The 115,345-nt window shown below is 43.5% G+C and overlaps 1 protein-coding gene and 3 long non-coding RNA genes across 4 annotated transcripts; 2 read left to right on the top strand and 2 right to left on the bottom strand.

Moving 5' to 3' along the window:
- Window positions 1-34,191: 34,191 nt before the first annotated feature.
- Window positions 34,192-60,978, top strand: LOC109280788 (uncharacterized). The gene is made up of 3 exons (XR_002087208.2): window positions 34,192-34,269; window positions 57,032-57,169; window positions 58,459-60,978. It is a non-coding gene; the product is annotated as an uncharacterized LOC109280788 (long non-coding RNA).
- Window positions 60,979-75,862: 14,884 nt separating this feature from the next.
- Window positions 75,863-88,682, bottom strand: LOC132248551 (uncharacterized). Its single transcript, XR_009459772.1, has 2 exons — window positions 85,806-88,682; window positions 75,863-85,258 (listed from the first exon to the last, which is right to left on the bottom strand). It is a non-coding gene; the product is annotated as an uncharacterized LOC132248551 (long non-coding RNA).
- A 524-nt stretch (window positions 88,683-89,206) lies between these two features.
- On the bottom strand, window positions 89,207-100,290 carry LOC132248552 (uncharacterized). The gene is made up of 2 exons (XR_009459773.1): window positions 99,738-100,290; window positions 89,207-90,515 (listed from the first exon to the last, which is right to left on the bottom strand). It is a non-coding gene; the product is annotated as an uncharacterized LOC132248552 (long non-coding RNA).
- Window positions 100,291-100,299: 9 nt separating this feature from the next.
- Window positions 100,300-108,166, top strand: SRD5A3 (steroid 5 alpha-reductase 3). Its single transcript, XM_014594974.3, has 5 exons — window positions 100,300-100,515; window positions 103,551-103,696; window positions 105,044-105,238; window positions 106,991-107,113; window positions 107,695-108,166. The coding sequence occupies exons 1-5, from the start codon at window positions 100,331-100,333 to the stop codon at window positions 107,952-107,954; spliced, it is 909 nt and encodes a 302-aa protein (XP_014450460.1). The 5' UTR covers window positions 100,300-100,330; the 3' UTR covers window positions 107,955-108,166.
- Window positions 108,167-115,345: the final 7,179 nt, after the last annotated feature.

Here is a 115,345-nt window from a genome sequence, read left to right on the forward strand (position 1 = left end):
TGGCAAGCTCCCTGTCACTCCCCTTCCCTCTTCCCTCTGACTGGGTCACGACTCCTCTCCACCATAGCTGCCTTCAGCACCTCACAGGCGGCCAGGGCTGAAAGAGCCTGCTCAGGACTGCCAGCAGCAGCAGGAGCAGACAGGCAGCCTTTTGTTTGCTTAATTATTCCAAATAACAACCTGGAGGGAAGAGATATGAGCTTGCACTGAGTTCACAAATTATACTGACCCCTGCTGCTTTAGTCCTGTGGTTCAGAAATAGCTCATCACAGCCACCTTAAAAGAGAAGAAAGATTAACAGCCGTAGCATTATTAGCATTAGTAGTGTCATTATCTTTATCCTTCAATCTTGTAGTACCTGAGTGCAAACACTCCTCCCACCTTCATTGCACAGGGAGGAAGGAAACAAGCACTCCTACAAGCTTTGGTGGGCCATGTGATGGAGCAGTGTCACAAGGCAGGATGTTTCCCCCCATCCCACTGTGTTGATGCCTGCTCTCTATAGCAAAACATCCTCCTCTCCATATGGAAAAAATCAGCAGTGTCCAATCCCTGGGAGACACTTATAAAGATAACATTGTCTGAGGCAAGTGAGTGCCAGCTGTATAGTCTGTAATTCCCATCTGCAAAATCAGTCACAGAGTACAGCTGAGGTGCAGCAGCCAATGGTAATACAGCTGGTAAGCATGCTTACAGATACCATAATCATGAATGAAGGCAGTGAAAGCTGCAGGTAGTTAATAGAGCCTTGGTAGGCATGTTTTACCTAGAGGCAGCAACAGTAGAAACTAAGGCTGTTCTGGACACAGATGGTGTGCCAATTTCACTACTGTGTGTTGACAATCCCTTAGCATGGCAGTTTCTTGGCACTCGGTCTACATTAAAGCTTCCACTCTTGCAAGAACCAATAGATCTACTTAATCCATATGCCTTCTAAATCGGCTCGTTTTGGAAGCATCCACCACAGTGGACCCAAGAAATTAGAGAAAGCCTTGTTTGATCATCAGGTGTAATGTTCTGACAGCACAGAATCTCTAAGCTAGCTTTCAATGGCCTAAGCAAAACCCTTGTCCTCTGTCATTGTTACATCTTAGGCCAAACTCCTGCTGGCATAGTTACATCATTTAGGGATGTGAAGAGGTGAGGTCCCTGTCTGACACAGTTGTGCTAAAAAAAAGCCCTAAGGTAGACACAATAAATGTTGCCAGAAAACTGCATTTTTACCAAGATAGGTTATTTTGGTGAACAGTAAGAGCATTTTGCGAGTATAGTTTTTTTCTGGCAAATCACTTTTAGTGTAAACCTGGCCTTACTTCCAACTAAAAGGAGGAAGAGCTAAATAGTAAAGTCATTCCACACAGCTTAATTTCCAAAATAAATTCAGTATGTCACATACTATGTGCATAACGGGGTTCAGGAGACAGGACTCTACTGATTCGATAAGAGTTTCTTAGTGCAAACATGACATAAAGGGCGTATCTGCATGTGCACTTTAATGTGCAATAGCCTATTTTACTGTACATTAAAGTGGCATGTAAAAAACCATGCTATTATGCTAATCCACAATAAAATAGGCTACTGTACTTTAAGTGTAATCTAAAAAGTGTGTACTTGCCCTACTGTACATTAGGGCAGCCTAATGCACATTAATTTAGTATCTAAGGCACTTTTACACATGAGGGATGGGGGGGAGGGTGGTACTTTAATTAGAGCACCTCCGAGAGTAAGCTGCCATTTTTAAGCGTGGGGACACTGATACATGAGATGCACGAAGCTGCTATTGCGTGGCAATTGCCACACTCCAGCAGACTCAATTAATTGAGTCTGCTCCGTCGTGCTGTAATTCCAGTGCATCAGAGCAACCTCAGTGCTCATGTATAGGTTCCCTCACACTGGAGGTACTAAATTTAATGCGCATCAGGAAAAGCGCATTAAAGCCTGTGTACATGCACCCAAAAAGAACAAAATCTATCAGTCTTCATTATACTCTTTGTCAAGTTTCACTATCGTATCAGATAAAATTGTATCAGATTTAACCAGCAGGATGTGCAAAGCTATGGCACTACTGTGCAGCAAAAGTGGGCAGGGACTGTGTATGGACACAAGAATGGATAAATACCAAGCCACACATGTTTAAACACAGTGGCCTGAAGTTATTTAAGAAAATCTATGTCTTACTAGTAAAAGTCTGATTTTTACAGGTACTAGACACAAAAAAAACCCCTGTTGACTTGATTTGGATCTGTGGGTGTTTGATATCCCTGAAAATCAGGTCAATTATATTTAGACTATGTCTCCAATATAATTGAAAGCATGATTGCAGCATGCATAGATGGCAGGCTATTGAAGTGAACAACACTGCAAGAGCACAAGGTTCAATGTGCATGGCAAAAGCCATCCCCGGGTCACAGATAAATAGTGAAAAACTGAAGCCTATTCCACTGCAGCTTTGCTGATATCTGACCAAATAGTGTACAAGTGTATAATCTCACCTCTGATTGCAGTGCAGACATACCAGTAGGTACCCAGGTATGATTTTAGATACCTCTAATTTTAACACCCCAGTGTTAGAGGTCTGTTTGGCTTCTTGAACTATAAAGTCCTTACCTCTCAAGTCCTAAACATTAGCTTAGTGTCACAGGGGGCTATTTGCACTAGTACCTCCTCACTCTCAGGTCTTAAATTTTTCCCTGCCACTGTGTGTCTCACCCGCTATGCCTTAATGAACCTATAGGAGGAGGAGAAAAACTGTACCCCGCAATGACTGCTCAGGTGTGTTGTGTATGGTGCTGACTTTGCCCAGGGCTCCTCCACCCCTACACCCTGGTCTGTCTCTCACCCACTGATCTCATTGATATTGGCTATCATACAGAGAGTGTCAGTCCTCCATTTTCTTCCATATATCCAATGCATCACAATCAGAATTTGATCATAGTGATTTGCATGCCACCCAAATTATATAAATGGAGAAAATAAACAGAACAATCGTGGGTGTGCGGGCCTGTACTCTCAGTCACTTCTTTTTAGGGGCCTCAGCGGACCCTTGTTACTCCATCCATGGCATCGTCAGGGTGCTCTACATCTACTAACTGTTCTGAATGGCGTCTTCCTCTCCTTGCCTTTTTCTTGCCCTGGACCGCAAACTGCAGGCTCAGCATGGGGTATTTTCCTTGTTTATTCAGCCGCCTACCCCAAAGTCATAGGTTGTGGGCCACCCAGGCCTCTAGCTCAGCAGATTCCCGGTCCTCTCTGCCTGAACTAGCGGTCAACCTCATGTATCCTATTACTACTTGCAGCAACTCCGCAAACCATGGTCGCTGCTTCCCATAGGACCCTGACAGTTCTCTTCACCCTACCCTGCTAACAAGCATGGCTATAAATCCCTGTCACAAGGCAGTTTTGGATCTGGTACTGGTGTCAGATTCTCAGTACTACTCATGATCTTTTTCCACTTCTGTTTATCTGTTGTCTCCCACAGGTCCCTGGCTGCTCAAGATCTCTACGCACCATGATGAGAGTCTCGTGCCCTTTATCAGCCTACAGCAGGAACTCCAGAGCCAGTCTCATCCTAGATCTGCCCACACTTCCGCGCAGGCATCCAGTAAGTCGCTTGCTCCCGGCTCCTTCCCCTTTCCAGGGGATGTGTTAATACCTTGCTTCTAGGCAGTCCAGGGCCTTTTTGGCCCAGGACACCAGCATCCTTTTAAGCTTCTGCTTCTGCCCTTCCATTCACCAAGAACACTGGTCTTAAAGGGACCGTGCCTGTGGCTGAGAGATCTTGCTGCATTATTTCCAGCTCTGGCTTGTCTGGGAGGATGAGCAAAGCAAGGTCAAGCTCTGACTCCCTGCTACATTTAGCTACTCTGGGCCTTAACGCTGGTTTTTTCAAGGACTCAGTCTTAAGAGTCTTGGAGCCCCGTGCAAAGTCATTCATGCAGCACCCCATCCAATTCCCTGCCCTCATAGGAGGTATCCTTCCCACCCACCCAATATCAGAACATGGCACAAAAAAAAAGCACTTAAAGGCCTTTCTTTTTTTGTAGACTCTGGTAATCTCCCTCTCATTTGTAACAGGACATAAAGCTGAGGTATATTCTTCTAGGCAGTAAATAAAAGGAAAACAGCTAGGTGATTCAGCCTCTGAACTGGTCCACTGGAACTACAGTCAGCCAGGAGTGCTGATAAGGTCTATGGGATAGCAGTGGAGTTTCTTGGTTCTATACAGAACAGGGTGATTTTGGTTTGGGTTTTTATTTTTAATGAATAATGTAATCACTGAAAATTGTGGTTCAGATATCCTGGACTATTTTAGCTGGAGAAAAAGTTCTGGGCTGGATTCACAAAACTGCTTTAGAAGGAAGTCTCCTCTTACTCAATCTGCCAATGGTTACAGCACTTACCCAGGATATGGGAGACCCAGAGCCAACCCTCTTCCTCTGGAGGGAAGGAAAATCAGGTTCCAGTCCTCCTCAAGTTGAGGAACAATTTGAACCCAAGTCTTCCACATCTGACATGAGTTCCCTAACAAGCGGACTATTATATAAAAATAAACCTTGAGTGTCTTTACAGAAAAGGTTAATCCTATTTCACCTTCATGCACCTAAATGGCACTTCTATAACCACACATCTGCAATTTTCAGCTCTCTACACATACTTTCAATAGTACATAGCAGTGCTTGCTCTGAGATTCCCTACTAAGAATGCTTTGTAGGCTACACTCTGGCTGTTAGTGCTCTAAGGGAATAGAATTGCCTGGGCATGTATACAATATTGTGTAAGTTCCAAAATGGTAGTTATAGGAGGTGTTTGAAATAGGAGGAGATGGGAGAAAAGGGGCTTGCTTCTTTCAGTAGTTAAGACACTAGCCCAGGGAGCAGAAGACCAAGGTTCTAGATTCCCCTCACCCAAAGAGAGTATGAACCTACATTTCCCACTTCCAAGAAAAGTGCTCTAACCACCAGGCCACAGGGAAGGTATTGCCAGAAGCAATCTCCAGCTCTCCTCTTGAAGCTGGCCCATTGGGCAGCCAAGAGTAAAAGATATGTGGGGCCAGGTGAAGGTCAACAAGTCAAGGAGAGTGTAGGATGAGGAGAGGAGACTTAAGGAAAAGGTTTGGGTTGCTAGCCTTGGCTATTGCTCCCAATCACATGGGCTAGGGACAGACAGTCAAAAAGCTGGAGCCTGAATTCATTCAGTCTTTGCAGGTCAGTCTAACCTATCTAGATTGAACCAATTTGCAAGTGAATAGACATTCAGGAAATGCAAGGACATACCTGCAGTGACTCAAACCAGAAGCCAGAGGGCGCTAGAGAGCATCCTCAGCTGCAGGGAAGCTGTGCTGGGGTGGGGGACGTGGCCAATCCCGGCAGTAGCCTCAAGTGAAGTGGCCCGGGGGGGGGGAGGGGTTATTTCCCCCCTCCCTGTCCCACTAGCTGGACCCAAACCAGGGTCCACCTCGTGCTCCCCCCTTGCTGCTGCAGCAGCAGGGGTGTGGCCAGATGCCAGCTGGCATGGCCCCTGTGGCATAGGGGGAAGGGAGGGGGTTTATTCCCCCCTCCACCCCCTCTGTTCCCAGGAGACCACCAGCCACATCCACCGCCACCAGGTCTGCCAGCCCCAACCACTGCCACCGCTGATTGGCCCCTGCATGGGGTGAATGGCAGGATAAGCTCCTTCCCTGCCCCCTCACCTGGAGCAGCGAGTGGGGAGGGACCCTGAGGGGGCCGCAGCCCCTCTCATGGTTTCTTGGGAGCACAAGCCTCTTCCGGGAGGGGGGCTGCACTGTGGGTGGGGTTGGGGAGGTCAGAGCTGCCGCAGACTGTGTGGGGTGAGTGGTGGCACTGGGGCTCAAGGGGGTGGTCATAGCCCCCCAAGCCCTCCCTAGCACCGCCACTGCTCACCCCGTACAGTCTGTGGCAGATCTGCCCACCCTGCTCCCGCCCGCAGCATAGCCCCCTGCTAGGAAAAGGCTTATACTCCCTGGGAAACCATGACAGCTGCTACCTGTCCCCATCAGAGTCCTCTCCCCTCACTGCTCCAGCAGCAGGGGTTGGGGTATGGCCCCCTTAGGTGAGTTGCCAGGGACGGGACTTATTTCCCCCCTTCCTCTGGTGTTTGGCAGAGGGGGCAGGGAAGAAGCTTATTCTACCACTCATCCTGCAGAGGGAATGATTGGCGGTGGTGAGGGTTGGGGCTGGCAGACCCTAGCTGCAGTCCCCGAGGGACATAGGGGGTGGAGGGGAGAATAAACTCCCTCCCTTCCCCTTTGCCTCAGGGGCCCATGCCAGCCGGCCTCTGGCCATGCCCCCGCTGCTGTAGCAGCGAGCAGGGAGTGCCAAGCAGACCCTGGCTCAGGTCCATACTGATGGGAGAGGGAGGGGGAATTAAACCCCCTCCTGGCCAGTTCATTTCAGGCTACTGCCAGGGCTGCCCATACCCCCACTGCTGGAGCAGCAAGCAGAGAAATGCCTGGCAGGTCTGTGCTGGTGGGATAGGGGAGGGAGTGGGAAATAAACCTCTTCCCTGCACTCTTTGCCTTAGAGGTGCCAGCATCTGGCCATGCCCTTGCCCCTGCTCTGACTAAGGAGCAGAGGGGTAGGGCCAGCCCTGCTCCGCTAGAGCAGAGAGCACAGCTCAGCCCAGGGCTGCAGAGCATGCTGAGATGCTGGGGGACTCTGATTTAACTTAAACCAAGAAGGGGTCTGGGACAGAAGTTGCATAAACTAGTTTGAGCTCAATCAGTTAAATCTAATGCTACATTCAACCAGGTTTATCTCAAACCAGTTTTGGCCATTTGGAAACTGGTTTATTTGCACTGGACTTCTGTTCTGTTACAGGCTTAAACCAGTTTCTGATCACTTAAACCGGTTTATGTGTAACTTCTGTCCCTAGCTATGGAAATAATCCCAGTGTTACTTATTCATTTCATCCAAAGCACAAGGTGCTGTGGGACAGCTTCAGGAGGACTGCAGGGTGTTCTGGCCAATGCCCAGAGTGTGGCCTGGTAGTTAGAGCTCTGAAAATGCAGGTTCAACCCTGTCCTCTGGGTGAGATGGGCTAGGAGCTGAAGTCTGGCTTTTCCTGGGCAAATACCTTAACCACAAAGCTAATAGATAAAAAGGTAGGACAAGCCCTTACCCTTCTTTCCCTCCCCACTTTCAGCAGGTAGAACAATCCTGTTCCACCACAGGTAGAAGTAAAAGCTAAACAATGCATGAGTGCCAAAAATTGCCATTACATGGCTTCCACTCAGATGGAATTAGCTGTTTGTTTTAACAAAATATTTGTTAGTTCAGCAGCCAAACAGACAAATTCAAGTATGCAAATAGCCCTAATATTATATCTGTACATTGGACTCCTAGCAGAGTAGGATGCAGAGTAGAATGCATAGGGGTGGAAGCAGCTTTTGAAATGCAGTACATTTGCATAAGCACTCTATTACTGTTACATCTTGAAATGTGATTTTCAAGTAGTACAGATCACTTTACTCACTGGCTCACAGCCTACTGACTGGCTGGCAGTAGCACTCGTCTTCTTAATTAACCTTTGCCCCTAGGTGAAAATATTCCATTTATACAGTAACCTATTTTATACAAAATTTGTACAGCATTCAAGCTAGTTTCTCTCTAGTAATTAATTTTCTTTACCATAATTTCTATGGTCAATTAAGCCCAGGGCCTAGGAGACCTTGTTTTTGTCCAATCTTCTGCAATCACAAGGGTGATACTATTACAGGAATCACAACAGCTGGGGGCGCAAGAATTACTTAGGATAACTTTAAGTCCAAACAAGATGTGGAGGGCATTGCTATGAGGATGGGAGGAACTACTTCAGTAATACCAATAGTATCATCCTTGTAGATAATCATTTATGATGCTAGAATTGTTAGTTTTCATTGAAGTCCATAGTTCTCTGCAAGAGTAAATAAGATCCCAGTATTTATGATGGCTTGCTACAAATGCTGTGTTGTCAAAATCTATTTTTATTAGCAGCACCATAAACACAATGAAACTCCCTTAATTCATAATCCTCAAATTCTTTACCATACAAGACACTTTTCTTAATAAGACTTTTTCCTAGTAAGTTTAAAAGCTCATCTTAAAATTTGGCTTTTTGTTAAATTCTTTCTTCCTCTTTGCCCCATACTTATTTCAACCAAATGATGACCATTGTTCTCCCCAAGAAGTGAATAGTCCCACTAGCTACATGTTTGGCTTCTGTTTAAACTCCATTCAAGATGGTAAATGGATGAGGCTTGGAAAATGACAGAGCTGAATTTTAGGAATGATGGGCAATCTAATTAGTTTATCTGATCAAAGTGACAATCCTTGATTTATTATTGAGTGAACCATTATTCTTCAGTCCATTAAAGTGGACTCCTTCATCTCCCATAATCAGTGAGCTAAAGGCAAAGACATCCCATGCCCTCCACCTATTTTTTCCTTTGTAAATCTATCAATCAATCAATGTAATACTTTTTTTTTAATGTATGACCATCTTCTGTCACATATCCAAGCAGGAACCTCGCAGCAAATGACTTGTTATTGTCCCACTGCTTCCTGCTGTTGCCATAGCTGAATCATCTCCTCTGACCGCTCAGTAACTAACACAAGGTAGTGAGGTTTCCAGGGTTGCAGATTCAACAGATAGGAAGTGACAGTCCATTTACTGAAATCCCCATTGGGTTTGTGTCTCCTGTGAGGCTGTTCAAAGGTTAAAAATGTGTTCCATTTTGGTTTTGTAGAGAGAGAAATAGGTCTAAGAGCAAGCAGCATATGAGATTCAGAGATTTTTAAGGCCAGACAGGGCTATTAGATCATCTAGTCCATCTTTCTAAGGGAAGCCTACTGACGGGTACTATTTTGAACTATTTTGAACTCTGGTGATTTTTCTTTAACTGAGAAACTTGTGAAAAAGAAGAAGGGAAATATTTACTCAAAGCTTGATCCTAATTTCAGATATACCCATACAGATCACCAAAACATGAAATAATCTGTGTATTTGAAGGGTTAACAGCTGGACTTTATACTATCCTACCAGGATCCTAAGGTCCCCTAGAATGCTAACTGTACAATCTAACATTGTCATAATAAATAAATAGTTCTTTAAGAGACTGCACACAATAATCCTGCAGGTACAAAAATGCACAGTACTAAAATGTTGCAAATTTCAAATGATGCTTTATCCCCTTGAAACTTCTTCCCTGTGGAGCTGGAATATATACCTAGACTGCACCACAGTAATTGAAAAGCCTTTCAGTGGCAGCCATCATGGCGCTACTTCTTCATTCAGGAAAGGCTTCTTGGAAAACACCTGCAATTCTTAACTGGAAAGCATATTTGGAGAGAGGATAAGAAAATCTCATGGTTTGGTCAGAACAAACTTTAAGGTCTGACTCCTCTTTAAGAAAATAAAAAAATCCATCTGCATGCAATATTCCACCTTCTTCAGCCCTCAATTACTAGTTCAGCTCAGCTTGGTGACACTGTCTGACTCTGGCGTTAGTGTCTCCTAAAGTCACACTCCTTCCATGATGCCTCTCAGCACCCCTCCAACTTACACAGAAGTGTGGAATGAGCATCCTAAGGTTTGGCAACCCATTTGTTACCAAATCCCCCTGTGCACTGCATGCTAGAGTTGCTTCCCCCTTGCACTGATATCATGACTCACAATGGCATGGCTCCAGGTATATGTTGCTGTCTGTGATGCATTTGGCATTAAAGAGTCATTAGGCAAAATACTTTAACAGTTTTGGGAGTGGGGGGGCCACAATCCAGGACAGAGGCGTGGCGTGGAAAAAATTAACCCAGGGCAGTCCTCTCTCCCCGACTCCAGTACCTTCTAATTTGCAAGTGCAGGAAGAGCAGAGAGCTGAGCAGGGTCATTGGAGTGGAAGGAATTCTGAGCATCATAGTTCTCTAGAGTGGCAGTGGAGTTTGCTGCTGCTGGGTGGAAGCTTTCACCCCATTTTTTACCAACAAAGTCCATGTCCAGAGAGCTGATTTTGGCAGCATAAAAATGTGGACAGTTCTCTCTCCAACTTCAGTGAACTCCACTGCTGCTCTACTAAACTACAATTTCCAAAACACCTTGTACTCTATAGCATGTAGTTCCCGTGCCAGGGATGGCGGGCTGAGGTTCCCCCATTCTCCCTTCCTACTGCCCTTCCTCTTAGGCAGCACCCAGGGTACCTGTTCTATTCACCCATACCATGCTACACTACTGATCTAGGATTCCCTTCCTTGTAGGGTAAGGCTGGACCTTCTTCCCTGAGCCACAGAGTTAGGTACTCTCTAGCCTGCTTTCCTAATGACCCCAGGAGTCTTTCCCTTTCAGCTGCCCAGCAAGCCAGCTTCAAAAGTATGAGGAGGTGAAAGGCACTCACAGCCTGGCCATATCTGCCCATAGTTGTAGTGTGTGGGCACACTGCTAAGCAAGTGATGAAGTTCAAAAACTCCTGAAGCAGGCCAAGCGCCCAAGTCTCCTACATCTTCAGGAAATGCTGTAGCCACTAGCCTGCCTCTGCAGATGTCTAGCAAAGCCCTACTAGGATGTATACATCTTACATGGTTAAAGGGAAACAGGATTCCAATTTGCCAGAGGCATCTAAGCACAAGTTCAATGCTTCATCTCCAGAAACATCTAAGTGCTGTTCATTGAAATGAGAGAACTGTATGCCCCTACAAGGCAAAGCAGATTTTCCCTCTGGGGATGCACAAGCTGTGTAGTTGTGGTCACTGAATGTATAGTTGGACTATACATCTACATAGGTGCAATAGGACCCCTGATTCTAGTTGTTTACATCAGGACTAGCCTGGTGGTAGTAACAGGATTTCACCCTAGCTGCACACTTAAGCAGAAATATTTTTGGAGCCACAGAAATGTTTCTGATATTATGCCAGTACCCACACAAAATATGTCATCTATTCACTATGCTATTGATAAGGCAGATGTGCACTACCAAAAATGCCTGTAACACAGAAGCATTGTATAAATGTAAGAAATGTATTAGCATTCACAGGAATTCAGTAGGGGACTACATGGGATAGATTCCTCATGCTTGGGTGGTTCTGTAGAAGATTAACACTCCCTCCCATTCAAACCAGTCTGAACTGATAGGGATCCACCAGGCAAAGAAACTTAACTCTACAGATCCTACTTTTGTTATTAAAATGTGATCTAGAATAGTGCTATGACCCACAATGGTATGACCTAAGGTAGGCCTTGGATCAGTGAGTAAAATATATAAAATAGATTAAAAAAAACAGTGAGTAGGCCTTGGCATTGGGTCAGTGAGTAAAATATATCAACAGTCTTGGGAGCAGGGGCCAGAACCCAAGGTTCTGTCTCTTCTAAGCAGGGCCTTCCTCTTGAGAGCTTCAGCTGAGATTGGCAAGGTAACTCAGCCTTATAGTGGTTTCATGTCCCTATCTGAATGGAAAACCAGGTCATCTTCTATGCTGAACAGGTGCAAAAGAAGATAAGGGCCTATATGAGCAGGAAAGCAAACATCCCCACCTCCCATCACAGCCACAGCGACGTAAGTGAGAAAAGTAGAAGCCAAGATGTGGGGAGAAAAATCTTTCTTTCGAGTTGCAGGGTTTTTACCAAGTTGTGCTCTCTGCATGTACAGAACAGACTAAGCAAAATGTATTTGATGCCCTGTCTAGGTGTGCAAGCCTTTCTGATTTCCTGCATTTGGCCCCAAAATATCATGCAGACATTTCTGTATAATGCTAAAACTGGAATCTTTAATGTGGGAAGCATTCTGCCAGCACTGAGATATTGGCATTACAGGCCTCCTTCTACTTTGACAGCTGTTTACTCTTATGTGCCAAAATAGGTACCTAAAACCATTCAAGGAAGGAAGGCATTAAGTTCAGGGTCACTTGTACCTGCCAACAAGACTTGTTTTATTGCAGCAGATGACTTGGAAATGCAGGAAGACCATTTAATGAGGGAAGAAAATTAAAGTGGTATGACTTTGCAGTTGCTAGTTACTACATCAGCTGATGACCACAAATATATTTTAGCCAGAAAGTATAATAACTGTAAAAAGAATGGTTTAAAATCATTACTCTGGGAATCATGATGCAGAGCATACATGCTATGGAGAATGACATTTCACAAACAATAGATGGACAGACTACAGATGGACAGAGTTCTATTAGGAAGTGAGAATCGGTCTGTTTTACTTTAACGTTTACTTTCAGCTGTTATGCCTGCTTTGTATGAATGCTAATATTTTCTACCTTCTCTCTGACTTGCTTCTGCATTAATTCCTGTGGTTTATTTTATGTATATGTTTTAATTGCCACTTTGTTGCCTTCTAGTCATCTTTCTAATGAAGATAAGTTTTTTTAGACAAACCTGTAAAAATATTTTGTCTGAACTGGTGCAAAATATTTTGAGCAACCCAAAGTATTTATGCCAAAATATGTTTGGAGAATAACATGCTATGATAACAGCTGGTTATTAAAGGAAACAAGTGGTAAAATAGAAGTATATAGTTTCTAGCTGGCTGAAGAAAAACCTGACAGCTACTGATTAAAAAACAACTATGTTGGGTAAAAGGCTTTGAATACCATCTCCCTTCCTTTATCCATTTTTTACCTATTTCAGTATAGTCTCCTTTAACCAGTCTTACCTAGCCAGATGGACATCACATTCTTTCTCTGGACTATATAGATAAGTGCAGGAGGTTTACCACTGTCTGATGCTACAGTCAGTGAAAGTCACTTTTTGTAGCCTCTTGCCTTCCTCTTGGCTATGTATGTCATCAGGAAAAGTGAGTCTGGGCTCACTACTTTCTCTTCCGGACCTTTAACTCCACATGTTTCCTGACCCTTGGCTTTTCTGCTGGGAGGGTTGCCACCTGCGCATCAGAACTGTTAATACAATGACATCCTGTACCTTCCATGTGTCCAGAACACACTATTTTCATTCAGTGTTCATATAAGATAGCTACATTGTGGGATGTATTTAACTTCATACTGTCATTTTGATGTAAGAGCAATTGAAATGTCATGTAAAAAAACCCCAAACACCTTGTATTGTACTATGCAACTTGCGGTTCTTTTAAATATAATTATTAAAAACAGCTATTTGAAAAGTAAATTAGTGAGAAGGCTGAAACTAGTTGCCTACCTGCTCATAGAACAAAATGCCCTGTGATGAGGGTGGTACTTGCAGAAAGATGTCAGACACCAGCCTCCAACAACATTTCTAGTTTTTCGTGACATTTCCTGTTGCAGGTCTTGTATGGAAGGTAGTGTTGCAAATGATATGGGCAACTATGGCAGTTACCTTCTACCTGTATTGTGCATATAGCAAGATGCACACCCTCACAATGGACAAGCCACCTTTGTCAGATTTCTGTGTGAGTGATCAATTCCTCCCTATGTTCAACAGTTTAGGGGTTTTTTCTCACTTAAAGCAAGGGCAGTTTTGGGGGGAAAAGGATAATTCATTCCTGTTTAGTGATGTTAAGTACACCCTACAACCCTTGTACATACCTGTCACACCACTATCAGCTGGAAGTGTTGTACCACTAGTATTGAACTTCCCTGGCCTCTTCAGACCTTTTAGTATTTTAGTATTAAATACCTTGAAGTATTTAATATTGATTAACATTTTTATTTAATATTAACATTTCATAAGGGGGAAATATGTCAAAGAAAATACCTCCGGACTCCCAACCTAGACAGATAAATAGTCTCGCCTTTTCAGCAGATATGCTATGTTCTTGCATTAAGACACTCTTATGTTGTTAAAGTTGAAGCTGTGGCAGCTGTGATCAAGGATGAAGGTTCCCCTATGGTTCTCTGACTTGTTTTAGGCATTGACAGCTGGCAAGTTGTGCCTTTGTCTGCCTCTCCTGTGCTTGGACAGGATTTGATTAAGCTGCCTGGTAATTCAAAGGAGTGTCAAAAATATCTGCCAAGCCATTAGTCTCTATCCTCGGGTAGAGGGGAAAAAAACCACTATCCTGAAATAGGCACCCAGCTGGAAGGGAAAATATTTGTCCCAAAATTTTAGGATTTCTCTACTGAAGAAAAGTTTATCTACCTGATTTCTTTGGAGCACGTTATCACCTTTTTTTTCTTCATAGACTAAATGCCCTTGGTAACTACTATTCTGTTATCTCCGCTATAACTGTATTGTTTCCTGATTTCTCACTGGAGAGGGAGTCTAACACTTGCTGCTTTTTCCTATTTGGCAGACCTGACTGCATCATTTGCCCCTCTGTTGAGTTGGTTCTTGCTGCCAATAATAAATAGATAGATGTTGTGAGATACCCTCTTGTCTGCTCAGGTTAAGTTCTTGTCTGCATTTCCTGCATGTCCTAAATTAGGTACAAAACCCATCATGGTTCCTTACCAAATCTTCAACAGTTGTAGTTAGCTTATTATTCAGACCCTTTGTCCTTTACAGGGCAACCACTCTTGCTTTTCACAGGAGATAGCCTCCCCTGGCTAATGGGCAGTGAAGCTGTGTAATTCAGAGAAATTTCTCTAAAAGGAGGTATGAACATTGCCTTCCTCATGAGGCTGGGAAGCACTCTGTTTTCTGAGGATTATCAAATGCAAGGTTAGGTACAGTTCCATACTGTCTCAACACAGGACTCTGAGCTCAAAGGCAAGTGTGCCAGAAAAAGTAAATGAAAGGTTGATTGTCCAATCTAACAATGGCAATGTGTAGAGGGTGCACAGGGGTACATGTGCACTGCCTGGGAGTGCTGGTGCACCCCCTGACAGCCAGCACTCCATGCTTGGGCAGCGGGCAGGGGGGGCAGGCAGGAGTGCCAGTGCCCCCCTGCAAGCACCGGCCAGAGAGTGAGGGCACCAGGAGAAGCACCACTGGCACTTCTGGGTTGGTGCAATTGGCCCCAGAGGGACCACCCTCCCCCGCCCCCCAGTCGCTGACTGGCCGATGGGGGAGCATGTGCCCCGCCCCCCCCCGCCACCCCCGACTCAGGAGGCACCAGTCGCCTATGCAATCTAATCATATTATCTAGGAATTACAGACTGCCAGCTCTGTGACAAAATCAGTACTCACGTTTCTCCTCCTCAGGGCAGTATGAAGCAGAGGACCTTCTTCCTCTGATAATAGCAAATCTTTGCCTTGCAGTGAGTGTACTTCCAGGGAAAAGGAGAACATGCATGTGTATCAGGGCACATGCTGCTGAGAGCAGCAAAAGAGCAAAAGTCTCTAGAGTGAAAGCAAAAGATTTTATGGAAAGGTACCATCACCAGTAATGTTTTGCTTAAGAAGTATAAATAGCTTTACACTCAATTATAGCAAAACCACTTGGAACCTAGTTTAGACATTATAAAAAAAATACTCAGGGATGAGTAGCTAATACGTTCTCCAAAGGTAACAACATAACAGGAAAGAGGTTCTGCTTTCCAAGTACTATTAATAGAGGCATCCCTTGGGGGAGGCGAATCAGGGGGACCGTCCTAGGCCCCGCACTTTGGGGGGCCCTGGACAGTGCCATACAGGCCCTGCCGAGAGTGCCACCACTCCACGCTCCAGCCGCTCACCCCCTCCACCCCACCCCCTGCCTCACAGGCCCCACACAGGCTGATATGCCCCTGGCCCTGCACACCCCTAGGGGCATCTCTGACTGTTAAGCATGTTTGGACTACTTGCCCTGGTTCTGTGAAGGCCCACTGAGAACACTGAGCAGATCCTGAAGCCACAACAGGAAAGGCCTTTCTAGGAACAGAGCTTGAATAAGCAGAAGCAGCAAAAAGCACATAAAAGTAAGTAAACCACCAGTGGAAAAAAGAAGCAGCCACATTAGCAGTGTTCTTCATAACACTCCTTACTTCAACACTGGAATTCAGTTCAATCATCTCAGAGGAAAAGGTTCATTCTAATTTTACTTGGCCTCAAAGGGTCCAAGTCCCTGTTTATGGAACTGAAACTACAAGATCTCCACTACAGCCTAATACGAAACTGTGAGTGTGTCCCCATGAGTGCGCACGCACAGTTTGTGGTGCTGCAAACCCATCTGTGGAGCTACAAACCGCACACACAGCACATGCATGTATTCACCACACTGCTAATTTGCAGTGCAGCATTTTTTTTTTTGACACCAGGAGCCTGAGCCACTTGAAACCAGAGCCTGGGCAGTCAGAGCAATGCTCCAGCTGCTGGCTAGGCTCCATGTACCCAGATCACTGCCACTTCAGCCACGGGAAGCCCCCAGATCCCCAGTTAAGGCTGCTGGGCCAGCCCAGGTGCTGGCCCCAGCCTCCTCTACCCCACTCAGGGCAATTTGCCACACACCAGAGTGCGCACGCAGGGGCATGCCAGGGGACAACTAGCAGCGTCACATATATGTGCTGCTGCATTTTATCCCAGGGAAACGCACATTCCTGCTCATGGGTTCGTGCCCTGTGGGTGCATCTACACACGCACTTTACCGCAGAGTTGACTAATTTAGCTCTGCAGTAAAGCATCACAATCTACATTTGCACCGGTGTTAGGGCACTGCAACCCCAGGAGACCCCCAGGCACCACTGCTATTCGTCCCTGGGAAAACACACATGCACGCTCATGCGGACACATCCTATGAATCCAATTTTGTTCTAGATTATACTAATGTAAACCAACAGACTCTGTATTGACTTCCTTGACTGATTCACAGTGGTGTGACTTGAGAATCAAGCCATCTATAATCTTTTTTGTCCATACATACTGACAAAGCCTGAAGACACAACAAGCCACCAACACTCTTAAAAGTCTTTTTCAGTTGCAGACTTGACATTCAAGTTATTTCTCAGAAACAGTGATAAATTTGGCTTGGCGACATTAATGAAGAAATGTCAAACAGTACTCCATTAACATCATGGACCTCTGGATACTGTGTCCCTAGTCCCTAGATTGAGGATTCCACAGACCTAACATTAGTAAAAAATATTCTCTCTTTTAACTAGCAAAAGATAAGGCTTTGTAAACTCAGATTTCATAGAAACGCCTATATGAAGATGGACATTAATATTTAGCTGTCAGAAACTGTCTACATGGCAGACAAGTCCAATCCATTTATAAAAAGGGGGATCAGGTTGCAGATCAGGCAGCTAGATTCTGACCATAGTTGCATCAGTGTAAATATTTAACAATTTTACTTGTTGAAGTGGAATTTCTCCAGATTTACAGTGATATAACTGAGTGATCCTGTACCTTCAACCCAGAAAAAAAAAAGTTAGGTTCTTTTTTAATAGTTTACTTAAGAATTATTGTGAAGCAGTTACTTTTCTCAATTGTGGTGGAACAAGAGATTTCAATCTGACACTTTAAAATGCTTTTTTTCACTTTATGCAACAGCAATGGTTAGTTATAAGGTGAGACATCTTCTTGCCTTCAAGTATACTCCTTCCATATGACATTACATGCCCTCAATCAAGCCTGGAATGATAAAAGTCACAGAAGTTTCTCACAGCAAGCATTCCTATTTGGAACCTTGGAGATAATATTTGATATATCGTTAGTCATTGATTTTAATGATAGTCGCACAACATTTTGAAAATATACTGTTTAAGTCTCAGACAAATTATCAAGTGTTGCATACGGTAGAACTTTACTCTCAATGGCAGGCCTATACAAATTGCCTTCGAAAAGTTGTTAACTTTCCTAATGTTTGAGGGGAAAAAGTTTTAATTGAGATTTTTAACTAGGCTGCTCTCCAGTGATGTAATAACATTCCTGTGCCTGGGAAGAAATATTATGGTAGGAATATAAACCATTAAATCTGTTTTTAAATATTTTAGAGTATCTGAGTTGTGCCATCTTCTTTATAACAAAACTTTTGCGTACTTAGTTGCGCATCCGAAATATTTTCCCATCAAATTCCTTTCCCTACAACATATGCCACTTAAAAGCTCACACTGGTGAAATATGTTCAAAGTGGTTCTGTTTGCTAAATGATACCACCAATGACCAGTTGTCATGATTAAGCATTGGGCCTGATCCAGCTCCTGCTAAGTCAACGGAGAAACTCTTATTGAAATCATTTGGATCTGGGCTAGACCCATAAGGAGGATTTCTTCCTGTGAAAACAATTAATTTACCTCACTCAACTCTCCTGAGCACAACTCCTTAGTTAAGCCATGGGTGTCAGCAGTGGCATGTTCTTTTAATTCCCTCTCGGTTTAGTGAAAACTGGTGGAAGTTAATATACTCACAGTTAACCACTCTGAAATCATCCTCTCCGAGAACTGAGCTCACTGCCCGGCCTCCTCTATGCAGAACAGTGCCAATGAAATCAGCATGTACCAAATTAAGCAATACAATAATAAAAGCCCAGCTTCTCCAATAAAATAAAAAGGAAATCAACTAACTTATAAATCTGGGGGAGAGCTTGCAAAGAGTATTTCAGATATCATATTTAATATAGAATCATAAAGTTGGAAGGGACCTTGTGTCATTTTGTCCAACCCTCTTCATGAATGCAGGATGCACGATTCCTAATCGGTCCTTATCAAATGATGCATTGTACTTTCAGCAAGGCATGCTCCAGTTCCAAAAACTAATAACTGGATAAGTGAACATGGACCTTAAAACAATAAGCAGCTATTCAATAGCCATAGCTCATGTTGTCCTTAAGCTTGTAGGACACACTATAGCTATGCATCTTAAAACGGCACTGTCAGTAGACAACATATCAATAGCCTTTGATGCATACAGCATTTAAAAGACAGCTGTGTATTTATTTTACATTGCATTCAGCATGTATACTTTTTAATGATAAGGTGGTTTATCTGTCGCTTCCTTAATCTTTTCCTGTCATTCTTGGAGATTAAGCACCGTTTTAACTGTAAACATTCCCTGTTTTTGCCTTGTGGTTCCCCTGTAGACCCACTAGTTCAGATATCTTTTTAAATAGTGAACAGGCAATGCCTAATAAATATTTCACACATAAAAGGAATCTTGTAACAAAGGACTCTTATATCCTTCTGCTTATCTGGGTATAGTTCTGTTTCTCTTTGTTTCCTAAACCCATTTTAAATATCAGAAGATACTTCAGTGGAGTTGAATATGAATTTCAGTAGAGGTCAATAAAGGTGCTGAGAGAGAAAAAAAATTAAGATGATGAGAATATAAAAAGGCCAGAAAATAAAATCATAATGTTGAGCCAGCAGATCCATCTGACCACACTTACTGTTCTACATCCCAGTTCCACTGAAATGAATGATAAATTTCTGCAGTAAGCCCTCCACATTGTGCTGAAAGAAGAGTATGCTTGGTTTCCAAGCTTAAACATTAAAAACAGAGTGGGCTAAAAACAAATAGCTGTAGATAAGTTTTTTAAATAAAATATAAATTGCTGGAAGCTCAGATTATTTATATCTCCTGGAGGTTACAAATAGCTAGCTGGTCTACATTCACCAGATTCTGGCTCCCATTCTTTTGCAACATGGTTCTAGTGAGAACTCCCAAGGCTATCTCATGTCCACACAGAGACTCCTCTAAAGCAAGGGGAAGTCACCCTCCTACCCCACAATACTGTGTTTGAAGCGCCTCCTTCCACTTCACTACACAGCGCTAATACCAGGCCAAACAAATCCAATGTCCACTAAAAAAGTGAGTCCCTGCCCACTAGGACAAAAATATATTCTGGTCTTGAGGGGACAAAATGAAAAAAGTTGTACTGCCTATTCAGCAACTTAAGGTCAGATGCAAAAAGGATATTGGGTGTAGCAGCAGTCTCCATGAGGGTGCTTGTGAAGCTATACAGACATAAGTGTTGGGGCAAAACCAAGGTGCCTAAATATCAGCTATTGCACAAGCCCAGAGGTGCTGCCATCTTGGCTGAACCACAGGTTTTGAATTCTATCACTTGCTTAAGGTAGTTTGGGATTCAAAAGGCAGGCATTCCTCCATCTAAATTCCCAGAAGGGCCTGATCATACCTCCCACACACTGATAACACTGAATTTAGTATGAAGTATGGAAGCTATGGCCATTTTCATTCACATAGGAGAAGCAGTAGTAGTTGCAGTAATGGAGGTGCTGCCACCCACATCTATATATATAACGGGCTTAGTCTGCCTGTGTGTGTCTGTCTGTAACGCTCTTGTGGGGCATGGCTCCAGCCAATGCTGTGTCAAGAATAATGGAAGGGGCGTGACGGGGCTCCAGTGGAGTGGGCCAGGCAGACATGGAGCAGGGGGAAGGGGGAGGGGTGGCACGGGGCCAGAGGTGAAGCAAGGAGATGGGTGGCACAGAGCCAGACATGGAGTGATGGGTGGTGTGGGGCCAGACTCAGTGTGGGGGGGTGCACAGCTGAATGCGGAGCAGCAGCAGTGCAGGGTGATGGGTGGCGGCAGCAGCCACTACGTGCAAGCTTCCCCCCCCCCCCCCCGGGGAGGTGGCATGGGATGGTGAGGGGTGGAGCTCCCTTCCCCTCCCTCTCCCCCCCCCACTTCATTCTTGACAGGCAATTCACTAGTTCTGTATAATAGCCTGTTGGTTAGATCACATGCCCAGTAAGTCAGAAGGCAAGAAAAAGGGATAATGACTCTATAGCACTCTGCTGGGATGGGGAAGGCCCTGGTTCTTGTCCCTGTTTTAGGCACTGCTAAAGTAAATTGCGTTAAGAAGACACTGGATAAAACACAGAAGTGGTACTGGGAACAGGGTTAGAATCTAGGACCTCCGCCCCCCCATCCCACCCAATTGCCCTCCTCACTTGGCACAGTTATGACTCTTTGTATTTACTCCCAATATGGACTCATGACTCTTGCATTCTGTTTTGTCCAACAGCCAACCATCAATAGTTCCGAAGCATGGAGATCTGGGAGAGAGACAACCCTCTCTTCAGCAATTCCCACTGTCCAGCTTAGGCAAACCCCTCCTCCCCACCCTTCCACAAAGAGTGCTGAGCATGTGAATCCCTAAAGACTTAAGAAGGAAATAGACTCCTAAATGCTTCACTTTCAAGATGTTTCACGTTACAGTAGCTGAACTTTAGACAATTATGTACGATTTGGCAAGAAAACTCCATTGCCTATGGCCTCTCAGGCACCTGAAAAATTAGGTAGGGTTTTGTGGCTTGCTCACTTGGACTTAAGTATCTAAATTCTGCCTAAAGTACAACATATACATCTGAGTCAGGGTTGTCAAACATATGGCCCATAGGCTGAATCTGGGCCACAAAGTCCTGTTATCTAGCCCCCTTGTGTTTCCCCTGGGTCTGAATTGACACAGACAAGCAGGGTCAGGGACACATGCCACACATGGTGCCTGTTCAAGCTGCTCCAAGAACTGCACCTGATTGCAGTGCCTGCTGCAGACAATCCAGTACACACACCATACACAGTACCTGCAGCACAATCCCAGCCCAGCTGCTGAGGGCACCACATGCAGCGCAGATCCTGGACCACAGGTGCACAGTTCAGCCAGAGAGGACAACATATGCTGTGCAGCACCCACTCTGGCCACTCCAGGATCCACACATGTGGCATCTGCTCCAGCCAGAAGTCTGTTCAGGCTGCTCTGGGATCTGTGCTGCACACAGTGCTCACTCCAGTCAATCCAGGATGGGCACCACATGCAGCACAGATCCTGGATGACCAGAGCAGGCTTTGTGAGTAATGGATCCAACATGGGAAGGAGGGGAGCCAGGGTCCATGGTCCCAATCTGACCCATGGACCAGCCCCACATCATTCATCCAGTCTGTGGAGCCAGATGGGTTTGACATCCCTGAGCTAAGTCCTCTTTGGATACAGCACTTAGTGTCTTGGGTTGTTTTGTTTTTTTTAAACTAATGCCACTATGTTCTTTGCAGTGAGATATGAATTGAACACTTACAAAAGAGGTTATGCATTCTAACTTCTACGTATGCTTTAATTACATTGCCACTGTATTTGGTCAACTGTGATCATTCTTTATTAGGAGACAGGAATTCGATCTGCTTCACCTCACTGTACTAAAATCCATGGTGCTCAATTGTTCTAAGACTAGAGGTCCACTTTTATTAAGCATGTAATTTGCACAAAGCTTGTGTACACACATACTTGCATATGAAACATGTTTATGAATAAAAGGAGGACAATTTGGTGTCCCCTTTGAAAATTTGTCCCTGTATGTTTGATAGTAAAATGTTTATAGGGGCATTTTCATGTTTCCTTACAGTGAGGATTGTTAACCTGATTCAGACACCATTGAAGTCAGTGGAAACATTCCAGTTTCCACTGACTTCGATGAGATATCGTCCAGGCCCTGAACCTCCTTTAATCTAAGATTGTTGCCTGTTTAAAATGTTTTTTGTATTCTCAGTACAGTAAACAGTTGTCCACACAGAGGCTGGGTTTACTTTTTGGAAGTCTTGTGGACTCCAAAACCTTATGCAAAGGTTCAGCTTTGGGCCCCTGCTCTTTATTAGGTAACCAGACTAAAACATAGCTATAATGCTGGGGGTCTCTGATTAACTGGGGCTCCATGCCATTGCAGGGCATGCGCAACCACCACTTTTGTCTGCACGTTGCAAAGATCACTGCCAAATGGCGTAAGTAGCTTTGTATTAGATAGTATTCTCCAAATATTAGGTTATTTGTCAAAAGGAGCTAAAGTGATATTAAAAAGTTTAAAAGTCTGAATACTGTCAGGTTTCAGGAACAGTTTTCAGATTGTGAGTATTCACATTGTCACCCAATCAAGAATTCTGATAAAGTGAGGAATAAGGGGTGATATCAGATCATATTCAACCCACAGCCTTTTTAACAGGCTGTTGGTAAATTATGTGGGCAAGGCCAGAGCAGCATAGGAAAGAGACTGCATGGGGCTTTTAGATGAAAATAAGGTGACATCAGCAACTTTATAAGAGCTGACTGAGACCTTTTTCAAAGAAACACAACAGCTGCAGGGCTGACTTTAAGGCTGTTATCCTGTGCTGTGTGGTGCACTTTAACCATGTTCATTTGAACACGATGTTCTGATTAAATACAAGCTAAATAGGTTTTTCTGTAAAAATAGTAGGTGTAACAACAGACAAGCATTTCAGCCATACATGCACCATATATATAACATATGCAGTGAAAATTAGCTAAATCAATAACAACAGTAACACTAACATACATGCTTTGAGGGGTCAGAGCTGGCTTCTGATTCACATATAAATCCAATAACCAACTTTACTCTCCAACTATAAGAATGAGATTTTGATATAACTGTAAGCACTATTGCTGTGCCCCTGCTAGCACAAGGACAAGTCACCAACAGCCTTTTTAAGCTTGAACTATCTAGGTGTTAAGTACTCTGTCCCTGATGCAGAAAACCACATGAGCACACACAAATTGGGCTACTTAGCCATGGCAGAATTATGCATATGGCTAATGTTAGGTATATGCGTATGTGCTTTGCCAGGCTAAGACCAGAACAGTGAAGAGGGGAATTCCACAGGATCCCATCAGTTCTGACTTTCAAGTAATGACCATTTTTATGCTTCACCATTCCAACATGTATGTAAACAAAACCCCTTTTCCCACAAGCAGTATATATACAAAAACCCAAATTTATTACAGAGAATAAAATAAAACAAAAGAAAACATTAAAATACAATTTTAAGACACTATTAATGACAGAGTAAAGCCTGTAGGTGGCACCCTCTTGGGGAAGCTTCACCCATATCCAGGCAGTCTGGGACTTGGGGCTCCCCAATGGGTAGTTCTGGGGGCCTGCACCCCTATACCTGCCCTTCAGCAATGGGCTGGAGAGGGGAGCCCACACCGGGGGTTCACTGCACTATGGGGAGCTCTTTGACAGCTTGGGTCCTTCTGCACTGCAGGGGGACCCTCTTTGCTCCTGGAGAAGTGGTAGAGTGGTTGGTATAATCCAACTTCTGGGCTGGATTATATGGCCTGCTGAAACAAAACTGCAGGACAAACTCCAAAAGAAGCCAGGTTGATTAATGGCTACAGCTGACCCAACTGCACAGCTTGACTGGAGCAAAAGACGATCAAAAGAAACAAAGGGGAAAAGACAATACTACCCCCTAGGCCTGGGTTGCAGGTAGTTTGGGTCCGCAACTCCACTGGGAGCAAAAAAAAAAGTTGCAAACCTCAACCCTGGCCCAAAACTGGCAGGATCAGAAACTCTTAGGCTTCAACCCTGTTTAAAACAGCTTCTCTCCCTCCCCCAAACCAGCCTAGCTCACCTTATATTCCCCTGCATGACATCCCCCTGCATGGCATCACCCTGGCCTTGTCCAATCAGGGAGTGCCACACACCAGTCTTTCTCCCAACCAATCTGCCTGAAGGATCTTCTGCTTCCTTTGGCCAATGAGTTCAAAGGGTTGTACATATGTAGCAGGCTCACCTTTTAGAGCTAGGGTTGAGTCCCAGGCTTGAGATTCTGCTGTTTTGATTGGGGGAGCCCATCCACCAATCAGGAGGCAGCAAAAGGAATGAAGGGGAGGGGGGAGAAGAGCTCCCCCTGGACTTGATTGTAGGCTGCAACACTCAGGTCCGGAAGACTTCAGGGGCAGAGCCCTGAAAAGTATAAAAGGAGCTGCCAGCCCAGCACAAGGGGGAGACATCTGGGAGAGAGAAGAGCAGGGCTTAGAAGTGCTGAGGAGAGGTGCTCAGCAGGGCGAAGCAGTAGCCTGGAAGCGCCCCTGAAGACTTCTATCAGTGAGGAACGGCGGATGGCTCCAGCGGCTAGGATCTCAGTGTGCAGCATGGCACACAATGTCCAGAACCTGGGAGCTGCATGAGCTGGCTTAGGTCTGCAACCTCTGGCATGCAGCCAGAGACATGGTGCACAGGGCAGTGCATGGAGCAGGATCTTTGGAGTGCTTGGGCCCCTCAGGTTCCCAACCGCCAGCACGAGGGTGTAGTTGGTGCAGGAGGGCCCGGGAGCAGACCAAGCCTGGTGCTACACAAGGCAGCCTGGGCCTCCAACCCACAGCAAAAGGTTGAGTCCAGGGAACCAGACAGTGCTCAGGCTACTGAGCCAGTGGACAGGGCCAATCCAGAGGCCACAGAAGCCCTGCATAGCGGAGCCCTGTTCCAGGGGACAGTGACCCCTGAAGCCCACTGCAGGTGAGAGAGCAGCTTGGCACAGAGGATGAGGGACACCCTCCAGGCCTGGGAGCTATGGGTTTCAGGTAAAAAGGATTCTCACAGGGGAGGGGGAGTTCCTCTTGGTTAGTTAAGGGCTCCTGAAAGTGGAGGTCCTATCAAGAGGGCCCCCCTGAATTTACCAGCTTCCTTGAAGGGTTTGGGAAAAGGCCCAAGGGCATTGGGATTTCCCCTTGGGATTAAGTTTATCTTTGAGGTTCTTGCACTGTAAGTGGTGTGATGTCATGTTTTATATTTTGTGAACTCTCATGTTTGTAAATTAGTAGATGGATAGTGTCTTATATTTTTAACTTTGACTAGGGCTCTGCTGGGACCCCCTTTCGCTATTATTCACCTGTTATTTATTTGTATTTATTTGTGGCTTATTGTTCACCTGTACTTACCTATAGTTTATCTGTTGGTTGTCTATGTTTATTTTGGGGTTTATCTGTTTCAGATCAGATACTTATGTGTGACTTACCTGTATCTGGAACACGGGTATAAGGTTTTATAGCATTTATTCAGAGGGTATTGTTTATGTTATTTGTTTGGATATCATAGATAGATAGATATTGTACATATGTTTATATCCATGTTTCTTTTTCTTGTGATAAGTTAATGTAAATAAATGTATATATAGTTAAGTCCCTGGACTGTTCTGGCCTGGTTCTATAGAGAGAGAGGGAAATTGAGCGGTCTGCAGTTCCCCCACAGCACACGTGCCAGCTAACAATTCCCTTCAATTCCCTTCAATTGGAGAAGGGGAGTCATACCCAAATACACCTGGGCTACACACACTTTACCCAAATGCAGGCCCCAGCTTGTCATGTGCAGAGAACATGGCCAGAACAAGAGAGGCCATCTTGCCCACATAGCACAATATACAACAACCAAAAGCACACATGTTACCATACACACCCCCAAGTGTGTGTAGATGTTATACTTATAATACTGGAAAGGACAGTCTTGGTTTGGAGAGAGCAATATACACAGATAAGATAAAGTTACTACTGAGGAACTATGAGCAAGCCTTCTTCTTTACATGACTGCTTCTTCAAGGCCTGCACTCTTCTATTAAAAAAAATGTGTATTCCAGTAGCAAGCAGCAGGACATAGCATGGTAGACTCTGCTCAATCCGTCCATTAACCATCAGGAAATTAACTTTTTGACGAATTACCCAGAATGACAGAATAGCAGATGCTAACATAAAACCAGCTGCAAGGACTTATTTCTAGATGCCATGTATCTATGACTTTGGCTTCAAGCTGCCATGGAATGATGGGAACTCAAGGTCCATTTTACACTTACGCATTTCAAAGTGAAGCTAGTGTTTGTAGAAGGTGATGGATTGACAGCCTTTAATCTGAAGTTCTCTGATTATCCACAGAAAAGGTACAAGGTCAGCAATAGTGCGAGCTTTCCTATATTGCAGCATGAGGAGTCCCTCTAGATGTGCATGTAAAGGTACGATGGGATCTGATATGTGATCACACAATCGCACCTCATGCCGTGCCACATGTGCATGGTAGGAGGCATGACTGTGGGATCAAAAAATCAGATCCTATCATGCCTTATTGCTGGTGGAGGGGGAGCCCAGGACCACAATCCCAGGCTCCTGTGGCTGGGAGCCCCACCAGCTGACCCCAAATCCCAGGTGCAGGGCACCCTAGGAGTCCCCACAGCAGGGAGATCACAGCTGATGTCCCAGGCACCCCTGCATCTGGGACACCATTTCAGCTGTGGGGGTACCTGGAGGGCCCCACACCTGGGGCACTGTGTCAGCTATGGTCTCCCAGCCACAGGGGTACATAGGGAGCCCCACAGCAGGGAGCCCTATTAGCTGGTGGTGCTCCAAGCTGTGTGGGCATGTGCTCTCCTGCCTGGGAACCACAGTCAGCTGGGAGTCTCCAGGCTCAGGGGTGTACATAGGACTCCCAGCCACAGGGCCCTTGGCCACATATTTAATTAATGACATGAAAGAAAGCAGCTACAAAGGTATTACACACATTTTTTGTAGCTTATTCCTTTTTTTTAATCACAGCATTAGTTGACTGCACATGAAGCTGGGTGACCACTTAAGATACAATTAACTGGTTAATCATGCCTAAAGTATAAAGTGTAGATGGGGCCTAACGTCCTAGCCTGGAAGAAGCACTTTATTGAAGAGGACAAAATTTACTTTCCATGTCAATACAATCCTTAGCCTGAAATTGCAAAAGAATCATCATTTACTACTAGTGTAGGTTGAAGTGGTTATGGCCAGGTACAGACATTACACTTTTACCAGTATAAGTGATTGGAAATGGGTCTGTACCCAGAACAGAATAGTTCAGCACACAAAACCGGTATATACCCATAACAGAATAGAAGTTTGGCACACAGGGACTGATTTAAAAATGGCAGAACCCAGTCTAAGATTTCACCAAAGGATGAATGTTTATTTTGCTCACTGCTGATCTGAACTATACCACTTACAAAAAACTGTGTAATTTAGATTGATTGCCTTAGGCTTTTTGAATATGTGTACCTAGCCTTTATAAATATCTGTCCATTTGGAGCTGGAATGAGATCACCAAGCTCATGACACCAAAGTCATCAACCTTTAGTTTTCAAAAAACGAGGACCTGTGAGTACTGTCTTCCAAAGCATAACCGAAGAAGGAGACCTGCCCCTTTTATCCAGTAACTCAGTGATAATGTAGCAGAAAGCCCCCTTTTCCTCTTGCCTGCATTTGCTCTCCCCTCTTTGGATATGTTTCTCTTTTTCTACCTTTTCTTCCTTCCTCTCTCTTTCACTGTAAGATAAGGAATTGTGTTTTAAAATTTGTATGTGTGCATTTTATATCTCCCCTTGTATTTTGGTATTTTTATCTATTTGTGTGCCATGGCATTTGTAGCTTATATTTTATACTCCTCACCTTTCAACTTTCAACTAAATGTGTTTTAGTTTCATAAGTAAGTTATACATTGTAACAATGTTAACAAGGGCAGGAATCAAACTGCCCTTCCCTGTATCAGGCTGGCCCCTGAAAGAGCGAGTGAATCAGTGATTGAATGTGTAACACTGTAGCAGCAGCCAGCAATTAACACCTGGGACACTGCAGATCAACCAACGGAAAAATTCAATAGAAGACAATGTAACAACCAGGAAATCTCTAAACCTCACTGATCAAGGGCTAGAAGCCCTGGCCTGAGTTAATCAACGCCGGGGACCAACTTTTGGGCTGAATATCTCCAGATCACTCCCAGAGCCCTATTCTAAATTCATCAACATTCTCCCAAACCTGCACGTACATGCGGACGACCCCTGGGGCTGACAGATGCTGTCCAGTAGCCACCAAGGGGGGTAAGTCCCACGAGGGTCAACGACCCCTGGATTGGGCAAACCTGAAAACTGGGGAGTCACCAAAGTCTGCCAGGGACAGATAAAAGGCAGTGAAAAGTGACCCTCAGTGGCGCCCTCTTGATCTCCAACTTGACCAGACCTGTCCAGCCAGAAGGACCAGCCAGCGACCCCCTTCTGGAGGATAACACCACGCTGAAAGAAGCCTCAACGACAGACTCCAGCGCTTGTAGGATAGGTATACCTGACTCCGTAGCCTGCTACTGTGTGTGTGTATGTGTGTGCATATGTGTGTGTGTGGGGACCAGCCCCAAGGTTTATGATTTAACTCATTACAGTGTTTGAATCCGCCTAATAAACCAGAATTTTAAGGATCCTGAGTTGGACATTTGTAGCCAACAATAACAGCACTCATACAAAAAGTGGAAGAAGTTGGTTCCTTCTTTTCTTGTGCTTCTAGAGGTTCATAGTCTATCTCCTACTCCCCTAGAAAAGGCACTAACCCATGAGTTAGTTGGGTTAGGGACATTCTCAATCCCTCTTGCAGAAGCTGTTTCACTGTGCCTAACTAAATATTAATTAAGCTGGAGTGAGAGAAAGAGAGTGTATAAGATCCTCTAACCTAGGGTTAGAGCACTCAGCTGGGTAATATAGGTTTGATTTCCCTCAAGAAGAAACAGGAATTGATCCCAGGTCTCCTACAAAATATGTGGATCCCATTTGAACACTGACTTGAGATGGATATTGAGGTGCTCCACATTGAACTACTTTTACAGGCCTAGAAACAGAACTTGCTGCCCTCAAGAAACTTTAAAATGGACAACAACAGAAGCCTACAGGTTCAGGTGCCTTTTGGCAGCAGCTGAGAGAGGGTTTTGAGAATCACAGACCGCTCAGTTTGTGCCCAGGGTGGAAGCTGTAAGTGGGACTTATCAATGTTCGTTTGTAGACCTAGTTCAAAATGCCACATAAAGAGAATCAATAGAAAAAGAAGACTGAAAGATTGATGCTGAAAGTGATGAAGTAATTCAGGAAAAAAATTAAGCTAGTGTAAATCTTTGTAGCTTCTCCATAGGCAGTGGTACCAGACTGATTTACATCACCTAAGGACCTGATCTTTGATGTTATAGGAGGAAAGGAGAGATTTCTACATCGGGAGTCAGAACTGGAAGGGCACAGTAATCTGGTAGCAGGGTAATGATAAAAGATTTAACTACAATACAGTAAAGCACCTTTTATCTGACAATTTCAATGCATTTTATAAATATCAGTAAGCAACGTTTCACAGCATCCTATGAGGTAAGGGTAAGTAAAAATAATTATTCTACCTAATTCTGCCATAATGTACAGATAGGGCAGAGAGGCAGAGAAAATGAAATCACAAAGGTGACTGGGTGATTAGTCACAAAGCAAGTCCCTGAAAAGCTGGATCTACAATCTACAGGTGTTTTTACATGTGCTCCTGAGGTGGAGGGGGCACTTTAGTTAAAGCGCCCCTCTCTTCCATTTTGAAGTGCAGGGATGCTGATATACAAGACATGGAGGCTGGCTGGAGTGCACTAATTAGCATGCTTCAGCAGACTCTATTAATCAAGTCTGCTCCACTGTGCTGTAATTACAGTGCATCAGAACAACCTCCCAGCACGTATACAGGCACCCTACATGTTCTAAGTCAATGTTCTCTGTTCTAACCACTAAGCAACATTCCTTCAGCATACTTATATGCAATGTTAGTGAGATGTTGTGCAAACGTAGGGGCACTTCAGAATCATAAGGTTTGTTCACTTTAGAGAATGAGGTTCAAAGCTTGCAAATGAGATTCTATAAATATTTGGCTTTTGAACTTGATAACCTCGATTCTTCAAATGCTCTAAAACTTAGACTCTATTCATTGTGTGACAGTTCCTAAGAGAAAACCACAACCCTCTAGAACAATTTCTACTTTCACTGTTTTAGTTTCCAAATGCAGAAGAATAAGGTTGCATTTCATTTTATATGAAAAAATAACACCTATGTGGTGTGATACTACAGTAAAAGAAGCAAATTTTGTTAAGCAGCACTCTGAAAATGTTCTTGATAAACAGAGGACTTTTGTCACCATCATGCTGTTACAGGTTTTTTTAAATATTTGGTATTAGAATGAAACTCCCACTTTAAAAGTTGCCTCTAGTTTATTTTTGTAGATTGTGGTTGTTTGTTTGTGGCATCAAAAACAGTAGATGATTTTCAACCTTTCCTATATGCTAGCCAAAATGTGGTAAAAAAAAAATTGCCCCAGCAAATGGGGTATGGACATAGCTAATAATTAAGGAGTGCTTTTCTGTTGTTTGGGGTTGCTGGGGTTAGGAGACTGACTACTGTAATAAGTGAGATAGAACTGAGGGGGGAAAGTATAATGTGCACATGTGTATAATATATGCATGTCATGCATATGTGCCAAGTACAAGACTGGAGCACAGGGGCCTGTACTGGAAGATAGAGAGGTTTAAAGACCCATAGTTAGAGCAGAGGTTTACTCTCAGAACTACCCGCCTGACCTTATTAAACCAAATCCTAGTCTGACTGAGAAAAAATGGAGTTTTGACTTCGACTTAAATAGCTTCAGGGGGACCACTCTAGGCCATAAATGAGTGGGTGGATGTGGTAGCATTGAAAACAAAGGTGAAATAAGGTCTTTTCTTCCCCCAAGAACATACAGTCTAGTTCGGAGATGGGAAAAATGTGGCCCGCGGGCCAGATGTGACCTGCCAGCCCATTCTATCCGGACCGCGGGGCCCCTAAAAAATTTAGAAAATTAATATTTATCTGCACCTGGCTGCCTGTCATGTGGCCCTCAATGGCTTGCCAAAACTCAGTAAGCGGCCCTCCACCCAATATAATTGCTCACCCTTGATCTAGTTAGAATGAAGAGAGGATGAAGAAAGGCTATGAAATCCTATGAATTGAGAGCACTATTTGCTGGAAAACAGAAAGAGGATGGAAATCATTATGGCAGAAAATAAAGGGTACAGGGTATTCAGACAGTAGACCATGGGTGGGCAAAATGCAGCCCACAGCCCAGATGCAACCTGCCAGGCCATCCTATCTGGCCGGCAGGGCCCCTAAAAATTTTAGAAAATTAGTGTTTATCTGCCCCTGGCTGCCTGTCACGTGGCCCCCAGTAGCTTGCCAAAATTCAGTAAGCGGTACTCCACCCGAAATCATTGCACAACCCTGCTGTAGACAGTCATTACAGCTTTTAGTTGCTTTGTCTTAATGATTTGAGTATTTCCATAAAATATTTTTAGTTTAGTTTATAATCCTATTACAGTCACACACTGGAGTAGGAATGGGTAGCAACTAAGTGGAAATTTGAGGTTTGATTTTGGCCTCAGACTGCTACAAATAGGTGAATAAACAGTATTCCCAGAGGCCAGAATTCAGGCTTAAGGAGAAAGTAATACATGCAAAAAAGTGAATTTAAAGTTTTCTTGACTGGTATTTTGCTCATTGGAGAATGCTGCATTATAGTACCTGCAAGAAAATCTGTAATTTTATTTATAGTAGTTTTTAAAACTCTAAAAAAGGAGTCAGTACAAGTGTCAAAATGCTCTACCCAAATCATTGATCATGCCTTAGCCATTAAGATACTTGTTAAATCTTTTTTTAGGTACTTCTTATATGATTTCATAGTAGAATGACTAATGTCCTACAAGAATTTTTGTGGGTGATATATTTTATTGCACCAACTGCATGGTTGGGATAGGCATAGGCTGGTGTCCTACAACAGACTCACCACTATCTGTCTCCTGTTCAAATAGTTAATAGTGATAAAATAAGGAGGGGGAAAAAAGGACATTCCTATTCAATGGAGCAATTTCCTCCTAAGTATTGCTTATTCCCAGAGGGTTTCATCAGCAAATAGAATTTTACCATTAATGTGTCTTAGAGAAAATAATAAAAAGTATTAAAAGGAAGTAATGTTGTATTTGGCTGGTGTTTGTAGTCATTTAGATGCTCAGCATTGGTGAACCTAGTTTCTATAAATACACCAAAAGTGTTTGCCCTCTTTAAGAGTTTGGACTCTGTCAACTGCCTCCTTTTACAAATGAATCCATTGTTATATTATCAGCACAAAAACAGGCACACTTATTTTTTTATAATTACACCATTTAAAAATGGTTGCAAGGATTTCATTGATTTGTATATATGTACTTAAATTACCTTTGGGCTGACTTCAGTGGGAACACTTATGTGCTTAAAATAAAACACATGTTTAAATGTTCATTTGGATCAAAGCTGGAGTGCTATATACCTTGGAGAATCAACTACATATTACAGAATATTGGCAGAAGTGGACTGGCTAACTTTATAAGCACAAAAATTCATACAATAAACCTGAACCACAGAACTACCTTTATGTAGGCTAGGGACAGAACTTACACATAAACCAGTTTAAGAGATCAGAAACTGGTTTAAACCTGTAAGAGAACAGAAGCTCAGTGAACATAAACCAGTTTCAAAATGACTGAAACTGGTTTAAGATAAACCTAGTTGAATGTAGTATCGGACTTAAATGATTTGGGTCACATCGGTTTATGAAATTTCTGTCCCAGACTCCTTCCTGGTTCAAGTTAAGTCACAGTCCCCCAGCATCCCAGCATTTTGCAGTGCTGGCCTGGGCTACCTGCTCCAGAGAGCAGGGCTGGCCCCAACCTTCTGCTCCCTAGCTGGAGCAGTGAGGGCTGGCTGATAAGGTGGGGCAAGTCCAGCTAGGGTCGCAGCCCAGTCAATGGGGGGACTACCTCCCCCAGGCAAACCCCAGCTGAGGCCAGGGAGGGGGGTTAAACTCTCCTTTCCCCACTCAAATTTACTGCTGTCTGTGACCATGGACTATAAATCCCAGAGGCACCCGGAAGCAGGAAGAGGAAGTGATAAGCAATAGGGCTTTGCAAAGCTTCAGTCCCTGATTTGATTCAGCAGAGATTCTGCCCAATTCAGTGGCCGAAACTCCTAATCCGAATCAAATCAGAGGACCCTTTAATCTCTCCGAATTGAATCAGAACCCTCTGAATCAATTTGGCGATTTGGACATAGACACAGCTTTAAATGTTTTTTCTACATACCTCTAGGTAGCAGGCAGCTCATGAATCCTGTGATGCTGGGGCTCATGGAGCATCCCACAGAAGCGCAGGGGGGGTCCCTAGCATGCTTGGCAGCAGACCCAGAACTGGACCAGAAGCTCTTCCAGTCCACTTCTGAGTCTGCCGAAGAGCGTGCTGGGGCCCCCCCCAGACCACCCCTGGCTCAGCGACTGGTGCCTCCTGGGCCTGGGGGGGCACCTGGGGTCCCCCCGCAGCCAATCGCTGAGCCGGGGAAGCGCAAGGGGGCTTCCCAGTGCACTCCCAAGCAGACCCAGAAGTGGACCAGAAGTACTTCCAGGTTCGCCCACCCCCTCGCGCTCCTGTGGGATGCTCCATCCGCCCCAGCACTGCGGTGTTCATGAGCCACGCTGGTACCTCAAAGTACATAGAAAAAACATTTAAAGCTGTGTCTATGTCCGAATCACTGATTCTCTGAATCAGCATTGAATCTTCAGATTCAGATTTGGCTGAATCAGGGACAGTGATCCAAATCAACTAATCGAATCACTGTCCCCGATTCGGGCCGAATCTGAATCTGAGTCCTGCTGCTGTGATTCTAGACTCAGCTGTGATTCTAGACTCCAAATCCCAGAGACCTTGGGGCAGCAGGAAGAGGAAGTGAACACACAGCCTTTGCTGGCTACTTACCAGAGAGCCATGCTCTAGCAGCCCCTGGCTTCTGGCCTGAGCCACTGCAGGCACATGGCTGCATTTCCTGCACATGAATCAAAGGTAAATGTTTACACTTCTTTCAGTTTAGTTTATTTGTGCAGTTTAGACTAACCTGCAAAGATTGAATCAGTTCAGCCTTGGGCTTTTTGACTGTCTGTACTTAGCCACAATCAGGGGGCAGAATCATTTCATATGACTTGCAGGTCCAATCGAATAAGTTCTCCTCTCTATTATTAAATGCAATAAACTACTGGACTGCAAACATCCTGCAGTCAAAGGAGTATTTGTTGAAATCAGCCAGGTAATAATTTAAGGAAATCAGGAGCTGTTTACCAAACGCTTACTGTGGAACAAAAGGCCAAATTAAAAAAAAAACTAACTCCCATATTCTAAATTATGCAACACTACATGTTATCATTCTGAGTAGCATAAAATTGATTCCTGAGGAAAGTAGACACAGGTAATTAGCTATTTACCTTTCTGTTTATGTGGACAGGGATATTAAGTGAAAACTGGGGCCAAAAGAGAAATTTAAAATTTCATATATTTTCAAAAACTGTCAAGGACAGAGAGAAGTGTGGAGAGACATGACAGAGGGGTGGGGATTTGGGTCATTTAACTACACATTGAACAATTCCCATAAAAGATTTGAATGATCTAATTTTAACAAATTCATCTTTTTCAACTCTGAAATAGCAGTCATTGAGTTACCATGTGACTTTACATTCACTTAATTAAATTAAATTAGGCTCACTAGCCTGGGATGTTTTCTGTTTATGACCACAGCAATGGTTAGTATGGATTTACCCAACTCATCTCATGTCATGTTTGAAAAATACCACCTGTACCACAGCACGAAGATTCTGCTTTCCTTTTATTGCTAAATGGGTCCGGACTTCCTGGTGCCTGTTTCCACAATTAGAGTTCTCATGTCCTTGAGACTTTCTTTCCCTCCTGAGACAGAGTGGTGCTGCATCTATCCGATGGCAGGAGTCCATATCTGCTCTTGTCTAGTGAATAAGAGACCTTTAAGATTTTGCAGGGGCTCATTAGTCACTTAACTAGTTGATATTCTCCAGGCATACTCCACTGTAATCTTTCATTTGTTTTAACTGAGTGCTAGTAACTAGGGCTGCTTCTGTATCCCCAGTAAAATTCACCTGTGGTAACACCACATAAACCTGTAAGAAGAAACGTGGGTGGAATGGCTGAATGGGAGTGCCCATGCTGTGGAAAGGATATCTGCCAATCTTTTGCAGGCTGGTTAGGAAGGTCACATTGGGCAGGGAAAGGAATGGTCTTATTTGGATCTCTCAATTGCATTTTAACAAGCTTGCAGTGGTAAGATACTGACAGTCCTTGTCCCCCTGCTTTACCTGTGGCAGTTTAGGGTCTTTCTGCTGTCTTCAGGCAATAGGCTTTGTAGTTGAGCATCAGGATTGATTGTGTAGTTTTAGGAATACGTTAGATGAGGATGTGTATGGGATGGTTTGGATAGGGAGGATCCTGCCTGGAGTTGGGGTTGAACTAAAAGACTTCAGTTTAGTCTCCAGGCTAAAAAATAGTCCAGTTGGGCTTGGACTAAAAGAGGTTCCGTCCAGCCCTACTTTTCTAAGAGTCTATGATTTAATGTTCCCTGGGGCCAATGTTTATATGATCGGTGACCTTAACAAATCACACATGTGGTGCAGATGGGCTGTGACAGCTACTCTATGCCTCTCTGAGGGCGGTGGATTAGCTGTACAGCGGGTCTTGAGTGGGGCGGAGGAGATTTTATCACCACAATCACTCTGCGCTCCGCCCTTATTGTTACTCAGCTTTTGCTGGGCTTTATGCAGCTGGAATGTTATTTACCTATCTGGAATATAAAAGTACAAAGTCATAAATTATATATAATTTCACTCTTTCTCATCAAGTTTACTTATCTCCGTTGCATTCCACTTGTGATTAAGTTTGCTTGCTGTCTAACTATTGGCTGTTTGGCTGTTTAGTCATCATTTTAGTGACACTTACAGGAAAGAGCTATTGTTCCTGGGCTTCCTAGGCACTTACAGTAGTTCCTGAATTTCTAGCTGTTGTAAATTAAAGAAAACATCTCTGAAGAAATGATTCTCTGAAGAAATGACGGTTCTGATTCACTAAATTAACAAAGTTCTGTAAATTCAGTCAGGAGAGATTTATGCAACTTTCAAACTTATAGCTTCCTGAAAATGAGCCCTTCTGTAGTGAGTATTTAACATTACATATTTATGTAGTGTTAAATAAACGTTGAACCCTCCTGCCCAAATTGTCAGTTTCCTTTCAGCTGTCTCTACTGCTAATCATATAAAAAATATTAGAAAGATTTGGCTTTGTCATATGCTATAGTGGAATTGTTGCACATAGCTCACTGTATTCATTGAAGAGCTTCACAGAAGAAAAACCTTGTCAGGCTGTTGATCAAGGCAAAACATTTGCATGGATATAAGTAACTTTGGAGATGAAAAACTCAGTCACCAATCAGTTCTTCAGGCACGTAAAACATATCTGCACCATCAAAGGACTGTGGTAGTACCTGTCCAACTTGTAAGTGGCCAGGGGCTGCACAACCCACAGGACACCCTAGCACGGGTCACACCAGTGGAGCACCATGGACCTCTGGGGCTGCACACTGCATGACCCCTGCAGTTGCACAATGCACCCGCAGTAACCCCAGGCTGCGGCATAAAACACTCAGGTGCCCTGCAACACCCGAAGCTCCTGGCTGCAGGCTCTCTTTTCTCTGGCCTCCTCTCCAAATTATATCACACCCCAGGTACCCTAGGCCACAAGCTCCCAAAGTGGGAGAAATGGAAGGAAGCGGGATCCTGGAGAGCATGGCTGCTTCTGCAGACAGCACAATGAGAGGAGCAGCAGCTGGGTGGGAGCCCAGGCTACAGTTTAACCCTTCTTGGGTCACATGCAGTTGACAGGCCGCCAGTTGGACATCCCTGCTATAAGCAATCCCAAGACAGCAAATGTATTGTAGCCATATTGTAGCTATATTGCATCCATTTCGGTGTGTAGTGCTCATGGAGGAATCAGTCCTCGTGGTCTGCTTTGTCAGTACAGACAGTCTGTGTTTGTAATGCATATTAGAGAGTACATCTTTGAGATATAAAGTAATCATGTAATAGAGAGAGGTGGTGGACAGATGAAAAGCTGTGAGCAAGCTGCTGAAAACACGGTGAGAATTCACAACGTTATACTGAAGGCAGGGAAAGACAAGTTTTACTAAGGCACTCCTTTGCAGCTTAAGTATAAAGACCAAAGAAAGAATCCAAAGCCTAGAATGCAAGTCTCAGGGAAAAACATGTTTCAGTCACAGATATTCATTCTAGTGAAACAGCGCACATATTTTAAGGCCATTAGGATGTAGCTGTTGCCAGGATAGAACTGTTGCATTTGGTCCTCTTCTGTCTGAGAAAACAAATGGTACAATTCTTTAATTTAATGTAGAGGGCTGCCAACTCTCTTGGTCTCCCCATAACAGAGAGCACTGTCAATATTTGCTGCTGTCTTCCCATTGCATTTATGACAGAGTAACATGCTGTTCTGTCTATGCCCTAAGCACACAATACCTCTTTTTATCTGACTTGTATGAGAGATGTGGCATTTACTTGCTTAAATGCAGGTTCAGATAACAAGAAGAGTTTTGCATGTAAATGCTGATCATTAGGGGTCATGGTCTTAATTTAGATAATGAAGGATTTTGGATAAAAGAGAGTTGCACTGTACAGACATTGGTAGATATTATCTACAAATCCAGGAAATGAAATTCTCCTCTTTCAACATCGAACATTTCTGGGAACCTTTCAATAGATAGAAAGTGATACTATAATCACCAAAAGTTGTTTGCTTTTTTGGCAAAGCAACTTCACACTAAAATGTGTACTTGTATAAAATAGCAGACAGTGATTCATTCATGCCAGAGCAAACAGGAGCACAGAAAATTGTAAAATAGCCAGTTGTTTATGAAAACAGTTTGTGTATAACATTCTGTAGAAATGAAGCTGCCACTGTTGTCTGCTTGGGACTCAGTCATACAACATGCCGAGTATCCCAGCCCCTTCGCCAACACTTTACCTTGGCACGTAACTGACTCGGTGAGATTGCTCATGCTTAAAATTAAGCATGTGCTTAAGTGCATTGTGGATCAGAGTTCTCAGCACCTTATGGGACTGAGACATCGAGGTATAATCTTCACCTTCATGCTTATGAGCCTTTTGTACATAGGTTGTCACATGTGTCTGCACACATCCACACAGACATGTCAGATGAGGGACTTAACTTGATGAGACATAAGCCCAAGGTTTTAACCACTTCCTGTCATTGAATAAATATCTCATGAGATTTTTCACAAAAATAAGGGGCATTTACTGTTACAACCTGATCAAGCTCCGGTGCAAATAAATCCTTTCTGCCTTATTAGAATTCCCCCTGAAGTTTTAGATGGATGTAGCCTTCTTCTTCACTTCCTGTCCTATTGTTTTTGTGTTGGAATAAGCCACTATTTTCCCTTTAGCAGACACCTACATTATCTGAATCTACTGGTAATATACATCTAATGCATTGTCTTAAGACACTGAAAAACATGTCTGCTTTATGATATTTTAAATTGTATATCCTAGATTTGTGTTGTGTGGATTTAGGCATGATTAAGAAATTATTGGGACTCTCACAAATAGAAGATAGGCATGTAATAAGATTATACTGCAAGCAAATCATTTAATATAAATATTAAACAGTGTTAATGCCTCAAAGAATTGGTTGATACAAAATTTACTGTTATGAATTTAGCTCCATCAATATTTCATTTATATTTATAGAAAATTTGGTAGAGAAAACAGAATAGGTTCCTAAATTGTAGGGGTTACTTCACTTCAACTCCCTACAGAGCACAAACTCAACAATGCAAATAAGTCTATGTCTGTCAGGACACTGTTTCTGAATGGTTTACAGAGCCAACTAATCTGAGACATTACACGACATTATATGGCAGAAAACAGTGGTGTAGAAATACGGGCCAAATTATCAGGTAGTGCACATATGTAAGCTAGTTGAAACCCTAGCCTATAATTTAATGACTAAATTAAAGCATTTGCTCATATGACTTGTGGGAGAGAATTTAAGAGATATAGACAAGAGAGAAATATTTCAGAATTAGAGCTATGAGCCAGATCCTCAGCAGTGTAAACTGGTGTGACTTAGTTGAAGTCAGTAGAGTCAAATCTGTTTCCACCAGCTGAGGATTCAGGCTGTAGAGTCATAGCATCGTCATCTTGTACATCTGTAACTATTCCTTTCTTTAAATAGTCAGAGGGTCTGACTCTTGTCTTGCTGTCGCTTAGCTCTGCTATGTAACTTTAAGAGAGTTACAGTGACTTTCACTCCCAGGAGTCAAACAAGTTGGATACTGTGGTCCTTTTATCTTGCAAAACTTCAAGTTACTGATCATGTAATGAAACTTAGAAGTGCTGCACCGGACAGCCCAAAGACACAGGTCTAAACAAGGGACACTGAATTAACAGTATAAAGTAGGTTCATTTATTTTGTGTTTTGTTATCTGTGTCTTTCTTGGTCTTCTGATCTATGGATAGCAGAACAGGAAGTGGCATAAAGACCCTCATTTTGCTCCATGTGTGGAAATTTTCTAATTAAAGGGCTGCACTGGCAGGTTTCCACTGTCATCGTGACATTTCACACTGTTTATGGAACTTAACCAGAGAAAGAAAAAATGCCACCTCTCAAAACCAGTTAAATAATGAGGAACAAGATGCATTCTTTTATCTTTCTGTCAAGTGAGGCACAGTCTATTATCTGCTACAGTCTGTGGCTGGAATCACCGTCTCCCCCAGGCCAGAATTTTACAGTCTGATTACTCTATAACTTCCTGCAGTAAAACACCAAGAGCCAGAACATTAAAGGGGAAAAAAAAAGACTCAAGGACAGGCTTTAAACTCCAGTCTTAACATCTACAGCTGTTACTGTATCCTACAGATCCTGGTAATACATACACCTACATATGTTGTTGTACTGATATTCCAAAGGTACATAACATGCATATCTGCATGCATGCATGCATAAAAACTGATTGTCAGCAGGGCTGAGTACTTCTAGCTCGCCCTAGTTATAATAGACATTGTGGATGTTCAAGAGCTCAAGCGAGATGGAACCTGCACAGCATCCCAGTATTGTGAACCATCTTTTACTTTGAAAGAGGCTGGTTGTTAATTTTCACTTTTAATGAAACAAGTGATTTTTTTCTGTTTAGCAGTACTTAAAGCTGAGGCTGTGATATGCCATTATATACCTGCTGTTCGCCATTGAAGACAACCCAGGCTCATAGCTTAGCTTTGTTCCCAATAAGATGGCAACTGATGCTCCTAAAAGAGCTCCGCATACACTGAAATCACTCAGCAATAGTCAAATTGGGCCTGTTGTCCTTAGAACAAGGCATTACATGCAGCTTGGAAAAGTGTCTGCTTTGCTGAGGCTTAAGAACTAAAGTAGCAGGAATGTGTAACAGATTTGTAAAGAAATAGTAATGCTGTGCATGGTCCTATTCTAACAAGCAGTGAACTCTAATTCATTATATTACAGCTACACAAAGTAATTAAGTACGGTTGTCATTTTTAAAATATCCTGTAAATTGATAGCTCTACTTATGAGTAGATGGGTAAGTGAGATTGAGCTCACAAAAGCTTGTGCTATACATACTATGCATACTAAATTATATATATAAATACATCTATATGATTTAGTTAGTCTATAATAGTCTATGATATATCATAGACTAAGTATTATAGACTAACTAAATCATATACAGGTTTCCTTCACTTTATGCAGGTTCTGTATTCACTCTTCTGTGATGACCTTTTTTATACCAAAGATTCATTATATGCAAGGTAAATTCACTCTTATGCGATCGGTGTGGTGGAAACCTGCATTCAGCTGCTTTGTGCGGTGCATTGTGGGAGTGACGTGCACCAAAATATAGTCTCCTGTGTGGATCTGTGCTCCTCACTCCCTGTCTGTGACATGTTTTTGTAGTTGCCATCCCCATTATGATAGTGCCTTGTGCTTATGTGTACTGTCTGCTATTGGTGAGTGCCAAAATTGTCTTGTAAAAGTGGTAGAAATGGGTCTGGAGGTTAGTACAGTTAATGTTTTGGAACGTATCCCTATTTGTTACATTGTAAAGTGGGTTCCCTTCATGCAAATTTGAGTTATGTGCCATTTTCCAGGAATGCACATACAGTATAAAGCGAGGGAAACCTGTAAAGGTATAATGTATGTGTATATATGATTTAGTTAGTCTATAAGGTGCAAATCTAGCCTGCCTTCTGCCTGACTTCAGACTAGATGGTTAAGGGCAGTGTTACAACTACATATTGTATTTCTCCTCACTGAATAAGAGGTCTCATCAGATCCTGATGCTTTAGTTCAGGTCTTAGCAATAGTCCTTTAGGACTGACACATTGTCAAACTTCCTCTTTATCCTGAAACCAGAATTCGACTACTTCATATCATTATGTGATTTCGAAGTTTCTTTGCCACTTCAAAGTATCTTTGCCACAGAGACATGCATGCTAAAGAATCACCTGGGCTCAAATCCTTTAGATAAATAACTAGCATTTAGAATGGCTGCATTTATTCAGCCCCAGGAAGGCACATACCCCCTTGTAAGTAACAAAAATTGGAGGAAGGTTCTTGGGCTCTCTTAGCCCAAAAGCCAAGAGCCTAATAGTTAGGGCACTTGCTTGAGGAGTGCAAAAATAGGTTCTAGGATTCCCTTGCCTAGATGGGGTGTTAACCTTTGTCTCCTCCTTTCCTGTGTGAAGGGGAATGATCATTGTTCCCATTATGCAGATGGAGAAAATGAGTCACAAAGAGTTCCAAGATTAGCCAGGGAGACAGTATCAGAGGATGAATCAGATCCCAGGCAACCTGACTCTCTGCTCTGTGCTGCTTCTCAGAATGAACAGAGATAAATAAAAAAATGAAAAGAGAGATAACAGAAAAGATAAAGTGGCACAGAGCTACTGCTGGTTTTGCTGTTTCAGCCTCTGAATGAGCTTCAACATCCAGCAATCTTGAATTAGTGCAAAGTTCTATGTAGTATATTCACAAATGTGGTAAAGCAGTGAAGATATTTTACTGAAGTGAGTTTCAAACATGAGTTTAGAAGGGAGTGGAGGGAAATCAATTTAGCTCCTACCATTACATTTAATGCAGGAACACGGGCAGGTACTCAGATCAGCTGCTTCCTGATACAAGTTTTAACCATAATTTTTAGCCTGGTCTTAAAAGACCTTTCATTTGTATGCCTGTATTTTTGTAAGTGCAAATAATTAATTATGGGTGTAATGTTTTTACACCCATATTTAATGGGTGCAAATGTTCAGATGTACTGAAGGTCATTTAGACATGCAAATACCTGATAGCATCTTGCAGTGTGCTGAGGATATGTCCATATTGCAGACAGCAAGATGGAACTAAGCTACTTTTAAACAAGCTAACGCAAGTAGGAGAAGAAGTTTAGCTGTGGCAGCTTGAGATTCTGTGCATTCTATTTGTCTAATTTAGCTAGAGTTCTGAAAGTGAAAGAGTTCTACACGGGCATATGTTGATTCTGGGTTTGTGTTTTGTTTTGTTTGTTCATTTTTATAGACTAGGAGGCATATTATTGGTCTGTGTCTACCCATTTCTCTTCCATGTGTGGGCCGGGAGCGATCCGGGCCCTTTTTCGTGCCGCGCAGGCTGTGGCCAGCAACCCAGGCACGCTGGATCGGAGAAAACAGGCGGCACGCTAGAATTAGGCACGGACACGTAATGGTTGATTCAAGATTATTTACTTACACCGAAGATGGTTGCGGTGTAGGCTGGACAGTTTCTCAGGCACAGCTCCGCTTAAATCCTTGTTTGAGGACTCAGACAATATTCGATCACTCCCATGGAGTTGTCGAGGCTCCGTGGATCCTTTTGCGCGCAGGGAGAGGGATACGTTGAGGATTGCGAACGGCGACGGGGAGAGGCTAGAGGCTGATCAGACCTCTGTTGCCTGCTTGAAATGCGCTGGGTCCGATAGGCTCTGCAGCACTTAGAGATCTTCACACAGCGTGAAGTCTCCTCCTCCTGGTGTTCGTGGAGTCCTCCAACTTGAGCGGAAACCACTCAAGCTTTTTTTACGGCTAGAAAGCCAATCACGAGCTGCCACGTGTGAATAATTTAACACAAGCCAATAATGGGGCTCGAATTATAATACAAATGGCGGGAACTCTTTGCAACGTGCATTTCTGTGCTGCAACAAAGAAATGCACCCTGCAAAGAAAGCTACTGGTGGCGGGAATTCTTTTGCACCGGGGTTCTCCTCTGCAGCAGAAATCTCCACTGTGCAAAGAAGCTGCAATTTAGCGGGAACAATTTAGCAGTGCCAAAGCACTCACAAAACAAAAATCACACCCTTGGGTTGTGACATTCCAATGAGAAATTAATCCACTCCAGAAATATGGGTTCTTTTAGACCAAAGCCAGGTTACCTGGTTTAATCAGTTTACGATAATTTAGAAGCGCATAGGACTAAAATTGAGGTTCTCTGTCCTATTCCTGGTTTTACGATGGATTTCCTAACTTTGTTTCAGTGACTTGCTAGACAAGTCACTGAATTTTCCTGTGCCTCACTTCCCTCTTCTGTAAAATATAGATAATGACACCTGCCCACCTTTTCAAAGACGTTCTTTGGATGCGGTGCACAAAAAAGTGCCAAATAAGTATTACGATACATTATTTAATATTAACAACGAATTACCATACTATTTACAAATGGGATGAGATTTTAAAGGAGAAGCATTTTGAATGAATAAAGATTTTGATGACCAGAGATGTTGAAGATTTCTTTACTGAATACAGAAGTTACAGCTTGCTGTGAAAGCTGGCTAGCAGGTATTTTACAGGTGGTATAGAAGCAGAATTAGAAAATGTCACAGCTGACATTTTCTAATTCATTTCTAAACACCCAGCTTTACCCAGACAGCAGCAAGTCAAGAAGGGAAATGAGACCAAATCTAGCTTTTTGGAAGTAACTTCAGATTCAATAATGCTTTAAAAAGTAGGCATTAGGGAATTGCACATTCTGGGTTTCAGGGTTGTTGGTTGTAGCCATAATGGTCTAAGGACATAGGCAGACAAGGTTCTTTGGGTAAATGTGGTATCATTTATTAGGTCAACTAAATTAGTTAGAATAGTTAGAAAAATCGTTCTTTGCAAGCTTTTGGGCACAAACACCCTTCTTCAGGCATTGGAGAGAGTCTGCTGTTGGTTTGGGTGCTCTTCTGGATAGATTAGAAGCCCATAACAGAATCATCATCATCTCTGGATCTTACACCTGTATTTCCCAAAATGTAATATATATCATCCAGTGCACCAAATGCCCTGCTGGAAAATATGTAGGAGAAACAAAACAACTGCATACCAGAATGAACACACACCGAAAATCTACCGAAGACAAAACTATCCAATTGCCTGCAGGGGCACATTTCTCACAAGAAAACCACTCTCTCACCAATCTCTCAGTTTTAATCCTCAAAGGGAATTTACAAAACACTTTTCATAGACAAGCCAACGAACTTCACTTCATAGATCTACTGGATATAAAAAATCACGAATTAAATATAGACATTGGATTTATGGCACATTATAACCTGCCTGCCTTCTGAGAACCCCATGTAACCTCTCTACAGTTTATTAGCTGCACTCTTTCACCAGGTGAACATCCCTTTTCTGCCTCTTCCCACACCCACCTATTGTCTACTCTACCATTCATTTGCATTTTCACAGACCTGCATTTTTGCATATTGGCTTCTAATCTACCCAGGAGAGCACCCAAACCAACAACAAACTCTCTTCAATGCCTGAAGAAGGGTGTTTATGCCAGAAACCTTGCAAAGAACAATTTTTCCAACTATTTAGTTGGTCTAATAAAAGATATCACATTTACCCAAAGAGCCTTGTCTGCCTATCCTAGATTTCTAAACTGAACAGGTGAGCAATAATTTGACTGACATGAACTATTAATTTTCCCAAGAAACAGAAAAGAGCCAAAGGACTTTGACAGCCTAGGACTTGTTAATAAGTAAATAAAGGATTCTAGAACCTTTAAGTAGCTAATACATAGCCATCCTTAGCAATTGTGTGAGAGCCTGGGAGACAATTCTTGTCAGACTCCCAAACTCAACTGTCTACCATCATTGTACAAGTATGCCAAAGGCCAGCCTACAAATTCTGGGGTATACTAGCAAGATGATTTTTGAGGTATGCTCTAAACATAATTGATATGTTTTATGTAAAACATGTCTATGTAACTTTAAATTCCCCAAGGATCTCTGATTCAGAACTGAAACCTTGTCAACCCTAATGATTAGATTGGGTTGGATTATGCTGGTGTACCTTTGCAACAGCACGTCTCCAAGGAAATGATCTAGAAATTTACCATAAAAGCAATGATTCCATTTTGTTTCTGTTTCCCTCTAATCAATGAACTTCCTAGTTCTTCTAATAAGTGTTATACAGGAATGATGGGTTTCAAGCACCTGAACACAACATTTACACATTCATAAACTTGTTTGTTTGCACTGGGGGCATAGCATCAAAATAGCACACCACCTGTGAAAACTTTGTTAGCATAATTTCACATAACAGAATTATACTGTTGTCTGTGTGAAAGCAAGAAGGAAGTACACCTTTTGGTTCTAGCTCCAAACTTCAGCCATTACATGGCTTCAAGGCTCAAGTCTCTTAGAAATAACATATCACCACCTGAAATGACTTTGGTACTAGAAACTCATGTTGTAAAGCTTCCCTTGTGCTTCCCAGCCTTTTTTCTATATGAAAGTGTTTTTCATCAAACAGGTTCTCTCTCTAGTGCTCTCTCTCTCTTCAAGAATCATACTGTGATTTTTTTTACTTGTAGGAAACAAAAGTGTTAGAGGTCTAGGCATCTGCATTCTTCATGAAACAAACCTAGTTTTATTTCATGAAAGCCTTGTGAAATTATTCTTTTTGGAGAAACTTGTTATACTCATGTTTTAAGTAGACCAGTAGTTCTCAGCCTTTTAGACTCAAGGCATCTCTTGTTAGATTCAGGGCACCCCTCAGAAAATACCAGCTCTTCATTTTCACTTAGTTTTTGACTATAGAAAAAAAAATAGAGCAATTTTTCTGTTACAAATAGAAAGCTCACAACAGGTCAGAATGTTTTTAATACTGTGGATTCCTATTTGAAATCTTTGCATTTATTGTGTGAATCATGTTTTCACACCTAACAGTGCTAACATTGTGTGGAACCCTTGAAAGTATCTCAAGGCACCTCAGGGTGCACAGCACCATGCTTGAGAATCACTGAACTAGGCAGTGTGTTTTGATATGCAATACTGCTCTAAAATATTTTTGCCTTGGATAGACATGAACTAGTAGGATATTCTGATATAGCAGTACATTCTTGGGAGTACAATGATGCAGAAGTAACTGTGCAGTAGTTAAGGTAGGACTGTATTACAGAATTCAGTCTTAACAAGAGCTTTAAACATTTATGTTGGATGAATTTTACTGAAATGGCAAAAACCAGAGTATAGCCCTTCTGAGTTCTGTATTAATCCTTTGTGATATTTTCATGCAAAATGAAGTAATACAGAAAGAATAAGGAGAGTTCTAAAATCACTACCTTTTGCAAATAAGTCACTGAATTCTGTTGTGTTTCATCATATCTTTTTCAAGAACCATCAGACACTCTGGGATCTGTCCTTTGGCCTCCTTGTTGCCCTTCATATGCCAACTGCTCAAAAATTAGTGTTTCTTATTACATTGAGAATTTGTTCATTCAACACTTTACATCCATAATGAAAAAGGTGTATGTCAAGGCAAACCTGCAGATTGTAATTTGATGAGAAATCCATTTTGAAAAACAAATCAGTTCTATTTATCCAGATTCTTACACTGGTGCCCATCACCATTGAATGCAAGTGTCTTTTCTTATACAAAACTTATTTTTTTCCTAGAGCACTCTCATCCAAGCTTCATATTCAATATGTACTGAAAACAGCAGTCATCTTCAAGACAATGCCATGATTCCCACTAGGATGTGAGACCTTTCCTATTTTGTATGAATGTTTCTAACGCTTGGATTTGACAATGGGAACTATGCTGCTTTTATTTTTTTTAAGTTATTTTTAAGTTCAGCCAGGAAGAGCTTAATTATGGAGGTTTCTATATTTAGAATATTTTCCTTCTGTTTATAGCCAATTGCATTTCAAGATCCCTTGGGTTTGTCATATATGAGACAAGTAGAATACGCATCCCCTTCTGCATTTGTTTCAAAAGCAGAAGGAAGGTAAGGAAGAAGTAGACTAAGTAGAATAACTATAAGATGTGGGAAGAGATCATTTTTTCCAATGAAATATGCAGAGTGCAAAATATACATGTTTGAAAGTATTAATTCATTGTCATTACTTGCTCAATATTTTGTTAAACAAACTAGCCAATTTTGACCACTTTTGTAAAGCACTTTAAGCACTTTGAATTGAAAAACGATATGTAGGATGTAGGTATTATTATTACTGTTATCAGGATATTAAAAATTTAATTTAAAATAAGTTAAAGAGTTGGGTTTGAAGTTTGTTAGTATCCAGCATCCTGGTGATGACAATGTTATAATGCTGTAGAAAAGTTCAACCAGGACGGACATGGAGTCAAACAGGAAAAAATATCATCTAGAGCCAATTGGAAGAGAAGGATCTTTCACTCCACAGATAGCGCAATAAGGGTAAGGAAGCAGGATCAGCATAGGAGGAACATATAATACTGACAGAAGCATAGCTATGTAGACATTTTTTAATGTAAAAGAAAAAGTATTAACGTACTCCTTTTTGCTTACTCTTCTTTTTTAACTGAAACTAGCCAAATACTTGTACATAATGAAAATTACAAATACCATTGGCAATCTAATCTGCTTTTTAAAACCAAGATAAGGAAATTTCAGAGGGGGGAGAAACTAAAATTAGCACAGTTTTTAAGAGCTCAGCTTTAACTCTATTACTCTTTGTGTTAAAGGAGAAAATGTTAAGATTTAATTATGGTATTGTAAATTAGTTGTCAGTAATACAATGTATAAAAAATGTAAATGTATAATTCCTTATACAATACACAGAAAAAGGCATCTGCAGATTTAACTAATGATTTTAGGTTCCAGTAAGCCCTACAAAAAGCCATGTTCAAAAACAAAGTCTAATAGTATTAACATTATGAATATATAAAATCAGAAAGATGAAACATTAGATTGCTCATAGGTTACAGTTATGGTTTAGAAAGCAGAGCAGTCTCAAATTGGAAAGGATGGAAAACTGAAGTCATCTCAGCTTTGAGATAAGCCTACCGTATCGTTGTACTTAAAATGATTTTGCAGTGTAACACGTGCATAGGATCAACACATAGGTGATATATATTGCATCTATGTGCCAGGACTGATTTCAGGCTGCTCATTTTTTTTACAGTATTTTCCAATAGAGATTTTCTTTCCCCCAGCTATAAGAAAATGTAGAGCATGGTAAAACCAGTCGAGAGTACAAGTGTCCTTAAGATGGGGTCATTAGAATATTATGCACGCTTTGGTTCATGAAATGGATGCACCTTGCCACCATAAATGGTTTCCTTAGTCTATTTATCTTTGTCTGTTTTTTTATCAACAGTCAATGGAGACTATGGCTTCATTGTGTGTAGAATTATAAAGTACAGCTAGGAAAAAATTATGAGTAAAAGGGATTTGAAAGGAATTCTGTCGATAAGCACTGAGAAGGCAGGTGTCAGGAGTCAGGGCAGCAGGCAGGCTAAATTACCCCCAGCTGGCCCTAGTTACCTGAGTGCGTCTGGCTGCTAGTGATTTAACTAATCCCAGCTCATCACAGTTGCCCACATGGGCATGACTGCCTACTTATAAGGAGCAGCTCTTTCAGTACCTAGTATGTTACTCAACAGAACACAGATTTGGGGGGAAGGGGGATGTCTACCTCAGTATAGCTCAGATGAATTAGCATCTTAATTCCTCTTATCATTTTCATGAAAATGAATGAGCTTTATCCTATTAATTTCTAATTATTTTTGGAGGAAAATAAACAGCCTGTTGCATCTCTTAGCTCATTCCTCATGCTGTATAGGGCTTCTGGAGGATTACAAAGGTGAGGAACGCACATAATATCTAGCAGATTATTTGTATGATCATATGAGAAACTAATCACCAGCATCTAGCTGTGCCATATGATCTTGGACCAGTGAGTCTGGTCTTGAACTGTGCTTTCAGAGATGGTATTTCCTCAGATATATCCCCCTTTGCCAGGAGGCCAGGCCAGAGTAGAGAGAGGCAGTTTTAGCAGCCCTATATTACTGGAGGATTAGCTGAAGCAGGGACAATGTCTTGCTATCTGGATATGCTACTTTTAAGGCTAATTTGAACTGCACAAGCAGCATACATGCAGCTTAATAAGGAGCTATAGAGTCAGTCACAATGTCCCTGAATGAACACCATCCTCCTGGGTTTCAGGGTTGTTCACTACATTTTTGAAAACATATTAAATGGTTTCAAATGTGCATGTTGCACTAAGAAAGATCATGTTAAATCGGATTGCACTATTACCTCTGACAAATTTTTGCTACCAGGATACACATCGTGAACTGCAGATGGAGCAACAGCAAAGCTTCCTTTTGTTTTAATTTTGATCACCTCTTCAAGGACAATTTTTTCAAAAATACAAGTCTAATTGCACATACAAAACATAACTGTATGAGCCATGCTGATAACTGAATGCATTGTTTGCAGTAGGGAAACAGAAAATTATATGCAGGGCACTAATAAACTTGTAGCTCCCTGCTCTAACTCATAGCACTTCACAGAAAGCACCATGAGTTAGAGTGACCCCCCACCCCAACCCAACAGACATTCAATGTGGGGGTGAGGGGAGGGATGGGGCTTCACTTTGAAGCCAATCCAGCAGAAGGAGGCTGTCTGCCTGCAGCCTCTCTCCCCTCGCCCCACCCCTCACTCCCAGCTCCAGTGCTATCTGCAAGAAGGGAGGAGGAATGAGGGAGGGAAGCATGCTATGGGCTGGGGTTTGCCCACCATGAGCTGGATGAGGCTGGGAGGAGGGCCATGAGGCAGGAGGGCTCCCGTGCCTCCAGCTCAGGCTGGGCAAACCCCATCCTGCAGTTCCCTTCCCCTCTCCCATTCCCTCTCTTTTCCTGCACACAGCACTAGGGCAGGGCTGGGTTGGGCTGCATCAACCTAGTCCAGATTGTGCACAGGGACTGAAAGAAGTTATATGAAGGCACTCTGCTTTGGTGTACCTCCATCTGATCCCTCATTACATGAGGGTTAATTTGTCACGTGATTGGCCACTTTGAAAGTGCTCTGTAGCTGTGCACTTCTGGCATGGCAGAGCTATAGAGCACTTTCAGAGTGCTGATCACACAGCAAATGTCACTTCTGTCAGCACTTGCACCTGTCAGCCTCTGGTGAACATTTTGTGCGTGCAGTTTGGGGTATAAGGAGCATACATGACTTTAGAAAAATAATGAAATTACATGTGATGGCTTTGTATAAATTATGTACTGGCTGCTGGAGTGAAGAGATGGTATTTGTCCTAAAATTGCCACAACCACCTGATCAGATTTCCTTGCTAATCAAACACAAACTTAATGGAGCTAGTAAACAGTATGTTGAACAATGTCTAACAGTTAGTACAAATAAGAACAGATGCAGGATGGGCAAGTAACAGAATTATTATTCCTATTCTGGTAGCACAAGGGACCAACCAGGGATTAGACCCCCATTCCACTAGGGGCTATACAAACAAATAGCAGAAGGAGAGTCACTCTCCAGAGAGCTCATTGTCTTGAAGTGTGTACAACATTAATAGTATCATTTACAGGAGAAAACTGACTAGATTTTTCACAGCAGAGTTGAATCTACTCTATGCAAGGAAGAAACAAGCAGACTAAGTGTTAGCTGAAATGTGAGAGGATTCAGAAACAGGTCCTAAAGGACAGGGACAAAAATTACACATAAACTGGTATAAGTGATTGGAAGCCAGTTCAAATATAACACAACAGAAGTTCAGTACACATAGACCACTTTCAAAATGGCTGAAACTGGTTTAAAATAAACCTGGATGAATGTAGTATCAGACTTATTTGATTTAGGTTAAATCAGTTTATTGAATTTCTGTCCCAGATCCCCTCCAGGTTCAAGTTAATTCAAAGTCTCTCCATATCCCAAGGTGCTTTGCAACCCCACCCTCACAGGGTGAGTGGGCTAGGCTTGACCCAAGCTGTCTGCTCCAGCAGAGCAAGGAGGCATGCTCTAACATCCCCGGGTTCTGTCCTGGGCCACTGCAGGCATGTGACTGCATTTCTGGAATAAAAAATGAATGTCTGTTCAGTTCAGTCTATGCAATTTAGGTTAATCTGAGAAGAATGAATCAATTCAGCCTCTGGTGCATTGACTCTCTGTGCTTGGCTTAAGAGAACAGTATTGTCAAGTATTCTTTTTGGAGTTCAGAATCTAACTTATGCACAACAGGACCAAATGCATGGTTTCCATACGTGATGTTATTTATGAGACGAAGACAGTATGTAACAAAGAAGATGATATCAATTGTGCAAATCACTGAACTAAAGTGATTACCAAAATACTGTTCATAGATAGAAAGGACTTTTTGTTACTGCACCAAACAGGCTTAAGTCATAGAATCATAGAAGTAGGGTCGGAAGGGACCTTGTAGATCTTCAGGTCCGACCCCCTGCCTGGGCAGGAGGGAAACTGGGCTCAAGTGACCCCAGCCAGGTAGGCATCAAGCCGCTTCTTAAAGACCCCCAGGGTAGGAGCCAGCACCACTTCCCTTGGAAGTTGGTTCCAGATCCTAGCCGCCCTGACTGTGAAGTAGTTCCTACGGATGTCTAATCTAAACCTACTGTCCAACAACTTGTGGCCGTTATTCCTTGTTATCGCGGGGGGCAGTAGGGGAAACAAGGTTTCCCCCAAACCCTTCTGGTTCCCCCTAGTGAGTTTATAGACTGTCACCGGGTCCCCCTTCAGCCTTCTCTTGTGAAGGCTGAACAGGTTCAGGTCCCGTAGCCTCTCACTGTAGGGTCTGCCCTGCTGTCCCCGAATCATGTGGGTGGCCCCCCTCTGGACCCTCTCAATGTTGTCCACATCCCTCTTGAAGTGGGGTGCCCAGAACTGGACACAGTACTCCAGCTGCGGCCTGACCAGTGTCGCATAGAGGGGGAGGATCACCTCCTTGGCCCTACTTGAGATGCACCTGTGGATACACGATAGGGTCCGGTAGGCCCTGCCGACCGTGACCTCACTTTGTCAGCCCATGTTCATCTTGGAGTCAATAATGACTCCAAGATCCCTTTCTGCCTCTGTGCTCTCAAGAAGGGAGTTTCCCATCTTATAAGTGTGTTGCCGGTTACTACTGCCCAAGTGCAGCACCCTGCACTTGTCAGTATTGAAACGCATCCTGTTTTTGTTAGCCCACCCTTGCAACCTATCCAGATCTTTCTGCAGTCTTTCCCTCCCTACTAGCGTACCCACCTCACCCCAAATTTTGGTATCATCAGCAAATTTGAACAGGTTGCTTTTCACCCCGTCGTCCAAATCGCTGATAAAGAAATTGAACAGTGCGGGCCCAAGGACCAAGTCCTGGGGGACTCCGCTGCCCACTTCCCCCCAGGTCAAATATGACCCATCCAACACCACCCTCTGAGTACGACCCTTCAGCCAATTCGCAATCCATCTGACCATGTAGGCATCGATGCCACAGTCGCCTAGTTTTTTAATGAGGATGGGGTGGTCGACAGTGTCAAAGGCCTTGCTGAAGTCCAGAAAGACTACATCCACGGCAACACCTGCATCCAATGCTTTTGTGACCTGATCGTAAAAGGCAATCAGGTTGGTCTGACATGACCTGCCCTTAATGAAACCGTGCTGGTTGCCCCTGAGCATCATCCCCGATGCCGGCCCATCACAGATGTGCTCCTTGATGATCTTCTCAAAGAGTTTCTCCAGGATTGAGGTAAAACTGATGGGCCAATAGTTGCCCAGGTCCTCCCTCCTCCCTTTCTTAAAGATGGGGACCACATTGGCTATCTTCCAATCATCTGGCATCTGGCGCGAGCACCATGAGCACTCGTAAAGCCATGCCAAGGGCCCAGCAATAACCCCTGCTAGCTCCCTCAACACCCTGGGGTGGAGAGCATCTGGACCTGCTGACTTGAACACGTCCAGCCCCTCCAGAAGCACTCTAACCCGGTCCTCCTCAACCTTAGGTCTTGAGGCGTTCCCCTCGAGTCCATCTTGAAACATGGTGGGGGAGTCCCAGTCCCTGCACAAGAAAATGGAGGTGAAGAATTTGTTAAAGATGTCTGCCTTCTCCTCTGGCGCGACCACCAGATTGCCCAGCGCATCTTGCAGGGGCCCCACATTTCCCGGTGCCTTCTTCATCCTCCCTATATATTTGAAAAAGGACTTTTTATTATCTTTGATCTTGGACGCTAGTCCTAGCTCTATGTCCACCTTAGCTTTCCTAACAGCCCCCCTACAGGCCTGAGCAGTGGAGGTATACTCTTCTTTGGAGATAGCCCCCTTCCCCCTGGTGTACGCCACCTTTTTGGCAACCAGGCATTCCCAGACTTCCTTGGTGAGCCAGGGAGGCTTTTGGGCACTCTTGCCCCCCTTGCTTCTTGTTGGGATCGTCACCCCTTGGGCCCTGAGTATCGTCTTCTTAAGGAACAAGTCATTTCTTGTCAGGTTAAACCGATTTTACTGAAGAACAGTATGAGAGAAGATAGGAGAAAATTCCAAAGCTATTTAAAGGGAGAAGAGGATGAACTTGAAGTTACAGGCAACAATTGCAATTACAATGGTATTTGTGCTTTACCAAAGGGTTGGGGAAGGGTCTATAATATCTTTCACCATTACTTAGTATAGAAAAGGGGTGGTGAGTGCTCTGGACTCTCTGAAAGTCCATCTAACTCCTAACAACCAAACCAAGTCATAGCATCACCATTTTTGATTGGTTGCCCCAGTAACAAATGCTGTATTCTTATTATATGGAGAGGGTGCAAGTCAGATCTTGTTCTAGGAGGTGTGATCCTGGGCTGTAGTCTGTACAAATAATTTCTAGGCTGGATTCAGAGGTGACATAAAAGAGATATAAGTTTTGCAGTGGTAAGTGGGTGAAAGGGAACATAAAGTCATGGAAATTACACTCCCAAGGGTATTGGTATAGCCAAGAAGAATAAAGTAGACCTCTTTGCCATTCTGAAAGCAGTTGTACAACTTAGGACAAAAGGATTGCATTAAGAAATAATTTAGCCCAAAGTCTATAGCTAACACATTTTCTAATTATTTTATTTTATTTTTTTATTTATTAAATGATTAAAGTAATTTTACCTAAAAGAAGTCTTCTTGCAAATATAACAGTGCTAATGAATGTCACTTGTACCTTAAACCAGAAAGTGAATTTTGGCTTAAGAATATAACATACATGCATAAATACTGTGAGAAGAGAAGCTAAATTAAAGCTGTTAACTAAAGAGAATTGATTACTTCTAAATGTGTTTTCCACCAAGCATAATTTTAAACTTTGTGTCAGTAACAACTAGATGTGGCCCTGAGTTTTTGCTTAGAGCAATAGTACTTGTGTACCCAAAATGACTGGAAAATATTTGTTTTGTGGCTCCAGCGGTAGCTTAATAGGCCCTCAAATTTTGCAAACTCTCACTCTTGATAACTGATCTATGCTTTGATAACAATAATAAAAAACAACTAGTCCTGTTTAAGAAATCACCTGTATTTAGGCATTCTCCCTTCTCAAAATGCAACCAGGAGTATTCATGAAAACACCATCCTCCTCTATTAAAAATTATGTAGAGGCTGAGTCGGGTTTTACTCTATTAGTACTTCCACTGAGACACTGATCTTTACTTTTTAAACTTCGGTATGAATGAACATTTCCTGATTTTTCCTTTACATTATCCCTTCAGGACAGATAAATGCATAGGTCTGTATGATTGTCAGACCAGGCACAAAATAATAAACAATCTGCAAAGTGTTGCCAACTTTTTTCCCAGTATTTTTGCTTGATATAAATATTGTCTCCACAGTCTTGTCTATAGACAGAAAGCCATCCATTTAGTTGTAGGGCTTCCAGACTTCACAGGGCTAAGCAGAGAAAAGAGCATTTGGTGAGCTGTGGGGTGTTTTTTTGTAATGTAAAACAGAAAATCCATTCATTCTTGCCCCATGACAGATCCATCGCTCAATCTATCACCATTATACTGCTAGAAATATTTTATATCATTAAAGCAAATACAAGTGGTCACATGGAATGATGGGCTCAAGAGCCTTGAAAACCCTCAGCTGGTACAAAATGGCTTGGATCTATCAACTTCCACAGAACTACCCTGGTTTATACCTGCTGAGGATCTGGCCCATAAACTGAGTACTAGGACTGTGGGAAAGACTGTGCCTTTCTAAGCAAAGGATGCAGAGTGATATATGACAGAAGTAACATGAGAAACTATTAAGGAGAGCTTGGGTATCACAAGTGATTTGATTTCTACAGTTATCAAACTGATGACAAGGAAAGGCTATCAGATGTAACGCTAAAAATTCCCCTCTGTCTTTTTGTGGTTGCACCACCGGCAGATGGTAGCGGAGGAAGCAGGGGATTGGGATTGGGGGACTCAGTTGACCCCACAAATATTCCCACAGCTTTATGTTGTTATGCTTAGACACTTTGCACAGTGCTCTGGGACCTGCTTTGACCCCCTCTGCCTCCAACAAATGAAGTCTCTGGATCCGTCTTTAGGTTCCACACAGTATGATTTAAAAATGCGCAGATAAAACTGTGCTCCATGAAATCCTTCCAGTCCTCTAAGGTGGAATCAATTAGCATTAAAGTTGTGTATTTAAACAAACAAACAAACAAAAAGACCCTTACTAAGAAACACCCTACAAGAAAAGGTATCACTTGGGCTGTTTGTTCATATGGAATGTATTAGTTACACAAACACAGGGCAGAAGATAGTATTACAGATAAAGTCCTACAGTTTTTCCAATGAAAGTGAATTTGTTTCTCTTCTTCCTGTTTTTTCTACTTACCCTTAAATATTTGACTGTCATTACACTTCAGCATGTATTCTGGTTGGACTCCAGTTTTCTCCCTCCCATTAAGCAGAGTACATTTTATATCTTTGATGCTGTTTTTAACATTAAAAAAATGGCTACAGAAGACAACACTTCGACTTGTTCTGGCAGCAACATCCAAAGGAAGCCCTCTTTGACCCTGAGACTGGACTACTTCACAGGCCAGTGGGTGAAATGAAACTTTTAGGAGATCAAGTCAGAACTGCACTTTCTGAGGGAAAAACATGCTTTTAAAAAATGTTGTTTCTTCCAACAACCTTTGACCCTCCTGTTTACACTTAGACTCCTGAGTCTGCGAGAACTGTTACTAATTCTGGAAATGTAAAGCTTTTGAGTGTGCAGTTCTGAGAATATTAATCTCTAGAGAGTGCAAGTGTGCTTTACATAGAAAAGGTACACCCAGTGCAGAGAACATTTATCTTTATTGTGATGTTGAGGCAATGAAAGAAATTGTCTCTTTTCAGTTTGGGATTGTGGTGAGATACTCTGATCAAATTAATAAATGTAATTCCTTCTGAATCATTTCTCTTTTCTTTCCCCCAAGTACAAAGTAACCACTTCACACAATCTGGGAATTTATGTGCAAGAAGGGAAGACGTAAAAGAGGAGTGATAGGGATGTTTCATGGATCACTCCTTCCACCAGCCAGTCCTGTGGGGTGTTGCACTGCAGTTGATACAAGGTAATATTGGCATTCATTCTGAAGTGCATCTTCTTTTCCAACACTTTCCTGCCCCTGAAAGCAAAAGCAGGGGCAGGAAAGCCAAGATGCAGCCATGGATTTAGTACTGAGTACCAATGTCCACTGGACAAGGGAACAGGGGGAACAAACTTATTACTGTACTTCCTTGAATATAACATGCCCCCCAAATTAGACATGAAAATATGCATCTTGTTTTTGAAAGGCAGAGGGCATGTCTATACATGCTATTAAAGCACAGCAATAAACTCCAGCGCAGGAGTTTTTTGTTCTGGGTGCACCATTTGAAAGTATGCCCAGGACTACAGCATGTTAAGCCAGGTCAGAGCAACCCCAGCTGGCAAGGGGCCTGAGGGGTCTGCCTGCCAGCCCAGGGCTGTTCTGACCCAGCTCAGCGTGCTGCAGAGGGCTGGCTAGGGAATGAGGGTACTCCAATGCAAGGCCAGCTGGCATGCAGCCCCTGCACTGAAGCACGCTCATGCCCCAGCCAGCCCTGTCAGTGTCTACATGTGTGTTGCTGAGCACTAAAAAACTCCACCACAGGATAGTACTTGTATATACAAGTACCAACCTGTGACAGAATATATTAGTTTATGGTGGTCTAACAGGGCTGCATGTGCAGATGCCGAGACATTTACTATGGTGCTAATTAGGCAGCTCCACAGTAAACGTCTCAGGTAGATGCACCCAGAATGTAGGTATATACATTTTCAAGAGTCATAGCTGACTCTATGAAATAGAGCAAGTCCTCCTGGAAGCATAGAGTCTTCAGGAAGTGTGGCACTGGGAAGTTCCTGATGCTAGCTGCCTCACCTAGCTGGCATCCTGATTTTCCCAGGTGGACTTACTGTGTCACACAAGGTTAGGCCCCAGACCCTTGCAAGGGCCATAGCAAAGCTATTGATTCTTTACCATAAATAGTTCTTTATATAGGTTCCTGTAAGTAAACTGTTGTTTCCACATCACAAACCTCATCAAGATATTGCCAGCAGCTCACTTGCTGCTTCAGGTACCAATAGCTACAGCTGTGAGAAGGTTAACACAGGACTTCACCATGTTGGCATTTTCATGGCAAGCAATGTGTCTGCAGGCTTGTTTCTTTTCAAGAGAAGAAAATAGGTTCTCTGCTTAAAACACACACCAATTATTTTTTTTGTTCGGGGAGAGGGAGAAAGCGGTGTGTTGTATGTGATAAAATACGGTATTTTATGACTCTGGAACCAGAGTCAACACTTGTCCCTTCACTTTCCCCTGTTTTTTTCTTCCTGTAGAACTCACATGGTGGGGAGCTGCTAGCTGGCATGGATCCAGAATAACCACCTCTGTGTCTCCCTATGAAGGGAATTTTTTTGAGGAAAGGAAGGGGCAAAGCTGAAGCACAAGACCGAAGTCAGAGAAACTGATTCAGCATAACAGTGTCACTGATTACTAGAGGTCTAAACCATCAGCTAAGCAGTAGCCCTAGAAAAGCAGGGGGAATTGTGTAAGGAACTATGCATCTCTGGGATGCTGGAGGTGCAATGTCTCCTGGCGCCTGGCTGGAACACCTGTAGCCTGCATGCTTTGAACTTCAGTACTTAATTTTGGCCAAAGAAAGAAAGGAAATAGAAGAGGAAACATGGCTTTTAGTTGAGTCTCTCCAAACATGGAGAAGGCAGGACAGGGCAACTTAGCTAGAAGAGCCCACAAACATCCAGAAATAGGATGCAGCAGTTGCTGGATATGTCCGGTGGCTGCTTCTTCAAGGCAGTCTTCACTGTGGGCAAACTACCTGTTAAGTTGTACCTGGTGACCACTGGAAGCTGAGCCAATAAAAGCACTGTGTAGACATGGTTATACATCTAGGAACGTAGGGACCCCACTAGAATCAGCAGCTGATTGATGCAGGTATAAGAGAGATGCTTGTTGTGAATCTGGATAGACCCAATACCTGTATAATTTCGGATACATATATTTATATTGCACCAGCAGCTGAAGAGACCTGTTAATTCTTAGTCTAAGAGCTGGAATGTGGTGTTGGTTGTGGGAATGTAGACTGTTTGCTCAAAAGTTTTGAAGTATTTGGAATGGACTGGGACAGTACCATTATTCGCAAGATCTGAAGAGCCCAGGTGACAAATGCTGCCTGTCAGGATTGTATTACAAAGGCTGAGACACCATCTTTCCAGAAGGGAATGCGTTTAAGTCAAGGTAAAGTATGGAGGTGTAAGTATTATGTTGAAACATTGTATCACTACCATAGCAAGAAAACAAGGATGCCTGCTTGAGAAACACTAGTAAACTCCCTATCTAATGGATTTTGCCTAAAAGTTATCCATGGTGTTTGATATGTGTATGCTATTTTCTGCTTGTATCCAGTGTTTGTTTTAATATGTAACATCTAAGGTACGGGCAGTTCACTACAGTGCTTAGAGTCAGGGCTAGGAATTAGAAGAGAAGTACAACCAAGGTCATGAGCCAAACTCAGGAAGTCAGCAGACAAGCACAAATTAGGGGCCAGAGTCAGAGGGCCAAAAGCAAGGAAACTGGAAGGCAAGCCAGGGTTAAGAAGCAGAGTGAGGAAACCAGAAGACAGACCAGTATCAAGAAACTAAGTAGGATCTCAATAGGGCTTATGAACAGGATCATGAAGTTTTCCTGGGTAGGTCTACACTGGTTTGACATTCTTCTCAAGGCTGCCAATAAACAATAAGGCTTACCCCTTGTAGCAGGGAGCTGAGTTCTGGCCCCGCTATACTCGCCTCCATGGATGAACCAGACCCAGAAGTCCGGCAGCAAGGAGTCACTGTTGCAGACGTGGGCCCTTTCAATTCGGCATTTCCCAGTCCAGCAGTGGAGGGGAAGTGGAATCCCAGAAGGCCCCGGGGGTTTCAGGCCACCTTGAGGAAGAAAAACCTATAAAGTACTGGAGAAGGGTATTTCTCCCCTTCTCCCTCCAAGTTGGGGGAACAAACCAGGAGACTTACCTGATGCCACAACCTAAGTCCTATTGGGTCAGAGACTGAAATCAGTAGAGCTGTCACAGCAAGGTTAGAAGGTATTACTAAGGACCAAGGACAGGGAGCAAAGGACTCCAGCTTAAACAAGCAGAGGGTGCCAGCTCTACAGGCAGGCTGACTGATTTAGGAGTGCGCTGTTTGGTGTGAAGGCTGCTCATAATTGGCAGGGAGTCCGAATACCCAGTAGGAATAGATGATCATCCTGGGGAGAAGTGCATGAAGTTAAAGTGAGGAAGCCAAAGTAATTACATGTTTAAGTTAATTAATGGGTGAGTTGAGAGATAAGAGAGCCTGGCATAAACTGACACCGTACAGGAATGATGACTTAGCATATTCATTTGTGTTGGCCTTATGTTTATGAGATGGATGAATCAAACCTGGATAGAAACAGCTGCAGGTCAGAAACTGAAGAGAGGACATGCAGAGGTGAGTGGATCTAACCCCTCACCATTTATCTGTGATTACTGAAAGTGTCATCTGGGTGAGTGACGGACAAGGGTAAAAGGGAGGAGGAGCCTTGGAAAAGATACACCCCAAGGTAGGTGAGAAGTCAGCAGACAGTAGATCATAAACCCTGGGAAGAGAACAGCTGAGAGGAATTTTCCCCAGGGTGCGCTTTCTCTTAGTATTCAATAATCCCATCAAGATGTGGCAGGAAAGAAATCCAACAACAAAGGAGTGTTGAACCTAGGTGGGAAATTACCCACAGGCCAGATAGCACCCTGTGACCCCTCTACTGATGCCTCGTTCTGTGCACAAGATGGGCAATACTCACTCAATGAGCAGCTACTCAATATATGTATTCTCACTGTTGAATGCATGGCTACATACTGTTCAAACCTTGCTCTAGAGGCAGAATGATTAAATTTGTTCATAGACTTCTGCGGTGCTCATCACTACAGTAGTTAAGTGCTTCACAAATCCTAATTCATTCCTCTTCTGTGAAGTGAAGAAAGGAAATAATTTCCATTTTAAAAAGATGGAGAGTTAAAACACATAACTTAATGTTAAAAATATCCACAAATTTTGAAGCCCAGTTTTGGATAAGTAGGATCTGTATCTTCAGAATACTTAGCTTCAGAAAGTACTTTATATGCACAGTTCTCATTGGCTTCAGTTGCAGCCATAAGGGGTCAGCACTTTTGCATATTAAACCTCATCATCTCAAGTTAGCCTCCCACTCCCCCCACCCACATCCTCCCTACTCTGGAAAATAAGGAACACACATTTTGTGACTACCTGTACATGGTTTAGGGGGCTTATTCAACATTATACAAAAACATTACATAAGAACTTGGTAGCAGAAACAGGGATATTATCTAGGTCACCAGGATGACATTCTATTCTTCCAGTGCCCTGCTGTACTCACACAACAACCTCAGTTTCTGACATCCTCAGCAAATGAAGCAGGTGTCCTACATACAAGACCCCAGCAATCTGCATGGCATACTCTCCCATGCCTCCCCCACACACACACTCTCCATTGAAAGACTGTAGCCACCCAGCTCCTTCAAGGAAAGATGACGAGGCACCATCCCTCTAAACTTGAAGCAGGTGCTGGGAAGGTCACAGGAGTGGATGTACTACTGGCCCTGGCCAAGCCTTGAGCACTGCTCCCTTGAGGCAGGGGAGGTGGTGTTGGCCAGCAAGTGGTGTACGGCCTTGGGTTGTCATGCACAGCTCCCATCTCCCCAGGGGCTTGGGGCACCAGAACCAACCCCACCAGGAGGGAACCATGGCCAGGCTCCTCAGTCCTCCTTGCAGCTGTGCCAACCCCTGCACTGGACAACCCCACCTTGCAGCCTAATCTGGCCTCCCCAAGCCTCAAACTAAAGGGGCTGGCTGGGTCAGGAGTTCAGGTAGGGGGCTTCCCCAGAGTCCTCTCCCACTATCTACAATTTATTGAAATATGAGTCTAGAGTCTTTATCTTTTGTTTCTCAAATTTAATTTGAATCAAAAAGCTTTTAAATGACTAACTTTTACATGAAAACCCCCATGCCTCATGTCTATGTTCTTCCACCTCATACCATGCTGCTCCCCTTCCCTCCCGCCACCCCTACAATCCTATAGAGCAGGGAAAATCCAGGTGTCAGGGTTCAGATATGCCCATACTCACCAGCCTTCTAATGGCAAGTCCGAACAGTGCACATTAGAGAGGGTATTAACCTTTAACATGTCACTGGGCATGATTACACATTCAGTTTAATGCTCAGTAGCCTATTTTACTGCTCATTAAAGTGTCATGTAAAAAAGCATACAGTTATGCGAATGTGCAGTAAAATAGGTTACTGCACATTAAGCATCACTTAAAAACCATACACATTCATTACTGCACATCAAGGCAGCCTAATGCACATTTCTTTGGTACCTCACATTGGATGATGCGCCTACATCTAATGATAAAGCGCCTTAATGCATGTGTATATGTGCCTACTAATCATTAGTTCATGATAATTTTAATACCAACTAACATTACTTACAATTAGCACTTGCAAACTTGAATGTGGCATCTCACTCTTTGAGGTTGTGTCTACCATTGCAATGGTAGGTCTCAGTACTTCCTTCCACACCCAAGTCTGCAGGCACACACCAAACCAGAAAGCTGTCAGTGGTCATTTGTACATGACATGGCATTTAATCCTCATTCATTTACCGTGCCTTAAAAATTTTAACCTGTGTTAATTTGGTGCATTGCATTTATGTTTGCAAGACACGCGCTTTCAAGTGATTTAAGTCCCATGTGTCATTCCCAACAGATTCCAATGGGGGGGGGGGGGGGGCAAATACCAATCTAGCTCTGATCACCCTCCCGATGCTCCCACCAACCAAGTAAAGCAAACGCCCTGACATTTGGTCAAGGCAGGGGTACGGGGTGGAGGCAGGGGCTGCTACAGGGCAGGAGGGGTGGGCGTTGCCTCTGAGGGCAGCACAGAGGCCAATGCCTGCGCTCGTGGGGGCTGAGTGGGCAGGAAATGCTGCCCAGGGGGAAGGAGGGGGAAGGGGGAGGGCTGTGGCCAGCCCCATCCCTGTGCTGTGTCTGGGAGGGTTTTTTTAAATGCAAGCCATATGTCCAGGATTTCCTCCCTAGGTTTGTTTTCAACATGGCTCCAATGCTGCCCTTAGAAGCAACCCCTGCCTCCGCCCCCTGTGGGAGCAGGGGGAGGGAGGGAGGGATGAGCAGGAGCCAAAAAAATAAAATAAAATAAAAGCAGCAAATAACAGCCGCACCCAGTGGCCAAAGGCCTGAACTACAGAAATAGCGTAGCACCACTTGGTGGCAAAAGACAGTAATTACAGGTCTTTGAGTTGATTACTGTTTGAACAACACGAATCCATAGATAGGGCGACGTAAGCAGGGAGCACTGCAAAATAAAACGTATCCGAGTAGTGTTAGTTTAACATGCTGAACAGATTTTTAAAACGGTGGGAAATCCTGTTTGTGCAAACACAAACGCAGTTGCAGCGGCATAAACAGGAAATCGCGGGTTGTCTACAAACACCCAGTAAGATTAAAGATATAGGTGAGTCCTATTATATATTTTTATTTGGAAAACAAAATTTTGCTTGAAACTTCTTTCCAAGCATACATAAATATATGAACATAATTTTTTCTTTCTCTTTCTCTTTTATTCCTCACCCCATTATGATTCCCATTTATTTATTGCTAGCAAATGTTTTAAAAGAACCTATCCGCATTTCGCCAATATCTTCTTTCTTCAGGTTTGCAAAGAATCATAGAACATTAGGGTTGGAAGGGATCTCAGGAGGTCATGTAAGCCAACCCCCTGCTCAAAGCAGGACCACCCTCAACTATATTATCCCAGCCAAGGCTTTGTCTTAAAAACCTCCAAGGACGGAGAGTCTACAACCTCTCTGGATAACCTGTTCCAATGCTTTACTACCCTCCTAATGATAATTTTTTTCCTAATATCTAACCTAAACTTCCCTTGCTGAAACTTGAGACCATTGCTCCTTGTTCTGGTCCCTGCCACCACTGAGAACAGTCTAGCTCCATCCTCTTTGTACCCACTTCTCAGGTAGTTAAAGACTGCTATTAAATCCCCCCCTCAGTGTTCTCTTCTCCAGACTGAATAAGCACAGTTCTCTCAGCCTCTCCTCATAAGTCACGTGCCCCAGCCCCCTAACCTGTTTTGTTGCCCTCTACAGGACTCTCCAATTTCTCCACATCCTTTCTGTAGTGAGGTGCCCAAAACTGGACACAGTACTACAGACGTGGCCTCACCAGTGCTAAATAGAGGGGAAGAATCACGTCCCTTGATCTGCTGGCAATGCTCATACTAGTGCATTGGGTTTTATACATTTATAATAAAGCATATTGTTAGCTTCCTGACTGCACCCCCACCCCGCATTAACACCAGATATGTTTTAACAAGGATGTTTCCTAAAAAGGCCTACAATTCCTTTACTTGTTTTTCTTGAAAAAAAAAATGATGTGATTAATTAAGGAAAAATATACCCAAAGAGATGAAATTTCAAAATTATAATTTATGTTGTTTTCATTTCACTGTGTTACACTTTGGGGAAAAATAAGTCTATTGTTTTGTGTTATCATAACTTTCAATAGGAATTCCCTAGAGAAAGGCACAACTGACTCATTAAAAGGTTTTCATTTAGAACATTACTATGGGATTTACTGAAGATGAGCTCAGATCATGGGGTTCAAAGGAAACAATGGCAAATGTACTCAGATGATGGTGATGAGTTAATAGCATTTTTTCATTTCCTTTCTTTTCTTGTGTATTGTCCTACCAAAAACAAGCTTCATATTTTGCCAGCCTGAGAGATCTACTTCAAAGTTCAATGAGGTTTTTATTCTCTTCTATACATTTTTCACTCATAAACTTGTCAGCAATTGCAAGTATTTTGTACCACAAGGAAATTAATCTTAACTGTATATACTGCTGACACCTGCTGTTTGGGTATCTACAGAAGAGTACAATTCTTTTTCAGACTCCTACAGTTGTGGGACAACCGGTTTCAGGCTGAGGGGGAAGTTCTATTATGTATCTGTTCTGAGCTCAGGATATAGTCAGTATTTAGGTTCTTTAGGGTTATTGCCATTATAGGAGAAAATGCTGGTGTCAGCCATTTTTGTGATGCAGTCTTGTTTAATTACAGAGAACATACCAAATTCTGTTTCCATTGGAGTTTCAAGCCTCTTTCCAGCCAGCAGTCTGTCCAAAGCTTGCTCTCAGCTTTTTTCTCAGTCATACAAATGCTTCTTCAGCTGTCTCTGGGCCTTCCCTGTAGCCTTATGTTTATGATTCTGTAACTTTTTTGTTTTATTTTTTTTTACAATACGGTGATTGTATTTGCATCCAGATGCCAATCAAACCTGAGACTGCAGAGGTTAGCTCCTATTCTAAATCTACATGTGGCCTATGTTTGGGGTGATAATTCCTGACGTTTCAGCTTGACTTTATATAAGAGCTTAATTGCTTTTAACTTTTATCTGTAAAGAATGGGAGCCATTATATTCACTGACTTGAACAAGATTTCTCCCAAACACAAATCTAACAAAAGTACAGGGGCTGGTGCAGGCTCTAGTTGAGGTTACAAAAAAAATTATATTATAAACTCAGGTTCTATAAACTTAAATCTACCCCAAACATTTAGATCTTTGGAGTGAAATATTCAATACTCCTTCTCAAGGGAGAATTTTCTTTTTTCTTAAAAACTGAGCTCAAATGTGATATTTGAGCTCAAATTTAAATGGTGATAACAATATAAATGATAAGCCAGAGCAAAATCCCCTAAAAGGTTTTAAGCTGTAGGAGACTGTAAAAATTAGAATTTTCCCACTGTTTAAAAAGGAAACAAAGTAATTCCTTTTTAGAGCACTGAGGAGGCCCCCCTCAACCCTGTGCAGTTCCCTCCTGGGGCTCATCAGCTGCCATAGAGTTCGGGAGGGCAGAAAGTTTGTCCTTGGAGCAGGAGAGTAGCACAGACTGGGAATGATGCATCCTAGGATGCTGCAGGACTCCAAAATGGTCATTTTATGTCCTTGGAATGCTCAGAGATAGATTAAAACTAGCTAGTTAACACCAATCAATGATAATCTCTCCTGAAGCAATGCAACTTTAAGACACTTAAAAGACACTCAGTCTGAATGTGCAATCTTTCAAGTTTTAAGCACTCTTAACAAGAGCTAATTGCAACATGGACTTGGGTTCAGATGACTTGCCCAAGGCCACACAGAAAAACTGTGAGAGGACAAGGCTTTGAACACAGGAGTTCTAGGATGCCAGAGGAACCAGCCTGCCTCTTTTTTCTCCTCTTTTTTCTTTTTTTAAATTTAGCTGCAGTATATTGTATTCTCCCTGGATTGGTGAGATGTGATTCTCGCTAAAGTCAATGAATAGACACCAGAGTCTCAGTCAAAATAGGGATTCAGCTGGAAGATGTGGTACACAATATTCTGAGTCTCTCTTTGTAGGTTCTAGTAAGACATTTTGCAGTTCTTCAGGGGCACTGTGCTTAGCAGAAGACCTAGCTCCCTTGTTTTCTTTCTCCAGCATTTACTAAAGAATAAGAAAATGGAAATAAAAAGGCTTCTTAACATTAGTTGTCTAGTATCAGTGATTTTAAGAGGCATTCACCAAATTACAAAGTTACCAATAGCCACATCTTTATGAGTTAATATGTATATATGTGAAGAGGGAGGGATCAAGTATCAATATAAATCCAATTTTACACTGTGAAGTTAGTGTTGGAATATGAGATTCTCTTCTTTCTTATGAGAGGCAAGGGCTTTGTGTGATATCTTTCATCACTGAGGCCTGAGGAAGGGCACTTGATGCCCAGAAACTTGTCCAACACATCTCCCAGGTTCAGAGTTGGTCTAATAGGGTGGTGCTCAACCCCTGGCCCCCAGGCCAGATCCAGCCTACAATGACTTGTAATCCAGCCTGCAGGTCTCCCTACAGGTCCGTACATTTGGCAGTCAGGGAGTAGTAACAATTAACACTCCCACCACTCCCTCACTGCTGACCCTGTGCAAAGAGATCAGCCCCATTCCCACATGGCTAGATAGATCCAGGGCCTGGCACAGCTTTATGGAAACGGCCTCACTAGGGTACATTATAGTCAGGCAGGCCATTCCTTTATGGTTGCATCGATTCCCTAGGAAAGCTGTTCCTTAGTAGCTGGATCTGGTCTGGGCTGGACCAGCACTATGCACCAGAATGGATTCAGCCTGCAGATGGACCTGGCACCACTCATCCAACCTAGGGGCCCAAAAAGTTCAAGCACCACTTGTCTAATAAACAGTATCACAGAAAATCCTTGCCTCTCATCCATTTCCTGGACCATCATGGTTGTAATAACACTTGGACCCTACTGCTTTCTTTCATACACACCTAAACTTTAAAATAAAATTCACTGCAAAATGCCTTTTGCTTTTCACCATATACACAAATCTGTTTATCAGAACACATCTGGTTCTTTTATTGTTGTGTGAGCAGATTAATTTAAATGCCAGTGAGTGCATCTACATGTGCATTAAGGCACTTTTTCTAATGCACATTAAATATAGTACTTCCAATGTGAGGTATTAAAGAAATGTGCATTAGGCTGCCTTACTGCACAGTAAGGAATGTGTATAGTTTTTAAATGATGCTTAATGCGCAGTAGCCTATTTTACTGCACATTAGTATAATTGCATGGTTTTTTAGGTGACACTTTAATGCACAGTAAAATAGGCTACTGCACGTTAAAGTGCATGTGTAGACATGCCCAGTTACACCATGGTTTGGGTGCTAATTAGAGCAGAATTTCATTTTCCATGTGTAATGAAATGTAAAGCTCTACTAAGAACATCGGAACTATTTACATTAAAAAGGTGAGCAGAACTTGACCCACTGGCATGAGCCATACAGATAGTATTGTCTTGTTAGTTTTCACTCCTCCAGCAATGAGGCCAGATAAATAGCTTCCTGCCATATGGCCTCCTCTTGTTCCAAAAGATCAGATGGACACTAGCACTGACTTTTCAATGATGTTAGTGGAATAGCCATTTTATTAAAAAAGCAATGTCAAGTTTTTTTTAAACTTACCATGCAATATGAAATCACAAAAGGGAATTTGTGATACACTTAGAATAGCATTCTACAAATCTCCTGTTAAGAAAACTATAGCTAACATACTCGTTAAGCTATACTTTGGCTGTTTATATAACACAACAGGATGATTCTTCAGTGATGGGACAATTCTCTACTGAACCACATCATAATATCATATATAAGGATATTATATAATAAGAATAGAATGATTGCTTGTACCATTTATAGTTCCAGTGCCTTCAGCTCCACTGATTACTAGGATCAAGTCATATATGTGATGTGTGATCAGACTGGGTCATTATTTTCATAATTTTACCATACAACATTTTTTACAGAATAATTCAAAGCTCAGCCCTGCTCTTGATAATTTCAGTGGGACTAATGTCAGGCCTTAATTTTGTATATCATGTTTTATGTATACATTTTATGAACCAGTGCTTGAAACATTCATTAATATTATTGGATGAATTATTTGTATGTTTCTTACAACATGTTATGCTTCTGGCTGCATCTCCTCATTAAACTGTTAACAAGAGTCTATCTCTTGACTATAAAATGCCATCTGTGAGGCATTTTGTGATCATACCATGCTAAAGAAGCTAAAGAAAAAAATAAATGGCATTGCGTTATTTCCTCTAAAGACAAGGCATATAGTATTCAGAACTGATTGAAGAGCAAGGCAGCTCTCAAAGTATTTGTTACATTGAAATAAACTTAACCTTCCCATCTTACAAAGGCATTTTATGCTTTTACCGTACGTAAAATTTACAGTCTCAAGAAACAGCTGATAAACTCAAATCACTCCTCACAGCTTGAGTTTCTTAATGCATCTGCCTCATTTGTTCATCAGCACTTTATGAGAAAATAAACAAAAACACTGTCTGTTTGCCTATTGTCAGCAAAGACATCTGAATACTTCCTGCCAGGAGAGGTAGTTGTACCACCCTTGGAGTAGAGGAGAACAAGTCTCTATTCTGCCTCTACATTTGTAACACCCAATCTACAAGCTAAAATCTCAGGGAGCTTAATCAAAAACCAAAAGACACCCCAGGGCATGTGTTATTGTTCAATAACAGTAAGCACCATGCATAGCTAGTGCCAACAACAATCTAGCACTAACATTGCTATATTTTAGTACATTCATCTGAAGAATTTCCTTGTGGTTACAAAGAGAGAACCTAAAACTGTAAAATGTATATTATTATAGCAATACTGAAGTATAAATCTATTAGTTCAGTTAAAAATCTCCTCTCCGTATTTTTTTAAAACATTCTTTATGGTATATCATTGAATTACTGAATGCCAAAATACCACTGCTACATGAAACAATATAGTGATAAACCAAAATATTAGTGATATAGAGATGGATGAGCATTGTGAATTGTGGGATTTAATAAATCCTAGATTACTTTTGAGGTTTATAAACCAAGTTTTCCCTGTCATTTTAACCCAGTCTTAAGGAGATTTACATTTTAAAAACCTAAGATTTTGCTAGCTCAGGTAAATTTATAAATTTAGGCTGACACCTGTCTGAACCTTGGTATGGTTTACATATTGGACTTTTTTTCTTTTGCTCCTTTTTAAACAGTGCCTCTATAGTTGTCCCTCATTCAGACTACGTGCTTCTATATTTTAGTCTCGTTTTTCCCCACATTTTTTTTCTTCCATTTCTGCATATGCTATGATCCTTTGCAGCATAAACCTGGTCAAATTTTTTTAGCCAGGTAGACTTGCCTTGATTAGAAGTCAGGGAAAGAAGCTGGCTGCCCCTGATGTGAAAAGTACTTACTATAGTAAGAGTAAACAAAATCTAGATTCAAAGCTGCTGTTGGCTCTATATAAAATCCTGCACTGATCAGTGATCAGTTACTCACAAGAGTAATCCAGAAGCATAACCAGGGGAGGGGAGAGGAGGCGGGGGGATGGCACAAGTGGAGCATTAGCAGAGTCCCTTACACATGCTTGTGATCAGCAAAAGAGTAACTGATCACCAATATGTGAAAGAAGACGCCAGTCTGTTGAAAAAAACTGTTAACAAACACCCATATAGCAAGGGTCAGACTCTGCTCCCACCCTAAAGCTGACTGCCTTGCACATGCGGGTTAGCATGACCCAAAAAAGAAAGAGTTGGAATGAATATGCATTTGGATACAATAAAGAGACAAAACACTTCGCTAATGAGAATTTTGCCAGCCTCACTCACACTGGCCATGGATACACATGCACTTAACTGCAGAGTAGACTAATTAGCTGCAGAGTAAAGCATCACCATCTACACATGCAATGATATTAGGCCTCAGTAAACTAATTAATGCTGCCACATGATAGTACTGTTGGGGACAGTACTATTTTACAGTGGGGTAATTAACTGAAATTAAATACACATGTAGATGCTGACCACAGGTGTAAATTGCTCCCAGCCAGCTGGGGGCCAGACTCCTGCATAGCCACACAGCTTTGCAGTTTCAGCATCCTTATGCTCAAATTGCTGCTCTCCTGGGAGTGGCATCTACATGCCTGGAAGTAGTTTACTCTGGCTCAAACTACTCTGGAGTTTATTGCTTCAAATTAATTGCACATGTAGATGGTTGCATGCGCAGCAATAAACTCCAGTGCATGTCACACCAGAGTTTATTGCTCCTGGGTGCACTGTTTGAACATGTACCTGGGACCACAGCATATTGAGCTGAGTTAGAGTGGTCCCAGCTGGCAGAGGGCTTGGGGGGTCAGCCTGCCAGCCCAGGGATGCTCTGACCCAGCTCAACATGTTGTAGAGGGGCTGGCTGGGGCATGAGGATACTTCAGTGTGGGCCTAGCCAGCAGGCAGCCCCCACACAGAAGCAACCTCATGCCCCAGCCAGCCCCATCAGTATCTACATGTGCATTAAAGAACACTGCTGCAGGATAGTACTTGTATTTACAAGCACTAACCTACAGTGCAGTTTATTAGTTTACTCCTTCCTAATAGCACTGCATGTGTAGATGCTGAGATGTTTACTGCAGAGCTAATTAGGCAGTTCCACAGTAAATTTCATGTGGAGACATGTCCACTGAGTTTTACCTTACTCTGTAACAGATGGAAGTAGACATTAATTATCATGAGTAATGATACTAAAACCTGAGCATTAATAAGCACATACCTGAGGTATCCATCATTTGTAACTACTGAATACTGAGTTTTGTTTCGGGTAAATATAGTTCCCGAATACACTATGAGGAATTAAAACCCCTGCCACTGAAATTCTGTTTTGTCTAACCACAGCATATAAAGAAATATCCTGAAGTCATCCAGTGGCCTTTTTTTCCCCTCGTGGTGCTATAGGTCAGAACTTGTAAATACCCTTGTCAGACATTATGTTACCTTATGATCAAGCTTAGGACAAGTTCACAATTCCAAGCTATTTGTCCAAAAAATACAAGCCAAAACTTGCTTGACTGAAGATCTGCTCCCTCTTGATTTTCAGTCTTTTTTTTTTTTTTTAAATCTCCAAAATGCCAAAGGATTTTGTAATATGATTCCCTGGGCCATTGGAAATCTTACAGTGTTTCAAAATTCTCCCTCTTTCAGATTGTCACAGCTTGGCAGTTCCATATCAAATATTTCCAATACAAAACTCCATATTTTATTAACAGGCAGCTATCACCAACGCCCTTTGGAGTTTACAGTTCCTCCAGCTGTGATCTACTAGCCACCAAATATTCACATACATATCTATAGGCTACTAACAGTAACAACTGCCAGGCACTGCATGTAGTTTATTCTTCCTTCCTGCTTCCTCTATTGATCATTTAAAAAGGCCAAAGCTAATCAGATGTAAGTGTGGGGGCTTTAGTGACAGACTGTGCTGTGAATTCCTAAGCCTGGTGTTGTGTTTGTGATTTATCATTGCTAAGCCTTATCGGTCACTGATTGACTCTTTCCTCTCTTAACCCTTGACGATGGCAGTCTCTTGGTCTCCTGCAGTTCCTTCCCAGTTGTCTAGGGTCTCTAAATGCTAATCTGAAGATATGGAACCTCCTGTGATCTTGTGAATTTGCAAAGTGTTCAATCAGCAATTTGACAGAAACACCCTGATGTGAAAATTATAATCAATACATTTTCTAGGATTTATCTGTCAGGAAGAGGTCTAGAAATAAGCAACGCTGAATGATTGCTATACTGTCAGCAGCTACAAGTATTTCTGATATGTTTGATGTTAGCTGTTCTTGAAACTGAAATGTGAAAAAGTGCTGTTCTAAGTTGACCTGTAGCAAAATAGAGGTGTGAATCATTTTGCAATGCAAAATCATTTTGCGTTCAACTTCAGGATATCAGAGTGTTTCTGTGGGTCAGTCAGAGCCCCACAGAAGTGTACTGAGCACCCCCCAGAACAATGCATGAACCCAAATTTATCTACATGAAAGGAGAAATCCCCAGCTATCTAGAGAGAGTGCACACATTGCAAAGACTCATCATTGAGAACACCATGACTGGTCAGACTTCAGACATAACCATCTCCAGTGGAACTTCCTGCTATCCAGAACCATGATGTAGCTACTGAATCAGTTAATTCTTTGTCAGGTCCTTGGCTGACCAGAGGACACCTGTATTTGAAGCCAGTAGGCATATGTGATTTGGTGGAGGATAGCCTCCTCTAGCCACAGCTATTGCTTTCTGGATAACAAGTCTTCAGATGATATGGCACTCTGCCTCGCCCCTGCTCATTACCACACCCCACCCCAAGTAAGTGCAGGTAGTCTGCTGTACCCAGCAGCCACATGTATATGGATATCTTTTCACTGGGCTCAGCTAAGAATCTGAACCACAACAGTTGCCACTTGGTGTTCAGCCTTGTGGATCTCTCCACTCGCTAGCACTATCTTTTGACCCCTGGGAAGAATCACTGGCAATGGTAACAGTCCCTCAATACAAGGATAGTCTTTCAGTGAATAGGGAAGTCATTTCTGAGTCTGGAGATGATTTAAGAGACAAATCTGAGATCTGCATGTTCAATTGCAGAGGTGGCAAATCATTCTCAAAGGAAGGAATGGATCCTGCTGATGTTGGGTCACAGCTCTTTTGCTTTGTCCTTCTCCTCTATCTACCTCCCTACCAAGGGGAGTTTGCTCAAATGATCAATGATTTGTTTTACATCACAATGCCACCAGACATGATTCAGTCCACGTGTCTCCTAGGTATTGTTGTTAATATCACATTTCTTTAGATTTGCCTTCAAGGTGCCCTTGAATATCTTCTTTCGCCCACTTCTAGAGCGATTACCATCAGTGAGTTGGGAGTATAGGACCTGTTTGGAGAGACTGTTGTCAGGCATCCTTATGATATGTCCTGTCCAACACAGCTGACACCATATAAACATGGATTCAAATTTACATGTGAGAGAGAGCGAAAACTAAGCCTGCCCCGAAGACATTAAGTGGATCATTTTCACTTGATTCACATCACTAAGAACCCCTTTCCATGCTCAGATCCTAGCACTAGGAAATCATCTGACTTATTTTGAATTTTGGGGGCAGCCAGTAAGGAAAATAATTTAACAGAAAGAACAACATTGAAAAGATAAAGCCATGTCTTGAACAATTTAAATTGGTCTGGACCAGGCCTCTAGCTTGAACTAAAGCTTCAGGGAAGTGATCTGTAATCTCATAACCAACAGCATCCAACCTTAAAAACTCAGTTTCCTCTGTGTGCAAGAAAAAGTCTTTGTTATCCTTTCCTAATGTTCATTAATTTCCCATAGGCCAAGCATTTGCCTCTCACTGATTCATCAAAAAAATAATGAGCAACTGGGAGTGATCCCAAGTGGTGAAAAGTACCACCCCTTAAACTATCATAGGAGTTTTGGTATCCACTGCAATGACAGAGTTTTGCAAATTGACTTCAGGGGGCCCTGATGGCACTTGACACCTCACATCAGCAAGAAATGAATGTTTTCCTTTAAAAAGGTCTTTACCATTCAACATTAAATTCCAGCAATATGGAAATGGAAACTTGAGCTCATGCAGTGTGTGGTCTTGGTGCTACTGCAAGGGACTATATTTCAACTGTAGAATCTGTACTGGCTGCCAATTTGTATCTAGGAACAATTCCAGACATTAGTTTGGACTTATAAATGGCAATGCTGATCATTTTTATGAATCTTAACTAGCTTAAAGAATCCTTTTCTATAGATAAAACCAATACTGATTAGACCAGCTGGGCATTTGAGCTAATCATCTCAGGTTGAAATAGCTGTTCCTGGTGGTAGAGCCTTTTAAGAAAAGTCTTCTTTATTGAAATATGCTCTTCACCTCCCACAGTGTTCCACAGGAATTGGAATTTGCTGACAATCAGGAAATGTTGCAAAGTCATTTGTTTCCCTGGATTCTCTGGTTGGGATATGAAGAGATTAAGTGGGGAGAAGTGTATTTTGTTTGAACATATGCCTATAACTGTGAACAACTTTGTACACATACTTAGAAGTACAGCTAGGCTCATTTTATATGTATTCATAAAAAATAAATAGAAATACAATTCTTCCTGTTCTGGGTCATTCTGTGTGAAGAGAGGATCTGATTATGGCTGGATAACTCTGTTTTTTGTGAATAATGTATTTGCCAAAATGCAGTTTCAGTCAATCCAAAATAATTCCTGGATTCAGACTGAACCTGGAAAATAGTTTATAAAAGGCAAAAATGTAGGAAAAAGTGGATGTGTTGGAACAAACCTATTTGAAGCTTTCAAAAATTACCTTTGGATTTTTCAAAATAGGTGTATTAAAAACAAACAAACAAGAACAAGGTGTCCCCATAGCCAAGTGGTTAAGATACTCAATGGATGTCGGGCATTCCAGATATATATTCTCTCCTTCCTTATTCAAAGCAAAAATTTGAACAAGCATCTCTCACTATTCAGAAGATTGCCCTACCTTTTGGACTCGGAGGTCATGCTGTTTCTCTGCCCCAAATAATATTTTAATATTTTATAGAAATATTTAAATATCCAAGAGGAGCGTGAGAGAAGCTCACATAAGAATACATTGTATTTTATTGTCCAAGGCAACCTCCTTAGAGGTAGGATACTCCTCCAATAAATAACTATTTACATAGCGTGAGCAACTCTAAAAGAACTCCATCCCAGAATGCCTGGTTATCCAGCAGCTGGGGCAATTTCCTGCTGGGATAGAGGTCTTGCTTCAAATTCTTGATCTGTAAGGAGGAAAAGGGATTTGAATCTAGGTACAGTGTATTGTTTTCTTGAGCAGAGATAGCCAGCCTATGGCATGGCTCTGTGTGGCATACCACATGTCATGGAGGAGACAAGCAGCACAGTGGCACATAAGGCAGGGAGGAGGAAGCAGAGCAGGAAATCAGGCAGGGAGCATAGGGGTAGGAAGCAGAAAGCAGAGGAACAGATTGGTCAAGGGAAAGGCATTACCACTAAGGAAAGGTGCAGAACTAATCTGTAACATGCCTACCAGAAATGTTGGTCCCCGTTTTTCTAGAGGAGAATGTTTGCAAGTTGGCTATTGGGGTAGCAATTCCTTCCTGCTAATCCTTAGTGTGGTTAATTCTTTGGTTTGATTTAAAATATCTGAAAACAAAATTAAGCCATTCATTTTGAGCCAAATGACATGTTTTATTTGAACTCAGCCTAATTGTTTTGATTCACACAGTATGTCAAACAATGGATTTTAGTTTGTTCCACCACTGAAGCAAAAATATCAGTTATTCATGGAGCCCTCAGCAGAACAACCAGTTTGGTTGGAAAAGAAACAATATGTTTCATAGTATTTCTCAATAAAGCACCAACATGGCTTGCTAGATTTAAGACGTGCAAAGAGAGATAGCCCTCCAAATAACCAGCAGAACTTCTTTTCACTCAGGCAAGGGAAGCTTCTATTCACCTACATCTAAGAAAACAGCTGCTTCACACACCTCAAGCCATCAGACTTTCATATTAGTAATTTCAAAGACATCAACAAATAGTATGGATCCCCTGAAACACAAAATAGCAGACTGGAGCTGACCGTTCCTGTAGATATAAGATGAGGAAATCACCAGAAGTATGCCAGGAGGATGAGTTGTAGAGGAGTAGTACCAAACAGCTATCCCCGTACACAGGAGGATCAAGGAAACTCAACCACTGGGCCAAGCTGATTTTAAATGTATACAATCTCAATTGAGTTTGATTCATTAGTGTCAAAGTAGTTTTTTTATATTAATTACTGATGGACCTATAGGGTCAAGTTCAGTCGCTAAGCTTTATCCCAAAGTGTAGGAGACCAAGTAGATACAACCTGATATGTTTATCTTTCCAAAGCACGTTTCTACAGCAGTCGTGTGCCAGATGTAGCCACAGCTGCAGGAAGTTGTTTATCTGACCTTCTGACCTTTAAGAAGTGTTGGGAGATGGTAAAATCATGTTTTTATTGCACATTTCTTTCTTTTAAGTAGAAACTTTTCACCATCAGCTAAAAATATAATTTAAAACATGTAAGGAGTACAAACAATTATTGCAGAGTTCTGTAACCTACTGTTACCTCTAACAAGATACTAAATGTAGTAGTTTATTCTTTAAGTGTAGCTTAAGTTTCAAAACTTGGACCCTTGTAAATTTAATGGAAGTTTAATTGAAACACCTGTAATAGCTACTATTGTTTATCTTTTTTTATATTTTCCTGGGTCTGTTCAGGAGTCCTTACGCATATACTTGTATGCAAGCTCATCCTCTCCAGGGAGACATGTAGCGATATTACACTGCAGCAGGTCTTACTTATTTCTTTTGGTTTGGATTTCTGAGATGCCTAATGAGAGTTGAATGCATGATTCCCTGGTATCCTTTTGAAAAGCCCAGAATGTATCTATTTCCCATGAAAAAAATGATGCTTTGATCTAGATGGCTCTATTGAAATATTTTCAAATATGAAAATGAGAAAGCAAGAACATTTATACGCATAGGTAGGTCATACATAGATAAGTCACACTGGACGATCACTAAGTGACAGGTCCTCAGCGTTGGGAAAAGGATTAGGCAAAATACAAGTGGTATATATCCATCAACCTTATCACTTGGGAGAAATAATAACAGTGTCATTAGCTCAGTTTCCAAAATAACTCAGTTTCCTGCTTGAAAGTCGATCCTTCAGAAACAGGTCAAGCTTTTATTTTGTTATGACATTTTGGTAGTCATGAGGGTTCCTTTGGTCTTTTTCTGTCAACATCAATGTGTTAACGGGAAATCATTGTTAAAGTGGAACCACAAAAGTGGACCATACCACTACAACTATTAATATATTTATTCAGCAGTACCATGGCTGCACTGCATAAAGTTCATTTTTATTAAAAGTAATAAGCACCAATAATGCTTTATTTTTATACTGACTTTTACTTGTACTTTTAAACAGTTTATATATTTGTGCTAATTGGCTATATAGAATTGTAATACGTTTTAGTAGTTAATATAAGTAAAGTGATTAAATATTGTCCAGTTACTAGACTATTAAAACACAAAAATGAAAATGAAAATCAATGCACTTTTTAAAGCCTACTGGTACTGTATTTCAGTGCTTCTCAAACTATCTGATGTGGCAGACCTGCAACTTTTTTTCCAGTGGGCCAGGGACTGGTGCCTGGTTCAGCCGGTGGCAGCAACTGCATGTAACAGCACTACACAAATGCACGACCGGCTGTTTCTTTCTCTTCCCTTACCTTGCACAACGTGACGTCACCTGTAGTGTTGGAACGTACAAACTGTGGTGCTATGACATATCAATGTCATGCTTCTGAAAATATATTTCTTTTTTTCCTGGCAACTCGCTGCGGACTGGCGACTGGTGGTCGGTCCGCGGACCACCACTTTGAGAAGCACTGCTATATTTAACTTCCAGACAGTAGCTATGTTTGGACATATTTACTACGTGCTTGTGACAAACTTACACAGCCATGGGTAGTTCAAGGCTTAAAGTAGATCCCTGTAAAGATGAGGCTGCTCTTGAAGGTTTGGATAAGCTTGAGGTCAGGTTTTAGAGTTACATAATTCTTCATAGCAATCTCATTTCTTAGGGCCTGTTTACATTTGGATATTTGGATCTGAATGTCTTTTAAGTGAAATTAGTACTCTTGAAAGGGACCAGACCCATAGTCTCAAAACTATAAAAATATTATTTATCCACAGACAATAGCAATGTAATGTTCCCCACCTTTCCTCACTAATGTGCATCAATTTTATCCTGGACAAGTATTCATAGAGGGATAAGTTTATGAAAGGCAAGGACATTTAGTGATATCTTTTATTGGATCAATGTATAGTTGGGAGAGTTGTTAGACAAGCTTTTGGGCATCCAGTACCCTTGGTGAGGTCTCAGGAATAAGCGTACTGTTCAGTGTCCATAGCTATGTAATCCTTTCTCTGTCTACATAGCCTTCTGTGAAGATGCCTACTCAGACTGTCTTTCTTGCATGCACACCAGTCTCTGGCTTCTTTACTATTCATTCCATCCAGGAAGAGTGCACACACCAATTGCAGATTCTTCCTCAGCCTGATGAAGGGTATTTAAACCCGAAGGCTTGCTAAGCAGAATTTTTCCAACTATTTGAGTTGGTCTAGTACAAGATACCAGATTTACGCAAAGAACCTTGTCTCCTCGTGTCCTTAGACCAACACGGCTACAACCTACACTCCTGTACACAGATTTGTCTGTACGCAGTTGTCATTTTGGATTTGCAGTGTGGACATCTGTCCTAGGAAATTAACTGAGATCATCACCGCATTTCGTAAAAGACAACAATAATCACCATCACATCTGTGACTGCAGGTTATGAGTAGGGGTCTACCAAACTCAAGATGGCTGCTGGCCAATTTTGTGGGCAAACCATGGGGCTGGCAGCCATTGTCATGAGCCAAGCACAGCGGCTCCCCCCACACCTCCACACCAGTGGCCCTACCCCTCGCTGCTGATTGGCTGTGAGGGCTGTCCATCGTGCAGCCCTGCATCTCACCACCAATTGGTGGAGAGGGGTGGGGCTAGATGGCAGACAGCCCTTGCAGCCAATCAGCATTGAGGGGTGGAGGTGGCAGCCATCTTGCCATGCCAGCAGCTCCCTTTCCTCCTTCCCTCCCCAGTGGGCTGTGCAGGCAGGCCACAGCAGCCACGAGTTTATTTTCAGTAAGTTTTGGGGGGGTGTTTCAGGGAGACTGTCAAAAGCATGGAGCCCACGCTTTTTCATGGAGCCCACTCAAAATCGCAATTTAGGTAGGTCCCTAGTTATTGGTGACTATTGGTATATTTTAAACTAGTTTGTGCTCTGCATCTTACTTTTGATACTCTCAGCTTTCTAGTCCTCCTGTTTAGGGCCAAATACTCCTCAGTTTGTTTGCATGAGCAATCTCATTGACTTCAGCAGGATCATACAGGTAAAGTCAAATGGACTCACACCTCACATTTTTCAAAAGCATTATTTTGAGATTCTGCCTTATATAAACCTTCTTATTATTCCAATTTTCAAACTGAGATCAAACAACAGTACATGTATAAGGTGTAGAGCCAATAAAGGTACCTAATCTTAAAAATCCATATAGGACCTAATCCAGTCTTTACTAAAACCAGTGTAATCTCTGTATTGATTTCAACAAGCTGTTGACCCACATGTATTTAGGTAGGATTGAATATTGAAAATTCTCAGACTTTTTGTGCTGACAAGGAGGCATTATGGTCTATGAAAAATTTTGCGGGGCCTGTGGTTGCAGGTCATGGATCATGTGGTGACGCTACTGCTCAGTAGTAATGAGGTACTGCACAGTCAGCATCACCAGGAAGCTGTGCACAGACGCTACTGCACAGTAATGCTATTTACTGCGCAGTTATTTAGTACTTGAGTATGCAAGTACTAAATGACTGCACAGTAACAACTGGGTGGTCAGCGTCTCATGTACACCTGGCCAGGCAGTCAGAATAAAAGATTATAAAAGTTGTTTCTTGCCCTAAACGTCTGTAAGAGTTGAGATTGTATATTAATATATGAGAATGGTTATACATATTCCAGGTGGCAAATAGGCATCGATAGGTACACAGAGAATTGGGAGAGAATGGGTTTTCTGTTTTAAAAGACATTTGCTGGTTGTTTGGGGTTTTTTTTTCATTTCAAAATTAAACAAGCTAAAATAATTCAAAATTTCCCAAGAAAGAAAACGTTGACCAAAATGTTGTTTCAGGTTTGTAGGCATATTGGCCCTTAAAATCCAAATGTTCCAGTTCTATTTCAATAAATTTTTAATTTTTTGTTATATACTATGAAATAAAGAATTTAAACAAAAGCTGTTTTCCAACAGAGGTTCAAAGTGTATTGCATTTTCTTCTAAATTATATTTAATCAAAATTGACAAATTTCTATAAAATATTTAATGTGCAAGAAACTGGTCATTATTGTGGGATTTTTTTTTTTTGCAATAAAAAAATCCCAGTCAGCTTTAGATGCTCCTGCTCAGTTTAAGACACTGTGGGTGTATCTACACATTAACGTTACATCCCCGTAGTAATGCGCTACAGTGAGGTAGCATCCATGGGTATCTACACGTGACCAGCAGCTACTTCTGTGTAGTGATGCACTCCCCATTATAGTGCACCACTATGACAAAGTAGCTGCTAAAAATAACTGTGTGCAGCACACACTGTGTAGTATGGGCTGTTACTGAGCCATGATTTAGTACTTCCAAAAGGAAGTACTAAATCACGACACAGTAACATCACCATAGCAACATGTGTAGACGCACCCACTGTGCAGAAGCTTTTGAAGATTTGCCCCTAAAGTTATTGCATATACTACATACAAGCCAAATCCTGCATTCCTTTTAGTATGTATAACTCCAAAGAGATCAATAAAAGTGTTGATGGTGCAGGACTGGGTTCTATATATGTAACTGATATCTATGTATAAAAACAGTAGCTTGTGAAGTATGAATATTATGTTTATTTTTGTTTGTTTGTTTCACTAAGAAATGTTCCAAAAAGTCTAACAAAATATTTTTGTTTCACTTTCCAAGATACATCTTTATGTCTCTACAGTGTAGAATATTTTTATTTATGCCATAAAACTAAGGTCCAAATCAGATATTTGTAGAAAGGTTTTAAAGAAAGAAGAGAGGTGTGGCAGGATTATTCACTATCAGCTTGTACCATTCATTTAGGTTTCTGGTGTACATAAAAATTCCAGACTTAAGTCTCTTGACTCTTTATTGAAAAACATTTCCTGCAGGGCTTTAAAAAAAACAAGAGGGGGAGATTTTGCACAGGAAAGAAAAAATATATAGTTCAACATGAAAGTTAAATGCAGCAACTTAATAGAGCAGATCCAATATCTATAGCTCTACTCAAATTAACAGAGCTATCTTGATTAATATCAGCTAAGAATCTGTCCCATTATCATTATCATTTAATATGTATAATGTAGTAGCAGTCCTAGTAGCCCCAGTCTCTTTCACCTGCAGTTTTGTTTTTGTAGTAGAAAGAAACTTAGGTAAAATTAGAGGCAATAAAGTAATTTGTTATGGATTATTTGTGTCTGAATCTCATTTACATTAACACCCATTTTCACCATAGTGCTAGTGTAACCTAGTGTAAATGAGAATATGATCTCTGTATGTTTATGCACAATGGACCATATCCCAACCTAGCTCTCATGAGGGGCAGTATCTACCCCAGTGTGCATATAACACCATCTAAAAATAATTACATAAATTTGAAAGCTCCAGGAAAAAAAAATGATTGCTTCTCTGAATATCCTGAATTTCCTTTTGGCACTTCAACAGCCTATAGCATAGAAGTTTAGCGCTTGTCTTGTATGTAATTGTACATTGTTTAGTTACAATAAGTCATTAAACAGACATAGAGAACAACTGAGTGTCAATTTTATTTTTTTCTCCAAAGTTGTCTCTTTATTAAGGCGTTAATTGTAAGGTCAGTTTATACAGTCCAGCTGTCAGTAAAAATAGATGCTTCTGGGTAGGCAAAAGGAAAAAGCCAAACACAGCAAAATGTCCAGTGGCACTTTAAGAAAGGATGAAAATAAATGTAGCCCTCAAAATGCTGAAAACAGGTCAGCCCTAATACTCTACTAATCAGTCTAGTCTTTACAGGGGAAAAATAAACTGCAGCATTCCCAAAGGTCTCAGATGTCATAACTTCAAAATATGCCATTTAATCCATTATGAGGCTGGACACAGGGTATGATGGGCTCAAACTAAGAAATAGGTTGAAATTAAGAAATGGAATATTAGATATGTGTTTCTCCCACCAGGCCAATTTTCAAAATTGCTTAGGACCCAACAGCCCCCAATTAAACACTTAAATAAATTGGCCAGTTCTGTAAAAGAGCTCATAGGAGCCAATGGAAGCTGAACCATTTTTAAAAAAATTATATCAGAGCAGCATAGGATCATGGGACTGGAAGGGATATCATGATGACATCTAGCCCAACTCCCTATGGTTAAGGCAGGCCTTACTAAACCATCCCAATCAAGTTGCATCTCGGCATCTATGGCTGAAGGGACCTTGGAAGATCATCAGGTCCAGCCCCCTGCACCAGGCAGGAAGGACAACTGGGGTCAGGTGACCCCAACAAGGTGACTGTCCAGTCTGCTCTTGAAGATTTCCAGGGTAGCTGATTGCACCACCTCTGGAGGGAGCTTATTCCACAGTTTGGACACCCTAGTTGTGAAGTTTTTCCTAATGTTGAGCCTGAACAGCCTTCCAGGAGTTTGTAGCCATTACTTCTGGTTTTCCCCAAGGGTGCCCCGGTGAACAGTTGTTCACCGAGCCTTTGATGTACTCCCTTGATGTAGCAGTAAGCTGCTACCAAGTCCCCTCAGCCTTCTCTTTTTCAGGCTGAAGAGCCCCAGGTCCCTCAGACTTTTCTCATATGGCTTGCCTTGTAAGTCTCTAATCGTATGGATAACACATCTTAGGACTGTCTCAAGTTTTACCACATCCTTGTTAAAGTGTGACACCCAGAACTTGACACCGTACTCCAGTTGAGGTCTCACCAATGCCAAGTAGAATGGAAGAATCACTTCCTTGGTTTTGCTGGAGATACATTGATTGATGTATGCCAGAGTATTATTTGTCCTGCTGGCAACAACATCACACTGCTGGCTCATATTCCTACTGTGGTCTATTATTACCCCCAGGTCCCTTTCATTTGTGATGCTGGTCAGTTTGGCGCCGCCAAGCCTGTAGGTGTGCAGGGGGTTGTTCGTCCCCAGATGGAGCACATTACATTTCTCAATGTTGAACTGCATCTGGTTCTGACTCGCTAGCCTGTCTAGATTCGCTTATATCTGTAGCGTATCTTTAAGTGTGACCATGCTTCCCCATAACTTGGTGTCATCCACAAATTTGGCCAGTGAGCTTTTCACCCCCACGTCGAAATCATTGATAAAGATGTTGAATAGCACTGGACCAAGCACCGACTGCTGTGGGACACCACTGGCCACTTCTCGCCAAGATGACACAGATCCATTCATTAGGATGCTCTGGGTCCTATGCCACAGCCAGCTTCGTACCCACCTAACTGTCTTGCAGTTAAGCCCACAATCCTCTATTTTTTCACAAGAATATCATGGGATACCAGATTAAAGGTTTTTTGGAAGTCAAGGTATACAATGACAACGTCCTCTCTCTTATTCAGGTGGCAAGGTACCTGATTATAAAAGGAGATGAGGTTGGTAAGATAAGACCTGCTCACGATGAAGCCATACTGGCTGTCATTCAGAATCCTACTGTCTGCAAGCCTACTGCACATAGATTCCTTAATGAGTTTTTCCAGGATTTGACCTGGGATAGAAGTTAGGCTAATGGCCTATAGTTACCCAGGTCCTCCCTCCTCCCCTTCTTAAAGATGGGCACAAAGATGGACCTCTTCCAGTCTCCAGGGCTCTTTCCAGAGTGCCACAAGTGCTGGAACAGTTTTGCCAGGGGCTCTGCGATGACTTCGGCCAGCTCCTTCAGCACCCTCAGATGAAGTTCATCCAGCCCTGCTGACTTATATATGTCTAATTTCTTTAATTGATCACACACCAGTTCTACGACAATAGTAGGAAGGCAGTCATTCCTGCCCTGTTCATTCTGTACCCTATCTGGCATGATTTTCACCCTTGGCCCAGTGAAATACCAAGGCAAAGTAGTCATTCAGGAGTTCAGTTTTCTCCTGAGTGTCAGTAACCAGCCATCCTGAGTTGTTGAGCAATGGCCCTACACTTCCATTTGTTTTCCTACTGTTCCCTACATACCTGAAGGACTTCTTGCTGTCCTTGATTCCCATTGCTAATCTAAGTTCAGTCACCTCCTTGGCCTAATTTGTTCCCTACAAGTGCGGGTCATTGTTGTATAGTCATCCTTGGAGCCTGTCCCCAGCTTCCCTTGTTTGTATGCCTCTTTCTTCTTTCTTAAGACGACTGTGATTTCCCTGTTTAGCCAAGAGGGCTTTTCAGTCCTTCTGCTACCTTTTCTCTGCATGGGAATAGACTTCCTTTGTGCTTCAAGGATCATGTCTTTAAGGAATGACTTCTTCATGCACAGCTTTTGCCTTCAGTCCCTGGTCCCGCAGCACTTCCCCTACTAGTGACCTGAACTTGTTGAAATTTGCATTTTTGAAATCCAAGAATTCAACCCTGCTATCAGACTTGTCTGCCTTGTGATGGATAGTGAACGTGATGGTTTCATGGTCACTGTCACTCAGGCTACCCTCTATAAATAAGTCAGTTACCAGGTCATCTCCTTTGGCCAGGACCAAGTCTAGGAGAGCATTACCTCTGGCTGGCCCGTGCACCTCCTGAGCCAGGAAGAGCTCTTCAAAGCAGGTCAGGAAGGAATGCGACCAGTCTGACTTGGCCAAGTGTTCCTCCCAATAGATGTCCAGATAATTGAAGTCACGCATGACGACCATGTCCCACGCACATGCGGCCTCTATCAGTTCTTGGGCAAACTCTAGATCAAGTTCCTCCCCCTGATTTGATGGCCTGTAGTAAACACCTACAGTTAGGTCTCTCTCTCCATGCCTCCCCCCACCCCAGCTTGACCCAGAGGGTTTCAAGCATTCTTCTTTGGAGCTGATGTCAGCCTCCAAGGAGGTGTACTGCTCCTACACAGAGAGCTACACCTCCACCTTTCTTCCCTACCTGGTCCCTTCTATGCAGGACATACCCTCTATGGCTATGCTCCAATCATGTGAGGAGTCCCACCAGGTCTCCATAATCCCTACTAAGTCATAATGCCTGCCAGAAAACAGGAGGGCTAGCTCCTTCTGCTTCTTCCCCATACTCCTGGCATTAGTGCACTGGCACCTGAGTCCTCCTATTGAGACCCTCAGCTTCCTGTCATGCTGAAGGAGCGCTATTCCCTCAGCTCCCACAAAAGTGGCTCTCCTAGTGTCCCTGTCTATAGAGCTTTCTTGTATGTTGGACCCCAGGCAAGCTCCAGTCAGTGTTTCCCCATCCCCCAGCAATCTTAGTTTAAAGCCGTATCTAGAAGATCGACCATCCCAGCTGAGAACAAGGACTTGCCTACCTCTCCGCATGAGGTGGATGCTGTCCCTTCCCAGGAGTCCTCTGTCCCTGAAGTGTGTGCTGTAGTTGAGGAAGCTGAAATCTTCTTGGTGACACCACCATCGGAGTTGTCAGTTGACTTCTTCAATGTATCCTTCCCTCTTAGGACTGTGGCCTGCAACAGGCACTAGAAGCACAGAGGACATGACTACCTGGGGGCCCCCGATCCCTTGAGCCCTGCCCCCAGAGCCCTGTAGTCAACTCATGATCCAGTCTGGATTACTCTTGGCTGTGTCATTTGTTTTCACATAAATGAGGAGCATAGGGTAGTAGTCAGAGGGCCATACTAGCCTGGGGATCCTCTATGCAACATCTCGGATGCAGGCCCCAAGGAGGCAGCGGACCTCACAGGCTAGGGGTTCTAGACAGCAGAGGGGACCCTCGGTGCCCTACAGGAGGGAGTCCTCCTCCACCACCACCACCTTGTCCTGTTGGAGGTAGCAGCACGCTGCTTATCTTCCTCCTTCTCCGGTGTTACCATCAGAGCCTCCTCTTTTGTATGACTTTCTCAAAAGCTTTCTAAAAACCTAGCTATAGTATAAAAGACAGATCAGCTGATCCACATGCTTCTTGACACTCTGAGAGAACTCTACTAGACTTGTGGGGCATGACCTCTTTTTCCAAAAGCCATGTTAACTCTTACCCAACAAGTTCTATACATTCATGTGACAATCTCATTTTAAGAAGTTAGGCTCATGGGTCTGTAGATTCCAGGATCCCCTCTGGAGTCCTTTTTAAAGAGTGGTGTCACATTAGTACTCCAGTACAGAGGCAGTTTTTAGTGATAGATTGCATACTGAAGTCAATAGATCAGCAATTACAAGTCCAAGTTCTTCTGGAGCCTTTTTTTGAACACCAGTGGGATCTGCTGACTTGCCACTGTTCAGTTAATACTTTTCTCCTCAATAATCTCTTGTACTGGACCTCATGTACCTACTTCATTTTGGGCCAGTTCTATTGATTTGCACCCAGGAAAGTGTAGTTCTGGGACAAGGATCTCCCTAACTTCTTCCATTGTGAAGACTAATGGAAAGGACTCATTTAGCTTCTCTGCAATGGCCTCATCCTCCTTGAGTGCTTTGCCCAATGGCTCCACTGAATCCCTAGGCTTCAGGTACGGGAACCTATTCCCTGGTCAGCTCCATGATCACAAAGCTAGTTGGGGAGTTTGTTTCCTGCTCAGCTCTGTGGTCACGAAGCTTAGTAGGGAACAGGCTCCACAGCCTGTTCCCCACCTAGCTACATGATGATGGAGCTGAGTGGGGAACAAACTCCACAGCCCCGGGCAGCAGGGAGCTCCCAGCACCAGCTCTGTAACTCTGAGGCCAGCTCTGGGAGATCGTTATCTCCCAGCACTAGCTCCATGACCTCAGGGCCAGTGCCAGGAAATCTGAATCACAAAGCAGGAGCTCCCTGCTGCGGGGCAGGAGAACACTGCCCCACCCAGGTTCCTGTGGTGGAACCCAGCCCAGCAGCAGGCAGATCCCAGGGGCAGGGAGCAATCTCCCATCACCTGCTGCCTAGGAATACATTTGCCCCAGTCAGCTGTCTACACAAGTGCCACTGTGCAGTAAGTAATCAGAAGTAAATTTGCTACTTGTATTTCCAGGTAGCAAACTTATTAGCAATTAGAGCAAATTGCTGCGCAGTAAGCATCTGCACATATAGATGGTGACACTTACTGTGCAGTAATTATCTCTAATCTCAAGTAAAGCATCTCATGTAGACTGGGCCACTATCCCCTATCCTGACCAAATGGCTAACCCATAAATAAAACTCTTCTTCTTAAAACACCAGCACTCATAAGTCATGAGGTCTGGTACCTTTGCACCCTGCTAGCAATTCACTATACAGTCCTCTCAAACATCACATACAAAACTATCTACATTCCTAATAATCAAATCTGCCACTACTAAAGCCTTCTTCTGCCTATAAACTAGAGGCCAGCCTCACATAGGAATCCCTTGGTGCAAGGGGATACAGGGACTTCAGCTAGAGCACTGGTCACCAACCAGTTGTTTGCAATCGACTGGTCAATCATAGAGCCTCTTGCAGTCAATCTGAGGCTAGGAGGGGCTAAGCACATGCGCGCATGCATGCACAAGCTGTCCCGTCCCCGTCCTGCCCCCCCAGCCCAGGAGTTCAGTCTGTGGGGGCCAGACCGAGGGCCCACAGTGAGGGACAGAGGGAGGCACAGACAGAAGCAGGGGCTAAGGTGAGTGGGGGCCCGGCCAGGCTGGGTGGTGGGAGGATTGAGCCCAGGTGGCTCATCCAGTGTGCCTGGGATCTGCGTGCAGAGCAGGGGGGGCTGGGCCAGGACTGCGTCAGTCTCTTCCCCATGGTGGGGGTTGGGCCAGGCTGCAATTGGGGCGGGCAGCAGCACTGGGAGCAGCGCTATAGGGGGCCTGCAGCCACCCAAAAATTTTCCATAGCCCAACTAACCCCCCTAGCACTGCTGCTGCCCACCCTGAGCACAGCCCACCAGGAAGAGCCAGCGCAGCCCTGGCCCCTGCCCACAGTGACAGCAGGCCTCCCCTGCATGCAGATCCCAGGCGCATGGCCCCCATGCCCTCCCGGTGTGCATGCAGCAGCAGAAGCCACCCCCCTTCTCTGTGCTGGGCACACCCCACACTCTGCCCCAGCTGTGCAGGGCCTGCCCCTGCCCCACTCTCTCCCTCACTGCTATGGGGGGTGGGGCAGATTGAGACTCCAGTGGTGAGGGAAGGAGTGGGGCACAGGCAGGAGTAGGGGCTGAGGTAAGTAGGGCCCCACTAGGCCTTCACGTGTCCCACCACCCAGCCCAGCCAGGGCCCCACTCACCCCAGCCCCTGATCCTGCTTGTGTCCCACTCCCTCCCTCACCCCTGGGGCCTTGATCTGCTCCCCCCTCCATGGCCCTTTCCCCTCCCCCCACAGATTTACCTGCTGGAGGGAACCCCCAAGTATGGTTTTTCTCTCTCGGCCTCAATTTGCCCCATCTTCCCTCCCCACAGACTGACCTTTTGGGGGGAGGTGAGGTAGATCCTGGGGTGCTTTTTAATTCACAAAGTGACCTCCTACTTAAAAAGGCTGGAGACCACTATGCTACAGTGTGGGTCCCTGCTATGAGATCTTTTCCCTCCTCTTCAGCTTGCTGCCCTCCTGTCCCACAACTTTCATCCTCCTTAGCAGCACTGGTATTGCCTGCATGCAGGTGGTGCTGATCAACAGATAGTGTCCTCTTCAGGCCATGCACATCCTTGGATACTCTACCCCTGGCTGTGTCATAATCCTGCCTTACTTTTGCTCTTAAAATTGTAGCTGTTTTATCAAAGTAAAAATTACACTTAATCACATATATGAAAGTACTAGAGTGGTTTAGGGCAATGGTCCAAAAATTATATCTTTTGATATTTCTTTATTCAGATACTGAAGTGTTTGAGGTGACTATAGTAAAATACTGTAGTATTTTATACAGAAGGGAGATAGTTATTTTGTATGTAAGAATGAACAATTTGTGACACTGACAAAACTTAGGGAAGCCATATCTACAAAGACTGATAGCCTATCCTCAGTCCATCTTGTTTTGCCTAAGCACCGTAGCTCATAAGGTCCCAGACATGTCGTTGAATTCTGCAGTTCCCAGACACAGCAGAGTGAGTGAAGGAAGGTGCATCAGTCTCAGCTCTAATCTTCTTACTGATGTGGTTATATGATGTTCCTTACATGAAGGAAACAACAAAACAAAGGACAAGGAAAACATGACCTATATCTAATGTCCTGACCTAAGAGATTATAAATATTAGTTGAGATGCTCCTTACAAGTTGCTGCATTCTTTCAACGCATATTTTGAGACTAGATATGATATTATCACCACAGGTTGCATGGTAACTGTCCTATGATTATAGTGAAGAAATAACAATTTTGGAGAAATAACATTGTCCACGTTGTTTAGCAGGTAACCATGCCAGCCCCAAATGAATATCGCCTTTGTTTTGAATCAGGACAGCACTGACATTTGTTAAATGTTATCCAGGGTAGTTTGATTGCTGACAAGTGCACAGTGAGTTTGGCAAGCAAGCTGTGGCATTAGCTGAAGCTCCCTTCAGTATTCAAACACAAAGGTCTAGATTATTTATTATCAAAGACCCTGAATGCCCCAACCCATACCAAGTCTTTCATAATGGTTTATTTTTTTAGCCTTCAAAATTCTTAGGGCAACACAGTGGTTTACATTAGTACAAACCATTAGTTAAGGTCTTATAAGTACTTAACTTACTCATGGACTTTTAATTAGTATTATCACACCTATTATTTTATCTTTATGCTAAGCGACACACACACGCATATAATTCTATCCAAATCTGGCTACATATAAAGACAATTCCTTATCTTTTTCAGGTTTAAAAAAATTCAGTGAAATATTTAGTACCAGTGGAAGCTGTAACTGCATTTTGAACAATGAACCTAAGCGATGAGATTGGACACTAATGCTAAATGCTGCAGTATGCCCATCTCTGTTGGATGATGGGGCAGTAAATTTCATTAACATTAATGTGAGTGACACAGCCCTGTGTAACTGTATGAATGTTTTTTGTGAAGCAGGGGCGTTGTTGTATTCAAGGACATAAACACAACTGTAGGCTTGCAATGCCCACATGAGATCCATAATCCATCATTATGAGGATGATGCCTGTAATAAAAGTAAACAAGACACGTTTAGAAACTCATTTCCTTTTAGTAAATAAGCACATACTCACCATCACCCAAAGAGGAAAAACAGCTTGGACAGACCCTCAGCTGGTGTAAACTCCATTGATTCAGTGATGAGTAATGACAATTTACACCTGCTGAGAATTTATCCCAGAATGTTTTGCAGTTTGGAAGCAAAATTTGTCCTTTAATTGTGTACCTCAATCTGATCCAATGACCCTTTCCTCAATATGAGCAGCCCAAGCAAATTCACTAAGGTCCTGCAGTATAATAACCACCATGTTAGAGGCCATTACTATGCCACTTCAAAAGTAAGATCAAATCTCAGTTTATCTGGGTCCTACCACACCCCCAGCGTTCACTGTATCTCAGAGTTGGTTTTCTGTTGGCAGTAGTCAATATTTACCATAATTGTACAGGGGTTAGTAGTTCTAATCCTCTAATAAATATTTATTGGGAGAACTACTAACATAACACTTTCTCAATAAATATTTACTAAAGATTTTCTGACAGGAAGCACACTGCCTTTTTCTTTCTTTAAAAAATACACTGAAACAAAAATCAACCAGGAACAGCAGCCTGAAACAAAAATTAACCAAACAGCTGGCAGAAAGGAATAGAAACAAATTAAACACTGTGCCAACAAGGGAAGTGCTACTCAGAGCTGAAGCCTTTTTCTCCAGCATATTGGCTGGTGGGCTGCAGAAATGAGTTCAAATGTAGCTGCAGAAGAAAGAAGGGTTACAAAGATTCTGGTGTCAAAAAAAGCTGCACTAAAACAAGTGGGGCCGCCCACGTGGCTGCAGTCTGTGCCACCCAAAACCAGAGCCTGGGGAGCCAAAGCTACACTCCAGATGCTGGCCAGGTTCTGCATGCCTGGATCACCACTGCTGCAGTCTCAGGAGGCCCCCAGGCAAAGCTGCTGGGGCCAGCCCAGGTGCTGGCCCCAGCCTCCCCTACCCTATCCGAGGCAATTTGCCATGTGCCACAGCGTGCATGCAGGGGCATGCCTGGAGACAATCTAGCAGTGGCAAAAGGAACAAGTTACTTCCAGCCAGTTAAAATGGGAATGTTTTGTCATATTGGCAGGTCTCAGGTGGCAAGATTAATACCTCTGGATGGACAGTGGGTATACTAGTTCATATATCTTGCAAGACTGCTGGGCTCATATCTAGTGCTGACACTACATCTGGGAGCAGGGTATCAGCCATCGAGAGAGAGAGTGGACATTGTAGGATGCTGATCTGGAAATGAGGCATTTTACTTAGCTGCCTATATATGGGCATAAGGGCAAAATCCAGATTGACACTTTAGGTGCCTCCATTTTAGGCTTTGGCACACTTAAAAAGCAGGTCCCTGGTCTAGAAGGGTGAGTCAAAGAATGAGATCAATAGCTAGACTCTTGACACAGTCAAGTGGGAGAGTTAGGCACCTCCTAAGGACAGTTCAGAGAGCCCAGATGCTGAATAGGAAACCAGCAGTAGGTAAAGCTGAACCATGGCAGGCATCTGAACTCTTGCCCTCTCCAGAATTTAGGCACCTCTGTCCATTTGGGATCCAGAGAACCCAGGATGCTCTTCTAAGGGAGGACACCCCACAGAGTTAGTGGTACACCTCAATTTTTACATAATCATCTAATGGTCAAAACACTTACTTAGGAATTGCAGGCCTGATTCATTGCTAACCTGAGTTCACATCTGAAACCTACTTAACTCAGCATCTGTACCACCAGGGCTTCTCTCTCTAGCCTTGATCAGAAAAAAAATTCAAAATTAAGAGGTTTTAATGGTAGACTCCAGGTGAGACAAAGCTTTTATGTAGCAAACATTATTTCATACCAGTTTGCAGAAACTGCAGGAGCTCTTAGTACCTATAACTGCAAAATATCAAAAGCTGGTTTTGTTGTGGGAACATGCTTGAACTATTGGACATTGTCTTGCACCAAAACATTCTCTACTGATTTGTTCTAACCCCCTCTCCGTCTCCCCCACCCCACTCCCATCACTACTAATTTTACTTGCCCAGAACTTCTCCAGCCACGACTTGACTGTCTTGCACCTGAGCAACCAGGTCCAGGAATCCCCTCATGTTTCACAGATGAGCTTCACTAAAGGATTACCATTATGACAGCACTCATTTCATTTAGAAGGCCTAAAAGGATCAGTTAAGGGCCACTAATCCTACCCGCATCCATGGAGTATATAAAGCAACGTACAGAGGGCCTTTGTTTCCTTGGCGAGTTTTTTGTATTTTCTCCAGTTCAGAGCCATAGCTGTTGATATTACCTTTCTTTTGCCTGCCAATTTTACCTGTACTTTTCACCTGTCAGCTGACAGCCATGTTCAAAATAACCACCCTAAGCTGCTTCCAACTACAGAGGCCTTTCTCCTCTGAGAGACAGCAACTTTCTCAGTGCTAATACTCTTTTAGAAGGACTAGAAATTTGTTACCAAAGTCTCCGGAAAAGCATTTTCTTCCCAACCCAAATCTAAATACAAAGCATATCCAAACAAGAAACTGAGACAAGTACTTTGCTTGCAGTGTGCATTGCCCTTCATTGAGTTATTTTCTATAGCTCAAGATGTGCTTCAGTAACCAAAACACACTGCTGCAGGGAAAGTCATTGCTTGACACCTTCCTTTTTACCTCCTCTTATAACTATTGTATGCAAAGATTTGTGAAGGCTCTAATTTCTCTGAAGATTTCTGCCAAAAACATTTTTACATGGAACATTTTTTCCTTATGTTTTTCTGAAAGAGTACAGTATGTGCTGTCTCTGCTTGAAATCCTACTTTGTATTTTAATCTAGACTAGGCCAGTGTTTATATACATATTATTTTTGCATTTATTACTTCATGGGCTAGGGACCCTAGTCATGGATTAGTATGCATCGTGTTAGGTTCTGGATATAAATGACACATATGAAGCATCTCTGAGCCTAGTAGAATCGTTTTAAATTATTTGTCTTGCTATTGAATTAATCACAACAAATCACAGAACTGAAACCCCCAGTAAAATTATTATTTCTCACTGAGCTAGTTTGAACAGTACTTTATAGTACAAGGATTTTTGTAGGCAATACCTTTTCTTGAATCAACCGCATAGCTGGGATAGACTTAGACAAGCTTTCAATGCAGTGCATTCTTCTTCACGCCACCTGCCTTTGAAAGTCTGCATTTAAACCAATCTAAATTTGCTTTATAAATCAAATTACTCAGAAGTGGTAGTAGCAGCTAAGCTGCTGATTCTGCAAACATGTGAACTTGACTTAAAGCATGCTCATGACTGCTTAAGGAGGGATCTTAATTTGCTATTAAAAGGCTGCAACCAAAATGAAATATCAAAATGAAATGTATTTAGCAGAAATCATCAAGAAAGTGCCAGTTGTTATTTTGCATTTTCTTTACTATTTGAATAACAAAAACCCCTCCTATTCTGTTTCTTTGAATTATCCGACTGCAGCCTCATTTCTTTTCTCCAAACCCCCCCCCCCCCCCCCAAAAAAAAACCCTTTTATCTTACAGCACAGGCTGTTAAATTTGAAAGTATCCAGATATTTCAATGCAACTTAATCTGGCCTGGCCAATACATTTATTTGTTGCTTGCCTTTCTGACAAAGATAACTTTCTTTGAACTTTATGACTGTCACGGAAAAACTCAAGGACATAACTGGCTAGTACTGTGTCCTGGGCAGTGGCAGCAAAAAAAAGGAGGTGACATCTGCCCCAGCAGCAGCAAACCACTAGCTGCTGCTCCTGCACTGCATGCTGCTACTGCATCTCTGCCCTCCCCACTGCCATAGCCAGAGCTCCTGCAGGAAAGGTGCAGGGTGTAGGGGGAAGCAAGGGAAGGGAAGGTGACGTACACCCCCACCCCTATGCCATTCCAGTGCCCCCCACTATGGGCAGCACCTGGGGTTCATGTTCCACTCACCCACCCATCATTATGCTACTGAGCTCAGAGGCATACCTCCAACACCTTGTTGTTCCAGTGACACAGCTTTTCTAGCTCTCACATTTTCTCTAGGGCATTTATGTGGTTCATATCAACTAGTTGTTCAGTCCTCCCTCCTAATTTCTACTGCTTGATGCTCCCATTGTTTTTTTTCCCCAATCTGGATCTGAGGGTGCTCAGTTTTCTTTGTTCTATTCCTGCTTAGCCTCCTCTGTAACCAGCAGATCAGTGCTATTGTACCTAACATCACAGAGCCCCTCTCTTTGTTTTCTTCTAGCAGGCAGGAAACCTGACAAATGCACTTACCCAGAAGTCCCTCTGACTTGTCCAAAGCTCCTGGAAAATAAAAAGCTTCTCCTGATCTGCAAAAACTTCTTCTCATGAGAGTCTCAGACATCATTCTAGGTCAAAGTGTCTAGATAAACTTGGATAATCAGGCAATTTTTTATACTTCATCCTTTGAGATTCACCAAATGCTAGCAGCAACTCTATCAGTGTTAGCCTACATTTTAAACTATGAACAGTTCTATAACAGCTGATATTGAATTAAAAGAATATGTGCAAATAATAATATGCAAACTTAATCATTCATAATTTTAAACAATTGGAAATATTAGCTAGAGATTCTATAATTTTAGCCAGATAATTTCTACAGTATCTCTGAAAGGGGAGCTTCTACAAATTATCAGCTCAAATTCAAATAAGTTATGGTCTGAACTTTCTGATGTTAAGCCACGGAAATCCTATATTTTATGTAGAACACCCATAAGCAATTCAAAAGAGTAACTTGCTTTTAGGACTTGAAGAGTTTTGGTGCCACCTGGAGGCTGTTATTTGTATGGAAAGTTTGAAAATCATTATTTATAATTTGCTGTCCCAGTGCTCACTGGTTCTCCCTTTCTATCCCTACATGCTGGTGGAGTTGAGAGAATGATCGGATTTGATCCACATTTATCAAAATGATTTGATCCATGTTTATCAAAATCCTTTTGTACTTGGCATTGCTATTGGTTACATTTTAGAGCTTGCGATGTGGGTTCTTGTGCACAGAATGGTCACAGCATCACATTTGTGCATTGCGAATTTGCTATGAAACCTCAAATCCAGATGTTGCCACGTCTAACCTTTCTGAATAGAATCCAGAACCTTGTTCTAGGCACTGGGGCTCTGTATATAGTACATAGGGAAAGTTAGGCACCTCAGGATAAATCCAAGTGAACCTGCACTTTGAGAAGGGGGCAGCTAGAGCTAGCCAATAGAAAGAGGGTATGTGTTTAGGCTTACCTACCTCCCACTGGAGCTTAGATCCCTGATTCAGGGCTACAGGGAGGTGCCTTCATCCACTTGGGGACCACAGCGTCAAATCCTGTTGTTCTTTTGATTTAGAATACAGCTGGAGGAGGAGGAGGGAGCGGCTGTTGTTGGTTCTATTCTCTGCTCCAAGGACTATTTATGTATTTTCTCAGAGGACTATTTAAAGTAAAATTCATAAACAGTCCTTGGACCAGAGAATGCAACCTCCCTCTCTCAGATGTGTGATATAACTATTTGGCTACAGAGTCATGTTCCTTCAAGTGCTCTTTCTCTCTGGCCCAACGAATCTTGGAACTCTTTGTTACCCAGCTTCAACAGGAGGGAAAGTCTCTGCCACCTTCCGTATCAGCTAACAACCTCGTGGTTAGGGCACTTTCTGGAATTGTCTTGGGAGTGCATGAACTTGAATCCCTTCCAGCTGAGGAAGGCCTAGTACTCAGTAACCTTTCATGTCCTGGATGAGATCTGTCACTTCTACGCTATTATGAAAAGTGGTCAGTAACACTAGCCCCACCGGTAATTTAACTAGAGGGGGGCAGCCAGGACACAAACCCCAGGTGCTGCCTTTGGGAGGAGGGCACGAAAATGACTGCTGCCACAGCTGGTAGTTGGCTGTGCCACAGCAATCCACATAGTAGCAGCTAGAGCTACCCTGTGCATTGCTGCTGTCCAGGGTGCACAGGCAGCCTGCTATGCCTCTGGCCCCAATACCAGCTATACTTTCAAAGAAAGTGTTCATAATTCCATTTTTTATAGACTCTGGTCCTGTGCTTGTGCTAGGCATTCTCAGAGAACTTCCACTGGACTGGGCTCCTCAGAGGCTGAGGCAGATGAATGCTTAGTTTATGAATCCTGATTGCGTAGATTCATTAAATAGATACCACGCTGTCCACACTGTAACAGTTCTGGGCATGCAGAATCAAGTGAAACAGGGATGTGCCACTGAGTTCACATGCCTCTAAGGGTGGTGGCAGCTGAGCAAGGAGGGTTCGCAATCTTTTATGTAGGTGTATTTTGCCCAAGACCTGCTTAAGGTACCTAAGCCCTTTGATAATTACCACAAAGTTATAATGCAATACAACTGAAACTGCTATAGAGTAAGGAGGATTACTTAATTCTTCAGTGAGAATCAAATACTAAAAGAGATAAGTGCCTTGTTATACTTTAATTTTAGGCAGCTCCTGGAGATTTTAACCCCTGGATTGTCCACACATCAAACACCTGAACCTAGTTTTAAGCACACTTTAGATAGCTTAAAGATATGCCACTCGAGAGCAGGTTTAGCTCTGATCCATGTTACCTACCTCATTCTCCATTAATGTGTGCCCCCCCACACACAGAAGAGCTACCCAAGTTGCAACCCTCCAGCATCTCAGGATGCAATGTCTCCTCCCCACCCTCCTGTTCTGTGTGGACAAACTTTCCACCCCTTCAACTCTACTGCCCAAGGGGAGGTTCTGACACCAAGCCAGCTCCCCATCCCATCCCATCCCTGGGGGTGCAACCTTCCCATCCCCAGGTGTAAACCTGTGTAAACAGCCTGCATAGCACATGCCAGCTACCTTGGTCACAGGGCACAGACAGGTCCAGAACTGGGGAGGATGGAAGAGGGGGAGCAAGGTAGGGAAGCAGATTGGGTCCCCATGAACTGGGGCTTCCTTCCCAGGGCTGAGGCAGTAACTCCCCCAAAAGCACCTTCCGTCACCCCTCCTACCTCCCAGCCTCCCCAGGAAGCACAACCAGCACCCTGCACACCACAATCCCGTATCCCAATTTCATAAAGCATGCAACCTTCTTTACTTCCTTATTTTTATTTTACACTTCTTTTTATTTTATCCTTCAGTGGCTGACTTCCTTCATTTCACCACCCTTCCCCCACCCTCATTTCGTTTCCACCTCCTATTTCACTCCAGTGCATGAGGCTCTGGCTCCAGCTCCCAGTTGTCTCCCACCCATTCAGCCCATCCCATTAACTCTCCTAGCTTCATGTTCCCACCCCACTTTCTCCCCCCAACCTCTCACACACACTCCACCTAGAGCAGGGATCGAAGCCTGTCCTGGCTTACCAGCCCTCTAGTGGCAATTTACAGCTGTAGTTCCTAGTCCTGCCCTTGCTCATCAGCCCTCAAGTGGCAAGTCACAGCTATGTAAGGGGGGGGGCAGTCGGAAGGTTTTGAGCCTTAACATGTGACTGCTCTGAACTCAAGCTAGCACTAACACCAATCAACATCTGAGCAGCTCAAAGTGCAATGTGTAACAAGGCCTAAATCTTGTGGAGTATCAGTGCCAGCCCTGTTGCTGTTTCTTCTCTACATACATTACTCCACAAAATAAAAATTTCACCCAGTATCAGTAGATGCCTGACAAGCTTTTAAAAGTAATGTTGTAGCCATGATTGTCCAGAAATTATCCAATAAAAATATTACCCTAAGGCATCCTTGCTTCTCACAAGCATTTAAAATGCAGCTGTAAATTGACAGGTCCAGCAGTCACACTAAAGCAGGGGTGGGCAATTATTTGGGTCCGGAGGCCACACAGGGAGTTTTTTTAAGTTGTTGCTGGCCAGGTCAGCACACCCTTCCACCATCCCCTGCCGCCACAACAACTCACCAAAACTCCCTATGTGGGATGGAGCCACAGGTGGAGAGGAGTGGTGTTTGGGAGTGGGATGGGCCAGTGAGGCCGGGATCGCAGGGTGAAGTTGCAAGGCAGTAAAGCATGAGGGTAGGGCCAAGGGCAGAACCACAATCTGCTCCCTGCATGCCCCTGCTCTGTTGGGAGTTTTGGGGGTGTAGAATGCATGGGTGGGGGGTGTATGCACATGTGTGTGTGTAAAGGGGGAGGGGTGCCTGGGTACTAGGTCTCAGGTGCCAGCCAGGGATGAGGGGAGGGAACAGGGGACATGTGCAGCAGAGCTTGCCCAGGTGATGCAGTCTGTGGCTGCCCCTGTGGTGCTCTACATGGGGCCGAGCCCTGCCCAAGGCAGCCCACACCGTGCTCTCACCTGCATCTGCCAGGCTGCCCCTGGCCAGTGCTTACAGCTTACTGGTGGGGCTGCTACCAGTGCAGCTGCAGCCACCCAGGTACTGCTCAGCTCCCCTCGCCTCCAGCAGCAGCTCCTCCTCCTGCCCCTGCTGCACTGCTCCAGTTTGGGAGAAAGCTTCAGCTAGGTGATTCCTACCCGAGTGCATGGGGCTCTGGCTCCAGCTCCTGGTTGCCTTCCACCCATTCAATCACCCACACCAGGCAGGCAGAGTGGGTGAAAGGGGCAGGGACCTCCAGGCTGAAGCTTCCCCCGCACCTGGAGTAGCACAGTAGGGAGAGCAGGAGGAGGAGGAGCTGCTGCCGGAGGCAAGGGGAGCTGAGCAGCACCCAGGTGGCTGCACCGGGAGCAGCCCAACAGGTAAACTGAGCATGCTGGCCTGGGCTCAGCCCCATGCGAAGCATTGTGAGAGCAGCCATGGGCAGGATTGTCAATTGGCGGGCACCCAGTCAATTGGTGGGCCAGATCCAGCCCGCAGGCCATATTCTGCCTACCCCTGCACTAAAGTCATCTGAGCTAACCTAGCAGCAAATTATTTTAACTTCTCTTCAGATTCCTCAAGGTGTGCCACACCCCACCTATCCAAACCTAGCCATCACTCCACCTCCCCCTTTCCTATTGTGCTTTGTATGAGCTAGGTGCTATTATGATTTGTGTTGTCTGTGCAGCACACCCTCACTATCAAGAAGCTTGCACATGCTGTGGAAAATCTCCTGAATTTCCACGCACTGCACACATCTCTTTGCAGAAGCCTACCAAAGTTTGGGCCTCTGTTTCAACATCAAGAAGATTTACGTGCTTTGTTAACCTGCTCCAGGCCAGGAAGGTGATGCCCCTCCTGAAATTACCTTTGAGGGGAAGACCCTGGAGGTAGTCACCCACTTCACTTACCTCCATAGCCATCTCTCTCAGAGAGTGAACACCGATGAGGAGATCCAGCACAGGGTTCAGTGCACGTGCCTCCTTTGGAAAATTGCTTAAGCATGTTTTGTTGATCGTGAAACCAAGCAGAAAGGCACCAAGATCCATGCGCACAACCTAGTCCTTATCCCCACTGTCCTCTACAGACATGAAACGCGGTGATCCACTGTTGTCATCTCAAGACCCTGGAGAGGTGTCACTAGCAGTGACAACAAGGCTCCTCTACTCCTTTTGCTCTGCATTAGATTAAACTATAATTCAAGCGATATTTAACTTAGAAAGATTTCAGATCCGTAATCCTTGATTTTATTTATTGTGCTGAGGTTAAAGCTAAGAGCATGTTTAACTACTTTCCCTAATTTACCACCGGATCTTGACAACATCCCTGCTCCGCGGTACACCCGGAACTTCAGTCACTGCGGAAGCAGCTCTGCTTAGTTCCTCCGGGTGAGCCGCTGCGGAGCCGTACGGTTTGGTCTGGGCGCCGGCCCCGGCAGCGAGGCGAGGCGAGGCAAGGCGGGGCTGCGCACGCGCGAGGTCTCCTGTGCCCGCCCGCGCGCGGGATGGCGGCGCCGCTGCCGGCGCTCTGGCTGCTTCTCGCCGCCGTCTTCCTCGTGGCGCTCCTGGCGCGGGTGCTGCGGGGGGCCGCGGAGCTTGGTGTCCTCGACGGGCTGCTCCGCTACGGGAAGACCCGGAGCTGCTGCGAGCCGGGCCCGGCCTGGCTACGCCTCGGCGCCGTGCCCAAGAGGTGTGCGGCGGGGAGCGGCGCCGGCAGGTCCCCCCGCGCTGCCCGGCCTGCAGGGCGGACTCATCTCCGGCGAGGGGTGGAGGAGCGGGGCCTTCCCTTCCCTTCCCTTCCCTTCCCTTCCCTTCCCTTCCCAGGACGTCCCTGTGTTGCCTCCCGAGAGCTGAAAAGGCTCCTGGCGGCTGCCGGCCTCGGGGGGGCTGCCTGGCCCCTGCCTTGCAGCAGGGCCCCAAGCACTGTGAGGCTCCACGTGAAACTTGCGACTAGGGGTTTCTCCTTGAAAGCGTCAGGATCGTGGCATGCTACAGAGACCCAGCTCCCATCTAGTGATGAGGCCTTGGTGTACCAGCTGCCCAGCCCACTGCCTCATCCAGAAGGTTGCACTTCCTGCTGGGCATTTATCAGTTTTTATGTTCCTGGGGGTGCTGCTGCACTGTTCGGCCCCTAGCAGCCTTGTGGCTTGGGGGGCCCACTTGCACTTATTCCAGTGTTGTGATAAAGCCTCTGAGACCTGACTAAGCTACAGTTAAGTGCACTCTGCTCGGTGTCCCCTCACCCTTCCTTGTCTTCTCTTTAGTTGTCCACCAAAATTAACTAATGTATACAGGCATTCATTCTGGGAAGAGAAACTTGCAAGGGAGATTTCCCGGGTGTCAACCTGGAAGATCTTTCTCCCCGGGGGGATGCGTTTCCTTTGGGAGAAACTAAACTAATGCTTTTATGTTCAAGGGATGTCTGAACACATGCTGGGGGGGGGGGGTGTTAATTAGGGAGGCTGCCAAGAGCCACTCTGGTTAAAATGCCTGCAGTATCTTGTGTATTCAGGGTCCCACATTTCAAAATGGCAGCAGGGCGCGTTAACTAAAGCTTGAACAGGCTTTAGTTAAGGAGCCCCTGCAGCTATTCTGAGGGTTGGGGATGCTGAATATACCAGACGCTGCAGCACGCTCTGATTAGAGCGCTCCAGCAGACTCTGTTAATCCAGTCTGTTATGATGCATTCTAATCAGAACATGTTGGAGCACGTGTAAAAGTACCCGTACTCCCTACTGGGAGAACACCTGTATATGGCCAAAGAGTCAGCTGCCCAGGGCTGATTAAAATTCAGTTTGACCTGAAGATGGGTTAAGCAGGAGCTGCGTTTCTGAACAGGCATAGCAGTTTGGATTCTATTTGGTTAAGCTCAAGTGCTATTTTATTATGACAAGCTACACAGCAAATACTTTGCAGCTGTTTTGTTTTCTCAGAGACTAGACTGAGAAGGACATGAATCCTATACCTGCCAGGACTGCCAACAAGGGTTGGCACAAAGGGTTTCAGTCTGTACACTGAGGCTTTTAGCTTCCCTGCTAGTAGGTTTGATTGTTGCTGATTGAATTATCAGCATCCTGCAGTGTGCTCTCTTTCTCTCACTTGCATTCTCAGTGGCTGATACCCTGCTCCCAGATGGTATCAACACTGGATGTCCGCCCAGCACTCTTGCATGGAATCTGAACTAGAAGACCTGTTGTCCACCCAGAGACATTAATGTTGCCGTCTGAGACTTGCCAATGTGACAAAACATTCCCACTTTAACTGTCTGAGAGTAACTCGCTTCATTTGCTCCCATTACTTTCAAGGTCTCATTTAATAAGGTTCTACATCACACCAAGATTTTGCCACTGTAGAATGAAGTCCTTTCCCTTTCCTGCATGACTTCCCAAAGTCATTCATTTAAGAAAAAAACATGGAAGTTATCAAGTGTGAATGACAGCCTGCACAGTCCTTGTAGGATCTAATATGTTCTCAAGCTGCTATGTAAAATCTGACTTGACTGCACTGTTGGAGCTTTGCTGGTATAGTCATCCTGGGAGTAGACCTAAAAGGAAGCTGAGCACGCTCTTCCTATACACATATCTTTTTGAAGATGTTGCCAGGAGTCTGGGGGTTTTTTTTTTTTATTATTATTAGAAGTATTGATTTTTAAGGGCAAAGGGACTATGAAGGCATCTGTATAATATAGGCTGTTAAATCCTATTTACCTCTCTATTGAGCTCAGTAACTTGTGACTGACTAAAGTATATCTTCCAGAAAGGCATCCAGTCTTGGCTTGATGCCTGTTAAGAGGTCTCTCCCATTTTCTGCAGTACATATAAAGACTCCTGTATTTGGAAAGACCAAACACTGCATTGTACAGTGGAGTACACAAGGCTTGTAGGCGATTGTACAAAAGACTGTTGCAAACTGGTGGAGCCTCTTCTTAGACATATGTCCAGAAGAAAAGATACTTTCCAACCCTCCTCTTATACAGTTGTCAAAACAAATTACATATTTCATTCTTTCTGCATCTTAACTATCTCAGATCATCCTGTATCATTGGCCTTTTTTCAGTATCTTGGCTTGGACATTCCTGTCCTAGTCAGATCATGCAGGTACTGGGAGATCCTACAACTTGTACAGCTATCTCCTCCTCCCATCTTCTGGCAGGAGTGCCCATCTGGCCCATATGCCAGGTTATGCTTGCGTAAGGAGTTCATACCATTGGTCAGGTTTGCTGGTCCTGACTATGCAGTCCAATTTTTTAGCATACCCTTTATGTGAGTAGTATATATTGATCAATGTTTCAGTGAGGCCTACAGCTGTGCAATGAAAATTATTGTTGTCAGGCTTTTAGTTGTTTGGGTTAAAAAACCAGCATTACGTGGTCACTTAGTGATCTGTAATTTATTTCTTAAGCCTTGAGTAATACTCAAGTTTTGTATGATCCCCACTCAGTCCTCTTCTATTCCAAGTACCTGAGATAACTATAAACAGGGATGAGAGATTGTATATTGTTATTATTATTGTAAGCAAACCTTTAACTAGGAAAACAGTTTTGTGTTAAGTTACAGTGGACTTATAGATCTAATTCCATAAACTGGGACTTGCACCCTAGATCAGTTGAGGCTGAGTCAAATTAGAATGAACCTTTTTCTCTGAGATCCTTGAACTGAATTCCAGCATTGAAGAAAGGAGTGTTATGAAGAACCCTGCTAATGCTGCTGCTGCTTCTTTCCACAGGTGGTTTACTCACTTCTATGTGGTTTCTGTGACCTGGAATGGCTTTTTGTTGCTCCTTCTTATTCAAGCTCTGTTCCTAGAAAGGCCTTTCCCAGTTTGGCTTCAGGATCTGCTCAGCGTTCTCAGTGGGTCTTCACAGAACCAGGGCAAGTAGTCCAAACATGCTTAATAGTACTTGGAAAGCAGAACCTCTCTACTTTCCTGCTATGTTGTTACTTTTGGAGACTGTATCAGCTACTCATCCCTGAGTGTTTTTTGGAGGTTTTATATATTGTATAAACTAGGTTCCAAGTGGTTTAGCTATAATTCAGTGTAAAACTGTTTTTACGTCATGAACAAAACATCACTTGTAATGGTTTCTTTTGCTTTCACTCAGGTCTTCTTGCTCTTTTGCTGCTGTCAACAGCATGTGCCCTGATACACATGCATGTTCTCCCTTTCCCTGGAAATACACTCACTGCAGGGCAAAGATTTGCTTTTATCAGAGGAAAAAGTTAGTCCTTGGGTGAGCAGGTGCTGCAGATATAAGTCAGTAACTAAACCCTCCATATATAACATCAGGGCTTTCCAACTGGTGGTCTGTAGGCTGAATGCAGCCTTTGGTGGGTTGAACTGTGGCCCCTGGGGCTTGCTAGTACAACTTGGCAACCCGGGGTGGGGAGGGGGGCACGAGTGATTGCAGCGTTCACCCCTTGTGTTCTGGAGTCGTGACAGCAGATCTCCATAAGCCACACTGACAAGACATTGCTGCCACGTTGCTTGGGGTGGGTCAGCTGTCCAAGGAGCCACATCCAGCCTGTGGGACCAAATAAGCTGCAGAGCCCAGCGTTAGAGGTTATATATAGCAGATGGAGCGTTTGTTTGCTTGGACTACCTTTTTTTCAGTCACAAATCTGGGAAACTGAAACAGTGTGGTCTGGCTGTTTAAGGGAGGCAGATAGCTGTGTTACGAATCCAGCTGTGGGTGATCAGCTGTCAGTTAAAAGCCCAAGGGAAGGAGCAGTTTTCTGATAGGAAGCAGACTGAAGTTTGGCGGAGCTTGCATCTAGGAAAGGACCCTCTCCTGCTGCTTGGGAAAAGGCTAAAGGTTTACTTTACTCTCTTTGGAATAAAGATTATTGTTTTATGTTATGAATACTGGTTGAGGGGCTCCCAACAAAGCAGAGGCAGCGCTACAGGCACCCAAGTCTGCTTATGGTTTATTGTTTGGATTTTTGGAAGGACTCTGAAGGGATCAGAGCCTGCCTGCACAGCAGCAGGTGCACCAATCCACTTGCAGAACTGCAGAATTAAGGATGTTTGCTTTGCTCTCCCAAACTTTAAATAAAAGAAAAACTCAGGCTTGGGGAATAAGGTAAGATTTGCTAGTACAGAAATGTTAAAGGATTTAGAGCCTAAAAACGCTAAAAGATTCTAGCTAGGGAATTCAAAGGTATTCAGATTTATGAAGAGAGACAGCAAGTTTGAGACTTTTCATTTCTGCTTGATTATAGGTTATGAATACCTGTCTGCCTTCTTGGTTCTCCTCCTGTTTTGGCTGCACAGTCTTCGAAGACTCACAGAGTGCCTCTGCATCAGTGTGTTCTCCAATGGTGTCATTCATATTTTGCACTACTGCTTTGGATATGCTTACTATATTGGCATTGGATTAACTGTGCTATGTCAAGTACCAGTTAATGTCAGGAATAGTAAGTACCTCCTTAGAACTATTGAAATTGTATTATCTTTTTTTAAACTGGCTCGTACTTTCACAGGATTTGTATACATGGAAAATTGATAGTGTGCCAAATAGGTTACCTTTTGCCTAGAGAGGAAAGTCATACCTAGCCTGCGTAAGAGAGAAGAAGGTATATGAAATCTATAAAAGGTCTTATTGAATTAACTCTTATTGAGTTAGAATGTGTCATTTTATTAGGTCACTGATGCCTAATGTAGTCCATCAGTGACCACTCCTATATTTTATACTTATCTCTGGTCTACGTGTATTTTTTTCTGCCCCTCCTGCGGCATCACCATCTCTCCTGTCGTATCTCCACCTCTCCCCGGGCCATGGGGGCACTGCAGCGCAGGTTGCTTTGCCCTGGGCCGTGGGGACTTGAAAAAAATGGAAGTTCCACAGTGGGCAATTCCGGTTTCACTTTATCTTACAAGCTAGCATGCCGGTTAGTAGAGCACGCCACCTTATAAAATGCTGATTAACAGAACTTTTACTGTAGTTGGGTGCTATTGTTACTTGTTAGCTACCTTGTCCCATAGGTTTTCAGGGCTTATGTATCACAATTTTGCCACTGACATGCTTCAGCCTTACAAAAGAGCACTCAGTTGATGCTAGTTCAGCAAAGCTGAGTATTTCCCTGGCTAGATGGCTACTGTGAGCTAAGTTTTTTTTCTGCTGGGGACCTCCTTTAAGCATGAACCTGACAGACTCTGTTGGCCAACTTCTTTGTCCATCCACTTTGTACTTTCCAGATGGCTACACATTTCAGGTTGTGTCCTTTCAATCTGCTAGTTGGGCTAATTAAACCTCCACTAATACTACAGAGCCCTGAATACCAGTTTCTGCCAGCACATTTCACTAATTTCCACAACTGAGCTACCATTTCCTTGGCCATGCAGGTGTCTCCTGGACCAAAATGCTCAAAAACTCAGCTATGCCTTCCCCATAGATAACTCTTCCAAAGCAGACTGTACTAGATGCAGAACTTTTTGGCCTTTTATACCACTTACGATGATCTGTAAAGTATCTTTTGTTCTCCATACTATTTTTTTTTTTTTTTAATTTGACAGCAATCTGGAAGCATTGTCTTTGGAGACAGAGCTTTCTTAGGTGGCTCTGGCTTGGCCTATTTTGTGCCTTCCTAGCCTTAGAACTTCACAGAGATAGTGCTGTGCGCCAGTCCCCACTCACAGTGAAAACTGTTTTGCAGAATCGTCCCTAATCTAGTGGTTTTCCTGTCAGAATCGTCCCTAATCTAGTGGTTTTCCTTTATTGCTAGTGTAAATAAAACAATAATGGTATCTTGACTTGAGCTGTGGCACTGTCTCTTACTATAATAAGAGTACACTTGTTTCTACATACTGTTGCTGTGAAAACTGGTTAGACTACAAATAAAATACGAAGGCCCTAACTACCTTCTTTGTAATGTGCTTCATCCCTTATTTCTAATCAACTGCAGAAGTAAAGTTGGCATAACTTGCAGAACTTGGTAATTGCAGGTGAAGGCAAATAGCAATCCCATATTGAGGTATGGTTCATAGTCTGCATGAGCAAGGCTTAAAAGCACAGATCAGGACATTCAGGAGAACACAGTGCCCTGGGACAAGCTCTTGGAATAAGAAAAGGTGTGAATAGTGTATAGTGCTTTGAGGTAGTGGTATGGAGGTTAATGCATTTTCTTTTTCTAATTTGTATTCATGAAGGATCTATCTATAAATTTCAGGGAAAAGCCTTTGGATGCAAATCGGTTGGTATCACACCCTGGGAATTATTGTGTACATTTGGGCTTCTGTTCATCACAATAGATGTCATGTGATTCTAGCTAATCTTAGAAAAAATAAATCAGGTGAGATATTTCACATCTGGAAGCTGTTTATGCATTTTATCTTTTCCCATTAGAAATGTATGTCACAATGAACACTGTTTCCATGCACACAGTGAAGGTAATGCGTATAAGACTTTCCAGTGCATGAGTGTGGAAGGGATTTTTAGGCAGTAATACCCCGTTAATTGCAGCATGCAACGTTTAAAACAAAGTTCTAACTGCTAGCCTCCTAGAATGAAATAAATATTTATGTTTTCAAAATGTGTTATGAACCCTTAACTAAGCTGCAGTGCCCTGATGCATGTTTACTATCTTCATTTATGAATGTTGAACCCAAAAGAGTGTTTTCTAGCTCAAGGGCATTGAGTAACTTCCTGAATCCAAAACAAAAAGTGCCCACTCCTGTGCTTACAATGTAGTTCTTTCAATCTGTACTCCCAAACACTGGGAACAAAGTGTTTTAAGGCCAAGTGGTAAGCACCCACAAATCCCACTGAACTCTGTGGGAAGTGCCTGTGTTTGTCATTATTCCATAATTGTGAGTTACATTAAATAAGCTTTAAATGTTATATCAACTAACTCTTCCCTCCATTTAATTGCAGGAAACGTTATAAGTTTGAATCACAGTATTCCTTTTGGAGACTGGTTTGAGAGGGTCTCCTGCCCACACTATTTTGCAGAACTCCTAATATATGTCTCCCTAGCCATCACATTTGGATTCTACAACTTGACTTGGTGGCTTGTAGTGATGTATGTATTCTTTAATCAAGCATTGGCTGCCATTTTGTGCCACGAGTTCTACCTGACCACATTCAGCTCCTATCCAAAACATCGAAAAGCATTTATACCATTCCTCTTTTAAGATATTTATTAATGCAAACCATCTAAAAGGGAATAGAAGACAGGTTCTCAGGAGTCGATGTAATCAAAACTGGGGTTAAACAAAACTATGTCTGGGTTTTGCTCAGAGATGCACATGAGTTTAATTAATGTACAGACTTTACTTTTAAAAGTTTGAATTGCATCTATACATTGTACAACTTTAATATGAAAAACATTAAATTAAATACAAGAGCTGCTGATGTTGGACCTTTTTGTATTTTATGTTTCTATATAATGAATAAGATGCTTTAGTTGCCACTGCAGCAATTTATATGCAAGCATATGCTTATACATGAACTTAGCCCAGGGGGTGGACAAGGAAAGAAGAAAGGACAGTCGTGAAATACAGTGGTCTCCACTCAATTTCATGTTTTCACTCAATTTTATTTTTAAAAATATTTTTCTTCCCTTCCCTGCTTCTCTTGTCCTTGGGTCTCTTCCACTAGAAACTATAATTGTTCAGGAATATGGTGCAGTGACTATAAATGTTTTCTTTTTGCTAATATGAGAGCAGTTTGGTAATCTTAAATTTTATAGTGCTGTACAGGAAAAGGCAAATGTAAAATAATCTGAACATAAGAATAGGAGACGGTTGCAAATAGTGAAATTAAGGCATGTTTTATTACATTGAATTTGCATCTTTCAACTGTGCAGCTTAAAATGGGGTGCTTATACACAGACCTATACATACTTATATGCCAATAGTGAATAACCCTGATAATTTTAGTAGAGCTATTGTACTTCCATACTGAGCTTCTAGGTGTTAAATATGGGTACTTTTCAAGTTCTAAATTTGGAAAACAAAATAAAAATTTCCCCTTCCATTACCTTAAAAAAAATCAAAAGAAATAATAATGGACAAATTATTTAAAGCCTTACTTGTAGAATCGTAGAAAATTAGGGTTAGAAGGGACCTTAGGAGGTCATCTTGTCCAATTCCCTGCTCAAAGCAGGATCATCTGCAGCTATATCATCCCAGCCAAGGTTTTGTCTACCTGGGGTCTTAAAAACCTTCAAGTTAAATATCACCTGAGCTATATTTTAATCCAATACAGATGACAGGAGAAAAAGTAGTATGAGAGCATTAAACTAAATCAAAGAGTTGTGAAAATAATTTCCGTGTAATTTAGCAATCTGAATTAAGCCAGTGGGAATTTAAAGCATACTAAGAGCCACTCACAGTATGAGTTGGCCCTTACAGCTCCAATTACAGGGCTGCTTGCCTCTTGTGCTCAGCTTGTGTATTTTAACTGAAAGCCTCAAGTAAAGACTGAACCTGAAAACAAAGGTCATCATGTTCACAAATGGGGGCTATGACAATTGCTGTGATGATGGGCCTATTACATTTCTGACAGACAGATTAGCAGAAACGACTAAACTGGTGAATTTTACCATAAAATTCCTCTTGATGGTACTTATAGTTCATCTGCAGACACACCACTGTCAGAAAAAGTTCTAAGATAGACAACCATGCAATGGCTTCTGGCACGTAAGCTATCAAATAAGATAAGCGTGTGTAACGAGTAATGGGTATAACACAGGGGCAGGCTATTATTTTGGGCAGAGGTCCACTTACCCAGTTTTGGCCGGCTGTTGAGGGCTGTGTTGGTAGCCCCCCCCCTTGACATGTGCCCCACCCCCAGCTCACTATCCTGGTCCCAATGTCTTTGGTCCCAAGACATGGTCCTGTGTCCCAGGGCCAGCACCACTGGGGCCCAAAGCAGGGCACAGGCTGGCGGGGGTCTGTGAAGCTGGGCTGGGCTGCACCAGCAGGGAGAGGGGGAGCTGGCCTGGATCCATAGAGCCCCTGCCGGCTGGGAACTCGTGCTCCTGCCACCCTGCTCTGGGCCCCACCAGTGCTGGCCCTGGAACACCAGTGTGGGCCCCGTGCTCCTGCTTGCTCCCTGCCCACTCACTCGCAGCGCCCCCCAACCCTGCAGTACAGGCAGGAGGCAGCGCACAGCCCCAGCCCCCTGCTTGCTGACAGGAAACCTGGTGCTGAGCGCGGGGAAAAGCGGCCCCTCGCCCACCCCATGGCCAGCGCTCCCTGCTGCAGCTGCTCGCAGCCCATGCAGGGCTGTCCTGAGCAGGCAGTCAGCCCTGTGGGCTGCAAGCGGTTACAGCGTGGGGTGCCGGACATGGGGTGAGTGAGGTGCTGCTTTTCCCTGCGCTCAGCACCAGCTTGTAACCCGCCCCTGCTGCCAGCTTGGGCTCCAGGCTCGCCTGGCGGCTGCTGCCTGCCCAGAGCACGCACTGGGCAGCGCACAGATGGCAGTGGCAAACACTACCCGCCACAGCAAGTGGGGGGGGGCCGCAGCTGCTGTCTCCATACGCAGCCCTGAGGGGCAAGCCCGGAGCTGCACGGGGCCTAGGCTGACAGTGGGGCCGGGTTACAAGCTGGCGCTGAGCATGGGCGGGGAGGAGAAAGCAGCCGCTGCCCCGCCCCATGCTCGACACCCCGCGCTACAGCCACTTGCAGCCTGCGGGGCTGTCCAGAGCAGGCACAGGCAGCTCCATGTGGGCTGAGCGGCTGCAACATGGGGGTGCCGGCCATGGGGCGGGGGAAGGGTTGCTTTTCCCTGAGCCGCTTTTCCCTGAGCCGCTCTTCCCTGGGCTCCTTCCCTGCCCTTCCCTCTCCCCTCCCCCTTGTGGTTCCAGTGCAGGGCAGCCAGGTGGTCCCAGGCCAGAAGCCCTGGCTGGGGCTTCAGGCTGGGGAGGGTGGGGCCGGGCGGGGCCTGCTGGGCTTCCCCTGGGTCCTACTACTCTTTGTTCCTGTCATTACTGACAGGAGCCAAGGGCAGAGAAATATTCGTTTTCTAAATTTTTTAGGGGCACCGCGGGCCAGATTGAATGGCCTTGCAGACCGGATCTGGCCCACGGGCTGTATTTTGCCCACCGCGGGTATAATATCAGATGGAACCAGGGTTTCCATCACAGCTGTCTGCAGAGCTATGACGACTGCTCATTTGGACTAAACTCGCAGAAACTCAACTCTCAACCTGCAGGTTTGGGGCGGGGGAAAAAGTGGAAAATGAATCATGGGGCTGGAGTAAAGAAGAAAGGGCAGCCTGCACATGGACTCTAGCGAGTCCTACACAAGAGGGTTGTACAGTGGAGCTGGAGATCTCACCGGCTTGGTCAGCCAGGACTGCGTGGTTCTGAGAAAGCCAGTCTTAGACTTGGGGACAGCTACAGGCTGCTGTGTGAGCACTCTGGTACTAAAAGCTCGTTTGGGCACATCTCCAGAGAGGTGTGGGGGGTGGAAATTAAGGTAGTGATGGTATGCTATCACAATTATTGATGTTTCTTCATTTCTTACCTGTTCCCTCCCCTTGGCTTGTTGACTTGTAACCTTAACTCCTGTGATTTGTTTTTGTACAAAAATTGGAACTCTTCCTTGTTTATTGTGCCATTTTCTGGGCTGTGGGGTTGGCACCCCTGCACTACCTGGAACTTTTTGGCAAAATCTTGCAGTCTGGACATGGCCTAATTTATTCCCCACCAGCTGCAAGTGTAGTTGATGCAGTCGTTAATAGGCTGGAAGTCACTGAAGCAGGGCTCAGGCCCCAATTCAGTGTATACCCCACTGCAATAAATCAACTACTCATCCCCCTACTTCAGCTGCTGCTGCAGCCAGTTTCCCTTGTTGCTGGTTTCCTCTGCCACTGCTTCCCCTCACCCTTTGTCGTGCCCCCCTTCCCAGGGAACCTTTTGACCCCTATCAAGGAGCCACACGCCAGAGCTTCCATATGGGAAAGTGCAAAAACTACCATGATAGCCATTATACAAGTAAAATTGTGTCCATAACCCCATATACTAGTGAGTGTATCGGTCTCACTATATTAACCAGGTCACATCCCTAATTGAAACAGTTACAGGGGTATGAAACATGTATGTAAACCTGGCCTGACATCCTGATGAGCTGCCTGACCTCGTTTCCTTTCTCTCTGGAGCTGTTACCCAGAGTAATCCTGACTTTTATGAAGGTTTGGAATGGTGCTGAAGGCAGTGACAAACTCAAGCTCCCCTCTGAATGGCGAAACATTAAAAATCATTTTAGTATGGGACCTTTTTGACACAGCCTAAAACCATAATTTTCCCTAATATGTGCCATAGCTTTTAATATATCTATAGATGGGCTGCTCAATTATTAACTATTTGAGCATCAGACAACATAGGAAAATAAAATGACACCAAACATTAGACAAAGGAAAAGGCTGTAAGTATAAAAACAGTATTAAGGAAAATATTCGGTGCAGTATAAGAAAAGGGAGTGTACAGAAGAGAAGACGAAAGAGCTTGTGGACCTTGTGATAGGATAGGATCTGCCTCTGGAGGACAGCTGTGCTCCTAAAAAGGGCACTCCAATCCCTGTCTTTCCCCACAGGTCTCTCAAGCCACTGGCCTATATTCGTCTGCCATACCTTAGTGCCAGGTATGGGAAGCTGCCTTCAGAAACCAGAGCAAGCCCTTGGTGCTTCATTCTGTCTTGCTTATCCCTGGGCAGCCTCCTCCTGAACCTGATCCCCACTTGAGCCAGACCTTACACTTCTGGCCTTTCCCTCACCTATGGGTTCCCTGGCCCTGCCTCACTTCTCTTCTAGTCTCTGGCCTTGCTAGCCTTGCTTCTGGGTTGCACACCCCATGCCCTCTTGTTTGCCCCCTATGCCTGGCTGAAGGACCGCCCGTGGGGATGCCAGTTAACTACTTAATCCAGAGGGTCGTTAATCCTCTATGACCCACAAGTAATCAGGTTCGGGGCATTAAAATAAGTTAATTTCCCTGAGCATTGATCTACTGCCCGACCCCCACTCAGAGTTAGGAAGAGTAGCTGCACACTACAACACAGGTAGGTTGAGCAATATAAGCTGTATTACACAACAAGACCCATGCAACAACTACCCGACGCAATATTCCTGTAACACCCAAGCTGCAACACAATAAAATACACTCGATGAGACAATAACCCGACGCACACCCCGAACCCAGTGTCCATGGTCACACAACCAATCAACTACACATCACAATCAGCTTCCATCACTACACAATTAACTGCTGTGCAACTTCACAGACAACCCAGAAACCACAGATGGCAGCAAGAACACCCTGGGCCAAGTCGGCAGGAAAAACCCTCTGACAGTCCCTGAGGATTTCTAGCTTTTCCCTGGCGAGGTATTCAGCACCTCAAATAGGGAAAGGTGATACTTCACCCAACTGCAGCTTCCACAGCCAAAGCCAAAAGGAAAGAGCGCGAGACAGGTAAACCTCAGCGAGCTGAATCCCAACAACCAGGTCACAGCAAGAAACCTGCACTTGACAAACTCCCGCCTCCTGAGAGCCCCGAATCAGGACTGTCCAGCCAGAGCGAGAGCGAGGCCGAGGCCGAGGCCAAACCTGGGCAATACTTAAAAGGCCCAATCAATTCAAACTATTTCAACCCAATACCAGCAACATTACCATAACTAACATATCAGCATTGATCAACAGTTGCATTACCATTATACACTGCACATGCCCAGACCTTAAAAGTAGGTCGTGACTTTATCAAGGTTGAGAGTTCAAACCCTCTAGAAACTTCTCACCTCTAGTCATATGGCACATGTGTGGACTTCACTGTTCTCCATGGCAAGTGCCCCCAAATTAAGGTTAGAAGGGGCTTCAGGAGGTCAACCAATCCAACCCCCTGCTCAAAGCAGGACCATCCCCAAATATATCATCCTGGCCAAGGCTTTGTCTAGCTGGGTCTTAACAACCTCCAAGGATGGAGATTCCACAGCCTCCCTGGGTAGCCTGTTTCAGTGCTTTTCTACCCTCTTTGTGATTTTGTTTGCCTTAACACCTAACCTAAACTTCCCTTGCTGTAACTTGAGAACAGTGATTCTTGTTCAGTCATCTACCACACCTGAGAACAATCTAACTCCATCCCCTTTGTAAATGCCCTGGGCTAGGCTTATATAGCCCTTTGTCCACCCCCTTCTGGTCACCTGCCTGCTGGTCTTTAGGGTCGGGTTCTGGGGTTTCCTCTTCCACCCTGATTGCCAAGCTTATTGCTTTGGCCTGCCACTTCACCTCCCATCGCTTGCTGCCTATCTCCTCAGCAACAGAGCAACTGCCCTACAGCTAACCTCTTTGTCGTGCTGCACTCCCATACTTCTAGTAGCAGAAGTGGGGGTCTCCCGCTACACACCTCTAGAAAAGACATGATGTCATGAGCAAGATAACAGTGCAGAGAATGAAATGGACAGGACGTATTGTGAGAACCAAGGAGAGAAAGCACATAAGGCAGATTTTGGAACCTCAGATGGAAAGTATCAGACCTCAAGGTAGAGGAAGGCAATAGCAGGAAGATAACATAAAAACTGACCTGGAAAGGATAGGCAAGGATGCAACAAGATGGAAGCACAGGGCATAAGATAAAAGGAGATGGAAGGCTGTACTTAAACTGGTTATATATATGCCCTGTGAGACAGAGAGAGAGATCTCATGTCTGGGAGGCTCCCAGGTGGGAGCAGAATTTGAGGGGACACTGGATGCTGCAGCTTGAGCCCCAACCCAGTCCCAATACACAGAGGGGCCCAGAGATGATGAGGGTAGTTGGTGCCCTCTGGCTGCTGCTGACTGCCACCCTCCTTGTGGTGCTGCTGGGGTGTCTGATGCCCCAACATGCCAGGCTTGGTATCTTCAAGGACCTAATCTGCTACTAGAACACCAAGAACGGCTGCAGGTGGCACCTGGCCTGGCTGTGCCTCTTCAATGTGCCCAAGTTAAGTGGCTGTGGGGAAGCAGAGAACCCTGTCAGCACAGATCCCCTGCACCTTCCTTGCAGCACAGGTCTTGGCAGTCTCCATCTGTGCCTACCATGGGGCTGTGACTGGGCCCTGGGCGGGGGAGGCAGTCACTGCCCCTGTGCTATGTGTGTGGGCCCTGTAGGCTGTGGCCAGCTCTCAGCGCTGTCAGACCAACAGGGCAGAAGAGGCCTGTCTGGTCTCTCTGGGATTGGCTTTGATTTAATCAGTGTGGCAGAAATGCCACCGTGGGTGCCCCTCTGCAGAGATCTGTCTCCACCAGCCTGGGAGGCTGCAGTTGAATCCCTCAGTGCGGGAATCTCCCACCTTGTCTACATGACAAAAGCCTGGCACCTGGGAGGCGGATGCTCTAGTCACCTGGGCAGGGGGGAAAGACCCGGCCCTGCGCGGGCCCAGGTAGCCAGGGTTGCTTGGGAGATTGGTCGGCTTGTGGCCAGTATTGGCAGCTTCGATTGGACCGGGCTGCTGAGGTCAGAGAGGTTATTTAAGGGCTTGGTCCAAGAAGAAGGGGCAGTCAGCCATTAGCCATTAGCCATGCGGTCATCCAGGTGAATCTGAACCTGGC

The sequence above is a fragment of the Alligator mississippiensis genome, chromosome 2 (genome assembly GCF_030867095.1).
Source record: "Alligator mississippiensis isolate rAllMis1 chromosome 2, rAllMis1, whole genome shotgun sequence".
NCBI lineage: Eukaryota > Metazoa > Chordata > Crocodylia > Alligatoridae > Alligator > Alligator mississippiensis.

Excerpts from the sequence above, each read along its gene's own strand:
- SRD5A3 (XM_014594974.3), top strand. The coding sequence starts at position 100,331 with ATGGCGGCGCCGCTGCCGGCGCTCTGGCTGCTTCTCGCCGCCGTCTTC. Across the intron at positions 105,239-106,990 it reads ACCAGTTAATGTCAGGAATA|GGAAAAGCCTTTGGATGCAA; the intron begins GTAAGTACCTCC and ends TATAAATTTCAG. Across the intron at positions 107,114-107,694 it reads TCTTAGAAAAAATAAATCAG|GAAACGTTATAAGTTTGAAT; the intron begins GTGAGATATTTC and ends ATTTAATTGCAG.